Here is a 144,179-nt window from a genome sequence, read left to right as displayed (position 1 = left end):
TGCTGATACCGTTTTAAATGAGTGGCATTATTGTGCTGCCCTTTCACACTCCGCCCAGAGGAGAACTCACTCTCCCAAAGCACAAAATTACTCCCTGACTATTCATTCAGCCCTGGCAATTGCTAGCAGTATGTCTAAGAAACAACTTCATGAACTATCTGATATCTTTAAATCCTTAATGAGGAGAGCTATATAGTAGTTCAAGGTGGTGTACAACAAGACCATTTCTACACAGTAATGCTCAGTTCAAGTTAGTTTGGTTCATTAATTTCAAAACTCTCATTATCATCTTTGTAGATCCATGCCTGAAACTGTTAACGACAGTTTGGCAGCATGACATTAAAGGAGAAATCCACCCTAAAACACAGGCTCATTTTGTAGTTTGGTGGTGTATTTTTCTAACTGGCCAAACGTAGACGACATCACATCACACTGAGATATTTTTGGCACAGCTACAATGGAGTTTGATCTAAAACATCAGCGGTAAACGTCAGGTTTTGGTGTCAGTCCCTCAGAATCAAAGAGCGAGGGCTTCTTTCTAGAGCCGCCATTTTGCACCAAGAGACGTTCAACAATCATACAGGGAGAAATACATCGTAGAAGAAGGAGAGAGACCAGTTTCTCCACCCACAGGAGCAGGAGAGAGACCAGAATGCAATGCAGCCACAAGACAAGTTGGGTTTTAAGTCTTTGGTTCTGGGAAACACAGGAAATCACGTAGAAGTAGATGACGCAGGTCGAATGAAAGTGGGTACAACAAAACAATTGGTGTAAATTGCAACACTTCATCACAAAAGAACTCCTGGAATAGGAAATTGACGACTTATATAACGGCGTCTGGGTGTCCGAGGTGGATAAAACAGACCGGGGAGCTCGGTGGAAACGGACAATAAGCTTATTGCCGTGAGTCAGGGACAACTAATTAAAATCTATGAGAGGCGTGTAGAGAGGGAGGCCGCTGTCCCCGGCCGCCCTCTGAGGCCAGTTTGAGCTGAAGCCTGCTGGGCGCTGCTTCAAAACCGTTTATGCAATTTACATTTCTTAATTTGTACATGTAATGATGTAGCATCATGCGCCTGTGAGCCTATCTTGCTATTGGCTCCCTCTCTGGTCTCAGCGGATATTTCTATGCATGGTACATGTTGTGGTGATTTGTGTTTTTATTTTAAACCCTGTCTGCAAACGAAAGCGAATTCCCTTTATAGGACTATAACGATTTGAGCTGAATGGAAATTGTAACATGAAGGAAAATGCGGCGGGTGTAATGCCTGCAAGCTGTGGGACAAGATGGAGAACAGGTTTGCCCGAGGCACCTTACACACTATGGGGGATTGAAGGCACTTCATGTGTTGTATAATACTCACAGGCACTATTAGACAGTAGGGAAAGCCGTGTTAGGGTGGTGGAGGATATTTATGGCTTTGTGTTTGGCGGACAATGCCTTAGGGCTATGTGTGACAGGGAAAGATGAAGGAGACCCTGGAAGAGATGGAGAGCCCGGTTCCCAATCTGGCCTGCAAAATAGCGGGCCCTCTGGTTCCAGTAGATTGGCTTGAGATGACTTGGCAGTCCAAACAAAGCTATTTCTGTCTTTCAAGCTCGCTTACTGCGGCCCAGTGACAAATGACCAGTGTCTGACCTCCCATGGCAGCCATTTTACACCTCAACTCAATTCATTAACGTTCTAAAAATACCAGCACTCCAAAACAACAGGGCACCTCCAGGTGGTGTGAAGACGGGGGGGGGGGGGGTCGGGGGACAGATTAGCCAATGTGAACACGTCGCTTTTTGCTGCAACACCCAAAACACCTGAAAAAAGGATTTTCTGGCTACATCCAGAAGCCAAGCTGCGAGCGGCACGAAAACACGGCCAAACAGGCGCTTTCACAGGGATCTTTTGGTATTTTATGTGTCTGTGCGGCCGGGGGGAGTGAAGCAGAGCCACGCTGTCTCGTTAAAAACTGTGCAGAAAGTCTTTTCTTCAAAGGAGACTTCAGCGCAGGCTCTGCCAACAGGATCAATGCCAGGCAGACTTGGAGCGATGCGGCCACACATCTCGTCTTACCGCGCCCGGTGAGGGGATACGTACCGTTTCAGTGGGGATTATATGGGAGATGAAGCACAGAGGGGGGAGAAAAAATGAGGAAAGAAAGGAGGACAGAGGAGAGAAGACAAACAAAGGGATGGCTTGTACTCTTCTGCCAAAAAGAATAGTTGGATGGAAGTTTAAGGGGTGAGAACGGGGTTGAATAACGTGTTTTTTAGGGAGCAGAAGAAGGAATATTCTAAACTGCCTTGTAGCAACTGAGTATAAACTGTCTACAGGGGCAATAAGTAAGATGTTAGCTGCACCATCGCACAAAATGACCATCAGGACTGATTCCTTTGCGAGATGTCGCCGATTTCTGGCGTTGAAAAACTCACTTTCCGTCCCAAATACTCTGTTTTGGAACAAACACTCCCCAAGTCACTCCCAATCCCATGGCATGTTTCCTTTTTTAGATAGTCCAGTTAAAAGAGAGAGAGAGAGAGAGAGGGAGGGGAGAGAATGGACCGCATCTGACAGAGTTCAGCGGGAGCAGGATCTGAACCCCTGAGAGAAGATGAGATGAAGCTACAGTGATCCCCGTGGGAAAATCCACTCCAAAAATCAAGCGGCTTTGTTTTAAGGATAGTCTCCGTCTAAGAATATCCTAAAAAAGGTTGTGAATGTAGGCCAAAGTCACTGAGACAGAGAGCGTGCAGAGAGGCGGCCGGTCCCCGGTGTGTCTGTGTTTTCCGCCCTGGTGTTTCTTCCTGTTCCTGACTGATCACCCCCGGTTCCCCCACAGGTGAGACCGGCCGCTCCGCTGCTCTCACCGGTGCCTGGGCTGGGAATACAGGCTGACTGGAGAGACCAGCGAGTGTTGCATCCTGCATGAAGTCAGGAGCGTCACTAGTGGAGCTTCTAGTCAGATTAGCGCTGAAACAATATGTCGATTAATAGGTTAGTCGATCGAAAAGTAATCGATTATGTTGGTAATCTATTAATCGTGTAGGATTTTTGGGATACATAGAAACCAGACAAAATGCAAGGACAGTCAAGGAGTAACACCCACTATCGAGTTTGCATAAATAAATATTAAAACAATTAGGCATCATGTTTGTCATGATCAGACTAGATACTTATTCAAAGAGGAGCCAAGACACCTGTAAGAGTGTAATCGTGCATATCATTATAAAATTGGGTTACTAATACTTTGTTTTTTTTGGTCAGACTAAGAAAGACATTTTCTGACATCGCTTTGGGCTCTGGTAACTTGTAATGGCCATTTGTCATAGACTGAATGATTAATAGCTTCAGCCATTTTCAACCTGGACCCTGTTTTCCAGACACTGACCAAAATCAGCACTGACCAAAATCAGCACTGACCAAAATCTCAATCACTTCACCACAGAGCTACTTGTACCTTGTTTGCTTTGCCATAATTTACTAACATCATGCTTTAACTTTGCCATAATTTACCTTCTCCAGTGTTCATAACAGTTAAGAATACATGAATGAATAGCCGCAGATGAGCATCAGTGGAGAATGCATAGATATTACCCATAAAATACCCATAAACCCTTGCGTTTTGGGGTAATTTCCTCCTACCAAACCGCACCAAAGTTTGTTTGGAAGAAGGACAAGACTTACAAGTGTTACAGTCCCGCTATTTAGAATGGCTTTGTCCTCATCTGCTCAAACAAACCAAACTAAAGGAAGAAACGCCCCAAAGTTTGAATAAACCGCTTCAAACATGCTTTGGTGTAAACACACACTTACTATCAATGTAAAAAAAAGTTTATCTGAGTCTTTAGATGCATCGAGGTTGGAAGGAGCCACTGTCATGTCTTTTCTGGGGGCATCAGAATTCCCCAGCGCCAGGAATATAGTGATAAACCAAACACACACACACACACACACACACACACACACAGAGGACATCCTAGAATGCTTGGAATGCATCCAGCTTCCTCCATCCCAGACATATTCATCTGTCCTGTCACACATTATTCTGTCATTACGTGGCGACGGGTGCCTGTCCCGAATAAAAATTGATCCCATTGACGAGTAATCATCTCAGGCCCACGTTCTTTCTGTTTGTGCCCGCCCGACCCTTCCCCTGATTTACTGAGGTGGTGAAATAATACACACCGCGCCCCTCTGTCTTCCCCCGGCGCTGTGCCTTGGCCCGACTCCAGCTCTGTGGTCGACTAAACAGAAAAGTGCCATTACTCCGATTGGAATAATTTGGGTTTTTGTTGGCGTTTCAGAGCACTTTAAAATTAGGCTTTCCCGCTTTAATGGCTATTGATCCCAGCTCCTTCTATTCATACAGATGTGGACACTGGAGTAGTCCCACTTTTTAATTGCATAAGTAAAAAGTGTTTTGCCATCGGAAGTTAGCAGATATGATCCGGTCTGGAAATTAGATAGTTTGGAAACACTGGAGTTTTGTTTTACAACACATTAAAGAGGCATTAAGTGAGATTTTTACTGCCCCACTGCACCAAATGACCATAATATATCTGCAGGGGGTTGATAGGGTTGATGATCAATACCAATTACTAAGCGATCATTACTTTGCTTAGATTTCTGGCTTTCAAAACGGCACTTTCTGGCCGATGCTCTCTGTTTTGAAACAACCGACTAACTCCCATGCCGCCCCTTTAATTTGGTTTTCACTGTTTGACATTCAGGAAATAATTGTCTGCATGGAATAACTAACGCAGGATAGATGCTGCCATTGTAGGATTACAACACAAAATGACCCTGAATTAGATGGAAAGGCCAGAGGGGGAGTTTAGAAGCTGCTGACAGACAAGGATTCCAGGAATCGGATCGCGGCGCAGAAAGAAGTGTTATTTTGTAGTAGCACTCTGTACTTGGCAGAAGCGCCCGGAGGCTCAGATGTGGTGCAGATCCAAGCCTGCAGATATCTCCTTCTGTCCCTGTGACAGGAACTCCTCACGCCTCTTCCCTTCCCGGGCCTCGACTCCAAATTTCTCCTTTCTTCCCCTCCTTAAAATAGAAAAATCGAAACCGGATTGACCTTTGAGCTATCTCTCGCTCTTCTGAGGGAAGAGTTTGGTTTCAAAGTGAGTTGACAGGAGCGATGCCTAAGCAAAGAACACAAATTTAAAAGAAATTAGGCTACATGTAAAAGGGTAATAAGTAATCTAATTCCTCGGTTGACAAAATAATAACACTTTTACACACTGGATACTCGATGTTAGAGGTAGTAAATGATGAATTTCAGGTAACAATGGTATTTTCTTTCTTTTGTAAAATGGATTCATCACATTTTGAATACAACTCCTCAACAGCAGTACAGATCTTTTTTTACATATTTGTGTTATACAAGATATTTGAATGCTGAAAACAGAGTGCTTTGGCCCTTCCATGCGATATGAATTGGAATAAATGAAAATGTGTATCTATCACTGAGTACAAATGCCTCGCAATTCACACAAATGAGCCCCAAACTTGTAGAAAGTAAAAAGAAAACAGTGGTTTAAGTTTCCTGCAGCGATCCGGTGGCATTGGTCCTTAAATATAATCTGTCCTTACCGTCCAACATGCCAGACAGGCTAATTCAAGCCTCGGGCATTGAATAAAATATCAGTTCCTGCTTCCACCCATATCTGATAACAAAACAAAACAGGCTGTCCAATAACGCTGGCATGAGAATAGGAGCATCACTCATCAGCCGTGTCAACAGCAGTTTTTGATACGGACATACGGGCGACGTTAGGTGTGCCAAAGCCTGGGTGGGGTGGTTTGGATGCTGATTTAGGATCCATAATGGACTGTCAACTGTCATGACAATACACAGCTGCGCGGCTATTATTACAGAGGCGTCGGGGTGAGAGGGAACACAGGGCGCTGTGGCAGGACAGCAGGTCGCTGGATTTGTGCTCTCCTCAATAATCACCTCTATTTGGAGGGGTTAGGAGAAGGGGCCGTAAAACATGACCTTTGCTGAGGCTCTAATGGCCGCTCGGGGGGCCGGGGGCCTTCCATTCCCAACGTGACAGCTTTACACGTCCCTCCTGACACCTTCGCCCGCGTTCAGGGACACTAAACACACGTAACCGCAGACGAGCGGAGCGAGGGAGGAAGGGTGGAAGAAAAGGAGCGAGAAGGACGAAGGGTGAGGGGAAAATAAAGGAGGGAGTGTATTATTAGCACATGGTCAATGTCAGGAGCAGGAGGAAAGAGGGGGAGAGAGGCGGAGAGAGAGTGGGCGTCAATACTGAGTCCAAATTTGGGCTTGTAGTTTTCATCATTAAACAAGCCGGCAAACATTTTGACGTATAAATAGATATCGATACAGTCTTGCCTGGTGTCCAGCAGCCATGAGTCTCAGTCTTTAGCACTTTCTGAACCTGCATGGTGATTCATAGCGATCTGGATCAAGCCCATCCACCGCTGATTCACTGATGTCATTTCTCACCTCCCAACCGATTGGTCGGTGTTAGTTGTCAGTTCTGAAAATCTTTGACCTATCACAGCAGCAAAGCAGATTGAAGACTGAAGTTTTCAAATGACATTCCTTAAAAAGTCTCATACCTCATTAACTCATTCAATCAGACTCATTTTTGTCTTGAGTTTTTTAAATAAATTTTGCTTGTCATCATCAGTTCAGACGGCAGAATTGTGCCTCACGATATCCCAAAATCACCAAATCATCACCTGATTCCACTAAAAGACGTTAAACGATAATATTGAATTATCGCCCGGCCCTAATTACAGACATGTTCACATTCGTCCCTGCAGCTTTTCTCCCTGTCCTCTCACACTGCTTCACCATAACCTTTTAGACCCAATCCAAGAATAGGTTCTTTATAAATAGTTCCCCCTATAAGGCTGGGCGATATTGACAAAATCAAATATCACAATATTTAAGACCGGATACCTCGATATCGATGTGTAATATTTTGGGGGAATGAGTATTCGTGCTTTCGTAAGATATTCACACACAAGAAAATTTTGAAAACTAGTAATGATCATTAGTAATCAGTAATGTGTAATCAGTAATACGTAATGTGTGTATGATGAGCAGGTAAAGCCAGTCATTGTTCATTCAGAAAACTGCATCACTTTACTGTAACGCAGCATTTAAGATGTAACATTTAAGTTATTTCACAATATTATGAAAATATCCCAGACAATATCTAGTCTCATATCACAATATCGATATTATATGATATACACACACACACACACACACACACACACACACACACACACACACACACACACACACCTCTGCCCCTGTGTTCTTCTTTACTCTCTAAACCAGAAGGCAGCTGGCCTCCTGCTCACCTGTCAATCAGAATGACTGACAGCTGGAACGAGGAAGTCGAACGGTCGGCTGTGACACCAAAAAGCACATTTTCCTCTGAGGAAACGGGTAATATCTATGCAAATTCAGCGGTATTTTTTCGATTCACATGAATGAACATATTAACATGAGTTCTACTGAAGCCTCACCTCAGTCCTGGCTCTCTGTTAGCTCCATGGCAGGAATATAACCTTCATTAAGGAAGTACGCATGAGTGAGGAAGAAATTGGCGTTATGGTTTGGGAAAAAAACTCACTTTTAAAACCCAACTAGGGCTGAAATATATTGACAAAAAAGCGAATTATTTTACACAATATTGCAACTGCGATTTAAACTGTGATTCACATCATCACATATTTTTCTTGTCATTTTTTTTTTTGAATTTTGAAATTGTTTAAAGAAAAGTGATTTTGTTAAAAAAAAAAAAATAGGTAACACTTTACAATAAGGGTCACTAAGTTAAGGGTTAGTTAATGCTTAATAAGGGTTAGTTAATGTTTAATAAGCATTAACTAACCCTTAATTAACAGTTAACTATGTGTAATTTACTAATGGTGTTCATGTTAACTAAGGTATTACTTTATATATTATTTAATAGTTTATAAAGATGACTATTAAATAATGTATAAATTAATACCTTAGTTAACATGAACACCATTAGTAAATGATTACCAGACACATTAGTTAACTGCTAATTAAGGTTAACTGTTAATTAGGGTTAGTAAATGCTTATTAAGCATTAACTAACCCTTAACTTAGTGCCCCTTATTGTAAAGTATTAAATAGATGTCAGTGTGCAGAATTTACTGAGTTTGAGTCTGATGAAAGGTTTTCACCAATATTATATGGACCAAAGATTACCTGCAGCTCTAAAACACCTCGTTCAGAAATCCAGTTTGGACCAAACTCTGTATTAAGTGATTAATTGTAGATCTGTCTGTGATTTGGAAATTGCAGAAGTTCATATTGCAATTTTGTTTTTCAATTAATTGTTCAGCTCTACTCAAAACTTCAGCTAACTTAAACTGGATGGAAAGCGAGACCACAGATGGCCGTTAGAAAGTTTATGTAGAAATCCCAAGAGAAATCTCTGTTCAGTCCCCAGAATGGAGCATCGGTTGATCTATCTAATCCAGATTGGAGTCTTTCAGATGGAAATCAGTAACAAGCGGAGCCTCGTTGCTCTTATTCTTCAGCATCTGGTGTTTTCAGAGTCCAGCGATTGATTTCAAATACATAAATACATGATGAGCTGCAGCACTTCTATGTGAAGTGACTGCTAACTCAGAGGTTTCTCTCCGTGTCTGCCAGCACACACACCGCTGTCCACAGCAGGGAGGGATCATTCAAAAGTGTAAACCAATGGGAGATCAGTTAGCGAGAGAAAGGCCGTTTTATCTGATGGGAGGGGTGGAGGGGCGGGGCTGTTAAAGAATCTGTGATGTTTTATCGGTTGGCATTTTTATGTCGCCTCCGGGTACACGATGATGTCACCACTAAAGATTTTCTGTTTTCCAGGAAGTAAAACCAATGAGATTTTGAACTCTCCATTGAAAAAAAAAAAAAAAAAAAAAAAAAAAATTTGCGATATTAGAGGGAATGATCATTTTTACATCATTATTCTCATTTTCATTGAAAAACGTATTAAAATGATTATGGTGTGATTTTTGCGGGGATCTGTACGAAACAAAGATATTTTCTTAAATCTGTAGAATATGATGTGTAGGCCAGGACATCTCTGCAGCACCACAATATTTAATTTAAAATGGTATTTTGACACACATTTCACCTTTAACAAATATTGTGCCTCCTGCTATTTGAAAATTGCAGTAGGCCATATTGCGATTTCGATAAAATGATATAAAAATACAAGAAAATAATAATAAATAATAAAACATTTGTCATTTTTGGGGGCATATATTTTCAAATAGGTGTACGGTATGAGTTAGAATGAGCTAAAAATGCAAAAAGGTCATTTTTCATTTCAGTGTGGCTTCACCTGGACCGAAGCGCTCTGAGGTCTGAGGACCTGTCAGTGTTTCTGGGCAGGAGACTCTTCTCCTGGTCCGGTCCGGTCCTGTCCTGCCGCCCGGGGCGCTTCCCGCTCCTGAGTGACTTCACATGTCAAGACGCAAAAAACAACTCTACAAACTACTAACTTCAAAAAGCTTTGGCTTTTTCTGTCATACTTTGCTCCTAGAAACCTTTGGGGCTCTTTGTTAAGTGTGTTATATAAGCAAATGAGCTATAGTGGTTTGATTAAAAAAAAAAAAAAAATAACAACATTGGTTCTTCAGAGCAATGCTATTGGTTTGCTTCAAGAACAGATTTCTTGGTGGGTCCAGAAAGGACCTTTTTCACCGAGGTTCTCGACAGATTTTGGTTCAACATAGGACACGTTCACACCCAGCATGTTTGGAGCGTTTACTCCTTTAGTTCAGTTCATTTGTCCAGGTGAGCACGATGACATTGGAACTCAGGTGGTACCAAGTAACGGCTAACAAGAGAACTGCGGTGCGGTTTGTTAGGAGTGAGAATATAATCCAACCAACTACAGAAAACCACCACAAAACACAAGGGTTTATGGGTAAAAGGAGATGGACGTTGACATCTGATGACCAGCAGCTCCTCATGCAGTTACTAGTGAAATGAACTGAGGGCAAACCTCATATTCAGCTATTTCTTCATCTGTTCTTAACTGGTATGAACACCAGAGAAGAAGAGAGAGACAGTTACAGGAACTGGAATCAGGTTTGTTTTCACTCTCCTCCGTCACCAAAATCTCCAACCTGGCAGGATGACGGTCACCAATAACCAAGCTGCTTGTGAGTCATGTGACTTTTGTTTACAAATCCTGGTTCACTTGTAACTGGGAAGTTTGAACCTAAACAAACTAAATACAAAAATGCAACAAAGCCGACTTGGATGAACTATGGATCGGACCGAAGAAATCAAGCCGTAGATGCGATCGCAGCCACAGACACCAAAGTGCCGGTCTCAGCCAACATTACAGCTTTGACTGATTACTGCCATTACCATAATTGGAAAGCGCTCTCTCCCACAGTCCAGCCCCATAATATCCACGGCGCTCTCTGTCATCGGTGACGCGGTCGGCTCCGGTCCGGTCCTAGCTGCCAGGAGAGCTTGACGGGCCGGAGCAAAGGCAGATCAAAGGAGCCGGTGTGACAGGTTGAGCCAAAGGGAGCCTCAGATCTGACGCAGACAATTAGGCCGAGACCGGCAGGACGGCTGCCGCCCGCCTCCCAGCAGCTCACTGACTTATCTCTCTTTGCTCTTGAGTGTCTGAAAGAAACACTGACAGTTCATGGTTGTGGTGTATATACATGTGTGTATGTGTTTGTGTGTACATTAGGCTTCAACCGATATAGGAGTTAAAGGCCAATACCGTTATTTTTAGACTGAAGTTCCCGATATTCTTGTGCCAATATTCAATATCTCTAAATTTAACCGTTTTCATGCCAAAACGTTAAAAGTGTTCAGTGTTTCCCGGAGAATGTTATTCTTGATCAGGGTGGGAAAAGCCTCTGACGCAGCATTTAGACCAGTGGTTCTCAACGTGGGGTCCGGGGACCACCAGGGGTCCTTGAGGGGGTTCCAGAGGGTCCCCAGCAAATTGATGAAAGTGTGAAACTTCACCATTTCTTCATTTACAAGAAGTTAACACAATTAGAGAATGTAGAAGAATGACTGTATTGATCATAGTTTCTCTGTTATCTCTCTACCTACAATACAGACAGTCATGGGGTTCTGGACAAAATCATATCTGACAATAAAAATATTCTCAGATTTGGGTGCGAGAGACAAAATCTCATCAAATCGGGGTCCGTGGCCCTAATGTGGATTAAATTAGCGGTCCTTGATATGAAAAAGGTTGAGAACCACTGATTTAGACCATCATCATGCACAGGATTTTGACCAATCAGAGTATAGAAGTTCGAGGATTGTTGCATAATTGCATTTTCGCAGGTGAAATCCCTTAAATTGCTTGTAGTGCCGGGCAGAAAAACATCAATAAAATTAAGCATTTTTCTATATTTTTAGATAACCATTTTCATGCCAATACATTACAGAATCCAACGTTTCCATCAGGATTTTGTTCTCGTCAGGGTGGAAAAGCCTCTGAAGCAGAATTTAGACTATTATAGGACACTAAAACTCTCAATTGAATGATGAAACTAATAAAATTCTTAGTGAAAAGTAGGTTAGGAGCTCTAAAAAGGCAGAATGACCCACCACATCTATTCAATCGGAGGGTAAACTTAGATAGATTAGAGAGAATAACAAAAATGCGTTAAGAAAATGAAATTTAATGTGAGGTTTTTCTGTAGCTGTGGAATCTCCATCATATCGACATTAGACAACATGACTATATATATATATATAGATATCTGATAGTTAATAAAAAGCCGATATCGTGTATGTGTGTTCGTGTCTCTTGTGTGTGTGTGTGTGTGTGTGAATGTCTGTTTGCATCTACTGTATGTATGTGTGTGTGTGTGTGTGTGTGTGTGTGTACTGTACATGCTTGTGTGTGTGTGTGTCTGTGGGGAGTGCGGTGACGTTGGCGTGGTCATGTGACGGTGGCGGGCGGGGGGGGGGGGGGGGGGGGGGGGGGGGGGCGTGCGGAGCCAGGCCCGGGGCGCGGCACAGATGGCGAGGAGGCGGGGCGTCTCCAGAGCCACAGACACAGGAGCAGGAGATCAAAAGGCAGAGCGGAGACGACCGGGTTCATGATCCGAGGCCGAGCCGCATCACACCATCACACCATCACACCATCACACCGCGGCTTTGTTGTAGTGACAAGCAGGGCCGGGGTCAATTCATGAATGAACTCATCAACTCCAGTTCAGCTGAGGAATTGGAATTGGAAAAAAACCTACAAGAAATAGAATTTAAATTGAATTGGAATTTCTGGAAGTTTAATTTAATTCAAGGAAATTCTGTGAAATTCCATGTTTTCTTACCACATATCTGAGATTATATATTATCAATACTGAATATCATAAAATGTTAGAGGAACCTTTCAGCTGGTATTTGATGCAGAACATGTGATGGGATACATTATGACTGAATGTATTTGTTGAACTGTCTTTTATCTGATTCATAATGTTTTGATTTTGTTTAGAGTCGAGACAAACTCTCTTAGAAGTGGAATTTAATGGAATTCAGTTCTGCTGGGGCCAGTTGCATAAAGATAGACCCAGTCTTAGACTTAAATGTGACCTTAAGTCAAACTTGCTATAGACACTTATATTTACCCATTCCTACAACTTCTTGATTGTTGCAGATCTCTAATGTTCTTCTGTCTCGTTCTCTTCTTCAGGCCTTTCCAAAAAAAACAGAGATTTGCCGTCTTTTATGAAACAGCTTCAGTATTTAAACTTCCCACTCACAGTTAGGCCGACTCGTTGCCATAACAACAAAGTTCTTAACTCAACATTAGCCAGGGGGGAAGGTGGCTATTTTTCCTACCTCAAAATAAGTCAGTCATAATATTTAAGTAACAGACAGTCTTAATTAGCCTAGTCCAACCTGAGAATCTAAGACCAGTCTGAGGCTTAGACTAGTCTTAAACTAGCTTTATGCAACTGGCCCCTGTTTCCGGTCATTCCAATTCAATTCACATTCTGTTTCCTTACAGCTGGGAGACTTTCACATTCACACTCCAACTGCAGGAGCTGAGCAGGAGTTTCCCATGCAGTCTCAGTTCAGTTCATGAATGGCTCCAAACCCCGGTGACAGTTTTATTATTGAAAACGTAATAACCCGATGGTCGCTGTGTCAATATATGCAACTGTTTTACGATCAAGAGCTGAAGTCAACTTAGTCGAGTCCAAGTCAAGACCGAGACCAGAGAGAATCAAGTCCTGTTCAAGACCAAGAACACATAAATGAACACTGCATATTTCTTTCCAAATGAAAAAAATAGAGATTAAGGGGTCGATCTATCTGCGGCAGTTCTGCACTAAACCCTTCAACACCCAACTAATCAATCAAACTAATCAATCAATCAACGTATAGAAGTTCAAGGATTGTTGCATAATAAGTTTTTGCAGGTGAAATCTCTTAAATTGCTCGTAGTGCTGGGAAGAAATGAAACAAAACATCAATAAAATTACCCATTTTTCTATATTTTTAGATAGGTGGGGAAAAGTTGAGACCGAGACAAGTCCGAGTCAAAAATTTGCATGACACCAACACAAGTCCAACAAGTCCGAGACATGAGAAAAGTGTCCGGACTCAAGACTGAGACCGGAATCAAGTTCTTAGAGATCAAGTCCGATCTCAAAGAAACAAAGTTTTCAATGTTGAACAGTGAAACGATCATGTCTAATTTGAACAGTTTTCATGAGCTTTAAAAAATATCTCATTAAATAGAAATCTCATTAACTTCTTGCTCCGTTTATATCACTATATTTAGTAAAAAAAAAACCTAAATTTATGATGTTAATTATCGCCAGATGCTGCGAGAAAACAAGAAGTGGAGACTGGGAGGAGGCGGTCCGGTCTGAACTCTCTGACTGACTGCAAAACTAATCAGGTGCTGAAAAACTGAAGTGGGCTGGAGGTGAATGACAGACTGGAGATGAAGACGCTCACTCGCTCACACTAAGACGTCTCACTGGTTTGGAAAGCCACTTACACAGGACCGTAAGTGTGTGTGTGTGTGTGTGTGTGTGTGTGTGTGTGTGTGTACGCTTGCTTGTGAAAGAGAGAGACCCTCTCCACGGCTCCACTAGCCTCCTCCAGCACGATGCTTAAGTGACTTCTAATGGGTAGAGAGTCATGGTTCGAGGCAGAGCTTGGCAGAGAGTGAATAGCATAATTGCCTGTGTCTGAGGAGGGCGGGAATACGAGGGTGCTACAGAAAAGAGGGTTATATTTACATGCTGGGCTGCGAGCGCGAGTAGACACACCACGGCATTTAAATGTGACACTGCAGCCGGCGGTAAACCTGCGGATCTCACGCGGCGCCCGATTGTTTTTTACTCCCGCGAACGCTCCGCCGCATAAATAGTGGGATGATATATAGTACCGCTCTGAGCCGCGTGTAGTGCCAGGAGATTAGAACGAAGGAGAGATGAAAGCACGTGGGGTATCGTTTACGTTTACTATCATTTACATATAAGTAAGATGATGCTCTTATCCAGGAGGTTTCACGGTGAGAGAGCAGGAGGAGCAGGAGGGGGGTTCGGTGTGTTGCTCCGGGACACTGTGACGGGACACATGGGGGGGGGATCGAACCTGTGCTCTTTCTGTTATTTCATGGTCAGTCCGACTACTGCACAGAGGTGGAAAGTAACTAAGTACATTTACTCGAATACTGCACTTAAGTACAATTTTGAGGTGCTTGTACTTTACTTGAGTATTACCATTTTATGCTACTTTATACTTCTACTCCACTACATTTCAGAGGGAAATATTGTACTTTTTACTCCACTGCCTTTATCTGATAACTTAAGTTACTAGTTACTTTGCAGATTCAGATTATTAATACAAAATATAACCAACTAATAAATTGTGATGTATTATTATAGATTACTGTAAGCTACCCAGCAGTATATAAAGTAGTGGAAATCAGCCCCACCTTTTCCAGCTGCAACATTAAAGTGATGCTTACACATTAATGCATCAATAATTATAATTGAATAATATAATATATACTGTATTATTCTGAAATGGGCCATTCTGCATAATGAGTACTTTTACTTTTGTTGCTTTAAGTACATTTTGATGCTAATACTTTTGTGCTTTTACTTAAGTAACATTTTGAATGCAGGACTTTTACTTGTAACAGAGTATTTTTATACTGTGGTATTTCTACTTTTACTTAAGTACAAGATCTGAGTACTTCGTCCACCACTGCTACTACACTGCAAAAAATGATAAGTAGTCCAGTGATTTTATCTTGTTTCCAGACCTGTGAAGCTTATTTCGTGATATTTTTAGTCAAATTATCTCACTGCACTGACAGATAATCCTGCTGGTTTCAATAAATCTCACTTGATTCATGCCAATATGACTTCTTTCAAGAAATCATCATAAAACAAATGAAGAAAATCTTCAAACAAGAAACTTTCTCTAAGGCAATTTCACTTTTACACCAAGTAAACGTCCTGAAACAAGTTACATTCTCCTGGGAAAAAAAGTCAAATTTGTCGAAACTGGTAGCTTTGTCAGTGCAGTCAGATGATCGGATACAAGATACAATAGCTTAACAAGTCCGTCTGATTTCTTTATTGTTCAGTGGGAATGATTGCATTATATCTTAAGCAGTCTGACTTATCTAAACCGCCTCACCTAAACTCCCCGACTCATCTGAACCCTCCTGATCCAGATCCGTTTGATAAATCCAGTACGCTCAGTCTTATTTCTGACTAAATATCCCATCGTCCTTGAGCTCTAGAGTCTCAGCGCCCGACACTTGAGTCTGGCTCAGTCTAGCAAGACTTCTGGCCGGCTTTCTGCTACCGCAAGCTCAAAAGTGTAATCCTCCCAAAGTCAAGCTGTTTACCTCAAATCAGGCCCAGTTCAGCATCTGGGTGAACGTGATATCTGAGGTCATTTAGATAAGACGCAAGACACACAGTGACTTTGCCTTTTTTTTTTTTTTTTTTTTTTTAAATCACCCCTCCCTCCCCTCCTGCTATCTCTCTTCTTCATGCTGCCTCTTCCTCCGTCTCTCTCTCTCTCTCTCTCTCTCTCTCTCATTCTGTCTGTGCTTTTCGGGGCTCATAAAATAACAAAGAGGTATTGCAGGTATTTCAGGGAGGTGCTTTAGGAACTGAGCCTGTCGAGGGTTCACTTGGTTCCTGAAAAATGCTCCAAATAAAGGCGGCACCTCTGGCACCGCTGATGGATCGCCATGGCAACCAGAGAGAGAGACCATCAGCTGAGGATGAAACGCTGATTTTTGTACCAAAGTCTAAACTGAGCGCTGTAGACTGTATGAATAGTCTGATAAAACATTGACAATTGACAAGTGATAATTTGTGACATTTTCATATAAATAAATAAAACACAACAGTGATTCAGCCTATATCCAGTTCATAAATCTTTTCCACTGTCTGTTCTAAACAGTCGGTGTCTGGTAGCTCTTTCCCGAGAAAAATCCTCTGCCACACAGGAAGTGATGCGTTTTACGTGTCCGGTTTGTTTGGAATAAACAGAAGAAGAAGAAGAACTGGGTAGTTAGCATGAGCAGCGATAGCCACCATGGCTGAACAGACAGAGAAAAGAGAAACTCAAACTGCATCAATAGAGAATCCAAGCTCCGCCCACATTGTTTGATTGACAGGTGATCTGTGGGAAGTGCAGTGCAGGCTGAGGGACAAAGATGAAGAGAAACCAAGGAAACTCAGATCTCACAGATTACGGCTTTAAGAAAATCAAGATCAGGTGAAAAAACAGTGATACAGCTCCGATAACAAAGTCCAATAAAATGAAAAGATCAGCAGGACTGGTTTGTGGTAGGACAGACCATCCTGCAACTGGAGGACCACAGGTGCCCCATGAAAGCCATATGTCCTGTCAAAGTGTCCTTCAGCAAGATACTGAACCCCTACCTGCTTCTTAGTGTGCAGCTAAATGCCTAAAATGCTTGATCTAACGCGGACGCAAGGCAAGCAAACCATCAAACACAGCTGTGACTCTTCTTTTCAGGAAGATGTATCTGTACAGTTCAAATCTAAATTATATGGTACTGATGTAGAGGTGTAATAAAGTATTTATATCAAAATGCATCATCTACTTAATACCATTTGCTTATAGGGGATCACCGTAACATCCAAGCAACTTATTATCGTGACTTTCCACCTCTCGCTCTGTCTCTGCTGACCTGGGAAGGCTTTAAATGACTTTGCATCTGTCAGTTAAAGGTGCCATGTGTAGCATTCTTAGACATCAGTATATGAATGTCAAATTAATCGTGATACTTTGGTATAATTACCGTGAACAAGTGAGGTCATGGTGGAGACGATTGGCAGCCTCTATCTCACACCAGTAGTATTGTTAGTGTTTCCCATAAGCCCTGTTCCTGCCTGTTGTAAAGAGAATCTTTCCTTCTTTGGTTAAAGTTTTTCTCCGTGTCTTTCCTGAAGAGGATCAAACATGTTGGAAGTGATTTCTCCATCTTCCTTTCCCTCCTTCCACCGTCTGCTGCCAGAAACTCTGAAAGCTTCAGCTCCGTTTGCTCTGGAAGAACAGAACCTCTTCCTGTTTTGTGCCGTAAAGCGATCCAGCAGATTTTACCTCCAGATCCACCAGGTGGAGAAACAATGGAGGATGCAGAGTAGAGGCTGAGAGAGGCTGACAGGCTTCTTGCCGATGGTCTCATTTGTTTACAGTGATTATACTAATGTCTCCAAATGAATGTGATAATGATTTATTGATGTTAAGATGCTACATGCAGCACTGTTAATATTGCAGAACTTTAATTCCGATTCTGATCACTACAATGTGTGATACTTGACCGTTTCATTGGTTTCACGGTTTCATTTTGCATTATTTCCTTTTATACTGGTTTGAAATGTATGTTCAGCTTTCCATTTCCCTGCACCTGTGTAAAGTGGAATGACATGTCAGGTTGAATTGAATTAAACTGAGAAGCTAGGTGGCGGATTAAACGCCCATTTAGCGGAGGCACGTGTCGATTTAAAACACTCTGTTTCCTGACGGTAAGCAGCAGTGGTAATTTAAGAGACATCGCACGCCAAGAGGCATTAGTGGCTGGCACACAGCGGCCTGCATCTGCTCAGACGAAGACTCTCACACACGGCAGAATATCTTCCCCTCCGCAGCCTGAGAGACACTCGGCTGTCCTTGGATAACAGCGGGCGCACTGCCGAGAGGCTGCTTCTCTCGCGCTCGAGCGCCGCTCAAGTCAAGCTCTTAAAATGGCTCCTGAGCCGCGGGAGCAGATGCTCGGTTTCCCTCCGCGCCGTTGGCCCGGTCCGTTCACACATAATTCAGGTTAACTGTCAGCGAGCAGCATCCAGTGACCAGGTGGGACGGTTTCAGGTGGAATTGTGCTTCAGGCTGATGATAGATATATTTTAAGCATTTAGCTGAACCCTCCTATCTAGAGCAACTTACAAGTGCAACAGTAGAAAGATTTGATTCCTGGATCACTGATATTACAGTATGAGCAACCTGTTGTATGGAATTGAAGAGACTGTGTTCCTGTGCTGGGAAACAAACAAAAGAAAATAAATAGGGGAAAGGTAGGAATAGGGTTTGACTGATATGGGGTTTTGAAGGCCAATACTGATATGTAAAGCCATCATAGGGCAACTCCCTGGCTATTTAAATCGCCTTTTCAATCGTATCACAAGTTCTTACAGCTTGCACTCTAAGAATTTACTACTCTTCACTGTCCCACGCCCTTCCACAGAATTTGGGAAGATGGCTTTTAGTTACTATGCTCCATGGTCCTGGAATCAGCTCCAGAAAGATGCAAACCTGGATCACTTCGTCCCTCCGGGTGATTTTAAAAGTCTGTTGCAGTCTTTAAAAACTGAAGTTTGTAGCTGTTTTACTTGTGATTGTATACTGTGTAATTTGTATATTCGTATGTATTCCTTGTAATTTTATATTGTGGTTTTGTGTAACATCTGTTTGCTGCTCTCTTGGCCTGGGCTGAGATAAGAGATAAAATAAAGGAGGAAATCTATAAATTTGACTCGTTTTATGAAAACCCACCAAAAAATACAAGTAATCAGTGTTTCCCCTCAGAATTTTCTTGTCAGGGTGGAAAAGCCTCTGAAACAGCATTTAGATGTGACATGTGACACTAAAACTCTCCACTGAAACCCAGACTAATGAAATTATTTTAGGATGTTTAACAGCTTCTTAAAGCAGACTGAGGGAGGTTTTACTGCAGGTTTTACAGACTGACAATCCTGAAGCTGTTGAGTAAAATCATATTCTCACCTCCATCATATCAGCAATGAACAAGTGATATCCAATTTTTATTATTAGGCAAATACCGGCCTGATATTTCCTTTCTTTTGTTTTATTTTATTTTATACATGAATGTATTTGTTTTGAGGTTAGAAGAGTATTTAAACTAAACTGATTTGATTCATTTGGAGTCGTAATTTTAAAGAAAAGGTCTGGAGTTTTGTTCCCATCTGAACTGGATTCCTACAACATCCGATGCGATTCGACTGATTCAACTGAGCCGATTTCAGGTCTGCCTGTGTGGGAGGGAATCAGCATTTTATTTTGACCAAGAGAAAAATAAATCTCTCTTTTCCTCTTCTTTTCTCTCTCTCCTTCTTTGTCTGTCATCCTTCTCTCTTTTTTACCTGAAAAACTGCAAGGACATCAGCCTCTTTTCACAGGACAAACTGCCTGGTCAGTTGTCTTAGCGCTTAAAACTAAATCACACACAGGAAAGTTGTTTTTTGCAGATACAAGTCATCGGATGAAACCGTTGAGGTCATTTCAGCAGCAGTTTATGTATCCTTCCTCCCACTCAAGTTTTGAAATTAACTATCTGTCTGACAGCCACTGAGGACTTTTCAGCAGCACAGAGCCTCATTAAGTTCTGATATTAAGGAAAATATTCATTTTACTGACTTAACCTGCAGCATGTGAGTCACATCCGCACATGTTGATATAACAGAAAGGAAGGTAAGAATTTATTTGGATTTGTCCGATGTTGATACTCAGCTACCAGGCAGAAAGTAGACGTTTGAATCGACAAAGTGTCTCTTGCCCATTTGCTGCAGACTGTGTAACTCTAACCCGCATATTGAATATTTATAGATTACTGTTCACACTGTTGTGAAACTCAGCAGATGCTTTAATGACACACTATAGCCACTTGATAGTAAATTGAGCATCAGCATTGGACTATCTGAATAAAGTGAGACTGAAATTAAAGATAAATAGGCCTACCTTACACTTGCCTTCAATCTGACCTGTTAAAGGGATCTGTTACTTCTTTTTTGTTGTCTCTAATGTTGCTCAGTGGTTTGCTACAATAAAACTGGTTGACCTGGGACGAGCCGGACGATTTCGGTCAAAAGCACAATGTGTGTGTGTGTGGTGCCTGATCACAAAATCTGTCCCATCTAGACATGTGGAATGATCAGTGAGGCTTCATTCAGGGTTTGTTCTGTAGCTCATAATACAATATGGATGGAGTATTATGGGCTTTCTTGCTGTTAGCGCCCTGAAACTGGAGCTTCACCTGAGCAAAAACATGACTAATTCAAAAACCCATCTGGTCTTGCACTGACACGGCTGCCCTCTGCTTTCTAATTCTTCCATTAAAACATAACAATTATAAGAAATCTTAAAGCCGCAGTAGGCCGAGTTTCTAAATGGGCGTTTTGTTTCATTTTGATTTGAGTGAAAGTAATCCCTATATTAGGAGGACATTTTTAATTATGCTAATATGTCAAAATCTCAGTATAACCGGCGCCAATGCCCTGCTATTTGCTTTCTAAAACAAATTTCAAGCCTCAAGCATCAGACAAATGAGACAGACTGAAGCCGGGGGGGCGTGGCCACAGGCTGTCAATCATCTCCTCAGCTCAACGTTAGCTGCTTTCGTGACCGTCACCAAGCTCATATTTTCATATTTTGATATATATTATTAGTTGTCACTCGAGCAGCTCTGCCTCAGAGAAATGTTTGTGGAACTAAAACTCCAGTCTGCCTTGTAAACCTTCTGCTGTTTGCTGCCATTTTGTTTCGTCAGCGAATTCTCAGAGATTGAAAAGAGCGAATGTTGCTGTTCTCCTCCGTTGTCCATGTTCCCTCTGTTCTTAAAAGTAACTGTTGATCCATCAGAAAACAAGATTCAACCCTCGACATCGATATGAGCTTCCATCACTACGATCGACCCGAACCGACCCTGCACAATTTAATATAAGAGCTCAAATGCACTAGCAGAGGAATACAATTAATCAAGTTTTAACTGTGAAACTTCATTTGCAATTCTTTGTGATTCTTTTTGCAACAAAGTGAGGGCTAACACTTGATCAGGCTGCACAAATTCTCCAGAAATCTATAAATTTATGATTAGTTCACTGATGAAGTCAGACTGTTACAAGGCCAGCATCACAAATTCAACCAAACACTGAGAAGGAGTTAGAGCGAAAGCAATATGTGGTTTTTAGAGTCCAGGTCCAGGTTATTTATTTATTCATTACTCAGCTTTGATCCTCAGTTTGCTTTAGGTACAAGCTAAATTTCATCAAGAGTTTTAAATTGCCATATTGAACTTAATTTCATCCAAACACCTACACTACAAACTCTTAAAGGTGAGCTGGAGTTTGGATTCAACTCAAGATTCTGCATCGCTGGTCGGGAAATTAATGTAAACCAAATAATAACTAAATAACCATTTTTAAAGGGGTTTACTTATTTAAGTTTTGGTCTTATTTAAGAACAAGGATTGCAGTGCAGGACCTATTCTCTATTTCAGTGGTTCTCAACGTGGGGTCCGGGGACCACCAGGGGTCCTTGAGGGGGTTCCAGGGGGTCCCCAGCAAATCGATGAATTATTAAACTTCAGCATTATTTCATTTACAAGAAGTTAACACAATTAAAGAATGTAGAAGAATGACTGTTTTGATCGTAGTTTCTCTGTTATCTCTCTACCAATACAGATAGTCATGGGATTCTGGACAAAATCATATCTGACAATAAAAATATTCTCAGATTTGGGTCCGAGAGACAAAATCTCATCAAATGGGGGTCCTACTGTGGCTCTAATGTGGACTAAATTAGGGTCCATGATATGAAAAAGGTTGAGAATCACTGCTCTATTTAACAACTCACATCCACCTCACACCCCCGGCTACAGAGGTCAGCTGATGTTATACAGTAGATTTTCCAGTGTTAGTTAGAGTTGATTTTTCGGTGACTGTTGTTTGGAGTTGACAGGTGTTGACTGGAGAGTTGTTTGTCCTCTCAGGGAGCCGCTGTGGCTCTGGGGCGGCTGTTAAAAACTATCAGAGGTGTTAAATTAACTCTGATAGGTGTGGACTTCTATAAACACTGACACACTGTTGGGTTTTAACACTCCGGATTAAATTAACACGGATGGTTTAGGGTTTGGGTGCTGATATCATACATTTGCACAACGTTATCCCATAGGCAAAAAAAAACTAGACACAGGAACACTTACATGAGACAAAAATCCGAGGGCAAAATTATCACCTATTTTGAGCTCAACCAATTTCATCCACAAAGGACAACAAACACCAATCAAAACCTCATTGGAATAAAATTAATCTCTAATCTGCAGCATGCCTGCACTTGACACTGTATCTTTTCAATTCAAAACAATACAAATTGGATGAATTAGTAGAGTACAATTCCCAATAATAATAATTATAACGCAAACTCGGAAGGCAGAATTCAAACGCGGCTTATGGGAGTGATGCTGAGATGAGAGCCAAAATGATGCGTTAATTTATGCATAAACCTGTGCTGAAAAACTGATCAATGTGGGGAAATGGGAATTCCCGGGAAAAAAAAACAAAACGTGAGTGACATCCTAGCAGGTGAATAATGAATCATTTCCCGGCAGCGCAGACTCGTCACTGTGGGAATATCACAGCCTTTCTCCCGCGGTAGAAGACGCCCGGGGGTCCGAATGATCACGCAGGATAATTTGCATGATATGTCAAATTTGAAACCCGCAGAGGCCGTGTGTTTCAAAAATGATTTGCTGATCTGCATTAATTGATGTTGATTTCTGCAGCGGCGCGTGAGATTGATTAGTGTGCTAAGCCAGGGGAAGAGAAAAGTTATTATTTGATTGTTATGTACATACAGAACCTACGGGTCGGTTCATTTTCTATTGACTCTCAGCTTACGCTCAACGCATCATAAAATCATTAAATACTGAATGAGAACAATCTATTCCTGTCCATCCTACCTGCCATTTTTTCCACCACCTCTGTCTGACTTAAAGACCCCATGAAACAGCATCTTTACCTCCTGGATTTGATGTATTTTCTGTTGAAACGGGATGTAGTGAGGGATCGTTCAAAAGTCTAAACCAATAGAATACGAGTCAGGGAGAGAAAGGCAGTTTTATTTGATGGGAAGGGTGCAGAGGGGCGGGGCTGTTAAAAAAAATCGGACGGTTTTATTGGTTAGAAATGTATATTTACGCCTACTGGTGCAGCATGAGGTCACCGTGAAAGATTCTCTGTTTTCCAGGCAGTAAAAAGTAATGGGAGATCATTTCATGGGTCCAGGGCCAACCTTTCTCTCTCAGGTGGCTTGTCCTGTCTCTCAGGTACAGGTTACAGGAGCTACAGACAGGCTCATAACCACGGCCCCCGAGTCCTGTCTCAGCGTCCTGGATCAAGACGATGAAGCGTGAACCTGCTCACACACATGTACAGTAAGGCTGCGTTCACACTGCAGCCGAAAGTCTCCCGGTTCAGATTTCCCTGTGACTCAGATCTGATGCTTTCTAATCAGTGTGAAGAGCAAAAAGCTGCATGGAGTCGCAGGCATGCACAATGTGATCCTACATGTAGCTTGCATTTGAACGTTCAAATCAGTATTTCTCTGTGGAAATCTCACGTCACTCACCAGACTAATAAATACTTAGCGTTAATATGAAGGACAACAACGGACAAACGCAAAACTTGATCGGTATTTGGGCAGATGCCTCAATTCAGTCCAAACTTGAAGACACAGTGACCGAAATGTTTTGAAACAAGTGGAGAAACGCAGTCGTCCAAAAACACATAAGATATGCACAGCAATTTTGGATGTGAGCATGAAAGCCTGCAGTGTGAACGCAGCCTGACGCTGAAGCCTTACTGTAGCCGATGAATTTACTCTCTCAAAGTTACTCGCCTCTGGGCGAGTCGACTGCTGGTAGCAAGTGGGAGTCAGTCAACTTTATCCGACCCAAATATTTTGATATACAAAGAGGTTAGACAGCTGTGTAAACTTTTAAAACATGGATGGACACGGAGTTGGAGAAATAAGTTTCAATCGATCCAAATCGATTGAGGAAAAAATTGTTGCTAATGTCTGCTGAATTCACAGCTAAATGAATCTTAACAGCCTGTGCAGAGCGTTCCTCCTGTCAGTGTCCCACAGGTAGAGAGACAGGGGGGTCAAACAGTTGAGGAAATCCCCACACCTCTGTAATCAATTTGTCCTCAGAAGACAAGCTGGGACAGCTGACGTTACTTAACTGGTAATGAGAAAGTGGGTGAAAGCTGCTTTGGCCAAATGGACTGGTTCCTCACATGGCCAAAACAGACTCACTGGAAAATTCACTGGATTCAGCTTTTGTCCCGCTTGTCCTACACTGACTGCCTGGTTCGCACCGCGAGCTATCCCAGCATGCACAGCGTAGAAAACTGGTCGGGTTTGGTGGGGCTTCACTGTCAGTCAGTGCAGATTTTATTTATTTTAATGTAAACTTGTTTCATCTGACATTTTATCTGATGAACCTGACTATGGTTTTATATTTTATCTTCACTTTGCTTTTATCACCTTTTGTCGATTTGTTTGTGTGAAGCACTTTGTGAGATTTGTTTCGAAAAGTGCTATATAAATAATTATTATTATAAGAGTGTGAGCCGTTTACCTCACATTGTAGCCATTTACCTCACATTGTAGCCATTTACCTCAAATTTTAGCTGTTCCCCTGGTCCGATTGAGGCACATTTTAGCCGTTTAACTCACATTTTAGCCATTTATCTCACATTGTAGCTGTTTACCTTACATTTTAGCCTTTTACCTAGTCTGTCTGAGGCACATTTTAGCCTTTTACCTAGTCCGTTTGAGGCATATTTTAGCCATTTACCTCACATTTTAGCCATTTACTTCACATTGTAGCCGTTTACCTCACATTTTAGCCTTTTACCTAGTCCGTTTGAGGCACATTTTAGCCGTTCCCCTCACCGCATTTTAGGAACAGAGTGAGTCGTTGCAGAAATAAATACAGTCAGAGCGGAGCAGGCTCCCCAGGCGCAGCCCCTTTAACCTGCTGCTTCAGAGACGGGACTCTATCTTTATCCCAGCAAACCCCTCATGGTTCACACTGAGGAGCCGAACGCACCCAGGCGTGAACATCCTCCTGTCTGCCCGCCTGCCTGCCCGCTGGAAAAGGAGAGGAGGGGGAGAGAGGGGGGGGAGAGGGGGTGCCCAGGAGCCTGAATCCAGTAGAGAATTACTAATAGGATCGGTTCTGCTAGGTCGGGATCAGCGAACCGCAGGAGGAAAACCCAGACAGACGAGGATTGTAGCCTTCAGGGTCGGGGTCAGTTCGCTTTCAGTTCGCTCAGCCTGTGGAGTCGATTCAAAAACCCCCGAAATCTGAAAAGTGTTGCCCCAGAGTGAGATATCCACCGTTTGAAAGATGTGACACCCACCAAACCTTAGAAAAACGATTTCTAGCATGAAAGCAAAACTCCCTCTTGAATATTAATGAAATAAATGAAGAGTTCATTTTGCAAAAACAGATAAACACCAATCCTGAAATACAAATTAACTGACTGTTGTATGTAATGCTTCTCTCTGGATCCGAAATCCGTTTTGTCGCAAAAGCCGATATCGCCTATTGACAATGCATTACTAGTTTGATTGTTTGATTGATATTATGTGGGGAAAAAAAACCTGATTTATAGAAATGAATACAAATGGAGTTATATATTTTTGCAAACAAACTTGTCAAATAGTTATCTTGAGCTTTTTACTTACAAAAATACGTATGTTTTAGTTGCTACTGTCATCTATGGCTTTTAAATACTGAGCAGGTAAGTTATATTTTCTTTTCAAAATAGTTATATAGCATTTTTTAATAGGATCCTTCAGCTATTTTGCCTAAAAAGTTATATTTTTCCAGTCTGCACATAAACAAGGGCAAGTCTGTCCTGCAGCCTTGCATATTCGGTATATTCTTAAGGTATATACTTTATTCAGGTGTTCAGCACACAGTGTCGGCCCTGATCCTCATATGAAGAAGGCTTTGAGATTGATTTTGAGAAAATGGATACGTTTTCTTTATCCAATTTTGTGCTCGATAAGCTTGACACAGCTGGTATAAAAAAACCTATAAATGACCTATTTCTAGTTGCTTCTGATTATTGTTTGGTGTATTTTATGAAGCTACAGTAAGCGGTCATAGCAGCAAAATAATATCTAAAAACCGGCCAATATAGCTCAAATTTTCACCTTAAAGGAATAGTTCACCCAAAAATGAAAATTCTGTCATCATCTCCTCACCCTCATGCCAGTTGAAACACAGGTGAAGTTTGTCCATATAACACACAGGGAAGAACTGGTCCCCATTGACTTCAGTTGTTTTGGAGAAGGCTGCTACCAAGTTGAGCTGGCAGCCTCCCTGTGTGTTATATGGACTAACAAATTTCACCTGTGTTTCATTTGGCATGAGGGTGAGTAGATGATGACAGAATTTTCATTTTTGGATGAACTATTCCTTTAAGTCCCTTGCTTACAAAGTGGTGACATTTAAGCGGATCTTTTAGGTAATATGATTTTTCCTAAAATAGATATATAGCACGTTGGAATGAAACCCTCCTGCCTCCTGACTCTTCAGAGCAGGAGGGGAGCGTGAGTCGACCCGACAGCGTTCTCCGCCTCGAATCAAACAAAGCCGCGAGTCCCGCGAGGAAAAGACCGGCAGAGCGGACTCGTCGACCGTCCGAGGCTCTCGGTTTGTCAAAGGTTCAGCCGGCAGAGAGGAAACTGAATCAGCTCTTTTCTCTGAGAACAGAAGAACGCTCCTCACCTACACACACTGCCAGGCTAAAGTCCGGACACACCTGAGTGAATGTTCTGTGTTTTTCATTCTCTTAAAAGTCATTCTGGTCTAAAGGCTTCTGCTTAAATGTTTGAAGTAGGGCTGGGCGATATGGACCAAAAATCATATCTCGGTATTTTTAGGCTGAATGGCGATACACAATATATATCTCGGTATTTTCTACGAAGTGGGCTAAATGTTCAGTTGTAAGTTACACAATGAGATTTTTGATAAACAATCATCAGTAATGTGGATATAATGACTAAGTGGTTAAAGGCAAAGCTAGAACAGTCTGGTAAGTTCAGAAAATTACATCACTTTACTGTAATGCAGCCTTTAAAACCACAAAAAGACAACACTTACGCCATATCGCGGTATTACGATATCCAAAATCTAAGACGATATCTAGTCTCATATCACGATATCGATATAATATCGATATATTGCCCAGCCCTAGTTTGAAGTTTGTTTCTTAGACAAATATAAACAGTGAAGTTGATCCTATGTATGAATTTCTTTCCAAAGCCTTTTGCCTTTCCATCAAGGCAAAGGGCGGCTACTTTAAAGAATCTAAAATATAAGATAGTTTTGATTTGTTTAACACTTTTTTTTGGTCGCTGCATAATTCCATTTGTGTTATTTCACAGTTTTGACGTCTTTACTGTTATTCTCAAATGTTGGAAACAGTAAAAATAAAGCAAAATGTAGTGTGTCCAAACTTCCGATTGGTAGTGTCTATCCAAGCTTATCTCTACGTTATTTCCACTTTGCAACGGTTAATGTGTATTTTAATCAAATCCCCTCTCCTCTTCACTCCTCTTTGATCTAAAAAAAAAATCCTTTCTTCCTCTCTCTTTAACTCTTACTTTATTCATTTTCCTATCACTTCTCTCTCTCACGTCCATTTTGCGGTTACAGGAATTTTGTCCAGGCACTGCAGCTCTGATCCTCGCACTCCTTACTCTCGGTTACTTGTATTTTTTTGCCGATTCAGGAGTTTAAGGTTATTTCTACTGTTGTAAGTCACTCTGAATTAACAGCTAAATCCTTACTATGTGAAAAGTAACTGTATAATTAGAGATTTCCTCGTCTGTAGGAAATTCTCTGTTCTTTCCAAACCCATCTAAAGAAACTCGACTCTGTTTTGTTCCACAGCTCTTCTTCTTCTTCTTCTTCTTCATGTCGGACCATCAGTGTGTGTTTTCTGTCTGTGATTGATAGTCAGTGTGTGTTGGAGGGCGGCGGCCGCTCACTGACCCCGCGTACAATTAACTTTTTCTTTCCACCAGTCGACCTCCTGGGAGGTTTTGTGTTACCGGCTGCAGTCGATACCAGGCTGGCAGAGGCTGCATTACCATAAGTCATCATCAGCAGAGAGAGAGAGAGAGAGAGAGAGAGAGAGAGAGAGACCTCTGACAGGTACGAAGCAGGCGCCGTGACTTTATGAACAGTTACGTCTGGCACAGAGACAGGACTGGAGCACTGGAGTCTGTGTCATGGACTTGGGTTTTGACTCGGACTTGTCATTACTGGATGCTGACTCGACTTTTTCCCGCCGCTCGAAACATTTTCAGATCCGTTTTTTCTCCACTGTTGTCTGTTTTCTTCCCAGCGCTACAAACACTTTAAGGTGATGGTTCCCAGCGTGGGGTCCGGGGACCACCAGTGGTCCTTGAGGGGGTTCCTGGGGGTCCCCAGCAAAGTTAACACAACTAGAGAAGGTATAAGAATCTATTTTGATCATAGTTTCACTGTTATCTCTCTACCTACAATACAGATAGTCATGGAATTCTGGACAAAATCATATCTAACAATAGAAATACTCTCAAATGGGGGTCCGTGGCCCTAATGTGGACTAAATTAGGGGTCCTTGATATGAAAAAGGTTGAGAATCACTGCTTTAAGGGATTACAGCTGTATGTAATGGTCCACAAGCTTTGATTCATTGATTGGTTGGATGTTGAAGGGTACAGTAGTACGGAAGCCCATTGAGGACATATAGTCATACATTTTCCTGTGATAACGACTTACTTTTCTTTTTCTCAAGATATTGAGTTATTTATGTCATTAACACTTTTTGTTTTCCTGAGGTAATCAGAAAAATTCAGCATTTTCTTGATTAAAAAAAAGAAAGACAAATTCGTTATCATGGGAAAACTTTTTTTGTTATCCCGAGATCTTGAGTTAATTTTCTCATTATCTCGGGAAATCAAAGTGTGTTTCTAGATAGAGATAATGACATTGATATCTCAAGAAAACAAAGAAAACTAACTTATTATCACGGGAAAACTATGTTAATAAAATGGATGAATATACTGTATGTCCTCAATGGGCTTCCGTACAGTAGAGCTCCTGCAGATAGATCTACATCTGGATCCTTAAGAAACTCTGTATTCATGTTTTGGTCATTAAAAGAACTCGCTTTGCTCTGGTCTGGGCTTTGACTTTGGTCTCGACCCCCTTTGTACCCGTTCTTGATTGAACTTGAATGAATTCAACTTGGACTTGAATAAAGTGATCTTGACTAGAAGCATGGAAGATCAAACTTTACTTGAGCGGAGTGATGCACTTGATCAATAAGAAGACGTGAGATCTAGTTTCTGTAATGATCTGGCGAACATAGCATCATGTGAATAATATTCTTTCTGTTTTATACAACTTGAACTGTCTCTCTCTCCCCCTCTCTCTCTCACTCTCTCTCTCTCCCCCTCTCTCTGTGTCTCTCTCTCTCTGTCTCTCTCCCTCTCTCTCTGTCTCTCTCTCTGTTTCTCTCCGTCTCTCTCCATCTCTGTCTCTCTCTCCCTCTCTCTGTCTCACTCTCTCTCCCTCTCTCTCTGTTTTATACAACTTGAACTGTCTCTCTCCCTCTCTCTCTCTCTCACACTCTCTCTGTCTCTCTCTCTGTGTCGCTTTCTCTGTCTCTCTCTCTCTCTCTGTCTCACACTCTCTCTGTCTCTCTCTCTCTGTCTCTCTCCCCCCCCCTCTCTTTCTCTCCCTCCCTCTCTCTCTCTCTCTGTCTCTCCCTCCCTCTCCTTCTCTCTCTCTCTCCCTCTCTGTCTCCCTCTCTCCCTCTCTCTCCCGGTGTGTTTTCAGTGTGAATTGGCACCACATCTGCTCTAATTGAGCCCTGCTATAGCTCAGATACGGCTGCATTAACCAGTGCTTCCCTCTTTAAACCCTCCGCTGTTTGAGCCGGTGTAAAAATGATCAGTGGGCAGAGAGTTGAAAGCCGGCGGAGTTGACCGGCCTCGCAAATAATGAGCATCAGACAGAAGTTACCCGGAAAAAGTCAGTTCCCGATGCGAGAGAGAAAACAGACAAAACAGAATCGGCTTTTGTACATTTTACAGCTTCGCCGGCGAGCGGAGCTGTCAGACAGACGGGGTCGGACATGAGTCACCGCGATGTGAGCCGCCACCGCCACCGTGACATTTTCAGTTTTGCCGCCTGACCCCCCTCGCCGCCGCCGCCGCCGCCGTCTGGAAAATAAAGTCTCCCTACCGTGTTTATTAGGGATCGGGGATTCGGGAACCGAGGAGGAAGGAGGTCGAGTCGCCCGCTGTCACCCGAGAGCCGAGCGCGTCGGGAATGTGGCGGCGTGGCGGAGGAGTGAGATGGCGCTGAACATAATAAACACCTCTCTGGAAACGGCTTCTGACCTTTGCCGATGAAGTCGGGAAGGCTCGCGGGTGAATTCCTGGCAAATCTGAGCTAATCGAGGCAGCGGAGGAGAGGAGAGTTTCTTCAATACTTACTTTCTTTTGTGTGTGAAGCTGGTTTAAAGAAAAGAAACTCTAGCAGGCTGCACAGCGCATCGTCTTCTGTTGCTAAGTGACAAGCATATAAACCTTGGGCAGAGGAGGCAGAGGGAAAAGAGTATTTTTAATTTAAGTAAGAACGTCATTTCTTATATTTATCCATTTATCCTTTTTTCTTTGGTAATTTAACTTTATTGTGTGTGTTTCTCTGAGGTCAGCCGGGGTGGGAAGGGATAAAAAATTGGTGATGAATTTCGTATCTTGTGTGTTTTTTTGTGCTAACAAAAAAAAGAACATACTGTCACTGTCGGGTGAAAACCGTACACACTCTTAGATACACACTTGTGTTACTTTTCAACACAGCATATGTTCATGACAATACATTGTAACACAAAATGTGTCGTTATTAACATGTCTTGTGTTGAAAAGTAACACAAGTGTGTGTGTAGTCCCAAAGAAGACACACAGATGTGCTAAAATGACACATCCTTCTCAAGAGTGTATTTGTTTACTTGTTTATTAATAAGGATCCCCATTAGCTGTACACAAGAGTGGCAGCTATTCCTCCTGGGGTCCCATTCAAACACAATATACATCCAAAACATACAGTATGCACAAAGTTTAACAACCGGGATACGATAAAATAAAAAATTAGGACCACTTTGACGTCTCCACAAATGTCTGTTTTCCAGGAATTAAAGAAAAACAGCCTTGGTTTTCGCTTGATCACAAAGAATTTCCGATATTATCCACTGGGGGTTTTGAAAGAAATCGCTCAACTGAAGTGAAAACATGAAAATCACCAAAACTGTTACGAGTTATGAGGTTTTCACAGGACAGCAGCGATATGCAGCAGCGTTAAGCATAAACTTAAAGGAATAGTTCACCCAAAAATGAAAATCCTGTCTGTCATCTACTCACCCTCATGCCAGATGAAACACAGGTGAAATTTGTTAGTCCATATAACACACAGGGAGGCTGCCAGCACAACTTGGTAGCAGCCTTCTCCAAAACAGCTGAAGTCAATGGGGACCTGTTCTTTAGAGCTCCAAAACAAAAACAGCCAAACAATCACACTGTGAATAGAAAGACCTATACACCATTATTTGTTGCAAATCAATCAGCTGTAGTTAAGATTTGCACTAAATGATGGTGTAAATATACTGTAGGTCTTTTTGTAACTCTGAAGAACTGGTCCCCACTGACTTCAGTTGTTTTGGAGAAGGCTGCTATGGAGTTGTGCTGGCAGCCTCCCTGTGTGTTATATGGACAAACTTCACCTGTGTTTCAACTGGCATGAGGGGGAGTAGATGTTTTTTGGGTGACTTATTCCTTTACCCTTCTCTCCAGTGAATCAGAACTCACAGCGACTCGGTCTCCAGCCTCACAGCCGGGCCGCGGACTCGAGGAACACGAATCGGCCTCGACGTCTGATTTATTAATTACCTTTTAATGCGCGAGCCTCGGGGGTTGAGCAAACGCTGCCAGAGAAAAGAACTTTCAGTAAATCCATTGTCCTTGGGATGCGCTCAATCTTTTAGAGTGAAATAGCTGAGCATCAATTATTCAGCGTTCGGCCCCAGACAAATGGCATCCCAGCTCGAGCTCGGTCGGTGTGGCCCGGCCCCCTCCCGAGACGAGTACGGAATCAGATTTGTGCCAATAGAATCAAACAAAAACTTCTTAAATATCAAACAAAAATAAGAATTTGAGATTTTGAAGGGTCGTCCGAAAGCTCTTATTTCTGCTCCGAGGATCGAGGAGCGAGGGAAATATCAAATAAGAGACTTGGGATTCACCCCGGGTGTCGTCCGAAAACTAGCGCATGCTGCACTGAACGACATCCGGGGGCACTGAGCTGTCACTCAGAAACTCATTAGCCAATGGGGACGCACCCCTGGAAAAAAAAAAGGTTTGTGTCAGAACTGCAAACAAAAAGTCAGGCAGTGCAAACGAGAGAGCTGGCAGCGTCAGTGAGAAAGAAGCAGAGGGAAATGTAAACAAAAGTAAGTTATAAGTTTTACTTTTGAGATGACTTTTTTTTTTTGGCTTCAGTGAGTTTTATTGTCTCTCAAATTCTTATTTTTGTTTGATTGTTTGATTCTATTGGCATAAATCTGATTCCATAGACGAGAGGAGCGCATTATTATTTATCATCCATAAATGCGTGACACACATATCTCTCTTTATCCGACCCCGTTGCCTATGAGCACGGCCCCCGGCTCAGGAGTGCGTCTACATCTGCTGTATAATCCGGTGGTTTTGGAGGGAGGGGGGTGGGGGGGGGGAGGGGGGTTCGCCCGGTAAGACAGGCTTCAAAGAACCAGGAGCTGACACACCGGCCTCCTCCAGCTCAGGTCCGATCCGGTTCCAGCAGCTCTGCCTCAGCCTCCAGTCACGGTGACACCGATTTTCTGTTTGCAAATTGAGCAATAAAGCTCATCCAATTTAGCTAACATTGACTCATATGCATTTTGTGAAAAGCCGCCCACCACGTCTTCTATTTTGAGGTGATTGCCACAAATTTCAAGAACTCTCTCTCTCATATTTTTACTCCATGCAGACATTTTACACTTACCACTCCACAGGATCTGATGTAACTAACCCTTGTGCTATTTTTTTTTTTTTTTTTTTTTTCTTGAAAGTGAATAATGTTGTGGAAACCTAGCCGGGATGCTGGAGGGAAGAGGCGGCTGGGAGCAGGTTGTACTGTCGGGTTAACACCTACCATCCCAGATGTTCTGCTGAATTCAACCCCTCACACCTCTAGAAACCCCCAAAAACGAGGCAAAGAGGAAAGTCACACATGCACTTTTTTTTTTTTTTTCATCTCATGCTTCAAAATGCTTCATTCACACTCAAATGCATATCATGCCGATTGGCGGCCAAAACCATCCAGGACTTACAGAAACCCGAGGAAGAGAAACCGCTTTCCTCACACAATGAGGAACAGAAATATGTTCTCGCTAGTCAATCAAGGACGAGGAGATTTCCATAGCAATGGTTACCCACAATCCACCGCTCCGCTCTGCTATTCTTCAAGATGTCATGACGTCATCCTTACACTGTATCCTTCCTGCCTCGCTCCTGGTCTTTGCTGTATTTATAATTGAACTGAAATAAACACAGTTTGGCCTCAGGCATTAGGTATTTATGAGAGAGACGGAGAAGAAGAGAGAGAGAGAGAGAGATGGAAGGGGGGCGAGTCTATTTGGAGGACTTTGGCTAAATTTGGCTAAAGGGGGACAAAATAGACTCTATTTTCTATGCTTGGAAAGCGGGAAACATCCTGAAAGCGGTGGAGGTTAAAGAGGAAACAGTAAGCGAACTGCAGATACTGTAAAAAATTCAAGAAGGTCCCATAACTATCAGGTAAATGTTATAAAACATCCCCGAGGTGCATCATAGTCGTGTTAGGACAGATTCCTACCTGCTCTATGAATATTATACGACTGTTCTATTATATATATATCTATTATACGAAGATTCAAAATGGCGACGCATCAGTCACACAGTGATTTAGACCGAGTTTGGGGTCTCGGGGTAATCCCATACTTTAATCCAGTGGTTCTCAACCTTTTTGGCTCGTGACCCCTTAAAACCACTTGATGCCTACTGGTGACCCCCGATCGATATAAAGGATGTTTTATCTTTTTTCAGCTTGTTTCAATGAAAGCTGTTTAGTATTTGCTGCTTAGTTTAGTATTGCTAAAAAAGCAAAAAAGTTGAGAAAAAAAACTGAAAAAATAGACATGATAATAACATAGTATGTATGTAGTATGTATAGTAGAAATAGATTTTTTTCCCCCCTATCCCATAAATCATCTCGTGACCCCTGAAAATGATCTCACGACCCCCTGGGGGGTCCCGACCCCCAGGTTGAGAACCACTGCTTTAATCTACTGCATAATAATTTTAAAAGTCGCCTTACAAGAGCGAGAAAGAGCGTTTTCTTATCTCAATGGACAGTGTGTGTGTGTGTGGGGGGGTGGAGAGAGAGAGAAAGAGAGAGACCGACAGACAGACTGACAGAGAGAGAGAGAGAGCACGGCCTGATGGGATACCTTATATAGCATGCAGCTGAAGCACGGGGTCCAGTCATGCATACAGAGCGACTCCGCCTCATTAACTATCCAACAAGTTTTCTCTCCCCCTGACTCTTCCTTGTGCTCACAGACACACACGCACTTTACGGTCTTTGTCTGGGAAACGGCGTTAATGTTCCAACACGGGGCGGTTAAAGTGATAATCCGCCACATTTTCATCTCCATAAATGTCTGTTTTGCTAGTTGCTCTAACACAACAGTGATTTCAACATATATCCAGTTCATAAAGCTCAGGGTTCCTACACATTTTCAATTAAAAAATCCCATACTTTTTCCAGACTTTGATTTGTTTTTTGAAGATTTTGTCTGGTGTTCAATATGATTTACGCAGATAGACATCTTGCCCCTGCTAACTAGGTCATATCACTGTATAGATGAAGATCGTTCTTCACAGCGACAAATATCAGAATATGTGAGATGATTGGCAGGGTTCCTACACGGTTTCCATTTTAAAATTCCATATTTTTCCCCAGACCCTATGTTCTTGACTGGATTTGATTTTGGTCTGTATTTGATATAATGCATGCTGACAGCAGCTGGGTAATAAGAGCGTCCCTCTATCTGAACATTATCAATCTCAAACTCAAAGTGGCTCTACAACAACATAAAAGCTAGAATTATGTGTGTATCGGACCTGAACCGCAACATTTTCCATACTTTTCCAGACATTTTTTTTTAAATTCCCAAACTATTCAAGACCTGGAAATGATCAAATTAATTTTTAATACTATTCCAGACTGCGTAGGAACCCTGAAAGCTTTTCCACTGTCTGCTCTAAACACCCGGTGTCTGGTAGCTCTTTCCTAAGTGATGCGTTTTACATTTCCGCTTTGTTTGGAATAAACAGAAGAAGAAGAACTGGGTAGTTAGCATGAGCAGCCACCAAAGAAAAGAGAAATTCAAACTGCATCAAGAGGAAATCCAAGCTCCGCCCACACTGTTTGATTGACAGGTGATCTCTGGGAAATGTAGTGCAGAAACACCACAGCAATGACCAGCTAGCACTAAAGACGCCACCAGAATTTAAAAAAACACACAGATCTACCGCTTTAACAAACACACAGCTGTTCCTCCCTGTTCCCTAAAACAATATGGCCGCAGCCTTCCTTCCACGCTGCTCTCGCACGCCGAGCTGTTACAGTCCGCCAAAAGAAGCGTAGGATCGTGATTGACGGGGCAGATTAATGTGACTGGCAGTGGCTACAAACATGCCCAGCGGCGTGCCGTCACCGCCCACGCTCGGGCAGCCATTTGCCCTGCTCTCCTACCCACCATCAGGTCTGCTGCTGTTTACACGTCAGAGTCTATTTACTCAGCGAGGCCCCGCCGTCTGTTTCCAGTAGATCGGCCGCGTCTCCCGGTCCTTCCCGCGACCTCGAGACGCTACGCGACGTGACTCGATAGGGGCGGGGCGGGCGAGGCGGGGCGGGGGCGGGGGGCGGGGCGGGGCGCTCGCACACCTGTTAGCTCCGGGAGGGGAAGGAAGGGACCGTGACACACAAAGCACACACAGATACCACAGCGTATCAGCTGCACCAGGTATCACCTTTGACGACGATAAAGAGGCAGTTAAAGAGACATGCACACAAGGATCGGGTGTGTTAGTAACGCTCCAGTTAGTAACACCTTTTTTTTTTTTTTTTTTTTTTTTTTTCTTGCATCCCTGTCATTTGCCTCAAAAGTAACAAAACTAGCATGTGAGGGGTTACTGAGCAAAAGGTTCACGGTCGAGCAGGTTCCTGAAATCAATCGGTTTCACGGACCGGACGGCTCTCAATGAAAACAGGCTGTGGCGATGAGCGATGATGTTGCCATGACAACAGGCAGGCTGAGCGTGCAGCCTGGCTTTGGTATCTTCAGGCGTGCGGCAGGCGGCACCCAGACGGTGTGGGTTTTTAACCTCTTAAGTGGCAGAAAGCAAGCTGCAGTCTCAGATGGGATCATGGGAGAATGGAGAGCGGGGGGGGGGGTGGGTGGGTGGACGGGGGGAGGGGGGGGGGGTGATGGGGGAGGAGGAGGAGGGGGGTGTGACTACAAAGTCAGGCGTCAGTTAAACCTCTGCCTCAGAGCTCAGAGTTCCAGGCGCAGACATGGGAAATGAAAAAGGTGGTGGGTGTTTTTCTTTTTTTTTTTTTTTTTTTTTTTTTTTTTTTGTTACCATCCCAATCCAGCAACGGCCAACTACAGAGATATGAGAGGGACAAACAAACAGATTAACACATAGGAGAACACACACACACACACACTCACCTACACACACAAAAAATCGTCACTGTTTTCCTTTTCAGACACAAACATAAACATACAGAAAAATCGACCATGGATTCTCACTCTGTCTCTTTCAGACAGACGAACACACACTGACAGCCATTGTTAAAACAGACTGCATGCAGATTAAAGAGGTAGAGCGTTGGGAGCGGGAGTGGAGAGAGAACAGGATGGCTACAACAATAGAAACAGCGTGGGGAGCCAGAGAAACACGCCTGCTACCGCTGACTGCTGGCACATGAGTGTTCACGGACGAGTTCGTTAAAGGGACAGAGACGATTTGTTTCAGTACACCCTTGTTCCTCAGCTTACCTGGACAGAGAAACTCACGGAAGTCATTTTCACAGCCCGAGACACTTGTTTTGACAGAGATTCGTATTCTGACTTCAGATATAATGCTGTTGTAGTGTTTTTAATCATCAATACATCATCACCAAATTCATTGTGATAACTTGGTATAATTACTGTAAACAACTGAGACAGGGCTGAACAATTAATCGAAATTTTATCGAAATCGCAATATGGCCTACTGCAATTTTCAAATCGCAGGAGGCGCAATATTTGTTAAAGGTGAAATGTGTGTCAACATACCATTTTAAATTAAATATTGTGGTGCTGCAGAGATGTCCTGGCCTACACATCATATTCTACAGACTTAAGAAAACATCTTTGTTTGGTACAGATCCCCGCAAAAATCACACCATAATCATTTTAATACGTTTTTCAATGAAAATGAGAATAATGATGTAAAAATGATCATTCCCTCTAATATCGCAAATCATATCGCAATTGCAATATCAGTCAAAATAATCGCAATTAGATATTTTTTCAAAATCGTTCAGCCCTAAACTGAGACCATGGTCAAGACGATTGGTAGCTTCTATACACACCAGTTAACTCACACTTATTAAGACATTCTCCAGGCTTCTTGGTGATGGTCTCATTTGTTTACGGTAATTGTACTAACGTCTCAAAATGAATGTGGCGATGATTTAATGATGTTAAAATGCTACATGTACCACCTTTAATGGATCCTTTTTGGGTCATGATACTCTCTCTCGCTCTCAAAAGACAGATAACTCCTTTGCTACTAAAGCATTACAGCACCATACTCACTCATAAGTCTCTTTCTTATTATTTCCATTCTGATTTTCCCGCCCCATTGCATTCAACATTAGGTTGCATGTTCATAATAAGTAGTATAAAACCAACCAAAGTTAAGGAATCAACCTAAATTAATGATTTTCTGTTTATATTGGTGATTGTTTCTGCCCTAGACTTCACTGGGTTTAGCTAAACAGCGCTGTGCACTGCATACTGTGATACTATGCGGTGTCAGGGGTCAGAGGTCAAGTGTGTAAGAAGAAGCCTGGGCTTTCCTCTCTGTGTCTGGAGCCAAGATGGCCGCTTGGCGTTGGCAGCGTTTGGCGCGGGTCGCTGGGCTGAAATCATACCTTTCATTTCCATAGAGGATAAATCCCCATTACTCCCTCTTAACGCCTTGTCAAGGGGCGGATTAGAGCCCCCGAGGGCCTTCTTTAGCACACACACACACACACACACACACACACACACACACACACCCTATCTCTTTCTGTTTCTCTCTCCCACACAAATCCTCTCTCTATCTCTCTCTCTCTCTGTCTATGGGAGATGCAGGAGATCTGAACCTCAGCGTTAAAGGTTAACCAAAGCCAAGTGACTCAGGGAAAACACAGAGGAAAGGTTTCCGCATCAGAGGGGGGAGGAGGAGTGTGTGTGTGTGTGTGTGTGTGTGTGTGTGTGTGTGTGTGTGACACCAAACATGGGCTTAATGTGGCGGCTTTGGGAGCATCGTCACCAGGCTGTTTTGGTTTCTCGGAGAGGAAAATACAGAAAGGGACGGCGCTGTGTGTCATTTTGGCGGCAGAGAGATGTGGGGGGGATAATTAAATTTCTGTGTATGAGCACTGGCTAGTTGTCAGTGGAGGAAAACAGATGTATGCATATAGTAAACACAAGCAGACACACACACACACACCCACACACACACACACACACTCAGCTCTATCAACTCCCTTCTGCCGCTGATGCATCACTGCAACTAACTCAATATTTACTTCTGCCAAGGAGGTTATGTTTTTCGCCCCCGGTCGTCTGTCTGTCAGCAGGATTTCTCAAAAACTCATGAACGGCTTGCCATGAAATTTGGTGGACAGATCAGCCTTGGGCCAAGAAACAATTGATTCGATTTTGGTGGTGATCCGGATGTGCGATTTCCACCATTACGCGATTATTGATTTGAAGCCGTAACGATGAAACTAGCGGAGATAGAGACTTGATTCCAAATCCGAAGTTCATGTTTGCAGGGTCGAGGAATCGATTCAACGTAAAATTTAGGTGATGGGAATGATGTGTTTGGGTGTTTCAGGAAGTTGGAGATTTGTTCAGTGCTGGCGGAGGTTCTCGCTCTCCAAGTGCCTCCTAGTTTATCACCTAAACATCCTGTATTCCTTTCACATCCTAAAAAAAACAAATCCCTTGCCTAGTCCGCACTGAAAGTTTGCTGATGGATTGCGAGAGGAGGACAAGAGATACGGGGCAAGGTCAATGCCAACACCCCCCCCCCCCACACACACACACACACACACACACACACACACACACACACCTCTTCTCTAACCCTTCGTTAACAATGTAGATGACAGACAGGCTCTGGAATTGGCCGACTGAGGAAACAATTAAATATTGATTGAATCAACAGTCCGAACCAGAAGCCAATCAACCGCCTCGTCTGGACCCTTCAGAACACCCCGAGCATTCTGGGATTACAGTACATTCACTATATTATAGGAAATACTTGAGTCTTTTCCTCCCTTGCACCCAACTCTGGATATACTGGATTTAAAAGATTTTTTCCACTCCAAATTTCATATTCTGATCTTTTGATACGAGGTATGTGTCAGTTAAACATGAGTTTCACTTGGATTCAAATGCTAGAAACAGTTTGTTTATATGTCCAGTAAAAAACACTCTTATGTTTCTTGAGTTATGATGGGGGAAGAAAGTTGCAAAAAGCTTAATCTACAAGTCAAACACTTCCAGAGTGTATGTGAACATGCCCTAAATTTCCAATGATCAACAAAATCCAGACTGGATCTTTAACAAGGGGGGTGGTGGAAAGCTAAAGGCTAGTTTCCCTAACTTGTCTCTTAAAATATGGCTTTTTTGAAATATGGCTTTTCATTCCTTGCCCCAGCTCATGTGAAAGCCTACTACAGCTGCTCTTTGGCCTCCTGCCTAAAAGGAGCTGTTTGTTCTTTTCAGACATTGCAAGGTTTAATAAAAGCTCTGGTAACTATTTGGTTGAGAGACATTAGAGTGTTTGGTTAACAATAAGCAAATTCGATTCCCCTGTATAACTTTCAATAAAGAATTATCTGCAATGGTAACGCAGGATAGATGCTGGAGAACTGCAGAGACAGGGACTTCTAGCTTCTAACATTCAACCAATATGGGTTTTTGAAGGCCGATAGTGATACAGATATTTTTGGATTGAAGATGCCAAAAGTTGATGTTTTGTGCTGATATTCAGTATCTTCAAATTTGATCATTTTCATGCCACAAAAAAACATAAAACAAATACAAGAATTAAGTGTTTCGCCCTGAATTGTACTCGTCAGGGTGGAAAAGCCTCTCAAACAGTATTTAGAACATCATGGGACACTAAAACTCTCCACTGAAACACAGACTGATGAAATTATTTTAGGGTTAGGAGTTCATAAAAGCAGAGTGATGCTTTACAGACTGAAACCCCCTGAAACTGCTGAATGAAATCACCTTCATCATATCAACGATGGGAAACATTGCCTAGCCCAGTGGTTCTCAATGTGGGGTCCGGGGACCACCAGGGGTCCTTCAGGAGTTTCCAGGGGGTCCCCAACAAACTGATGAATTGTTAAACTTCACCATTATTTCATTTACAAGAAGTTAACACAATTAGAGAATGTAGAAGAATGTCTGTTTTGATCATAGTTTCACAGTTTTCAAAATTGTCAAGGAATTCTGGACAAAATCATATCTAACAATGAAAATATTCTCAGATTTGGGTCCGAGAGACAAAATCTCATCAAAATGGGGGTCCGTGGCCCTAATGTGGACTAAATTAGGGGTCCTTGATATGAAAAAGGTTGAGAGTCACTGGCCTAGCCGATTTTTACCAAAAGGCCAATATCAGTCCAATATATCAGTCTAACCCTAATGGCTACCACTGCATACAGCCTGATACACATGGTATGTTAACATGGTGCACAGTGGACCCAGCCAGGTCAGCTGGAACAGGAGAAATGTAGAGAATATGGCCACACAGGCATCATTCACTCATAATTATCCGTTGAAAAGGAGGATTCCAACCCTCAATGTGTTTTCTGAGAACTAAATAAAGGCTGAATTAATTAATTAATTAATTTTACACTGTAGTTAGAGGCTACAGTGGAATCAGACTGGTTACCCTTTCATATAAAATGGCAGTTATACTGAAACTAGACAAAGGAGGCCTTCCAAGAACTAGGGTTAGACCGATATATGGGCCAATATTGGCCTTTAAGTATCAGATATCAGATCAGTAAATCAGATATGGGCCAGCTGTTGTTGTTCACTGCTGATATGATGGAGGTGAGAATGATTTTACTCAACAGCTTCCGAGGTGTCAGTCTGTAAAACCTGCAGTGAAACCTACCTCACCCTGCATTAAAGAGCTGATAATACACCTGAGAATTTTAATAGTGTGGGTGTCAGTGGAGAGTTTTGGTGTCACATGATGATCTAAGTGCTGTTTCAGAGGCTTTTCCATTCTGAATAATAGTTGAATCCTGAAGGAAACACTGAATACTTATGTTCTTCTGGCATGAAAATGGTCAAATTTAAAGATACTGAATATCACAAAATATCAGCTATCGGCAGCTCCAATCCCAAAATACAGGTATCGGTATCAGTGCCATATCAGGCGAACAATACCTAGAAATAAACATTTCAGTGTCATCCAGTGTCATTCCCATTCACACAACATGACATCACAGCCGGCTGTCGTTCGTCACTCTGGCTGTCAGCCGGCCAATCAGGAAGCGGTTTGCTGTGCGTTACCTAAAACTCAGCGGGAGCCTGAGGCGGGCCTAGGAAAGGGAAAGTGATCGGTCTTGTCTTGAGACACAATCACTGCAGACTTGGCCTTCTTTAAAACACTGATACACTGTTCAATATCTAAATTGAAAGCAGGAGTTGCTGAAAATAAAACCATCTGAACTCATCTGGAAACTTCTAATGAACAGCTGAACTGAATATTGCCTGACTGATTTAAAATGTTACAAAACAAATCTTTGATCCTCCTTGATACACTTTTCTTTTAATCAGAATTGAATAATCCACATATTCATAACCTTTGGCTGCTATTTTACACTTGTGCGGTGTTATTGTTTTAAAGCGAGAACCTTTTGGGGTTGAATGATTAAAAAGACAGAAAGCACAGAACAGTCTGCCAGCTGGGATGTCAAATATTTGATGCTCCCCACCTCAGAGCTGCACTGCACCCAGAGGAAACCTTGTAATTTCAAGCTCACGACTTGTCAAACTCGGCAGCGACGCGCCTCTGCACACAAAAACCCCGCTGATGATCAAAAGGACTGACAAAAAGTTTGGTATAGAGATGCCGCATGTGGCCTAATTTTACCACTGTCTTCTACTCCCAGCGTGAGGCACCGCACTAATTTTGGAAAAGATAAAAGTCCCACCGATTTCTTTTGTGTTTATGAGAAGCTGAGCATTGTTAGGGTGTAGCTGTGAGCAGAGAGGAGCAGCGAGTTATGAGATATATCTGCTGAAACAAGAGGACTGTTGAGCTGACATTATTTTTGGAAGCCAATAAGCACAGCACTTATTTACAACAGGAAGACTGTGAGTGACGCACCTACGGGATCGGCCGTGAGAAAAAGACAAAACGTGGCTAAAAGAACAGGATCAGACTGCAGCAAATCTGATGTGAACAGATGTAGGCCGGCCTCGGTCTGGCACAGCAGGCCCACACACCTCAAACACAACCAGTATCCATCCTAACAGCCCAGTACTGAGCCTTTACACCTTGTTTTCCTTGAAACAGGTGGAAAAAAAAATCTGCCATCAGGACTGAGATCATCTTGAAGGATCACTTGTCTGAGGAATCATCTAAAAACAAGTGTCAATAAAATTATAAAATTACTGAAATATACTGATTTGCATTGGAAACAAGTGGAATTATCTCACACCACTGGCAGATTTCTCACTTGTTTTAAGAAGACAAAGTTTTTAAGGCTCAATACGAGACAAAATGACTTGTTTAGATGGATGTTTGTGCAGGTGGAGGAGAGAGCGGCCCGCTGGAGGAACAGGTGAAGATGTGAGCGCGCTGTGCGGTGGAAAAAATGACTTCCCTTTACCCTCCTGGACGGTTTTAAACACTCGACACTACACTGGCATGGCTTGATCAAACGGGTGTTTTGCAGCGCAGGCTACAGTGAAGTGTGTTTTTTCTGCGGAGGAGAGGAGAGAGGAGAGGGATAGAGAGGAGGAGAGGAAGGGGGTTGGGTTGGGGGTGGGGGGGTTATGGTGCGTTTGGAGATCCCCAGACGCAGCGGTGCGCCCTTACCCTCGCCGCCCTGGAGGAGTAGGGATCCTCGAATAGATTCCAGATCACCGGCTGCCACTTCCTCCACAGGCCGATGTTGCCGTCGGCGGCCACGTCCTCGATGCCCAGCCGCTTCCCTATCTCGTCGTCCTCGTCGCCGTTGTCCACGTTCAGCTCGAACACGTCCAGCGCCTCCTCCGCGTCCCGGTGCTGCCGGTATGTCATCCAGCAGCAGGGCTCCACGTCCGTCTCATCGATGCCCCAGAAGGAGAGCTCCTCCTCGAACAGCGGTCCGCACACATCCGCGGGGCAGTGGAGCTTCCCGGTGCGGTAGTAGTTGAGGACGTAGGCGAAGACGCCCGGGTGGCGGTCGAAGAAGTACTCGTTGGTCCGCGCGTTGTACTCGATGAAGCCGGGGACTTGTTGCAGCTGATCCAGCACGGAGTCGATGTCCGAGTCGGAGGCGAGCAGCGCCAGTCGCGTCCCCGGCAGGGTCTTCAGGGTGGTCTTGTAGGTCTCGTGCCTGGTGCCCCCGACGTTGAGGATTATCCTCTCGTTGTCGTCAAACTTGCCCATCGCTCTGTATCAGACATGACTTGATGAAAAAGGGGGGGGGAAGTTGGCGAGTGCAGTCCGGAGGTAACGGCGAGCCCGACGCACACACCCACAGTCCGCTCTAAAAAAGCTCCAGGATCGAGTCCGCGCGCCGCATCTCCGATTTTCACTTATCCGACGATTTCATGGCGTCTCCTGGAGGGGGGGAAGATAGATGGCATCGTTTATTTTTGGAGGATTTCGGCAGGTGGAGGCTGTCGATGTTGTATCCCACAATCCCCCCAGTCCGTGCTGACTGTTGAATGATCTCAACCAGTGGCTCCGAATAGACTGCGCTGCTGCCGCTGCGCGTCTCCGGCGTCCCTGCCCTCTCCAAGACGCACGACCAGTCGTCAGCGTCGAGCTCGCTCTACTCCCAAAAAAAAAAAAAAAGAAAATGTAATGCATCACTCGTGACTCATTTCAAAAGTAATGTCGGTACTTTACTCGTCTCTGCCGAAGGTAGTCATTCGTTACATTTCTTCTCCGTTACACCCCTAAAACTGATGGTTCCGTCCTCTCGTGCTTTATTAGGAGAACTCGGTTTCCTCTCGTGAAGGATTCAGGGGAAACAAACAGCGTTGATCTTCTTGTCGTCGTTTCGGCTCAATAAAAATCAAAGTAGTGGGAGCACTTCGACTCGGGAAAAGTGAAGTTTTCTACTATTTGTCATGTAAACCTGCGTAGTTACGACACTTACTACGACTAATCATGAGGAAAGAAGGTTAGGTTTTTGATAATTCAGCTTCACCCTAATAGCCTAGGCTATGTGTTACAGATAGCAGATAGCCTTTTTTTTTTATTGATTATGAGTATTTTTGAAGCTTGTCATCCTTCAACAGGTCATGCCAAGCCAAGTGCGCCTGTAACATCCCCTTTGTGTTTTCATCCATGTCTGGTCTTAAATCTTCGGAGCCCGGGAGTGGCCATCGGGAGAAAATTATTTAATGATTGTGTTTACATGGCCTGAAGGTTAAGTGGCTAAATATGTTGCAATATTTGGGGGACATGCCTATTCAGTGCACTGTTCCGTGATCCTGCGGTGCTGAGAGGAAAAGCTCCCTCACATGTGTTCCACACGCATGGATGTATGAAACCACGGCCATAAGAACTAATCAATAATTAACCCAGGCTGCCGTAAGTGGAAATAAACTGCTTGACCGATTAATACGGAGCCCGGGAGTGGCCACTGGGAGAGAAAAAAAGTTATATCGAGTCCACGATTTACTGTAACGTGCGCACGTTTTCGTTAAACTGTGCAGTTTAGGAAAAAATGCAACTTAAAAGGAACCTTTCAGGTATTGTAGATAGGCCTAGTAAGGATTTGGTATGTTAATATCCACTGTCTGTTATACGCCCTCTTTTCACATTATCAGAAGGCTAACTGACCTTTTTCAACCTTCTCCTTCAAGACACTGAATCCCTGCCTGACCTCTGACCTCCTTGTGGAGGAGGGCAAGCAAACATTGGATTTGACCTTGGATGTCAATAAAGCATCAGAATATTATTATTATTAGTAGTAGTAGTAGTAGTAGTAGTATTATTAGTATTATTATTATTATTATTATTATTAAATAAGCATCAGCTAATGGGGGTAGGGGTTGGGGTGGGGCTATAAAGAGGCTATAAAGCAGATATCTGTTATGAATAGTATTCATGTGTCCAAAAATAGTGAATTTAAGGGGGAAAAATATTGATCCAGTCAAGATTAGATTATTATTATCAGTAGCAGCAGTAGTATAGTAGTAGTATTAGCAGGAGTAAGCCTAGTAGTAGTAGTAGAGGAGTAGTGGTAGTAGTAGTACATGTAGCATAGCTGTAGTAAGCTGCAGTATTAGTGGTAGGATAGTACAAGTAGTAGTAGCTAGTAGTGGCCTAGTATTAGTAGTAGTTGAAGCTGTGGCAGTAGTACTACTAGTAGTACATTTAGTACTGGCAGTAGTAGTAGTAGTAATAGTGGTAGTAGCAGTAGTAGTAGTAACAGTAGTAGTAGTAACAGCAGTAGTAGGCTAGTATTAGTAACAGTAGTAGTAGTAGCAGTATAAGCACTAGTAGTAGTAGGATTATTATTAAATGCTGATATGTGAAAGTTGTTGGAGCATTAAATAAACAGACTGAAGCTGCACTTAGCTTCCATGGATAATGCTGCTGCACATAATTTATTAATTTAACGTTGCATATCACTAACAGCCAAGCAGCTCCACTCCCACTGGAGCCACCCATGCTAAAAAAAAACCCTCTGCGTGAAGCTGAGCGGCAGTCTGGATAAAAGCATCGTGTCATATCAGTCTGCGCTGTGTGTGGAGGAAAGAGTGACATCTTCAGAGGATTTTAGCACAGCTCAATCAGCGAGGAGACGACAGGCGGGCGGCTCCTATAATTACACACAGTGTTATTCCCTGATGGAGCGCTGCTTTGTAAAACTGAACAACCTCTGGGCAGCACAATCTCTCATTACTGCTCTTGATCCTATCTGCAAAGAAAGGCATCGCTTCCTGGTTTATTACTCCGGTTTCAGCACTGGAGACTGAACTAACAACACATAAACAATGACGCCACACACAGTTCAGCCAAAGCAGATCTACATGTGTCAGAAATTACATTGTTTGTCTTTGTTTGTTTGTTTGTTTGTTGGGATTAACACCATATAAACAATGCAGTGATGAATTCTACACATTCTAATTTATGTCCTGACCAAATTTGCTCTGAAACACACATGGGCTTATGAAGAAGACTGAAGGGATCAAGCTGCATTGCATTACATTTTAACTTGTCAAACTTGTAATTACCTTTAGGGAAAACCAAAGCAGAGGTGAAAAACACTCAAGTCACCTCAGCTCCCCTCCTTGCAGGTTTGTTTTTATTCTTTTATTCTGTATTCTGATCAATTTTCTTTTCATAAGAGCCATTCTGACACATTGTAGTGGCCCACCTCTGAGCATTTTGACTAGATTTAATTAAGCCTACACTGTCAAGGAAGGAACAGGCCTATTATCCCAACTGGAATAAAGCTAATTAATTTCTCTAACCAGTCATTGCTTCAAAATGCACTGACAGACAAAGTGCAGTTTTCTGTTTTGGCAGATAAAACAGGTCTTTGGGTCAAAATCAGGGATTTAGAGGGGACACAGACTGTACAACTAGCTATAGTCTCAAGTGTTGTCGTCATTCTGGGGCTCAACTAGTAAAGAAATGCATAGTAAAGCAAAAACAGCCAATGTTGTCATTGGATGTATAAAGGCATTAACATCATCATCTTTAGACTGAAAGGGGGCGGGGCCAGAATCCCTTATTTGGCTGAAAAATTGTCTCATGTTCAGAGGTGTCAGAGGTCAATAGTACAGAAAAGAGACACTTTCAATGAGCAAACAGTTCCCCAACACTATCTATCTATCTATCTATCTGTCTATCTATCTATCAATCTATCTATCGATCTGTCTATCTGTCTGTCTATCTATCAATCTATTTATCTATTGATCTATCTGTTTATCTATCTATCTATCGATCTATCTATCTATCGATCTATCTGTCTATCTATCGATCTATCTGTCTATCGATCTATGTCTATCGATCTATCTATCTATCGATCTATCTATCTATCTATCTATGTATGTATATATCTGTTTATCTATCTATCTATCTGTCTATCTATCTGTCTATCTGTCTATCTATTTATCTATCTATCCGTTTATCTATCTATCTATCTATCTATGTATGTATATATCTGTTTATCTATCTATCTATCTGTCTATCTATCTGTCTATCTATCTATCTATCTGTCTGTCTATCTATCTATCTATCTATCTATCTATCTATCTATCTATCTATCTATCTATCAGTCAAAATGATCTAACTGTCTCTTGTCATATTGAGGTTGAGTGCCTATATGTAGGTGTGAGTGTGTGTGTGTGTGTGTGTGTGTGTGTGTGTGTGTGTGTGTGCAGGATTTGGGTCATCAAGTGGGAACCTCCCATCACATATGCTCAGAAGTTTCATTGAATTGGGTCAGCAGCACCTCCAGAAGGCTCAACAGGCAGAGAGGGAGCCGGCGAGCTGCAGCCTTAAAGGGGCAACAAGTAAAGAGTTTCACTGTTGCCACGGCACCCGGTGACCAGAGGAACATCTGCAGGGGGGTGACAGGGCTGTGGGCTACGGAAGCCCATTGAGGACATTTATCCATACAGTTTATTTACGCCATTTTCCTGTGATAACCAGTCAATTTAAGTTTGTTTTCTCAAGAAATCAAGTTATTTATATCCGTTTTCCCAAGTTAACAACATCATTTTCTCATTATCTCCAGATAACAAAGTAATGGGGCTAAAGTAATTATCTTGTTATCTTGAGAAACTTTTTGCCGTTTTGCCGAGATAATTAATTCGTTTTTATTGTTCCAGGAGATTTCCAGACTGCGGTGCATCACACCTGACACGCCGACACGCCGACTGACTGAAGACGCTCTGAACACCGACAGGTACGTTAATAATTCCCAAGATAATTTTATCATTATAATCTTGAGAAAACAAGCTTCGTTATCCCCGAGATCTCGAGGTAATTTTCTCATTATCTCGGGAAAATAAAACATGTTATCTCGCGTTAATGACATAAACAACTCGATATCTGGAGAAAACAAAGAAAACGAAGTCATTATCATGGGATAAAGACGTAAATAAAAAGGTATGAATATACAGTATGTCCTCAATGGGCTTCCGTACTACTGTACCCTTCAACATCCAACTAATCAATCAATCAAAGCTTGAGGAATCATTACACACTATACATAGCTGTAATCCCTTAAAGCAGTGGTTCTCAATGTGGGGTCCGGGGACCACCAGGGGTCCTTGAGGGGGTTCCAGGGGGTCCCCAGCAAATTGATGAATTGTTAACCTTCACCATTATTTCATTTACAAGAAGTTAACACAGTTAGAGAATGTAGAAGAATAACTGTTTTGATCATAGTCTCTCTGTTATCTCTCTACCTACAATACAGATAGTCATGGAGTTCTGGACAAAATCATATCTAACAATAAAAAATATTCTCAGATTTGGGTTCGAGAGACAAAATCTCATCAAACGGGGGTCCCTGGCCCTAATGTGGACTAAATTAGGGTCCTTGATATGAAAAAGCGTTGAGAATCACTGCCTTAAAAGTGTTTGTAGCGCTGGGAAGAAAACAGACAACAGTGGAGAAAAACGGATCTGAAAATGTTTCGAGTGGCGGGAAAAAGGTCGAGTCAACATCCAGTAATGACAAGTCCTGAGTCAAAATCCAAGTCCGAGTCAGAAATGAGAAAATACCAATGATTCCTGGACGTCAAAACTCACTCTTCAGGAGCTTCAGGAAGGTCACAGGTTACCTAAAAGCCGTGTAACGCAGCAGCGTTGTTCATCCGCCGCCGCCTGCTGCTTTCCATTTCGATTGAAAACGAAGCGACTGGTGAAGTTTGAAATTGGGGTGCGGCGGCCCTTTAATGTTCCACTAATGAGGCCATTCATCACTGAAGATGATGTATTGGGGACTTGCCTTCTTACTCATAGCGGGTCAAGACGGTCTTTGCCTATAAACAGCTATCCTTGCACTGACCGATACAGGAAGCAAACACCGTCCAACCAGAGCCTGTCTACCCCCCCCCCACCCCCCACCCCCCACGCACACACACACCTCCCCCCTCCCCTCCCTGTAGTCTCTTCACTAAAAATAGAGCAGCAGCCAGATTGCTGATCTTTATCGGGAACTGAAGGGTAAAAAAAAAAAAAAAAAAAAAAAAAGAGAAAAAAAAGGGTCTATTGGAAAGTCCTTGGCCAGTCTATTTTCCCAGTGTAGAGCCACAGGGGAGGGGGGGGGGGAGGGGGAGGGGGAATATGGGCCAGACAGGCAGCTGATTGGCTGGATTTAAATTCACATTCACAGTAAAAAAAAAAAATCAGAATCAATCAGAAACAGAAGAAAATCATCATATTGTTATATTTACTCTGAAGATCTGTTATAACACAGTAAAGATCTGGGTGATAATCTTTAAGGAGTTTAAGGAGGATTCTGCGAAAAAAGAAAATGGCGGTTGTGTAACGCGGCATAGGTGCAGCGTAGGTCTTACTTCTAACTCTTTTGTGTACAGGAGTGAATGAGGCTTAACGGAGGGGAAAAAGTAAAGAATGAAGTCGTCTCAGGCAGGAATTCGCCGCATTCACAGCAGGCGGTGGGAAATTAATATGAAAAAATGCCAAGGCGATGGGATTTTTCACGGATGTTAAACTATTCGAAAAATGGATTTTGGTCAATAGAGCAAAGACAATGAGTAAATAATGGTATCATAGCCAGAGTTTCAGAGAGGAATTAATTGGAAGACGATTTAGTCCTTTCATAGAGGTACAGGCTACAGACTTGACCTTGACACGACTTGATTACGTGTTTTGAAGCCTTTGGAAAGAGAGGGAGAGACAGAGAGAGAGAAAGATAGAGAGAGAGAAGGAGAGAGAGAAGGAGGGAGGAGGAGTTTTCTGCCCTTTCAGGTTGAACTTTTTGTCCCACCCTGCACATACTCCCTCCTAATTTTATCTCTTATTTCAGGCACACTACCTTTCTCTCTCTCTCTCTGTCTCCCTCTCTCTCCCTGCTTCTCTTTCTGTCTCTCCCTCTCTCCCTGCTTCTCTCTCTCTCTCCCTGGTTCTCTCTCTCTCTCCCTGGTTCTCTTTCTGTCTCTCTACCTGCTTCTCTCTCTCTCTCTCTCCCTGGTTTCTATCTGTCTCTTTGTCTCTCCCCCTGCTTCTCTCTCTGTCTCTCTCTCCCTGCTTCTCTCTCTGTCTCTCTCTCCCTCTCCCTGCTTCTCTCCCTGCTTCTCTTTCTCTCTCCATGCTTCTCTCTCTCTCTCCCTCCTCTCTCTGTCTCTCTCTCTCCCCCTCCTTCTCTCTCTGTCTCTGTCTCTCTGTCTCTCTCTCTCCCCCCCTCCTTCTCTCTCTGTCTCTCTCCCTGCCCCTCTCTCTCTCTCTTTCTCTTTCCCTCCTCTCTTTCTCTCTCACTGCTTCCCTCTCTCTCTCCCTTCTCTCTCTGTCTCTCTCTCTCTACCCCTCCTCTCTCTCTCTCCCTGCTTCTCTCTCTCTCTCTCCCTCTCTCTCTCTCTCAAATTTTTCAAATTCAAGAAAGACTTATCTTGAGCCTTCCTGAAACCTTGACATTTAAACAGCGGTGGAAAGAGTACTACAACGTCCTATTCAAGTAGAAGTACTGTTACTTTACTGATATTTTACTTAAGTAGAGGTGAAAGTACTGGTGTCAAAATCAAAGCAATGAAGTAAAAGGCAAAAGTGTCTCATTTAAAATGAAATCCTCTCCCTGCTTCTCTCTCTCTCTCTCTCTCTCTCTCTCTCTCTCTCAAATTAAGAGTTAAATTAAAAAACAAAACAAAAATAATTAAAAGATGAAAAGTTTCTGAGCTACTTTTTTAGAAACGAGAACATTGTTGGATTTGATCTTTCCCATGTGATTCTAAAAGGAGAGAGGACAGAGTTCAAACTGGATTCTTTTCACTGGAAACATTGGAAATTACAAAGTAAAGTGCAGAAAGTAAAGCCAGTTTTCTCTTCTCACTGTGAATCGTTCCAGTTTGGCAATTTATGTACAACTGCTCATTTTCTGTTGCTGATGCAGAGCCACAAAATCTGTTCCCTGTAATGGATGTGATTTAAAATGTAGTGAAGTACAGTACTTCAGCAAAACGTACGTAAGTAAAAGATACATTACTGACTTTAAAAAATACTCAAAAACGTACAAGTACACAAAAAAGCTACTCAGATACAGTAATGTGAGTAAATGTAATTAGTTACTTCCACCCTTGCGTTTAACTCCATCATTAAATCAGTAGCTTCAGCCAAGCAATCAAAGCGCCTGCTAACAGTGCTGATAATTCCCATAAAGCACTGCAGCTTTCAGTCAGCGCACTTATAAACGCTGCATAAAAGCCATAATACCTTTGAGAATGCACTTTCCTGTGATTATGAGTCCAGTGTCTTTCTATTAGCCCTGAGGGGAATAGGGGGAAAAAAAATTGAGTTTTTTTTTTTTTTTTTTTTTTTTTGCAAGCACAAGCTCCTCTGCAAACCGTTTCAGCTCCATTCACAACCACAGAGTACAATAAAAACAAATTATCCTGCCAAACCACGGGCCCTTGGATGGAATTAGGCTGAAATCCCAGCGGAGGAAAACGGAGCTGATTAAATGTTGCTTTCCTAATTGAGAGAGCCAAGCTAATTTGCGATGAATCCCAGATCTTTTCCTCTGCTGTGAGAGGAAGCCATTAATAAAGTCTGTATGTCTAATTATGAGTTATGATGAGCCGGGGTGCTTTATTTCAATGGGGAGACTTTGGAGAAGTTTTGAAAATACTCAAGCAGGAGGGTAACTTGCATTTCAATTTGAGGATTATGTCCCACTTTGTCAAAAACAGATAGATAGATAGATAGATAGATAGATAGATAGATAGATAGATAGATAGATAGATAGTGTACCAGTGGTTTACCTGTGTAATGGCTTTGCTATATCTTTGTTCCTGTGGCGCCACCTGCAGGACACCAGGGGGATTTAAACACTTTGTGGTTCCCTTTGTTTCTTCTTCTGTGGATGCAAACAAGAGATGTGACAGTTTGAGGATTACTGTATGTAATATGGTGTTTGAGCGATTTATGTTGATATCGATAATAAGATTTGATCAATATATCAAAATTGGGCCTCTATTAAGTCAGATATCAGTCAGTCAGTGTCGTCTACCTCTGATATGATGGAGGTTTGATTTAATTTGTTTTTTAAGTTAATTCTTCATTTAAAGTAATGTATCCCAGAGTTTCCCTCCCATTCAATAGGTGTGGTGGGTCTCCCTGCCTTAAAGAGCTGCTGACACTAAAAGAATTTCATCAGTCTGGGATTCAGTGGAGAGTTTTAGTGTCCCATGATGCTCTCAATGCTGTTTCAGAGGCTTTTCCACCCTCATGAGAAGAAAACACATGGGGGGAAACACTGGATACCTGTCATTTTTTTTGGCAAGAAAATGGTCAAACTTGAAGATACAGAATACTGGCAAAAATAACAAAAATATTTGTATCAGCTTTCAAAAATACCGTAAGTCGAACCCTAACTGATAATAATCATCCATCCAAAAATCCATTTCCCATTCACATCAAGTAGAGCAACAGAATCGGCAGCCACATCACATTTTTTTATTTTCTACTAAGGCAGTGAGTGAGTTCGCTCACTCACGTGATTCACAATATTCAACACAGAAATGTAACAGAATGTCTTCAAGGGGATAAAATAAATTATACAGAACATATACAAAATAAATTAAGGCAAACATTTGTGGTTTTCCAAGATGTGGCATTAAATGCCTTGTGTTGTGTAACTCTACTCTGTAAAGCTAATCAGGAGTGAAAACAGTGAAAATATGAAGCGACCAAAACATCCTCCAGTCTCAGGAAGTCAAATATTCCCATAACAAATAACAAAATGATCTGTGGGCCGTGTGGTGTCAGGTTTCAAGGTTTGTTCTTATATCATTATGGCATAAATGGTATAACATCATGATATTGCAACTGTAATAAGGCTGCACAGTTTTGGCTAAAATGATAATCCCAATAGTTTAAATGTGATTCTGATTATTAGTCTTGATGATTTGAGGAAAAAATAATGTTTTGCACTGCTGGCCTTTTACATCAACATCATCTGGACTATTAAAGTACAGCAGACTTTTTAAATTAAATGAAATGTTTCAATATTGCAAATATGCAGATTTTCTGCAGATTACAGTTTATGGAAACAAATATTACAATATGGTATTACATACGATTAATTGTGCAGCCCAGTTTTTGTTTTACTGTGATTAAAGGGACTTTTGTGCTGCTGATGGTCCTTGTGCCTCCTGCATCACTGTTGCACCCAAAGTCACAGTAAAGAACAGCCTGTTTGGATTTACTGTGATATCATGAAGCAAAACACAACGTTTCATACAGGGTTCCTACTGATTTTTCCATTTTTTTTGACTGGATTTAAAGATTTCAAAACTCAGCGTCCTGATAGCAGCTTGATACTTACAACCAACTAAGCCAAATCGCTCTCTATCTGGAGATTTTCCACCTCAACAAATATCACATGTGAAGTGACAGTGGGTCTGTGACAAGAGGAAATGTGTATCGGCACTTTTCCAGACTTTTTATCTATTCCCCATATTTTTCCGGACTTGGAAATGACCAAATGCAAGACCAGTGCAAGAACCCTGTTATTACCAATAAAATTTAAAATGCAAATTTAAAAAGTAACAGATATTGAATTAACTGGCAACAGGTAAAATGTGCACAACATGAAAGCCTCCTTACAGTGACCTGTCCAAACCGTCTAAAGAAAATGATCATTTTATAAGGCAAAGGAGGAGTAACAGCTGATTCCTGGGATTGGGACTGATGGATCATAATCACTTTTTAAAAACGAGTGTGTGTGTTAAAAGCTCAGAGGTTTGAAATGATATGAAGTGACTGATTGTATGATTGCCATTACCTTCAAAAAACAAATCACAGTTTGCATTCAAACAAATAATGTAAAACAAAAACATGCATAATTATGTTTCGATGTATAAAAAGAAAAAACATGCCATAAGTCCAAGTTCACACTTCTAAAATTTACATTATTATAATATTCTGCAGTCTAATCTAACAAATAAGCCTGTCACATCCAGCCGGGTTCGGGTCAAACCCTTTGCAATAAAAATGATTTAGTATCTGGATTTTCCTCAAAATAAAGAGGAAAATAAAACTTCTGCCATGGTAAGACTTTTCTGTGCAATCTGTCATGAAATCATTAAAGTCCAAGATGTTTTCATTCTAATTTACATTTGAAACTGAGAGGGTTTTTGTGACCCGAGCCCCGGCATCCAGACACAGTGGAGTTCGTCACTAACAGAGTTGGATTCTTGCTTTTCCAACAGCAACCTGAAGATGGCAACATACAGAGGTATAAGGTATTGATACAGCAAGGAAAGCACATCTTCTACATATTGATTATTTAGATACAGAGGCCAAGTCAGAGACAAGTCTCCAGCCTCATCTATAACATTTACCGTGATGGAATAATCTGCATTATAGTCAAGGCAAACCAGCAGCAACACATTTTGTCTGTAACAGATTTTGGCCATAACCTGCTTCATCAAGGATTATGTAGATTATAGAGCTTCAGTGTTTGGCTTCAGTGTTAAAGGTCACATATTGTACACTTTTTTTTCTTTTTTAGCAATTTAAGCAAAAAAAACAAACAAAACAAAACAAAAAAAACACCAAAATCCAGCTGTTGTAGTGTGTGTTCCCGCCTTTCAGTGTCTCCATCGTAAAGAACAGGCTGTTTTCTGCGGGTGTCGATTTTACGCTAATGAACCGCTACTCTGATTGGCTGCTTCACTGGATTGTCAGTGATGTCACTAAAGGCTCCAAGTCAAAACAGCTTGTAGAATCACGTGCTTTTTAACATATGGAAACTACGGCAAAACAGGAGGAGTTTCAGATTTCACATTTTCTCGGCTATTACATATGGAAGAGCAAAGGGGAGAAAAAAAAAACGTTTTGTACAATATGGGACCTTTAAAGCAGGTGCGAATCTAAAATGACGACAGTGCTAGTAAATAAAAAGTAAAAAAAAATGAAAGAGTTTCATTCCAGAATGAGACATTCACAACTTCAAAAGACACCTACTGTAACAAAATAACTGAAGACAGGAAAGTAAAGGACGTGATGTGGTTTCTACTAACGAGTTGAGTGACGTTAAGACCTTTGCTTATGAAATGGTTACGTTTTTGATGAAAGAATCATGTTTGGCTGATGAATACCAAGTGGCATTTTTTTACCCCCCAAAAGCTCCTCTATAGCATTTTGGAATGAAATCCTTTAAATAATAAATATCAGTAATAATCTGTTGCATTCCTGTACAGTTCAGAAACTCTGCGGCGAGTTCATTCGGGCCGGTTGCGTCTCCTCAGGCCGGACGCAGGCTGCTCCGCTCCAACATCCTCAATGTTTGTCTCGTAAGACTCCTCAAGAGAGGGCATGAGCTCACTGTCATCCAACTCCTCCTCTTCTTCCTCCTCTCCATCCTCCTCTTCATCATCATCCTCCTCCTCCATGTCCTCCTCCTCCTCCTCCTCCTCCTCCTCCTCCTCCTCCTCCCCCTCCCTCTCAGACTCCTCTGGTATTTGTTCTCCCAGCTCCTCGGCGCCCGTCGTGGCGGACCGGGGTCGGTCCTGTTCAGAAGCCTCCGCTGCTCCTGCACAGGTTTTGTTTTCCTCCAGAGACGGGTCCGCTGCCAGAGTGTCGCGGGCCGCCAGCGACTCGATGAGGTCGTCCAGATTGCGCTCGCCAGACGCCTCTGAAAGAGACCAAACATGTGAGTGATTTTCTCTGTTGGTGATCGGCACTCGAAGGTAACTCGGTCATCTATCAGACACTGTGGAGGCTGATCCAGATTAAGTTCAGCTGAATCCAAAATCGAACTGTCCTCTAAGGGGAATGTGGTTAACAGACAGGGTTTGAAGCAGCGATTCTCAACCTTGTCTGCAGGTTTTCACTACAACCAAACACTTCAGCAGCTGATTTCACTAACTGGTTCCCTTCTCTTTGATTGAAGGTGTGTAAATCAGTGAAACCAGCTGCTGTCGTGTTTAGTTGGAAGGAAAACCTGCAGACTCTTGAGCCTTCACTGCACAAGTTTAAGAAACACTGGTTTGAAATAATAATAAAAAACTAGAAAAACCGCCTCGCGGTTGTATGCCTCCGACAATAAACTTTGTTTTATCATTGCAAGGACAGTCTTTACTTATTGAACATATATAATTAATGTGATTATTAGGTCAACTTAAAGGATTTTGGTGTCTGCAAAAGTAAGTGACAGCACTTCCACCGTTTTTGTAGAAAGAGCCAAGATCGTTTTCTCAGCTACAGTGGTAAGCAAAACAAAATGATGTCACAGTGAAGTTGACCTTTGAACTTTTGGATATAAAATGTCATCACTTCATCATTTTATCCTATTAGACATTTGTGTGAAATTGTGTCATACTTAGCGTATGAATTCTTGAGTTATGGCCAAAAACGTCTTTTGTGAGGTCACAGTGACCTTGACCTTTGACGTTTGACCACCAGATCAGTTCATCCTTGAGTCCAAGTGGACGTTTGCGCCAAATTTGAAGAAATTCCCCCAGAGATATCGCGTTCATGAGAATGGGACGGACGTGAGGTCACAGTGACCTTTGACTGGAGGGACGGACAATTCGAAAACATAATGCATAAAAATACACAGCAAATCAATACATCATACACCATACAGATCAGTTGATAAAAGCAAAGAGGGAGTCAAAAACCAAAACAAAAAAACAAATAGTTGACAAATAGTTTTCTACAGGCTACAGCTTTGAATAAGCAAATTTAGCCATTTAATTACAGTGGAGATAAATGAGTCCTGTGTTGTTTCACTCCTCAGTTTAGGCACTGCATGGCCTTCCTCACGCATGCATCTCAAAACATTTCAGATCAGATATCAGATGCTTGTGTAATGTTGTGTGAAGTCCGAGAGTCTGAGTTTTCATTACAGCCAAACACTGTAGCAGGTGATTTCACTGATTAGTTCCTCCTCTCTGGTTGAAGACGTTAACCAGTGAAACCACCTGGTGTAGTGTTTGGTTGGAATGAAAACCCGCAGACTCTCGGCCCTCCTATGGTCTAACTTGTTAACATGTACAAAAACAAAAAAGACAGCGGCTCAGCCCACCGTGGAGGTTGAGGGGCGGACAGTCCATCCCTCTCTTCTTCATCAGGCAGCGGATGGTCTGGAGCTGAGACATGATCTCGTTCTTCTGCTCCTGGGCCACCGACTTCACGCTGCAGAGAGAGGAGAGCAACTGAACGACTGGAAGACGAGAGAACATTGATCTCAGGAGAGCGTGAGTCTGCACACATGTGCAGTCAAATGTCTGTCCAGACTGAACAAGAATATTTTTCCCTACTCATCCAGACATCCTGTGCAATTCCCAAACTTTTCAAGACTTGGAGATGATCCATTTTATTTCTCCATACTTCTATTTCTTCTCTTAATTTAATTTGTTTCACACTGTCCCATTGCTTTTTGAAATCAATTTTGAGTATTCTGCTTTTATTTTGACTGTCAAAGCGCTTTGTAAACTGTTTTTAAAGGTGCTATATAAATAAAGTTATTATTAAGATTAAAGTTATTATTATCTATATTGCCGGCCCACCTGAGGAAACGTGCAGAGGGAAGGACGGGGGCAACGATTTGAAGATCATGTTTCACAACCACAGCTGTTGACACAAGCTGTGATGGCAAACCGCACCGCACAAACCCGGGCACAAAAGCATGTAAATATTGACTCACCAGTTGGTGAGCGGATCCAGTTGGGTGAGGATGGAATTGAGCATCCTCTCTGTTTGCGCCAGCCTCTGTTCCAGCTCGTTCAGCTGGTTCTCTGCACAAATAAACAAAAAAAACATACACCTGGAGTTCTCACGGCACGCAAATAACCAGCGTGACCAAAGTAAACGCCGGCATGCAAATTGAGATGGCAGCGCACGCCACACACACACCTGCCTCCGCCGATTTCTTCGCCCCTTTTGCGACTTTGTTCTTCTGAGCCTGGGAGTCGTCTGCGGACTTGATCTGTGGATTCGAAAGCGCAGCACAGAACATTTCACATCATCTGATTCAACGTGTTCCTTGGACATGAAGGGCAGAACAGAACAAAAAAAAATAGTGGTTTAACACACTGTGACTGATGCCGTCGTCCTTGGTGTGTAGAAGAAGAGTGGGTAACTTTGATGTTGGTGGAGGCAAAACACCGGCTAACCTGTCACTACCGACCTCACATATAATATCATGAACGAAGAGTACAATGAAAGAATATTTCTATTTTTTATCCTTACTTTCCTATTTTTATCTTCATTTCTTTTTTTTTTTTTATGTCATTTTCGTAGACAAGTTATGTGCTTGCTTTTTCTTGTATTTTTTTTTTATTTTATTTTGTTTGAAAATTAGCTTTTGCTTGTAATCCATTTATTTTATGTAAAGCACTTTGAGTTGCATTCTATGTGCGAATGGTGTAGAAAAATAAAGTTAATATCCTTCTAACTCTCATAATGCTCTTCTAGCCATCAGTAAACCTTTCTACTCTCATGTCAACATAATACCGCTGCTCACTGTTGCCATAAACATCCTCCATGCCTCAATGCCTGCACCTTAGTATATGTTATACTACTTCTCAATGTTCAATGTGTATTTATTATTTTATGTCATTTACATTACCCACTCATCTCGCACCACGTCCTGCTCTTTCAGCACCGCAGCGTTTTTGTCTGCTTTTGTTGTACTGAAATCAATTAACCACAGGCTCTGGTGGTGTGGCCACAATAAGTCAATTTGTTCTGTCATCCTTTCTTTCTTTCTTTCTTTCTTTCTTTCTATGTGCCCATCTATCTCTGCTGTAGAGCAACTTCCATGACTCTGGAACCCTTGAAAACAGTTTCACAAAAACTTCACAACACATCAGCATCAATAAGAAGCCATGTTGTCTTTGTGGATGTACAAGGACACCAGCAACATTTCTACACCAACACAACACACAGGCTGAAACCTAACCAGCTCATTTAAAGGCTAACCCGTCCTGTGTGTGTGTGTGTGTGTGTTTTTAGGCGTTGTTTGTAGTCGTTTACCTTCAGAAACTTGTAGGCGGCGAACACGCCCACTCCGATGGCGTACAGGGGCATCAGGGTGAACACGTAGCCCTTGTTGCTGTTGGATTTGAACTTGTCGCTCTTCATCTCTTGCTCCATCATCAACTTCATCTGCTGCATGTTCTCGATGGTCTGGGCCGAGCCGGGGGCGTTCATGCTGACGGGCTGACCTCTCACCGCGCCCGGGCCGGGACCTGCTGACACAGAATAAAACCTCATGATGACCAATGATCGGGTGGGTGAGGAGATGTTCAGGAAAAAAATCACCCAAATACTGAGGCACGCTCGCTAGACCAACAGACCCACAGAGCTAGTCGATTAGTCAGTCTACAGAAAAGTCATTTATCAAGTAAAAAACAAACATTTGCTGGTATTTCATTATAAAATGAATACTTTAGGGGGGGGGGGGGGGGGGGGGGGGGGATTGGCTGCTGGTTAGTCTAACAAAGCAATTTTAAGACATCACTTTGGTCTCTAGTAACTTGGGATGGGCGTTTGTCATTATTTCTGACATTTTAAAGACTACATGATTAATTGATAATGAAATCAATGGTTGATTGCAGCCCTAGACCTGAATATATGGTGAGTGCTTGTAAAAAGGCTCAGAGAAATACACCAACAATTTTGTCACTTTTTTTTTTCTTGTTGTACTTTTACCCAACACCACAGTTTAATTGGTGGCACAATTACTAATTTCTGGCTTTGGACGTGTCATGGTGTTGAAGGCAATGTTCACGAATACAGAGTAAAGCCATATTATGATTATTAACATTTTAAAGAGGTTGAATTCAGCTTTAATGGTGCTGTACATCAGTGCGACATTAGGGTGTGGTAGAAAAACCACAAAACCCCTTCTGTCATGTATTTTATGTTAAAACTAGTCAGTGTTGCAGTGCAAATACAAACTGGGCAGTCTGAAAATAATACATAAACACAAACATGCAGCTAGGAAGCCTTGAATTCTCTCCCATGACAGCTCTGCTTGCAAGCCACACCATGGCTATGCTAGCTAACTTTAACTAGCTTTAACTTAATTATTACCCTTTCTGTTGTAGCGATGGTCAAATCCCCTGGTCTCCTTCGTCCCGGTGCCCCCGCCGACACCAAACATCCTCGGCAGGACGACGAATGTGAAAAGCACCGCCGTGAAAGCCACGACGACTTGTTGTGATGTTGACAAAACCATCCCTCCTCCCTCCCGCGACAAAAACAAACAAACAAACAAACAAACAAACAAAACCCTCCCCCAAAAAAACAACAACTTAACCCGCTGAAGGATGTGGATAAACAACGGTGGGGAAAGGGGACGCTGAGCTGTCAGGGCGCTGAACGCTTTGCGATTCAAATGAAGGGAACCCGATGTTTACAAGCAAAACAGCCGTTTGCTCGACTGCGAAATACGGTTCACTTCCTGAACTCGCGCGATAACTTCTTCTCTCGTTAGAACACAGGCCAACAATGCGCGCGACTGCCCCCTGCCGTTGGGAGGAATATATTTCTGATTTATTACAAAATGGATAGTTCAGGGGGTTTTTTGGTTGTTTTTTTTTTGATAGTTCAATTTTCAATTCAATTGAGCCATGTCACGCTGGTGATTGTATCTTTGTATCTCTTGTGTTATCGCAGCAGGTTAGGTTCCATAGCTGTCACTCACTGTTTTCCTCTTATTATTATTATCCAGGAAATCCACTCAGGAGTTGAAATAAGCTTTTTGGGAACTTTATAAACTTCTGATTTACGTGCAGACAACTGTGAGACAGCTAAAACATTCTCTCTTCTTCTACTGTTTTTCTCCTGTCCTTTTTCTCTAACTTGCTACGGTGGCTATCGCATCTTCCCTCTTACAATTGCTTCCCCTAGAGATTGTTAAGGTGTCGAGGATGGATTCAGGTCTGGGTTTGGATCCTCAAGGCCTTCTAGACCGTGTGCCATGGTGGGCCGAGAGTATGCAGGACTAATGCTTCATTCCATTGCACTCGGAATGAAAAACGACTTCCGAATTTCACAAGCTCTCCATCCAAATTATATTATTTGCACTTTGCAATGACGTTTTGCATTTTGTTGTTTACATTCTAGCAAGACAGTGCCATCACTAGAAAGATTTGTGGCTCAGAAATAGAAATCTGCACAGTCAGACTTTGTTGTCATTGAACTTTTATTTATTAGGCTACATCGTATTGATGTTGTATCGAATCGTGAACCCTGTGAACCCCGTAAACCCCATATCGCATACTGAATCGTATCGTTAGATAAGCATATCATCCCATCCCTATCATATAGGCTACATACCAGTGGTGGAATGTAACTGAGAGCATTTACTCAAGTATTGCACTCAGAGCCGGTCCTGACCTCCCTGGGGCCCTAAGCAAAATTCTGCTAAGGGGCCCTCCTACCTGACCCGTGAGCCACGTAAATCATTTCATGAACACATTAATGCATCAATAATTATAGTCCAATAACATGATATATATTATTCTGAAATGGGCCATTCTGCATAATGACTACTTTTACTTTTGCTACTTTAAGTATATTTTGATGTTTATACTTTTGTACTTTGACTTAAGTAAGATTTTGAATGCAGGACTTTTACTTGTAACAAAGTTTTTTTACACTGTGGTATTGCTACTTTTACTTAAGTCAAAGATCTGAATACTTCTTCCACCACTGATACATACTATACTACATCATACATACTGACATGGTAGACACTAAGCTCAAGCTAAAGCTAAAGATGCCAGAAGTTTACTTGCCAACTGGTGATGATCACTTGAAACTATAGTGACAAATGATAGTGTATTGTTTGTGAGGGTGTGTTGAATTCCACATCACCAATGTCAGTTTAATGATCAGGTTCTATGCCGAACTGGACAAACTCGGAGAGAGCTTGCCCCATCCCAACTTACCCCGAGCCAAAAGACTGTTTTTTTTTGTTTGGTATTTTTGAATGTGTCATACTTAACTGTACTATAACTGTATTAGCTATAGAAAATGTTTTAATTTCCATGGGTGCCCGACAACCTTTACTTTTGCATAGCAATTATTGGAAATAAATACACATTTATTTTGCCTTTAAAATGGCTCATCTTACCCCCTTCTCCGCTATGGGAGTCTGTAGGTGAGCGCGCGATCTCTTTAAATCAATAGAGGAGCGTGCGTGTGGGCGCGTGCACGAGGAGAATCAGACGCTGAGTGGAGGTGGTTCCCGTACATGCAAGTGAAGAGTTTATGTCTGTATATAGCCTATCTATGTACATAGTGCATTTTGTATGGTTTTAATGGTTTTTTAGTAATAACTGCATTTGGCCTCTATAATGCGACTTTATAAGGATTTATAATTTCTATTTGGATAACGAGAAATCATCTTTTTGGAGGTGAGTGCGGCACATCATGCTACAAAAATGCTTGTTGCTTGATGTCTAACCAAAAAAAACGGTGGGCTATAATTCCCTATATGAATATTATAGGTAGATATATTAGTTATATCATAAGAGATTGCACTATTGAACCCTATAGAAATATTATAGTAATACTAAATGTCGGGGTTTATTTCATTCCCTCAATCTTATTCCCCAGCATTTCTGTAACTGTTTCAGGTTATTTTCCGTCGCTTTGTGGCTGCAGATTTGATTAGTTTGTAGTGTTAGACGCTAGTATTTTCCTAGATTATAATAGGAATATTATAGGAAAATCAATGATATAAAAAAAAAAAAAAAAAAGCCTGCCCTTAGAAACTCTACTGACCACCACAGAGACATTGTCAGTCTCCGTAGGAATATTATATAAGATTGTAAACTGTTATACTGAGGCTGTATCCGCTGGTTGTGGCATGTGCAGAGATAGGCAAAGATACATCAAAATGTATCTTGTTACAAAATACCCCTCAAATAAAAGTATCAAAATAAAATACAGGAGCCATAAAATGTATCAAGATAAAATACATGTATTTTCAAAATACAGAAATTTGTAACCATTGGGCATTCAGATTTTTATCATGTAGGCCTACAAAGGCTGTGGTGAAAGTTTGAACAATACAGGAAGGAAGAACAGGAAGGTAAGGCAAGGCAAGGCAAGGCTAGTTTATTTCATAAGACATTAAAAAGCACAAAATGAAAATGATAAAATTCATATAAAAGACCAAGAAAAATAAAGTTCATTAAAGAGCAAAGAGAATAAAAACAAAACAAAAAAGGCTAAAATAGAATAAGACAGGTGTAAAATACAAGAATAAAGGTTACAGTGCAGTGTGAGAGATGAATAGTTATTTGGTTTAATAAAAGGCAGCAGCAAACAGAAAAGTCTTCAGCCTTGATTTAAAAGAACTGAGAGTTGCAGCAGACCTGCAGTTTGTTCCAGATATGTGGAGCATAAACAGAAAGCTGCTTCTCCATGTTTAGTTTTGACTCTGGGGACAGAAAGCAGACCTGTCCCAGATGACCTGAGAGGTCTGGACGATTCATAACGTAGCAGAAGAAATGCATTTTGGCCCTAAACCATTCAGTGCTTTATAAACCAACAGTAGTATTTTGAAATCAATTCGTTGACAGACAGGAAGCCAGTGTAAAGACCTCAGAACTGGAGTGATGTGATCCACTTTCCTGGTCTTAGTGAGGATTCGAGCAGCAGCGTTCTGAATCAGCTGCAGCTGTCTGATTGATTTTTTAGAGAGACCTGTAAAGACACTGTTACAGTAGTCGAGTCTACTGAAGATAAATGCTGTTACGTGTGCGCAGGGGGCTGGACCCAAATGCAGACAGGCTTACTGAGGTTGAGACTAATAAAGAACTAAGGCAAAACTACAAAACCAAAAACGCAACAGGCTGGCAAAAAGGCAAACAAAGGAATACAAAAACCAAGGTGGCCGGAAACAAGAGAAGGAGTTGAAAACTGAAGACGAGGCAGGATTACACGAGGACAGGTACACTGGGAAACAGAGCGGGTAACAAACAGGTAGCAAAACAGACGAACTGACAAAGAGTGGGTGAAAAACCGGGGTAAATACACTGTGGGGATGGGTGATGAAGTCCAGGTGTGTAGGTGAAGCAGGAGCTGGGGGAGCTAGGAGGCAAGTGGCCCGGGGGCTGGATAGGGGCGGAGCGGGAAACCTCAGGCAGACGGCCTGGAGGCTGGACACGTAGGCGCAGCAGCTCTGGAGACGTGGAAAAGACCACTCAGGAGGCCGGCGACGGAGCTGGAGGTCAGGGAATGCAGCTGACACCAGAAGACTAGGCTGCGGGTCGGGGCAGGCTGCAAGATCAGCTTCCGGCGTCAGGAGTACAGGACCGGAGTCCGGCAGCGGGAGTGCGGGACCGGGAGCCGGAGACTGGAGTGCAGGACCGGAGTCCTGCAACGGCTGAGTGCAGGAACGGCACTGGTGTTACCAGAGTCACTGGGAACACGGGAGTTGACTGGATACAGGAATGACGGACCGGAGTCCTGCAACGGCTGTCTGAGATGGCCGACGGGGAATGGCAGGGCGTCGGCAGATGCGGCCGACGACTGGGGATCTGGCTGCAGAGCAGGCTGTGTCAGCTGGGAGCCCGGCAGGGAAACAGGGGTTTGCTGACACACAGCCACAGGAAACTGCAGCAGAACAGGAACTGCAGCCCACTGCAACTCAGGCTCAGCGGATTGCTGCAACAGGAACAGAAGGCGATTGCTGCAACAGGAACAGAAGGCTCTTGCAGCACAGCAACAGAAGGCCTTTGCAGCACAGCAACAGAAGGCTCTTGCAGCACAGCAACAGAAGGCCTTTGCAGCACAGCAACAGAAGGCTCTTGCAGCACAGGAACAGAAGGCTCTTGCAGCTCAACAAAAAGCAGCCTCGGCGCAGGAACAGGGACCAGCCGAGGAGCAGGAACAGGAGACATCTGCGGCCCAGCAGGAACAGGAGACTGCCGCGGCTCGGTGACAGGGAGCTTCCGTGGCGCAGGAAGCTGAGATTGCTGCGGCTCAGCACGAACAGGAGATTGCCGTGGTGCAGGAACAGGAGACCACCGCGGCTTGGCTATGGGGAGCTTCCGCGGCGCAGGAACGGGTGACTGCCGCAGCTCGGTGGCAGGGAGCTTCCGAGGCGCAGGAAGCTGACATTGCTGCGGCCCAGCAGGGACTGGGACCTTCCGCGGCGCAGGAACGGGAGATTGCCCGGCAGGAACGGGACATTGCCGCTGCAGCTCGGGAACAGGGAGCTTTTGCGGCGCAGGAACAGGAAACCGCCACGGCACAGGAACAGGAAAACACTGCAGCTCAGGAACAGGGACTGACTGGACCTCAGTAGTGGCGCTGGACTGCTGAGAGAGCCAGCGGCATCGGGAGCCACGGGGACCTCGCCGCCTCTTGGTGCCTCCACGGTTCCCCGTGAAAAAGGCAAGGCGAGTCCCCTCAAAGGGCGACCGCTGGGCGTCAGGTTGGATCCCCAGATGATCTGTGGCAGACACCAGGGGTTCCGGAAATGCCGGGTCAGGACAGGCAGGTTTTAGGCTCAAAAATCCGAGCCTAACCGACTGGAGTGCAGGCTGGTGGCTAGCAGGCTGGAGGCTAGGAAACTGGGAGACAGGCTGGTGGCTAGCAGGCCCAAAGCTAGCCGACTGGGACTCGGGCTGGTAGCTCGGCTGCTGCTGGGGCTTGGGCTGGTAGCTAGGCTGCTGCTGTGGCCTAGGCTTGGGCTGGTAGCTAGGCTGCTGGCTAGCTGACAAGGCTGCTTGCTGGGCAAAATATGTGAACAGGGAAATCATCTCAGCGCCAGTTGCAGAGGGAGGAGACCTGTCTGCTGGGTCCATCTTGGTCAGTTCGTACTGTTACGTGTGCACAGGGGGCTGGACCCAAATGCAGACAGGCAGGCAGAGGCTTACTGAGGTTGAGACTTTTAATAAAGAACTAAGGCAAAAATACAAAACCAAAAACACAACAGGCTGGCAAAAAGGCAAACAAAGGAATACAAAAACCAACCTGGCCGGAAACAAGAGAAGGAGTTGAAAACTGAAGACGAGGCAGGATTACACGATGACGGGTACACTGGGAAACAGAGCGGGTAACAAACAGGTAGCAACAGGAAGCAAAACAGACGAACTGACAAAGAGTGGGTGAAAAACCGGGGTAAATATACTGTGGGGATGGGTGATTAGTGATGAAGTCCAGGTGTGTAGGTGAAGCAGGAGCTGGGGGAGAAAGGGAGCCACACCCACACTAGACACTGACAGACAGACCAGGAGGCGGAGACACAAGGGAGGCAGGGAACACAGAGAAACACAAAGGAACTCAAAGGCAGGTCATGGCAGAACCATGACAAAATGCATGGACAAGTTTTTCCAAATCCTGCTGAGACATAAGTCCTTTAATCCTTGATATATTCTTAAGGTGATAGTAGGCTGACTTCGTAATTGTCTTAATGTGGCTGTTGAAGTTCAGGTCTGAGTCCATGACTACTCCAAGATTTCTGGCTTGGTTTGTGGTTTTTAACATTACCGATTGAAGCTGAGCACTGACTTTTAATCGTTCTTCTTGGCTCCAAAAACAATTACTTCAGCTTTATCTTTGTTTAATTGAAGAAAATTCTGACACATCCAGTCATTGATTTGTTCAATGCACTTACTCAGCGCTTGTATGGGATTATAGTCCCCTGGTGATATGGTTATGTAAATTTGTGTGTCTTCTGCATAATTATGGTAACATATTTTGTTGTTTTCCATAATCTGAGCCAGTGGAAGCATGTAGATGTTGAATAGAAGAGGCCCCAGAATGGAGCCTTGGGGAACTCTGCATGTCATTTTTGTCCACTCAGATGTGTAATTACTTATAGACACAAAGTAGACCCTGTCCTTTAAATAGGATTCAAACCAATGTAGTACCTTGCTGTAAAGTCCCACCCAGTTTTCCAGTCAGTCTAGTAATATGTTGTGGTCGACTGTGTCGAATGAGATCCAGTAATACTAAAACTGAAATTCTGCCACTGTCTGTGTTTAAGTGGATGTCATTGAAGACCTTAACAAGGACAGTCTCAGTGCTGTGGTGTGGTGTGGTCGAAATCCTGACTGGAAGACATCAAAACAGTTGTTTAGTGCCAAGAAGTTGTTCAGCTGTTGAAAAACGACTTTTTCAATGTTTTTACTTAAAAACGGGAGGTTTGATATGGGCCTATAATTGTTCATTAGTGACGTGTCTAGATTGTTCTTTTTTAAGAGTGGCTTGATGACTGCAGTTTTCAGGGGCTGTGGAAAGATACCTGAGAGAAGAGACATGTTTACAATTTGTAGAAGGTCTGAGGCCATACAATGTGAAACATTTTTGAAAAAGCCTGTTGGCAGAATATCAAGGCAGCAGGAGGAGGATTTCAGATGTTGTATAATGTCCTCCAGGTTTTTATGGTTGATCAGCTAATGGTATTTGAATTGATTTTAAGTAGAACAGGGACAACACCTGTACCTGATATAGAGGCACTGCCTGCTTGTCTAATTTTTTGAATTTTGTCAGTGAAGAAGGAGGCAAATTCATTGCAGACCCTGGTGGATAGAAGTTCAGAGGCTACTAACACAGGAGGGTTTGTTAGCCTGCCGACAGTAGCAAACAAGGCACGTGCATTATTATTGTTTTTGGCGATGATGTCAGAGAAAAAGGACCGCCTTGCATTTCTCAGTTCCAAATTATAAATGCGAAGTCTCTCTTTATAGATGTCATAATGAACCTGGAGATTTGTTTTTCGCCACCTGCGTTCAGCCTTTCGACACTCTCTTTTTTCTATTCTTACCAGCGTGACATTTCTACATGGAGATCTTTTCTTACCAGAGACAACCTTCACCTTAGTGGGTGCAATGGCATCAATAACATTTGTAATTTTAGAATTGAAATTATCTACAAGCTCATTGACTGAGACCCAAGAGAGGGCGGGTGTGGAAGAGAAAGCCTGAATTAATAATTCACAGGTGTTTTCAGTGATATACCGTTTTGTGATTGCCTCTGTTTGAACATTTGTGTGTGTGCACGGAGATAGTACTCTCAAAGAAAACACAGGAATGATCAGAGAGAGCAACATCAGTCACCACAACCTTAGAAATGTTCAGACCCTTGGAGATAATTAAGTCCAGAGTGTGCCCCTTGTTGTGTGTGGGCTCTGTCACATGCTGAGTCAGTCCATAGTTATCAAGAACACAACACAGTTCTTTAGTCCCTTTGTCCTGGGGGTTGTCAACATGGATGTTAAAATCACCAACAATAAATACACAGTCAAAGTCAGCAGTTCTGTAATGGAAGTAGAATGCTACCGTATATGCATATGCCTGTACTGTGTATGTAGGCCTACATATTTTACCCAGGCATAAACACACTTGCACACATATCCACGCGTGCACACGAGAACACTCACACCATTTTCACACAGTATATCCCCAAAATGCCAGACAGATTTCACTTTACTGTTCAACCTTTCTTCTTGGACTTGAAATGAAGAAACCACTAGAAATAACAAGAAGCTGTGTTCGAACACTTGGATTAAATGCTTCAACAGAGTTTTTTTTGCCAACGGCCTGCTTCATTTTTTAATTAATCTTCTGTCATTTAACAATCAGACATGCACAGTATAAAACCTGTGGGTAAAAAGGATACGTACAAATCACACTGTAGAGAGAATACTCAGAAACCACAGCACATCTGTGCCCTCTGTATAACAAGGTACTGTATCTAAGCAAAACTGTAAAAAAACAACAACAAAAAAAAAGAAAAATAGTATTGCTCTCTGTCCAATTCAAAGACATGGCAGTTGAGACCCAACCACTTCAATTAGTAGCCTATTTAGTTGCCTTTAAGAACAACTAACTTTTCAAATATTTCTGGTGTTAACCGCCTCCTGTGCGGATGGAATAATAGAATAATGACACCATCGGCGTTTAGATTGGTTCCTATAAGCCTCGCTTTCACTATGCAATTCTGTCTGCCACCGGGTACGATCTCCTGGGAGAATGAAGGCTCGATTTACAGCACAAAGGAAGTGCGTCATCCACTGCGCAACCAAAAGAGGAATAGAATAGGTTTATAGGTTTATAGGAAAACACACAACCTGCCTACTTATTAATACTACCGGATGTTTTACTCTGCCTTTATCATAGCACTGAGATCGGTGTTTCTAGTTCAAATTGGGATTCTTATGGTTGTTTCTTGCTTTGGACAGTAGCCAGGCTGCTGGCGGTAGCGTTAGCCATGTTGCTAACGCTACCGCTAGCAGCCAGAAAACGATCCAGGAGCTACAAGGAAGCCAGGACCAGCCAGAAACAAACGTCTATGTTTGTTTCTGGAAAAGTTGTCTGTATCCACTTTTAGATGTATTTACATGATTTTTTTTTTTTATGTTTTATGAATCATGAAGAAAGTATTTTGAGTATTTTGAAAATACAAAATTACTCCACTCTAAAGTATCTTGTTACAAATTACATTTTAATTTTTTCAGCCCTGTCAAATACTGGGCTGAACAGAAATACAGAACAGAATGGACAGAAATACTGCCCATCTCTGGGCATGTGGTGTAGCTTTTGATAAATAGACTGCAGGAGATATTGCACCGTGCAAACTGCTGAAAACGAACAATGTTTTATGTCTTAATAAGCTGAATTTGAGGATAGAAATTAATCAATACAACAGATAGAAATAAATTAATAATTTATCTTATCTTTCTTTGATATGATCTGCTAAGATGTGTGCATCAACAAGTGGTGTTTTATAGGTGTGCTACATAAATAAATTGAACTTGAACTTGAACTTCCCTTCTTTATGCAGAACCTGCAGGGACATGTGATCAACTGTCCTTATCAGTAGGGAACTTACACTGTGAGAGGATCATGATAAACATTTGGCTCAGCTTTTTAAAAAAGGCTCAGGAAAAAAACACTATTAAATGTTCTTTCAGTAAAGCTAAAGATAAGATGAACAATTTATAACAGGACAATATTTCCCACTTTTTAAAGATTGGTCAGATGCTTTAGCGCCAACTTCTAAATATTCACTCCACTTTCTGAGTAAAAACAGATTGTATTTGTCATTAATCTGCTGTCTCTGAAACACTGGTGCAGGTGAAATGACTTGCCAGGGAGCGAAGGTGGTGCTGTCACTGGACGCTGAAGCAGTGAGCTCACTCAGAGAGGGAATCAACTTCAAGAAAAACCCACAGGACGGTAAATGCTACATCATATACAAGAGCGAGAAAGAACTCAAGGCCTGCAAGAACCAGTGCAAACACCAAGGAGGGTTATTTATCAAAGACATTGAGGACCTGGGCGGCAGGTAAGGACTGGTTACAGAACATTTTTTGACAGAAGTAAACTGCTCTGCCAAGAAGTAAAGGAAACCTGTAACCTGTGAAGAGAAGTTTATCACCCAGGAAATTAAAGCTTCCATTAAAGCATACTGATAGGCTGCTCTGTTCTCACAGGACTGTCAAATGTACGAAACATAACTGGAAGCTGAACGTGTCAACAATGTGGTATGCCAACCCACCAGATAGCTTCATGCAGGAAGAGCTTGGTAAGTAGGTGTGGTTCACAATCAAGATCGGCTGCTGCTGCAACAACAAAAGGAAACACGTAGACATTTTTTTGCATTATGAGTCAATGGTCCCAATACACACTGCTGGAAGTCTGTGCATTATCTTTTATCGCATCCTGTCCAGCTTTCCCCATGTTATTATTGTTCTTCCTACAAGGAAATCTGCCTTCCCATGCATGAAAATAAACAAAACTTTGCACATAGATCCAGTCCTATGCCAAACTTCCTCAGCTGGAATTGTGGGCTAATAGTCCTGATGGTGGCGCTACAGCAACCATCTAAAGTTTAAAACTTTGAAAATTCATAACAAATCAGTCATACGAGCTACGGCTTTGCAAGTTTCACCAAAATGTAGGCCCAAGTGAGCAGAAATGGAATTATGAAGTCCATCACTCTGTTTTTCTCAAAAACTGTAAAACTAATTAAACCTATCTCCTCCCACATTTTTTGCTCAATTGACACCAAACTTGCTACACAGCATCTACAGACTGTCCTCCACAAACGATCCAGCCAGATTTTTGAATTATCAAAAATTGAGCCCATAGTACATCAAAATGTTTTACTGTAAACAGTACTGTAAACAACTACTGCAAATTCTTCCTAAATAAATCTCCAATGTTCATGAAAATAAATGACAAAATTTGCCAGTCATGGTAGATGAAGTGTATTAAATTTCAGAATTTTATCTCAAAAACTGAATTTTTGACAGTAATTTGAATTCTGCCCTCATGTAAACTATTGCAGTCTATGGAAAAAGAGCATCTTTAAACATCAGTTTTTCACTTATGGAGCAATCAATCTTTGTAAAAATAACTTACAGACATCTCTATGTCGTCTAGATGAAGTACACAAATTCTCAGAATATTGTCTTGAATACTTCTTCTTCTTCTTCTTCTTCTTCTTCTTCTTCTTCTTCTTCTTCCTCCTCAAAATGCCCGGCTCGACACTGCTGCGCAGCAGCTATAATTGTTAATTTCTCATTTTGCCTCAGTAAAAACAGCATACACCCAAAGTAAGCAGTAGTTCACCCCAAAATTAAAATTCAGTCATTACCAAAGCACTCTCCTCTGTATAAAGTTAAAAAGCCTTTATTATTCTTGGCTATTTCAAGTTAAAATGTTAGAAAATGCACCAAGGCTCTACCCAGCCTTCTCCAAGATGCAGGGTTCTCCAAGCCAAGAATTATAAAGGCATTTTAACTTTATACAGAGTAAAGTGCCTTGGATGTTCGCTTCTTTTTTCTTCTACAATGAGGTAAATGTTGACTTTTTGACCCACAGTGCAATCGTTTGGCTAAAAAAACACTTGGATTATGCTGAAAGAGCTGTTTCGAAAAATTTGATGGACATTTTTTTTTATCTTGACCTCTCTATCTGGAACTTTGATAGGGTAGAATGCGTTTTGAGAGTAATAGATAATGAGATAATCCAAGATGAGGTTTTTGTGTTTTGAGTTTTTTGATTTACTGTGTTAAAGGTCCCATATGGTGTAAAACAGGATTCCCCTTGCCTCTGTGATGATAAAGGAGTTGGATGGTCTATCTAAACATGGTGAAAGTATCAAAACGCACGGTCGCCGACTAAATCCACACAATCCATATTAGAAAAGCGAGCCTCTAAACGAGCCGTTTGGACTTCCGTAACTTTGTGGCGTCACAAAGGTTCGCTCATTATCATTTTTGTAAGAAATAATAGACTAACAAAGTGTTTTTTTCAAAGCAGTTGAGCGGTTGTCATTGTTTATTAACCAGAGAGTTTTCCCTACCTGTAGCAGCCGGGCTGCAGTGTCTCACGTTTCACTCTTGAAACGGTTAGCCAATCAGAACAGAGGGGTCATTAATATTAATGAGCCTTAAAGACACAGCGACAGAAACAGCCTGTTCTTGGTAAGGCTCAGAGAGATGCTGGAAAATGGACTGAGAGTGTTTTTGGTACATGACACCACACAAACAGCTTTGAATGGACCTCAAGACATAAAAATAAAACACTGGAAAGTGGAGAATATGGGACCTTTAAAATGACAGTGTGTGAATCCCTTTGAGACTGTAACTGTGATTAAGGGCTTTACAAATAATTTTGACTTATTGCTAACACTTTAGATTAGGGAACACATTCACTAATAACATGTGTTTTCCCTCAATAATTTAATAATTTCTCTCAATAATATGTGATACTAGCACCTTATAAGCCCCATACTGAGCAAAGCATATAGAGCCCAATTCAACTTCCTTGCTGACTGCTATAAGCACTTATTAAGAGGCTACTAAGGGAAACCCATAGTATATGAGGTATACTTGTAGAATACAATAGTGCAGAATAAGGCTAATAAGTGGTAATGACTACTAATGAATCAATACACTACTAATATGCATGTTAATAAGCAACCCATTAATAGTTAATATGTGTTCCCTAATCTAGTGTTTTCAAGTGTTACCGACTTATTTTATCCATAAAAAAGCATTCAACTCAATGTGACCGATCTACAAAGCCAACTGAGCACGTATGTTATGTCACACACACAGAGGTTGAGGTGCTGGAGGGGGGGGGTCTTCAGCTGGTGGAGCTGAGCCCCCCCGACCCGTGGCTGCAGGACCCTCGGGATCCGCTGGTGCTGCAAGAAGGAGAGGTGACAGTGAGTATCCTGACAGCCGTTCAGTCTGCCTAACACCTCTGAAGGGCACGGCCTTGGTGCTGCGTCAATACAGTCCTGCTGGATTTCCTGCACCGTTTGGCAACTCTTCATACTGGCCTTAGGCTTGAAAAAAGACAGGGAACTGTAAGAATACAATAACACTGTGTAGTATTTAATGAAAACCTCACAAATACGTAGTGTAGTCACAAAGCTGTAACAACATTAGTACAAAATGTTCAAATTTACTGTTTGTAATTAAATTAGATTAGATTAGATTAGATTAGATTAGATTAGATTTGATTTGATTCGATGAAAATGAGTCTTGTGGAGAAATGTAATGATTGCAGCAGAAAAGAACAGGATATAGATAAGAAGAGAACATGAGAACATAGGTTAATACAGCAAATAATTACAAAAAGTGTGTAATGCAAATGTTTTGCATTATTTTATTAAACCCTCATAAATACATTATCAACTAGAAAATGTGCTCAGTTGAGCCCCGCACGGAAGTTATGCACCTTTTGGTTATATGCCACGCCCACCAGCACGCCCCCTTTTGGCCGATCGACATGAAAAGTTAGTCAGTCCATAACCAACCTCCATACCAAGTTTTGTGCAAATCCGTGCCCAACTTTTAGAGATATCCTGCTAACAGACGGACGGACGGACGGACGGACACACAGACGCAGGGGATAACATTACCTCCTTGGTGGAGGTAATTACAGAAAATTGTAGTTAATTTTTTTATTTACTTCTCAGGTGACATACTTCACCCACGCCTGCATGGAGCTGAAGCTCGGGGAGCGGCGGTTCGTGTTCGACCCGTGGCTGAAGGGTCCCGCCTTCGCCCGGGGCTGGTGGCTCCTCCACGAGCCTCCGGCCGACTGCCTGGACAGACTCTGCGCAGCGGACCTCATCTACATCAGTCACATGCACTCAGACCACCTCAGGTAAAGGGAAGTTAGGGCGGGAAGTGTCAGCGGGAGGGACTTATTTGAATATTAATGAGATATGGAGGAAGTCTGCACTCGGTTGTGGGCCTGTGTGGTTAAACAGTTTTAGGTCCTGCTCATCCGGTTCTTGATCATCTGCTTGAATGCAGGGTCAGCACTCATAGAATGCCTCCTGTCCAATCAAATTACTCAACCAGATATATAATGATAATAATGACTTTTAGACAAAGAATGTATAATGTCATTTTGGCATCTGACATTTCCTGTATCTCTTTCCAGCTACCCCACACTAAAGGTCTTGTCAGAAAGGAGGCCAGACATCCCCATTTATGTTGGTGACACATCCAGACCGGTGTTTTGGTTAGTACAGTCACCATGATATCCATCATTTCACATGTACAGTTTTACATTTTAGGCATTTAGCTGATGCTGCCATCCAGAATAACTTACAATGATGCAACAGTAGAATAAATTTCACTGACTTCCTAGTTCAGTGGTTCTCAACCTTTTTGGCTTGTGACCTGCAAGAGAGAAGAGAGAAAGAATGATTTTCCCTTTTCAGGTCGTTTCATTTGATTCATTATCAGAGGAGGCTGAGAGGCTGAATCCTATTCAGTATTTCACAAGAAAAAAGCAAAAATGACAGAAAAATCTGAAAAAATGGACATGATAATACATTTTCATAGTAGAAATAATTATGCTTTTTTCCTATCCCATAAATCATCTTGTGACCCCCCCAAAAATATCTCACGACCCCCTGTGGGTGACATGACAACCAGTAGTAAGGAGGTCAAGGGTCAGAGACACAGTTGCCTGATAACTTTCCTGTGAGAGAATTGCTGGAAAAAGAAATAAAACTAAGAGCTAAGGAAAGGAGAAGGAAAGTATTACAAGGCATTTTTCTTTTTCATTTCTTCTTTTGCTCCATTAAGAATGACCTGGGAAAGACAGTAAACGTGAAATTAATCAGGGGAATTTTTTTATCATTCAGAACTAGAAGAGTTTCATTCCAACGTAAAATATTGACCAATTCAAAAAAGTGACACTTTAACTTCCAAAATGACTGTGAACCTGAAACGAAGGCAGATTAAGGTACTTTTTAAAGGAGAGTGGCTAACTTCAGTTCCTGGTTGAAACAATGACACTTTTACAGACTGGATACTGGATACTATTAGGGATATAATGAATGATGAACTTGACATATAGATTTTTCCCCCCCAAAAAATAGATGTATAGCCTTTTGGAACATAACAAATGTTCTGTGCGTCCACAAAATTAGTCGCCCATTTATTGCCTGTGGAGCAGCTCCAGTGTTACATCACAGGTTTGAATTTTTGAGTTTTGACTTTTGGCTCCATGTTTTCCAGGCATGTTTACATTAGGCTCCCAAAACAAAAACAAATTAAAAAAATATATTTCTTCTATGTTTCCCTCTCATATTTATAACCTGTTGGCAGTTTAAGTTTTCTCTGTTTTCTCTGTTTGGTTTTCTTAAAGACAGTTGTTATGTCCTCTGGGGTATTATAGGTAACCAGGGAGATAACTGCATTGGTAAACATTGTATATTAGCTTAGGGACTTTGCACCTGCTAGCAGCACTCAAACATCTACACACATCTCATACCCCATGCATTACCTTTTTACCCATTACCACAGATAAGAATGCTCTCTTGGGTGTTATTGCCATAATGAAATCCTATATACTGTTTAATGATTCACAAAGTTTAATGAATAATCTCTCTTCTCTCTCTCTCTCTCTCTCTCTCTCTCACACACACACACACACACACACACACGCACAGGTATTTGGAGCAGAGCCAAGTCAAGCTGACCAATATCAAAGTGGTTCCCTTTGGCGTCTGGCAAAACGTAAGCGTCAATACTGACAGTTAGTCAGTACTTAGTGGAAAAGTTGACTTGGTTGCATTTTTCTATTTAGTTCGTTTAGGTTCACACAGCCCAGTTACAAGTGAACCAGGACTTGTAAACAAAAGTCACATGACTCACAAGCAGCTCATTTATTGGATAGAGTTTTAGTAAACTGTCCTGCCAGGTTGGAGATTTTGGCAGCGGACGGGGAGTCAAAACCCATAGTCCCTTGTGTTTTGGAGTCGTTGTAGTTGCTTCAGATTACGTTCTCACTCCTAACAAACCGCACCACATATTTACATTAGTGTGTGTTGGGTGTGGCCACTAGTGCAACATGTTCACGCTCTGCTGAGACTTGGCTTCAAAACACATGTCCCTCTTCCTGCTCCTCTGCTCACAACAGATCTCTTCCCTGTTCGGCCAGTTACACACAATCACACATCTGACTTTGTAGTGCCGCATCTGTAGAATCTATCTGTAGGATTGGTTCACAGGAGATTGAGCGTCACTATGGAACATCGATAAGAATGTAGGAGGGACAACTGATGTTTCCGTTTAAGCCATTTATTTCCACTATGCACACATGTAGAGCAATAGGAGATGATGAGGCTTGACGGTTACGGTTTTCTAGAAATGATAAACAGAAAAACACACAAGAACTAGAAGGGTACTCAGAGAGCGCAGACCTCCGCCAAGGTTCGTGGCTATTATTGCTTGTTCATGAGTTGGATCCGGATCTGCTCCAAAATTGATTGGGTTCTTCCTTGGTCCATGCTACACCCTTCCACGAAGTTTCATAAAAATCGGGCCAGTAGTTTTTCCGTAATCCTGCTAACAGACAAACAAACAGACAAACAAACAAACAAAGAACCTCCTTGGCGGAGGTAATTACAATACAGTTAACCAATGTATAACATCACACTTAATTAGGTACCTAACAAACAATGAATATTAGTACTCTAACCAAGGGGGTGAGGGGTAGGCCTACCACTGCTGAAATTATAGAGTACTATATAACAGAGAAACATTCATTTAACAATTACATAACATAAGAAATTCAACATTCTAAATTAGGTTATAAGGATTCTTGCATTTCCTTAAGAGCTGCAATTAACAAATCATGTGCACTGCGCACTTACACACAATATTATATCTGTAGTCTCAAGGCAAACAGTCAAGGTGACGATTATAGCATTTACCAATATATACTGGTCAAGCATTCAATCACATCCAATCTACAAATAACCATTAAAGTACAACAACATATGAAGAAAGTAGTAAACTCACTTTATCACGCACAACCATAGGTGTGTATCTGAATCACAGGGACAGAGGGCCCTCACATGTGGTTCGTGTTGCTGCCAGTCAGAACAAAGTAAAATGGGCGGGATATATAGAGTAGGCCATTGATTAGGAGTGAGTGAGGTCAGGTGAGAATGGGCGGATCCACGCCATGGAAGTTGGCGGAGGGTTGCTGAACAGTATGGCTCTATTCTACAGCATCTAACCATGCTCATCTTGAAAAGTCAACAACGACGGCAACTGTAGTGGTTTAACTGATGCAAAAAAATCCAAACCTTAACCTCGTCTCTTGGTCTCCTGCAGATTGACGAGCAGCTGAGGTTCATGATCCTGATGGATGGCGTGCATCCTGAAATGGACACCTGCATCATCGTCGAATATAAAGGTGCACGCTTTTCCACGATGTGTCAGAATTACAACTATTGGACATATCACCAGGGTTGGGGAGGGAAACAGTAAAATCACAAAAACAATTAAATGTTCCTTAAAGAAAATACAGTAATCAGGTTATAGATACTTGTGAAAAGAAGAAGATAAAGAAGGTTATTACATGTTCAATTACTCAGATTTAAGGTAAAAATAAAATGTGTTTTGATTGTAAGATTTTGATAATTTACCAGCTTCCCACTAACGGCTAAAGTATTAACTTCAACCTGTGTTCCCGCCGCAGGTCACATGATCCTGAACACAGTGGACTGCACCCGGCCGAACGGCGGCCGGCTGCCGCACGGCGTCGACTTGATGATGAGCGACTTCGCAGGCGGAGCGTCCGGCTTCCCCATGACCTTCGAGGGAGGGAAATACACCGGTGAGCTTCAGTTCAGTGGTTTGTCGGGTCGGGGCCATTCATGAAGTGAACTGAGACGGCATGGGAAACTTCAATTCAGCTCCTTGCCTGATATCAGACAGAACTGTCAACTCGTTCCACTCCATTTCCATCTTCAGTCTGACATTACCTCCACTCTAACCGATTTCTGTGGGGGAGGGGGATTCGATTTTCCCTAACCAATCACTAGAGACCAACGTATCCGCCTGAATCTAACGTCATTTTAAGTCGACACTGATGCGAAAGAAACATCTCCTCTTTGAATAAATGCCTTCAAAGCAGAGTGCTGTTTGGATTTCAAAGTAATTGGTACTTTTAATCGATTTAGAACAGCCTGGATAGCAGCGTCTATCTTATCTACAGCGGTCGCCATTGTTGTTATTACCGGTCGATTTTTCAACCGAGAGAAACCGCTGTTTCATGTCACGAATCGCGATGCCAGACCAGAATCAGTCAACTCGGTGGAGTGGGCAGATTCAAAGGTCTGGACCCAGGCAAATCGCTAAACATTATAAATCAAAACATTATGAATCAAATACAAGACAGTTCAACAAAACAAACATATTCAGTCATAATGTATGGTTACATGTTCTGCATCAAATACCGCCTGAAAGGTCCCTTTAATATTTTAGAATATTCAGTATTGATAATATATAAAACTATGTGTAATCTCAGATATGTGGTAAGAAAAAACAAAAAACATTAAATTTCACAGATTTTTTTTCAAATTCCAATTCCAGTTCCTTAGTTGAATTGATGATTTCATTCATGAATTGACCCTGGTGGTTTGCAGTATCACCTCACTGACAAAAACACCCGGGTTTGATTCCTGGACCGTTCTGTGTTGAGCTTTGGTGTTTGCGTGGGTTTTGTTTTCTCTCACAACCCGAAGACAAGCAAGTCAGGTGGACTGGAGACTCTAAATTGCCCAGTTATGAACATGTGAGCGTCTGTTCGCCCTGTGATGGATGCAGATCAGAGGTGGAGACTCAAGTCACATGACTTGGACTTGCTTGAGACTCGACTTGATGCATGAAGAGAAGACTTGAGACTTGACTTGACTTGGGTTCTGGTGACTTGGGACTTGACTCTGACTTGTACTTTGATGACTTGAAAAGGTTTCTGAAGTCTTGACTTGAGATCTTGTGTTTGTGTAAATGACTTAGATTGAAAGTGATGAGATTTGTTCCAGCAGACGACTGAATTTAAATTCTGTTTTCTGAATTTGTATGGAATGATTGAATTTATTGAAGTTGAAACTGATTATAGAAATCAAACTCATGATGCTCTTACCAAGTTTTTATCCTATTAAAACCATATTGCATTGAAAAGTCCTAGATATTTAGTTTTCTTTAAGATAGTAAATTGATACTGGACTCTTGATTTGTTCTGACTTGACTTGCTGTTCTACATTTAGACTTGAGACTTGACATTAATGACATGGACTTGACTTGGTAATCTACATTTATACTTTGGACTTGACTTGAGACTTGTGCATCAAGACTTGAGACTGACTTGGGTCTCGAGCAAAGTTGTACAGTACGGACTGCCAGCGATGTCAAAAACACACCCAGAGTGGCAACAACAACAACTTGTTTCAAAACATTTTGGTTACAGCATGTGGTTTTTGACTGAATTGAGGCGTTTTCCCAAATACCAATCCAGCTTCATTCCACTGTGGTGTCTTCCATGCTAACGCTGCTGAGCCGAGCCCCAAAGTGATTGGGAAATATGGGAGTTTCTCATGGGAACGACGTGAGATTTATCGCCGATGACAGCATTTAAAAACCACATATCCACGAACTGAAACAATGTGACTCCATGCAGCTTTTTTCTGTTCATACTGACTAGAAAGCATCAGATCTGAGTCACATGTGAGGAGAAAAATCTGAATTGGGAAACTTCAGTCCATAAGCTGTAGAGCAGTGATTCTAAAACATTTTCATATCAAGGACCCTAATTCAGTCCAGATTAGAGCCACGGATTCCGATTTGATGAGATTTTGTCTCTCAGACCCAAATCTGAGAATATTTTTATTGTCAGATATGATTTTGTCCAGAACTCCATGACTGTCTGTATTGTAGGTAGAGAGATAACAGAGAAACTATGATCAGAACAGTCATTCTTATACATTCTCTAATTGTGTTAACTTCTTGTAAATGAAATAATGGTGACGTTTAACAATTCATCAATTTGCTGGGGACCCCCTGGAACCCCCTCAAGGACCCCTGGTGGTCCCCGGACCCCACGTTGAGAACCACTGCTGTAGAGGATCTCGACTGTGGAAGAGTTACATTCACATTGTTAATGAATCTGCATCTCCCAGATTGATATACAGACTTACAGACTCTCTGATGAACGGCTTTAACTTTTGTCTCTCGTAACATAACTCTTCTCTTTCTCTATATCCAGATCTCTTCTGTCTTTCTCTCCTTAGACACACACACACACACACACACACACACACAAACACACACTAAGAAAACACGTTATCTTCCTCTTTCTCTCTGTGAACACACACACACTCCCTCTCATTAACGCACCCTCATTCTCTCTCTATTTCAAATGATTCTGATTACCGTACTTGTTATTTTTGCATTTTGTTGTTTTTGCTTCATTCTCCTCTGCGCTGAGTTTGACGTCTTTTGGTTTCTGTTTTCAAGTTCAGCTTCTTCTTTTGAGGTGAGACGTTTTTAGAAACCCCTTGAAGTCCAGAGTCTCACCTGAACACTCTGCATTTCTTGTCTTTTCTCTGTATCTGTAAATAAACTAACCCCTAAATCTAAAAATCCAAACTTCCCATATATTTCAGTAGTAATGAACAGAGATGTGGACTTGAGTCATTGTGACTTGGACTCGAGTCGACTCGAGTCGACTCGAGTCACCGTTTTGATGACTTGCAACTTGACTTGAACAGAAAATAAATGACTTGAGACTCGACTTGGACTTGGAAGTTTAAGACTCGTGACTTAACTTGATTTGAGACATGATGACTCGAATGACTTGTTTGTGTTCATTTTATGTTTTCAGTTTAAATATTAAATATAAAATAGCCTGAAACGTTAGCCTGATATATCAATCTGTTCTTTCACAACTAGCTATAAAGACCGGATACTGCAGGTAAGACTGCAGTATCTTGGGGGGGGGGAAGACTTGACTTGTGACATGACTTGCCTTAACTAAGGACTCGACTTGACTTTACTTGACATAACCTGTGACTTGACTTGCCCAAGAAAAAATGACTTGGGACTTGCTTGAGACTTGGACCAAATGACTTGAGTCACATGTCTGGTAATGAATAATTGATAATTGGGTAAACTCCGCCTCGATCTAACATCTCTCAGATATCAAATAAACCTTTTTTTTTTTGTTGCTTTTGATTTCTCGTATTTAGTCATGCTGATTCTAACACCTCACTTTATCATGTTTTTAGCTTCTAACCCTAACCCCGCCAAGCAAGATTAATGAGAATCAGAATCAGAAATACTCTATTGATCCCCGAGGGGAAATTGGGTAACTGCAAAATTTGTGTGCAGCACCCATGGGTGTGCTGCACGCAAATTTTTCAGCAAGATTAATCTTGCAAAGATTGGCACCACACTTCAACGACATAAAGATGCCTCTGAACCACGTCATGCTCCTCTCCTCCCAGAGCCGTGGAAGGCAGAGTTCATTAAGACTGAAAGGAAGAAGCTGCTGAACTACAAGGCCCAGCTGGTGAAGTCTCTGCAGCCGAGGATCTACTGTCCGTTCGCCGGTTATTTTGTGGAGGCTCATCCGTCAGACAGGTAAATTCTGAATGGTTGATAAATAACTTAAAGCCCATTTTCCCCTGAGTATCTTTTCACCCATTCACTATGGTTTGAAGCCATTTACTGGGTAGAAACAGTGTTTATAGAGAGGCAGCTGAAGTGTCCTCAGTTTTATCTGGACTCCCTTATTTGGGCAAATTAATCTATGACACATCAAACATAATCTATACCTCACAGTTAGGCTTACTAGTGAAAACAAAAACTTAAGTCATGATTTCATAAAAATAATGGCTCATGGAGGAGCAGGTAGAATATGGGAGACAAACTCAGCACTTTTCATAAGTATCTAAAAACACATTTGTTTATTATTGCTTTTAATTAACCACTGGTTTTTTTTTACTGTTTTTCATTTCTAAATTTCTGTTTCTGTCTCACTGTTTTAACTGTTTTTTCCTTCATTTGTCTTTTCCTCTATTTAAAAGCACTTTGAGCTGCATTTTATGTATGAAGGGTGATATATAAATAAAGTTTATTATTATTATATGGCGAATACAGCCTTACAGGTACCAACTCAATGTCAGTGGCTTGTTGTTACTGTAATATTCTTGGGTCTTTGTGTTTGGATGTGTGCGTGTGCATGTGTGTGTGTGTGTGTGTGTGTGTGTGTGTGTGTGTGTGTGTGTGTGTGTGTGTACAGCTACATTAAGGACACAAATGTTAAAAACAGTGCAGAAGAACTCAATGCTCTCATCAATAAGACTGCGCCGGGCATCAGAACATGGACGCCGAAGCCGGGCGCCGTGCTGGACCTCAGCCTCGCTCTGAGAGACACAACTAGCAGGTGATGACATGATGTGTGTGTGTGTGTGTGTGTGTGTGTGTGTGTGTGTGTGTGTGTGTGTGTACAGCTACATTAAGGACACAAATGTTAAAAACAGTGCAGAAGAACTCAATGCTCTCATCAATAAGACTGCGCCGGGCATCAGAACATGGACGCCGAAGCCGGGCGCCGTGCTGGACCTCAGCCTCGCTCTGAGAGACACAACTAGCAGGTGATGACATGATGTGTGTGTGTGTGTGTGTGTGTGTGTGTGTGTGTGTGTCATTTAACAGAAAGCAGCTGGTTTCTCAGTCAATGGATTAGGAAACATGAAACTATACATGAAACTACTCATTGAATTGTATGTGAAAAGTACGGAATAATACGGAGAATTATTTATTTTATATTTATTTATATTTATTTAATTAATTCTTTATTTAATATTCTGAGAAATAACTGAGAAGAATTTCTGAGATTAAAATCAGAAATTTGCAAGAAAAAAACTTTTTTCTCACAAGTTTCTATGTTTTTTTTTCTCAGAATATGACCCCCCCTCCCCCTGGGTGCTGTAAAAAAAAAATACAAAATCACCTACAATGACTCTAATGCTCTTCCATAGCAAACACCTGCAAGTTTCAAGTTTAAAAGTTCTATTTTTTTTTTTTTTATGAAATGTCAATATTCCCTCTCCCGTCCACAGTGAGGCCGTCACCGATCCTCCAGCCAGTGCAAAGATCTACAAGGACAGTTGGGACTTCGACTCGTATGTGGATGAGCTGAACAGCGCCGTCAGCTGTGAGATATTCAAACATCCCAGCTGGATCCAGGTTTATTACACCTGGGCAGGCTTTAAAAACTACAACCTGGTCTTACGGGTAAATATCTCCAAGGATAAGCAAGATCCTCTCCTGTCTACAGCAACAGCTACTGGGAACTTCTGCTTCTTCTGTCCTGGGAGCTGTTGCTTTAAAATGGATTCTGAGCAGTAGATCAGTGCTACTATTCTTTAAAAAAAAACCTTAAACACAGCAGGGTTCAAGAGTCAGTTCATGGATAAACTCATCAATTCCAATTCAGCTGAGGAACTGGAACTGGAATTTGAAAAAACCTACAATTGGAATTTCAGGAAGTTCAATTTAATTCAGTGAAATTCTGTGAAATTCCATGTTTTGTTTTGTTTTTTTCTCACCACACATCTGTCAATTCAATCATGAATGACCCAAACCCTGGGTCACAGTATGTAGTTTGGTAAAACTGTTTGGATAAACTAACAAATGCTATTTTGAAATACAAAAGAACAAGACTCAGGACGATGCTTTCATCCCTGTTGTCTGTTAACCTGCAACAGAACAGGCAACTTTCTACAGTCAATTAATTTGAGTTTTCCCTCTAGAGAACATAATGAAGACATTCCTTCAGTGCTACAGATGATATAGTTCTTTGTTTTTTTTTTTATTTTTTACACACAAAATTCTATTAATTTGCATGCATTCTGCTACTAATAACGTTGCCACAAACACAGTCCAGTGGCTTTCTCAACCTCACCTACAAAAATACATGTGTGGCGATTTGATGTAATACTGTAATACAAATAAATGCATCATACACGTCAAATACAGATTTCAAAAGTTATCATTCTGCTCCCTTTCCTCATGCCCTCCTTCCTTTCCTTTCTTCCCAGCTTTCGCCCGTTGTCCTCGGCCGCTTTCTTCCAAAAGCTCCGGTGTGCTTTCTTGGGTATCGCCGCTTGTTGTGAATTGATTAACCTTTTCTTAACATTCTGCTAACTTGTTCCAACCGGGTGTGTGTCTGATGAAATGCCGATGTCCCAACATGTGTGTCCAAGGTCATCGAGACGGATGACGACTTTAAGCCCCTCACCCGCGGCTACGACTACTTGGTGGACTTCCAAGATCTGTCCTTCCCCACCAAGCGGCCTGACAGAGAGCACGCCTATATAGAGGTGAGCAGGAGTAGAGCAAACAACACCAGGCACCTGTACACCTGTGACTGGAAAATTTCAACTTCAATACCCAGAAGGAAACCAAAGGGACGAGTGAGGAAAAAGTCGTTTCGATTGGAGAAGTGCAGTGTCAGAAAATGTTGCTTATTGCAGCTTTAAAGCTCATTTTGGATTTCCTTAGAATCCATTTGGGATTTCCCAAGACCATTATACCCTAGCGTTTGTTTTTTCTTTTCTTTTTTTATTACAAACCATTAAGCATTCAAACTTTCAACTTGTTCAGCCTGTTGGTTGTGAGAACAGGACTTCAGTAGTCCTGGGTAAATACTGAGCTTCTGGCAGGCTCAGTATTTAGCTTTAATCCAGAGTAAATTCTTGTGTGAGTGTCACAGAATAATCTTAAATTCTTAGATCGCCAAGATATTATTTTTGTTGTAAAGGGACCCATCAGAAGCAGAACTTTGACCCATTTTGTACCCTGGCCTCAGAGGTTATTTGACTGGACTATGTAAATGTAATGTAAATGTAAATGTAAATGTTGTGGATGCAAATGCTGAGGTGGCGTTGAGTTGTGTTTGTTCACTGTATAGTTTTAAATAATAAAGTAGTCGTCTGCTATTTTGTGAATGGCTCGCAGTCCAAGGCGCCTGCTGCCTGTTGATATGGTGCTGGGAAGATTTATGGAAGTCAGTAAATTTACTGATAAAGACAAATGATTAACTTTTGTTAATCCATTCTTACTGGTTCACACACAGCTGACCCTGTTGTGTTCAACTGGGCTGTGGCCTGTTACCATCTCTTGATAATTTGTTTAAAGCAAATATACTGTACGTTGCAGTGTGAAAGAGGCATTGTAAGGAAGGCCATTGCTTGACAGGTTAGGTTGGATTAATGTTGTTTTAAAAGATGCTATCTAATGTTTTCATCTTGTGACTTGTAGGCGAATAACAGAAACTGAGAGCGAGATGGTTATCTGAACAAGCTCGGATCTAGGACATAGGACATAGGGGATAGCAGTCGGTCTGTAAGTGTTTTGAATCTTTGTTTCTGGGTTAGATTTGGACTTAGGCTGTTGTCAGGCTTTGTTGTGGCTGAGCAATTCCTGGTTTCACTCTCTGAGTTTCGATAGAGACAGTGCACAAAATACGCCATGGCCATCATGGGGGAAATAGGCTGCACCGCTCTCCATTCACTTTGTGTGACTGAATGCACATCATTATTGCCCAAATTAAACATAAGAAAACTTAAAAACCACGAATTACAGTTTTTTGTGTTCCCGAGCAAAACAAGGAGCCGTTAAGAAGAAAAATGTGGATCCAGGCTGTAAGGAGAGAGGTGCTGACAGTGGCTCATGGTAGAAGAGGGGGAACTTTGGGACCCTGAGACTAAGTACACTTATAATGTGGCCAGTATTTTGTCACCGGTAAATAAGTTACCAGTAATTATCTAGTTATATTCTTGTAAGATAACCTGTATGTTAAATGTGTTTAAAAGCTGCATGCTGTCCTAACATTAGGCTGCTACTAAGCTAACATTACTGAGCCAGTTCCTCTCTATAAAACAGATGAGTTGTGTTCATGTGGGTCTCAGGATAGTTTGCTCTGTATTGACTCTCAGTCCAGGGTGCAAAAGTAATGAGAAATCTCACTGACTTGTTAGCTAACATAAGATAGTTATCTTAGCAACAATCCACTTTAACAACCAATGTCACGTCAGCGTCGCTCAAACTTATAGTCTGAAAAGCATAGCTGTATTTCAGATTTTTAAATATTAAGTTAAATTATTCAAGGTCAATTTATTATCTTACCTGGTGATTAAATTAAGTAGTGGTAAATGTCAAAGTATTTCACTTCAGGTCACTGTGTGGGATCATTTATCAGCTTTAGGAGTAATGAAATAGGACATTGATGGAGGCCAATTAAGTTAATTTTTTCAATGTACATTTCCCTCTCTGTTGGAGGCAGTGTGCCGAAATAATTCTTTGACAGACTTGTCTACTCGAAAACAGGAAAAACCTTGTCAGGCTGTCGATATCTGAAAAGATTTCCTCCCGATCACCGCTTTTGCCGGTTTGTTATCGATATTGTTTTCCCCCACAGTGGGCGTGGCTTTCGCAGTATTACAGCTGATTGTACTTTCTCCCACACACCTCGTTCCGTTGGGCGTGGAGATGGCACGGATCCCCTCATTTCCAAAGACTGGAAATTCACTAAGCTTTCTCCTCTAAGCAATAACTCATCTGTTGAATACCGTGCAATCATGGTTACTGCTCCTGTTAAACTATTTGTGGTTGTCATATATTGCCCACCAGGGCTACTGGGGAACTTTGTAGTTAAACTGGACATGCTACTCTCAGCCATTCCTGAAGATGGCCCCCCACTGATTGTCATGGGGGACATGAATATCTTGACCCCAAGCGACTGACTTCCTTTCACTTCTGTCCTCATTTGACCTCAAACTGGTCTCCACCGCTCCCACACACAAAGCGGGCAATACTCGATCTGATTGTGACTCGAAACTGCTCCACGGCAAATCTGACTGTCATCCCCTTACATCTGTCAGACCACTTCTTTATTCAATTCATGGTTTCCTTACTGGAACATCCTCACGTTCTGCCGCAAATGGTCTCCTTCAGACGAAACCGCCGGTCCCTCACACCAGCTCGGCTCTCCAATGAGGTCTCGGCTACCACGCCCCCTCATAATGACTTCTCCTCACTCCATGTCAATGAGGCTACAGACACACTCTTCTCCTCGCTAGCCGACTCTCTAAACAATCTCTGCCAAACCTGCTCGTAAAACCCCCACTAGTCCATGACTCACTGGTGTCATTAGAGAGCAACGGGCGGGGCTCAGAGCGGCCGAGAGAAAATGCCGCAAATCCAGAGATCCCACTGACCTCAGTGACTATCAAACTCTCCCATCTGCATTCTCCTCACATCTAAAAAGTGCCAAGACCACTTATCATCAGGAGAAAATCAGTAGCGCCAAAAAACGCTCGGAAATTATTTTCCGCTTTTAACTCCTCCACCCTCAGGTTTGCTCACTGCTGACGTCTTCACATCCTTCTTTACTGATAAGGTTTCTACCATCAGTCATCAGTTCTCTGAGCCTGGCCAACTCAGTCTGCTGCCGCCAGCTAACAGGACCTCATTCCCGTCAGGGGCGTAGCCATAATTTCAGAAGTGAGTGGGACAGATTGTTCAGGAGTAAGATGATTTTTATTGAATGATTTATTGAAAGATCCTCTCCCATTCGATTTTCACAAACATAAATCAACAGATTTCAAATAACTCACAGTATTATAGGCCTATTCATCATAACATAGTATATACACAAACTAAAGTCTACAGCCCGTCTTATTTGTTGAGCATAATATTCATGGCCATGATCTAGCTTAAACGAAGCACCCAAACGTGTTTCTGCGCCTCTCCTTAGCCGCAATGAATTGCTGAGCAGTCAGTCTCCTATTTAGGTTGACCTTGAACTTTAAGTGTTGGTGGCAGAGAAAACCCCAAAGAGCTGCAGAGAGGACATATTTTACCCACACATAAACAGTCACTCTGGAACATGTGGGAGATTTTGACTCACCAGAAGGCCTGTGTAGGCCTGTGTGAATGTTTAATTAGTATGATATCCAGTATACAGGGATGTTGATGATTATAGCTAACAAGCATATGATGTCAGTGTTTTTAATAAGAAGTATATTGACACCATTTTTGATTGTGTACATATTTCTAGATTAGAACTTTTTATTGAATGTTTGAAATCATGAGAACACCTGTATTTTTATCAGAATTTGAGGTTACATTGACACCAAGCAGAAGTAGCAATTAAAAATAATGATGTATTATGATGAAGGAAAGTTAGGGGAGTTATTGAAGGAGGTATCTGTTATTAAGCCCCACAAAAGGTGGGGCGTATTAAAGAATATAAAAGGATGTATAAACAGGAATCAAGTTAGTTGAACCATGGTCCAACTCGGTTTACGTGTACTCGTTTTGATTTTTCAGTAAACCTTTTTCATATTGAACTCTACTGCACTTGTTTGAATTATTGGAATACAGTATTTGAGAATTGTGGCAGAGGACCTGAGGACATCTGGCCCATCTGAAGGTTTTTCCTCCCACAAACAACATAAAGTGAATACAGCTGGGCACCACAAACGCGATTTAGCGGAGGTAAAAAGCGCTGGTATGATATGAGGAGGTGAACCAAAATGCTTACCACAAATAAAGCCAAAGAGGAGCCTTAACTCCATTGGAGAAGTTAAGGAGCTACCTACCTGAACTCCCTCACCCGCCCACTACGCTCTGCCAAGGAGCGGCGCCTGTGCTGCCACCACAACAAGGCCCTAAGTCTCTAGCCAGACTCTTCTTCTGTGGTTCCTCGGTGGTGGAACGAGTTACCAAACGCCATTCGATCCGCAGAGTCCCTCTCAATCTTTACGAAAAGGCTAAAGACCCAGCTCTTTAGTGAACACCTTCTCACCTGATGGACTGTGTAATCCAAAATAAAACTTAGCTTTATGGCACTTAATCTTGTTCTCTCCTGAATAGATCCTTGCTTGTGTTGTATAAAAATCTCATGTGTGCGTCACTTTGGATAAAAGCGTCTGCCAAATGGGAAATTGTAATTGTAACGTGAAGCATCTGAAGCGCCTGTGACATGCCTGTTCATGGTGACAGACGGCAGAGCTGAAACTCTGACACTTTGCCGTTTCCTCCCTTCAAGACTAAAAACAGGATCGGGGTGATGAGGTTCGTGGTGCTGAACGGCCTCCTGTGGGACGACCTGTACATCGGCTTCCAGAACCGCATCAGCCGAGACCCAGACATCTACCACCACAAGTAAAAAACCCAAAAACCTTTACACCAAAACAGTCCAGGTTCAGTAGATATTAAGAAGACCTTTTACAAAAACAAATTAATACTATAAAGGCCAGTGGTTGTGGGGGTCAAAGACAGAGCCGTCAATTTCAATAATATAATTATAACTACTACTTGTTTGTGTGATTTTGATGGTGGGGACTCAAGTCACATGACATGGACCTGAGTCCATGTGACTCGAATCACAGTTTTAATTGCTCGGGACTTGACTCTGACTTGTACTCTGATGACTTGAAAAGGTTTCTAAAGTCTTGACTTGAGATCTTGTGTTTGTGTAAATGACTCAGATTGAAAGTGATGAGATTTGTTCCAGCAGACGACTGAATTTAAATTCTGTTTTCTGAATTTGTATGGAATGATTGAATTTATTGAAGTTGAAACTGATTATAGAAATCAAACTCATGATGCTCTTACCAAGTTTTTATCCTATTAAAACCATATTGCATTGAAAAGTCCTAGATATTTAGTTTTCTTTAAGATATTAAATTGATACTGGACTCTTGATTTGTTCTGACTTGACTTGCTGTTCTACATTTAGACTTGAGACTTGACATTAATGACATGGACTTGACTTGGTAATCTACATTTAGACTTGGGACTTGAGACTTGTGCATCAAGACTTGAGACTGAGTTGAGACTCGAGCAAAGCTAACCCTTGTCACACCTCTGCCTAACACTGGTTTGTATAGAAAGTGGGTCTGAAAAGTCGTGGAGGGACATTTTGAAAGATATTTAAATCCTAAAATTAGTCATTTGGTGGTTGCTTGGCCTTTCTGGTGTTAAACCTTCAGTCGTCTCTCTTAATTTTTCCCTATCTATGTTTAGAATTGTTAACCTCCGTGTCTTTCTTTCTTGTGAGGGTGTTTTTCTCACCCAATGAAACACCCTCGCAAAACGAAATCATCTCCTCAACGTTTCTCTCTCCCTCCCTCCCTTGTATAAAACATGTTTTCACTGTAGCGACCATGTATTGTAAATGTCTTAATCCTCGGTCCGTCCTGTCCTGGTCCGCAGGTTCTGGAACCACTTCCAGACCGAGCTCCCGGTCACCGGGCCGGACTGGGACCGGTTCCTGCAGCGGGTGACTCCCGTCCCGCAGCCTGACGCACCCGAGGAAGAGGACGGAGGCTACTTGGACTACTTCTGTGTGTTGGTATGAACTCAGCTTGTCTGTTTTTATGGACGGCTGAGATGGTTATGCTGAAGCGGGTCCATGGCATCATTTATGTCCTCTGGGTTACTGCTTAGTTTAGTTTGCACAGTGATAAAAACAGAAATTAAGTGAGAAAAAAACCGGAAGAAGAAATGCAAGCAACTTTCACCTCTTTATTCACCTTATCATTATTTAAATAATGAACCTCAGGAAATTATTTTTCTTTTTGGAGTGAATCACAATGAGTGCAACCATAGAAGAAGCTTCAATTACTAGATCACCAGCAATACAAGCAACTAGTAAGGAGGTCAAAGGTCAGAGCCATCGTGTCCTGATGTAATAAACTCTACAATGATCCTGTAAGATAGAAAAGAGGAGGTAGAAAGGGTTTGCCTCTGCTGTGGTTTGTGATCTGGAATGTCAGGGAAATGTTTATACTTTTAGAAACATTATTCTGATATGATATAATATCTAGTGTGGTGTGCATATTCAATGCGTTTGAATCTAAATCAATAAAGATCACTACTTACCACTGACTGAATCAAGAATGAGCCACTGAAGTGTAACCTGTGAATTTTCTGCTACTGAGTGTGAAGTGGGGTGTTGGGTGTTCTCTGAAACCTGTTCTGGATGAATAAAGATATAAATAAACCATTTGTATGAGCCATCTCCTCTTTCAGTGACGTGCAGTGCAAGGCGAGACTGTGGCAGATCAGGGCTGTATCTCCCGTAACATCTGTCACGTATCCACCAAACTGATCCGTGCCTTTGTCCTAACGCACAATGGCCCAATAACACCGTGGGTTTAGATTGTTGTTCTGAATCTGATATGGGCAAGGGCTGACGCAGTTGAATTAAAAAAATGCTTTTGGCTGAGGTCTGTAGTAGAGGATGCTGCGGGTGGTAAGCGGATGCGGACACTGTGAACTGTCACAGTTTTAAAATGTGTGAATTTAGTAAAAAGTACTACAGCCTGTACAGTCTGCTAGAGTGAACTGTGACATCACGCACTGTAGGCTGGCTCCATAGGATCCCATTATAAAGGTTGGAAAAAAGTATAAAACTTAAACTGCGATTTCTCAAAAAGTACAAAAGGTATCAAAAAGCTGAATAAAAGTAATAAAGTACTAAAAGTGGTGACCCGTTTAAAGTTTGAATGGAGTTTCTAGCTTTAAGTATGAAAGAGTAGTAAGAGTTCAAGTGGGCATGGTTTGAACAGTCCTCTCATAGACTTACATTGTAAAAAAAAAAAAAAAAAAAAAAAAAAGGCTAAAAAGGCGTTTTTGGTAGGATCATATTTAGGTGATTTTCAAAACTTTACCTTCATACAATTCCTTAGGACTTTTTTTTCTCTCATTCAGAATATATTGAGGACACAAAATCCATTGAGTTTGTTTTTGTTGCAGTTTGTGAGAGGTTGACACACATTTTTGGGTAAAATGCCTGGACTACAGTCTGTCTGTCTGTGCATCTCTTGGTCTGTCTGTGTCTTGCTTGTCAGCCACTTCCAGGGCTGTTCTGTGACTTTGTGCCTGACCAAACTGAAAGTGAAATACAACTATTTATTCCGTTTGATAAACGCCAACGGGCAACGGTGTTTATACACTGCTGCTCAGAAAAGATAACCGTATCGCGCATGAACATGCGTTCATATGCGCGTGCACAAAATGAAACTCGCGCTTTCCAGCAGCAGCCTCTGCGGGGACCAGTCCAGTCCAGACAGTATATGGGCGTGATGGCACTCCTCATAGGCGCACATCATTTTAAAACACGACAATGATTATCTAGTCTCTCAGTCAAGGTTTAGTTACAACTCTGGATGAAATTTGTGTCACAACAAAGATAACTTCAGATTTGATTTTGACTTTCACACGAGCCAACAAAGTTGCTGCTCATCCTGTGATTATTATTACTATAAAGGGAATTTGTAAATTGCTTAGTACTTGATTTCAACACTACAACTGATGGGTAACTAATGTTTTTTATTGGCTCAGAGGGAAACTGAATTGCTCATTATACCAGGAAATTAAAGGGGCAGGTGAATGTGTTTTTGTTCTGCCTGTTGACGATTTCTACAACCTGTTCTCTGGTCAATGCAGTCTACTTTTTCAATGTGATTGATTTTTTTATATATGCTATTGATTTATTGTGTGTGGCTAGATGTGGTAGGTTTAAAGCCTCATTGCTGACTCCTTGTCCTTTGACATGTGAACTGTTTTCCCATTGGCCCACTCAGGTGTCAGATCTGCCGTGTCATTCTGCAGAAACACGTTGTTTTTCTGTACCAATAACAATCTTTTTTCCTAGTTCAGGCACCTTGGTTGGGGGGCGAGGCAGTGACAGTTTGTTTTTTTCTGATGCACAGTACATTTTTTCAGTCTGTTCCTCAGCTATTCCTGTACCAAAGCTCTAAACAAGTATACTGATCTGAAGCAAACATACATTCACATCAGAAAGGACTGGCTTGCAAAGGGAGTTTTAGCTCTACAAACATTTCTCGGAAGCAGAGCTGCTCTAGCCTGGTGTCCAGCCCCTATGAATCGCAGTTTTCAGCACTCTTTGAATTTGCATGGCGATTCATAAATTTTTCTGGCTCATCTTATATGCTACTGCCTAATTACAATTTAGTGTCAATTAAAAAAAAAATGCATTTCATTCTTTATACGTAAAACTGTTTTAATGATGGTTCGTTCCAAAATGCAAGGCCTACTATAATATTTCTATAATATTCCTATAGTGTGTCTGGTACTCCATAGTGATTTTTTTTTTTTTTTTTTTTTTTTACCCGTAGAAGCTGAATAATGCTTCAAAGTTTTGCTTGGATAGGATCTTTGTAAAATGTATTTTGGGATGACGTTGTTTTTCATGAGGTTACATAAACACTCACTCCATATTTCAAAATGAAAATGATTACATCCTCTAAAGTGGTTTCAGATAGATAACTGGATCCACATGTGACACAGTAAAAACTTGGAAAACAAGGTGACAATTCGACATTTGAATTGAAGTCATGCATTGTATTGTTGATAGAAATCCAGTCAATTCCACCAAACAGCCACTAGATGGTGCTGTAAGGTTTCACATTAGACTTACAGTGTGGGGACTGGCCAGTTTGTGTTTCTGCATGAACAACAAGATCATACAGACACTTCATTAGGTTTCGATATCAGAGTCTAAATCACAGCACAATATGGTGGAAAACAGATTATTACAAGACAATTAATGGACTAACTTTTTTCCAGTTAACATCATAAATCTCACATTACTGGGTTGTATTACGTTAACAAGAAGGCTGAAACAGTAAATTTTCAAAGATCTAATAACTAAACTGACAATCTAATATATAACTGTCACCCATTCACACATTTGGTTGGTGTGAAAACAGGATGAATTTGTATGGAAGAGTTTTTGGTTCAAAACGTTCCTGTTAATGTAATAAAACCCAATAATGTCACAATTATATTAACAGGAAAAACAGTTGAAATATTGTAGGTAACTTTAATTACATTAAGTGGAAATGTATTACAATAAAGAGTAAGGCCATGGTCATGAATGAATCCAATAAAGAAGTCAGTGAGATTTACATTTTCTATTTATATTTTCACCAGAGTTCCTTCTTTGCCATTCACGTGAATTTCAACACCGGGTGAAGATGGTGACTGCTGCTTGCATCATCTACTCACCCTCATGCCAAATGAAACACAGGTGAAATTTGTTAGTCCATATAACACACAGGGAGGCTGCAGCACAACTTGGTAGCAGCCTTCTCCAAAACAACTGAAGTCAATGGGGACCTGTTCTTTAGAGCTCCAAAACAACAACAGCCAAACAATCACACTGTGAATAGAAAGACCTATGCACCATTATTTGTTGCAAATCAATCAGCTGTAGTTAAGATTTGCACTAAATGATGGTGTAAATATACTGTAGGTCTTTTTGGAACTCTGAAGAACTGGTCCCCACTGACTTCAGTTGTTTTGGAGAAGGCTGCTATGGAGTTGTGCTGCAGCCTCCCTGTGTGTTATATGGACAAACTTCACCTGAGTTTCAACTGGCATGAGGGGGAGTAGATGATGACAGAATTTTCATTTTTGGGTGAACTATTCCTTTAACATGTGCGTTCACCCTAGGGCTGGGCGATATGGACCAAAAATCATATCTCGGTATTTTTAGGCTGAATGGTGATACACGATATATATCTCGGTATTTTCTACGAAGTGGGCTAAATGTTCAGTTGTAAGTAGGGCTGGGCGATATGGACAAAATCAAATATCACAATATTTTTGACCAAATAGATATCGATATTGCGACAATATTGAAAGGATGACTATTGGTGCTTTCACAAAATATTTACACAATGAGATTTCTGATAAATAATCATCAGTAATGTGGATATAATGACTAAGTGGGTAAAGGCAAATAATAGAACAGCTAGAACAGTCTGGTAAGTTCAGAAAATGACATCACTTTACTGTAATGCAGCCTTTAAAACCAGGAACAGACAACACTTATGCCATATCACGATATTATGATATCCAAAATCTAATCTAATCTAGTCTCATATCACAATATCGATATAATATTGATTTATTGCCCAGCCCTAGTTCACAGCTACATCCTGTTCCTCTTCACGCTGCCAGTTCCTGTGCAGTTTGCGACACACTGCTGTGACAGAGAGACAGGACAGAAGTCGCTGCGGGACGTTTGGCAGCTCCCCGCACAACATTTCGCCTCCTCCTGTGAAGCATGGAGTCCGCTCTGCAGCGGGTGCTGTGGGCAGGAATCATCCTGGGCTCCTCGGTGTCTTCGGTCTCACTGCCGGGAATCACCGATGGGAACTTCATCGAGGAGTGCGTGCAGGCACACAACAGGGCGCGCTCTTCTGTCAAGCCTCCTGCGAGCAACATGCTGTACATGGTAGGCAGGACATGAGAACATATCAACTCTGACTGGTGTCCATGTTGGTTTCTAACTGTCAGATACAATGCTCAGGTAAACACACCAGATAACAGGAGGTGCTGGTCATGGCACAAGTTCCATTGTAGATTAAGAAGAACAGATTGAAAAGATTGAGAAGAACAGAAGAACAGTTGAGTTGTTCTTAATCTACAGTGGTTTTTAACTATCATTCAAAATGCACAAGTGACAGGTTTGCAGTGGTAAAATCCCCTCAGCAACAATATAAAGTGTGTAAGTGTGTTTTAAAGGAGACTGTCAAGTTACCCTGGACCGAGGAGTAGCCTACTAGACCTGTCCTGCTCAAGTAGAAGTAGGCTACTGTTGCTTCAGTTACTGAGCTACTTTTTAGAAGAGAGAACGTTGTTAGCTGTGATCTTTTCCATGTGATTCTAAAAAGACGATTCTTTAATTGGAAAAATTGGAAATGACAAAATAAAGCACAAAAACAAAAAGTAAAGTCAGATTCCTCTTCTCACTGTGAATGGATCCACAGTTTGTCTATTTATGACCAATGTCCAGTTTCCGTTGCTGATGGAGACACAAAATCTGTTCTGTGATGGATGGGATTTAAAAATGTTGTACGATACTTAAGTAAAAATGTACTTAAGTAAAGTAAAATTAGTACAAGTACACAGTAAAGCTACTCAGTTACAGTAATGTGAGTAAATATCATTAGTTACTTCCATTCTTGCACTGGATAAATACATGTTCAAGGGGAAAAAATTTAAAAAAAAATGATACAGGACAGTTTCTTGATTCTGATGTTTCCTCTTTTCATCTCTGTCTGTTCCTCCAGACGTGGGACGAGGGTTTGGCCGTCACCGCGAGGGCGTGGGCGAGGAACTGCGTCTTCCAACACAACGTCCACCTGGAGGACGCGCGGCGGATGCATCCCGTCTTCCCCTCGGTGGGAGAGAACATATGGACGGCCTACCCGCCATCGCAGTTCACTGTGCAGGCCGCCATGACCTCCTGGGTCAATGAAAAGAAATACTACGACTACAGCAGCACCGGGTGCACTCGCATCTGCGGCCACTATACACAGGTGTGTGTTAATCGCGAATCTTTGGTCTAAACTGGCCTTAGGGCTAGGCGATATGGTTGAAATCAATATCACAATAATCATAAGTATTTTTCTCGATATCAATATATATCACGATATGGTTCATGTATGCAAAATCACGTTAAATAATGCAATAAATTAATGTTCATCTCATTGAACAGAATGGTAATGTTAGGTGTGATGTCAAACAAAACTGAAATATTCAAATAATATACCTACCACACCTCATTTTATGAGAGTTTTTAAGTAAAATTTGCTTGTCATCATCAATTCAGACAGCAGAAATGTGTGTCACGATATCAAAATATCTTCATATCATATGATACGATATGATTCCACTGAAAGACGATAAACGATAATATTGAATTATCGCCCAGCCCTAGTGTGTGTGCACTTTGTAAATATGGTGGTAAATCGTGCATTTACTTGGTGTGTTCTGTGTGTTCATTCCAGAGGTGGTAGAAAGTACATAAAATCCTTACTCAAGTAAAAGAGCAAATACTCATCTAAAAATAAACTCTGGTAAAAGTTGAAGTACCATTTCAAATCCTCTACTCAAGTCAAAGTATAAAAGTACATGGGCTTAAATTTACTTGAAGTATAAAAGTAAAAGTAGTCTAAAAAAGTCATTTCTAATGTTCTAATGTTCTAATGTTGGATCCCAGATGAGAGGGTCTGCAGCTCAGATGACTAACGTTAATTCTCTGCTCTCTTGTTGCTTCTCTCTTCTTCCTGTTCTTGTCTCTCTCTCTCTCTCTTTCTCTACTTTTTGGTGTCGCTTTGGTGAACAAGCAGCCAATCACATTTGGCTCTTGATCAGCTGCTTCCTGGACAGAGGCTGCTGTAAATAAATCAGTTGATTTCCTGAGAGTGAAGTGTCTGTTTTGAAAATGTAGTGAGCAGAAAGTATACATTTTTCTATACTTTAGTCTTAAGTCTTAAGTCTTAAAACTGGAGCTAAGTACAGATACTTGACAATCTTAAGTAAAGTATTTTTTACTTGGTTACTTCCCTTATTTCCCATCTTCATGTTGAAATCTCTCAGTCTTAGAGAGAGGCGGGCCGGTGAAAAGGGGAAACGGATTGTTAACTCCATGTTTGCTCTTCATTATACGATCAAACTCTTCTGTCTCTTGGTCTGCAGGTTGTGTGGGCGAGCAGCTACAAGGTCGGCTGTGCGGTCCAGCTCTGCCCAAACGGAGTCAAAGACTTTACTGATAAAGAGGGCGTCATTTTTGTATGCAACTATGCCACAGCGTAAGTTGAAGATGTCTGTAAATATCCCCAACAACAACGGACAGTCTTAATATTTTATGCACATGTTTAAAAAGGGTTTGTGACTTAGAAAACTGTGTTTACATTTTACATTTATATTGTAGGATGGGTAGCAAGTGGACGAACACAAAGAAAAAGAGGATCCTCCAATAGTGCAAAAGAGTATCAGTATCAGCACACACAAAACCACACAGGTTTTCAAGTGTGGTGCTTCTTCAAAATAAGCAAAATACTACAGGCACAAAAGATGATATGGAAAAGTCAAGGTTTCAGGAAAAAGAGGAGTCTGGTATCGGGAGTGGCACAAATCACACACAACTATATACAGTGACACACACTAGAATACACAGTGACAAAATATGCAAAATGTACAAGAATTTAAAAGAAACAGGGCAAGTCTAGTTCCTCATTGAAGCCTTTAGGTCAGTGATTCTCAACCTTTTTCATATCAAGGACCCTTAATTTAGTCCACATAAGGGCCACAGACCCCCATTTGATGAGATTTTGTCTCTCCGACGCAAATCTGAGAATATTTTTATTGTCAGATATGATTTTGTCCAGAATCCATGACTGTCTGTATTGTAGGTAGAGAGATAACAGAGAAACTATGATCAAAACAGTCATTCTTCTACATTCTCTAATTGTGCTAACGTCTTGTAAATGAAATAATGCTGAAGTTTAACAATTCATCAGTTTGCTGGGGACCCACTGGAACCCCCTCAAGGACCCCTGGTGGTCCCCGGACCCCACATTGAGAACCACTGCTTTAGGTGAAACAGTTATTTATATTTTAGGAATTTATCTGATGCTGTTATCCAGAGCGACTTCAAATGAGCGCAGCAGTGGAATAAGCTGCTTTTCCCAGATCTCCAAAACTCACAAGCAGCTGACAGTAAAGCCTGTGAGGGTCTGAGATGCATGGAAGTAAAAAAAAAACAAAAAAAACTATTCCAGTGACCCGAGAAAGATCAGATAAGACCAGATAAGAGAAGAGGCAGGAGAGGACAAATGAGCTGAGGGAGAGAAGTGGGAAAGACTTCTGATCTTCTACTACACAGCCTTTTCTACAAAGACACACTCTCTGAAGTTGCACTGTTTATTGATTACCCAGCAAACAGGTAACCTTCAGGGAACGTTCCTTAAAGGTTCTCTGAAGGTTAAATTTTTTTACAACCTTTAAAGAACATTCTAGGAATGTTCTTTAAAGGTTATTTAAAAAAAAAAAAAAACCTTTACAGAACCTTTAGAGAACATTCCCTGAAGGTTACCTGAAGGTTTTTTTTTTTAATAACCTTCAGAGAACCTTCAAGGAGCGTTCCCTAAAGGTTATTTTTGTGAAACCTTCAGAGAACCTTTAGGGAACGCTCCTTGAAGGTTCTCTGAAGGTTATTTTTGTGAAACCTTCAGAGAACGTTCCTTGTAGGTTCTCTGAAGGTTATTTTTGTGAAACCTTCAGAGAACCTTCAGGGAACGTTCCCTGAAGGTTCTCTAAAGGTTAGTTCTCTCTCTCCCTCTCTTCACACAATTATTGCTTCAATCCCCATTCAAACCAGTACTAAAACTCTCAGCTCAGTGACCATGATATGCAAATTTTGCTTGTTTTTTTTTTGACTAATTTCATGCTTTTTTCACATACTTTGGTGGTTGCTTATTTAATTTGTACTTATTTGGTTATTATGCGTTTGCTGTCATACACATATTTTTGTTATACTGTTATGATGTTGTGATGTGTCCTAACTGCATCATTATCATTAGTCTATTAGTTAGGGGAAGTCCTCCTTTTAAACCCCATCTGACCTCTCCTGCACAATAACTATCTCTTTTTCTTCTCCTTCATACCAATTTTTATGTGAAAATTAATAAACAAAATGAGAGAGCGCTCCGTAACTTAGTTGTTTGTTTCCTCAGTGGCAATGTGAACGGACGGCAACCATATGAGTCTGCAGGAAAGCCCTGTAGTGGATGTGAAGGTGAATGCAGGGAAAGTCTCTGCCGTGAGTATTAACAATCCTTTATGTGTGATTTAAAAACACCCCAAGTCCTAAAATCACATCTAAAAATCTGTCTCTTGTCTTAAACTCTAACAGGCTTGTAGTTTGAATTATGGAAAAGATCATGACATTTCTCATGTGATGTCAGGCTTCCCATGTGTCAACTCGCTCGTCAGATGATTATAGAGATTTGTAAATCACTCTGTTCATATTTTTGCCTAATCTAACCCAGACCACATAGTATTTCTCAGCTTTTTGTCACCTATGGGAATGTCACAGCCAAATAATTTCATGTTGGAGATTTGGGAAGGGGCTGAAAGTCCAGATTTATACTGTCAAGTTAAGAAAGCAGAGACTGAGAGGCTGGGAGGGAACAAGCCATTTTACAAACCCTGTTAGATACATGTGGAACCTTTTTCCCCAAAAACATGGCAAGGTTCTGGTGAAGAAACATAACCACCTCATGTCTCCTTTAATCCATTTCAATGTGTTGAATCTCCTTGCAGGCAGCCAAGAGCGAGACACCGAGAAAAGTAAGTTTGATGGTGCTGAAGCCACGTTGTTTCCTTAAAATCTGGTTGGTGAAATAAAATAAAAATGGTACTGAGCAGCTTCCAGGTGTGAAGCAGGGTGTTGCTGAAAAAGAGCATGTGCTCTGCAAACACAAAAAAAAGTTAAAGCTGAACTAGGCAAGATGTTTATGAATAAATACACCTGTCTTATTGGTCCAAATGACAAAGTGGGAGTGCAAAAGTTCAAGCTGCAAAGTGAGTTTTTGTAAGAAATCTCAACACATAAGGATGGGACGATATGCTAATCTCACGATACGATGTAATAAATAAGTTACATGTAGAATTCTGTTTATTTCTGAGCCACAAATCTTTCTAGCGATGCCATTGGCTGCTAGAATGTAAACAACAATTTAAAAATGTCATTACAAAGTGACAATAATTTAATTTGGATGGAGAGCTTGTGAAACTGTGATTGTCACGCGTCTCATTTGTGATTACTACAGCAGAATAAAATGGAGCTGATATCACCATTCATTTTTCTACCCCACGATACTTTTTAATCACATTTTTGTATCGCAATATATTGAATTTCGATATATCTATATTGTCCCATCCCTAACTGGCACTGATCAACAACCCTATCTACACCCCACAGATACATTTTTATACCTTTGAATGCGAGATGTTTGTCTAGATTGTGTGAATATTGTTTTGTGTTTTCCTCTGTTGATTTAATTCAAAGGAAAACAAAGTCCAAAAATAGGATGCAGGCAATTTGAATCCAAATGTATGAAACAAAATCAGTGACAATATGCTAGTAGTCTGACTGTCCCGTCCGTCTTTAGGGTACATCTGGACCCCAGACTGGGACCCGGCCCTGGCTACCTGCGGTCCGTCCTGTGTGGCCGTCCTGGCCATCCGGCCCTTGGCTCTAATCTGCACCTTCATCGCTGCGTACGGAGTCCGCCACTTTTACCCCGACGTCTTCTGCTATGAGTAGACTGTCAAACATGGACATTGCTTCAGAAGCTGCTGGCTGACTGAGTGATGAGATGTGATGAGATGTGGATGCAGGTTTAAAAAGACAGAGTTCAATCTTTTTATTCTTTGTGCACAACAGATCTGTACATAAAACTGTCAAAAAGTAAATAAAAAATCACTGTCCTACAAAGTAAACGGCAGCAAATGTCCGCTGTAAAACTGCAAAAAAAAAAAAACTACCCACTACCCAGAGAAATGACTCATGAAAAACTCTGAAAATGTGATTTGTTGACTTATAAAAAAAAGTATATCTTCTTATCATCCTCTGACTAACAAAAGGGCAAAAATCTAATTTCTGACCAACATCAGAGCGACTGCCTTTTTAGCTTGTAGGCCAGAACTGATCCTGGATCCGATCTGCCTGCTCCCGAACAAACGTCTCAGTCTTCAAAAAGGAGAAATATATATTTTGCAAATAATATAAATACTGACTGTAGAAAACCTTGACAAAAGCATCAACAAATGGGAGGAGAGGAATAAGTGTTACATCACTCATTGGTAGCCTGTTTGTTGATCTCTATAGAAGCAACACTGAATATAATTCAGAATTGGCCTCCAGATACAGGATGATTATGTAGGACAATATGAACAGGCGATCCCTCCCAGCAGGTGATGGAATTCAGTATCATTTTCCGAAGCACATCGTCCCAAAGTCGGATGTCCTGTGCCTCTGCAGTCTTTATTCTGAGACCGCGTCAAACGGTACAGTGGTTGTTATCAGTCTGTAGTTTATTATCCTTTGTTTTTCTTCTTCTTCTTCTTGTCGGCGGCGGTGCTGCTGGGCGGAGCCGGGCTCGCAGGCGGAGGAGCGCCCAGCTTCTTGGTTTTGGCTTTCTTCACTTTGTCCTTGATGGCTTCGATGTCCAGCTTGCCTTCCGAAGGAGCTGCGGACAGAGAGGAGAGCAGAGGAGGTCGACAAAGAGGAAACGTACATCTATGAGTTACACCTTTTGGATGGGGTTTCTATTCATCAGGCTTTTGAGATGGGTGAAGTGAAGGGAGAGGAAACGGGAAGTCATGAGTAGGCTTGGGCCGACCGTGATATTTAGTGAATGTCGCGATATTTTCCTCAGTATCAAGTATTGCCCCGCCCCCCCATCCCACACCCGTCCACAGAACCATGTCTTACTTAGATCACAATTGTGCAAACTTTTAAACCGAGATTCTACTAGTGGTAGGATCTAAAAATAAAAAAAAATAAAAAAATCATAGTTGTAGTGAAAAATGTGTCATTTTATTTCAAGTAGTTCCCTTTTCTACAACCAGCTCATTTTCCTGGATTCCCCCCCCCCTTTTTTTTCCTCCAATGCTTGAAAAGTAAGATCACATTTCTAACCCTAACCTAACTAACTAACCCTAACTAAATGTGATGTTTTTTATTCATTTTTTTATTTAACCTTTATTTAACCAGGCAGGTCAATTAAGAACAAATTCTTATTTACAATGACGGCCTGGCAAAAGGACAGAAGGACCTCTCAAAGGGTAAAGGGGGACAAAAAAAAAGTAATAAAAGAAAGGCAATAGAAACTAAACTAAAAAATTAGATGTAATTTAGAAGAAATAAAATAACATACCGACCCCCCTTTATAATCGCAATATTTTGGCGGGACAGTATTGTGATATTACATTTTGGGTATGTTGCGTCGCCTCATCTAGAAAAACTTCTTCCTCTGTGACTCTAGTTTCACCAAAACTGTGGCCTCGCTGCTGTTGTTCATAATCCTGAACAGCTAAGAGCGCAGTCCAACTCTGTTTCAACCCGACATCCTAATCCTAAAACTGAAACGCTCTATTGTCCTGAATCATGAGGGGCGGAGAAGAGAGGAAAGTTCTGCTCTGCTGTTTGACTTCCTAATCCACTCTTCCTCTCAACTGGGGAACAAAAGCAAAGAGGGGAATCTGACGCCAACAAACCAACGATGTTAGATGTGTTATTACAAAGCACAGAATATCGTCTGTCAGACCGATCTGGTTTGTTCTCAGGAGAAAGTGTGTGACTTTGTTTCTACCTTTATTGGTCTTCTTCATCAAAGGCTTCTCCTTAGGTGGAATGAAAGCTTTATTCCGCTCCTCCTGCTTCTTGGTCAGCGCCTCTGCTTGTTTGACCTGAGAAAAAAAAAAAAAAAGAACAGTGATAGTCAAACATTTACCAATCCTGAGGATCCAAAGTAAACTCGTGCTACTCAGGGTGAGCCTCCATGTACCAAGGTATCTGCAGTTTGAAGTCTTTAAGCCCGTTTTAATGCCACCTGGAACTGAATTAAAGATCAACTTACACCGGCCTATTTCTGATTGAACAAAGCTAATCAAAGCTCTGAAACTATAAATGAGCAGTAGAAGAAGAAGGACACCGGGAAGTTAATTGTTATGGGACATGAAGCCCAAATGTGTTCAAGTAAAGCAGATAGAATAAAAAAACATGTTGCATATTGTACTCAAAACCCTGTTCGGTATTAATCCAAGAGAGGAAATGCAGAGCAAAGAAACCTGTCAGTACAGGGTGAAAAAAATAAAATCTATAATAACTATATTTAAGACGTTTTAATACTTTTTAAGGCCTTGAATTCAGATGATTTAAGACTTTTCCAGGCTTTTTAAAGACCCTGTATACAGCAGCCTGTTTGGATGTTAGAGGAACAGCATGTCACCTCCCATCACAGATGTTTTTTTGGGTCTAAATGGCTCTAGATGCGAGCTCTTGGCCTGAAGACAGACTGCATTTTATTGCTATAAATCACAGATGCAAACAGGCACTGCAGCGTACGGTGTTGCATTGTGGGTAAATGAAGCGTGCTCACCTTGATCTCTTCCATCTTCTTCCTCTTTTTCACGCTCTCTCGAAGGAAGAACTCTCCTGTGGCCAGCTCCTTGTCAGTCTGCATAATAAAGTACAACACAAATTTGTTAAATCATTACAGTAATAAGATTTTAAAAACTCAAATTCATTTTCCACAAGACAAAGACTAAGACTCTTCACTCATTGTTGTGAAAATGTAACTTTAAAATTACAAATCTCAACATCTAAACTGCGATTTTAATCTCCCATAATCCATCTTTGTATGCAAATGACGGTCGATGACATCACACAGCAGGAGAACTTACTTCTCGGTTCTTCATTTATTAGTTTCCATGGACTGCTGTAATATTGTGATGAATATAGCCATATATAGAGCTAAAATAATTTTATAATCATAAGGAAATACATACTGCAGCATTTTATAATAAACACATTGTTGTATTCATAGTATTCCCATGATTAGAGGTGGAAAGTAAAGTACATTTACTCAAGTACAGTACTTGAGTATTTCCAATTTGTGAGACTTTCTACTTTTACTTATACATTCAAATATTGTACTTCAATTCAAGTATTATACTTAAGTTCATTTTACTGCTAACACTCCTACACTTTTACTTAGGTAAACCTTTGAATGCAGAACTTTTACTTTTAATGGAATATTTTTCCATTATGTAATTGCTACTTCCACTTAAGTAAAGGATTTGAGTACTTTTTCCACCACTGCCCATGATGTCAATTTCACCTGTTAATTACAATCACCTGTTATTTTCCTACCAAGATGGCCGGTGGTGATGAAACAGAATTATGAATAAGAAGTCCATCTATGTATTTATGTAATATGCTATACACTGTGTTTGCAACATTACTGTATTTTCTGATGACCAACTAGGGAACCAGAGCTGAAATCACATTCAAATAACATGATAATTAACTTTATATGTTATCACTACAAAACACCACAGGACTATACAGACGCTGTGCTTGTTACTTAAAAAGTCCAAACCAAGGTAATTATCGTTAATGAAAACTAATGAAATAACAAAAACTGGGTGTGAAAAAGCATTTTCGTTAACTGAAATAAAAATAAAAATGAGGCTTTACAAAAAAACGATAACTAACTGAAACTGTATTGTGTGTTTACAAACTAAAATTATAGAGAAAATGTCTTTAGTTTTCATCTTTGTCAATTTATTTCATACATAAGCCTAGTATTTTGAATGGATATGAAATCTATCTTTCAATTTATTTATTTATTTTTTTACATTTTTTGAATCTCGCCCCTGACAAATACCCCATATTACAAAAAAAGACTAAAACTAACACTGAAACTAATAAAAACTAAACTAAAACTAAGCATTTTCAAAAAATAAAAACTAAACCAGCAAACCTGCTTTAAAAACTAATTAAAACTAAACTGAAATTGAAAACAAAGAGTCAAAAACAAAATAAAAATAAAAACCAATGAAAAATGCAAAACTATAATAACCTTGGTCCAAACTCCTGAGAACCTGAAACGGACTGAACAGACCGTCTGACTCCACTGACCTTGCTCTCCGGCTGCTGCGGAGGGAACGGCGTGTACTCCTTCTTCGCGCTCTTCTTCTTGGGTTCCTTGCGCTTGGCCAGGTTCTTGTGGCGGAAGTTGGGCAGGAAGCGTTCCCAGCTCTGCAGCCGCAGGTCGGGGTCTTTGGCCAGCTCCCGCTTGATCATCAGCGTCTGGCCGGGGTCCCGGGGTCAGACAATGTGGGAATAGATGATGGATGAGAATTTGGAAACAATGATAATATGATGCTTTGGCTATGAATGTATGGTGTAGTGTGTTTCTGTTCAGTGTTGTCTTCAACTGAAATCTCAATACTGCTCGATTACTACTTTAACGGCTGCAAAATAATAAAAGATTAATACTAGGGCTGCAACTAACGATTATTTTCATTGTCGATTCATTTGTCGATTATTTTCTCGATTAATCGATCAGTTGTTTGGTCTATAAAATGTCAGAAAATGGTGAAAAATGTGGATCAGTGTTTCCCAAAGCCCAAGATGACGTCCTCAAATGTCTTGTTTTGTCCACAACCCAAAGATATTCAGTTTACTGTCATAGAGGAGTAAAGAAACCAGAAAATATTCACATTTAAGAAGCTGGAATCAGAGAATTTTGACTTATTTTTCTTAAAAAATTACTTAAACCGATTAATCAAAATAGTTGGCGATTAATTTAAAAGTTGACAACCAATCGATCAATCGATTAATCGTTGCAGCTCTAATTAATACTAATGATATTTATTTTTTATAAAGATTTGATACTTTGACCAAATGTGTTCTGCAAGCTGAAAATTGATTTCTGTCACTGTAAATTGAATCCAGCTTTTTGCGTTTTTATGTGTTTTGAAAACCAAGCCCTAACAAATACAGGTTCTGTATATAAGAGGCTGGTTCAAGGGACACATTCATTTTTCTCCAAGTGTCAAAATATAAACCACAGTGTGACCAGTGCTTGGTGAGGAGAAACAACAGACCAAACCTCAACATATCAAGGCGTCTCTTTAAATAAACTCTTTTAGCAGAACTCTTTTAGCTTGTTTTGGTTTCACGCCCTCAGCTCCAGGTTGTGCCGACCTCGGCACACAAGCCCAGAGAGAGATCTGTTTCAGTCAGGAGATCCAGAACAAGGATGGAAATCATCTTCATCGGGCATGACCGCAGCAGGACGAGGAGTTTTAAAGCCATCGGTACCCAGCCGAGAATCTGCTTAGGGCTGATTTATCTTAGTTTATCAAATCAGGACAATTCATATAGATAGGCAAAGAAAAGTATACTAAACTGACTGAAATTCTTGTTCCTGTTGTCTAAATTTTCTCCCAACAGTTCTACATGGCAAAACCCCACCCACCTGGTATGCCAAGTGGTTTAAAACAAACGGTAAAGATAACAGTGGCAAATACAGTTCATGTCGGGTCACCTCCCTGCTGCAGCTTCAGATGCTGCGGGCAAGTCTAAACCGGTTTGCTGCTGACACTGGTGACACTTTGCTGGTGAGTTGGTGACACATAAAAGCCACATCCTGTCTTTTCACACTTCCTCTCTGCTGGTGACAGATGTGACCCGGCATAAAACTATTTGACACACAGATCAAGATCAACCAGCTGTTTGAGCGTACCTTGATGTTGTAGATGGGGTGGATGTTCTTCATGGTGTCCATCACCACTTTACGCACCTGAATAACAGACGGGCAGATTTTTAGAAACAACCACATTCTCTCTACATTTATTGTACTTGATCAATAACCGTAATAACCACAGAACAGATTACAAGAACTGTGAGCACACACACACACACACATACATCAAGGACTGTGACACACACACCTCCACCCTCAGAGACTGCTACCACAGACATAATTTATAAACACAAGGATTTAACATCTATTCATTAATATTTATAACATTCAACCTTTGTAAATTTGTAAATGTGTAAATTTGATTTTAGTGCCTTTTATTTTTAAAGTCTTTCGTAACATTATGCTGCTATCACTGCTTTTATTTATTTGTTTTATTTTTGACTACACCGAGAGAAGCCAGGCGAAATTTCATTGTACCTGAGTATAATGACAATAAAGATCATTCTATTCTATTCTATTCTGATTTGATTCTGATTAGTACTAATTAAATATTAGAACATGACCCCCCCCCCCCCCCCCACCCCATAGTCTATGTAGCGTATTCAGTTATGATAAAACATAATAAGAGAAGATGAAACTTAAATTATCCCCATGGGGAAATTGGGAATATTCTCAATTAATTTAAGTTTTATCGTACAATGTTTTATCTTCTGCCCATTTGTAATAACTGTATAATGGTTCTGCATGGAAAAAAAAAAAAGCAGTCATACTGGCATTAAAACACTTTGATTTTGAGTCTTAAAGCCCCAGAAGCAGATGTTCTTTGGAAGTGTCTTTAAAGATTTCTCAATATTCTCTCTTGCTTTACAGAAAAATGTCTTCATCCATTTGTAGGCAGAATAGAGGAGAATCTTAAACTCTTTTCCAGCCCAAATTCCCAAACACAACTCACTTGATATCATACATATTTCTTTTCACTATTTTCCCCTTCATCACAACACGTTCTACTGCTGCTATTTTGCACACCCTCCATATATGCTGTAATTAATATATTTTCCAAGCTTTTCTTTTCTTTCTACTTACCATTCTTGCATTACATTGAATGCTTTATTCTTAATTCTACTCTGTTTATCTCTGCTGTGTCCTGTTACTATTTGCTGCTGCTGCTGCAACGACCCAATCTCCCAGCAGGGATCATTAAAGTTTCATCTCATTTCTCTCTCAGCTCAACAAGATCTCGATTAGACCTGAGGGGAATCTGTCTCACACATCATTCCGGTTTGTTTGGAATAAACAGAAGAAGAAGAAGAAGACGAAGAAGAACTGGGTAGTTAGCATGAGCAGTGATAGCCACCATGGCTGAACAGGCAGAGAAACGAGAAACTCAAACTGCATCAACAGAAAAATCCAAGCTCCGCCCACAAACTGTTTGATTGACAGGTGATCTCTGGGAAGAGCAGTGAAGAAACACCACAGTGAGGAGCGCTTTAAGCCGCTTTTCCACCGCATGGTACCGACTCGACTCGCCTTGACTCTACTCGCTTATATGGTGGTAGTACCACTTGGTTTTCCACTGCAGATAGTACACCCTCAATGTGCCCCCCCCCACAACTGGTCATCATAGCGACGCCGCATGAAACTGCCGTGATGTCATCTTCACACAGCAACAATGGAGGATATGGAAGGGATGATGTTCTGGATTCTCGGTATGTGGCTGTTAGTCACAGCAAGGAAACAGATTTTATTTCAGAAGAGGCTGAAGGCAGCGAGACAGCAGACTGTTCTCTGGCTGCTCAAGGCGGCAAGAGGGTAAGCTAGCCTGGTAGCTAACGTTAGCATATATGTCCCGTGTCGCGCAATGATGACGATTCTCTCTGACCAATCAGTAGTCTGCAGTGTTTTCACATCACCTTTTGGTATCGCCTCAGCTCGCTTGGAACCTCGACGGAGGTGCTACCAAAAAAAGTACCAGCTACCAGGTAATATGGTACCTGGTACCTGGTACTTGCCCAATGGAAAACCAAAAAAAGGCGAGTAGAGTCGAGTCGAGTTGAGCCGGTACCATGCGGTGGAAAAGCGGCAAAAGATGGAGACTAAGTTGAAAAACGTGATTTCACAGATTACAGAAAACAAATTTAGGAAAAAAGAAAACTGTTTATATTTTGTTTATATCAGTGGTTGTGAAGCCTTATGATTATCAGCGACCTTCTGACTTGCCCCTCCCTCCCTGACCATAAGCCCTGCAGTACAGAAGTCATGAGGCTCTTACCTCCTTCAGGCCGTTGTGCGGCCCGAGCGCTGACACAGTGTTTCCCTGCACCATCACATAGCAGCTGGTCAACAACTCCAACGCCTGGAGAGAAGAGAGGGAAGAGAAAAGTAAAGCTTTTTAACTCACAGCTCATATAATATAATATAATATAATATATTCAATCTGTCCACTGTGTTGTTGTTTTGTTCCAGCTGCAGTCAGTCAGACGTTGTAGCTGAATAGAAGCAACGTCGCCACCTAGTGACGTTCAGCCCAAATTGCACCATACTGACTACAGACACAGACTCTTAGGCTTTGTTCACACTGCAGCTACAATTGTCTAGAGCTTCAACGATTAATCGGTTTGAGTAGTTTTTTAAGAAAAATAAGTCAAAATTCTCTGATTCCAGCTTCTTAAATGTGAATATTTTCTGGTTTCTTTCCTCCTCTATGACAGTAAACTGAATATCTTTGGGTTGTGGACAAAACAAGACATTTGAGGACGTCATCTTGGGCTTTGGGAAACACTGATCCACATTTTTCACCATTTTATGACATTTTATAGACCAAACAACTAATCGATTAATCGACAATGAAAATAATCGTTAGTCGCTGCCCTACAATTGTCCCAATTCTGATTTTTTTTCCCTTCACATGTGACACAGATCTGATGTTTTCTAATCAGTGTGAACAAAAAGCTGCATGGAGTCGCATTTTTTCAATCCTGATCTGTAGATATGTTGTGGAAAATATGATCCTGAGCACATAAGACTTTTTACGTCATTCACCTGAGACAATTTTGATAATTCTGGCAACACAGCAGCGTTAGAACGAGACACAACAATGAAAACAAAGACAAATAGTCGACTTGATTGGTATTTGGGGAGACGCCTCGATTCAGTCAAAACTTGGGAGGTTCATACTGTTAAGCAATTAGCAGCAATTTGGAACTGAGCATGAAGGCCTGCAGTGTGAACGGAGCCTTAATTTCAGGGTCATGGGCTTCAGCTCCATGTTGGGTTTTCATTGTGTCTGCGGAGAAGCCGGTAAACATCAGAGAGAAATGTTGGAAAGGGAAAGTTTTGTGTTCCTGTGTAGCTGAAGATGAAACCACAGAGGTGAACTGAGCCGGACGGTTCAGGTGTGTGTGGACGGGACCAAAGCCTCCGGTGTGGGACTCACTTTAAGGGTGGAGCCCTTGGGGCCGATCAGCCTCTGTCTCCGCTTCACGAACCGCTCTCTGTTCCTCACCAGGGTCCCGATCTTGATGATGTCACACGCCGCGTCATCCTGTAATATCCGCACCGCCTGGAGGCAAAGAACGACCGAGAAGAACCTTAATCACCAGAAAACAAATCTTTTCTATTGTTTATTGATGCTAAAACCCTCAACTGTGACTTTAAGAAGAGTCGGCCGGCCTTTTTGTCAGCATTTTCATTTGTAATGAATAAACGTCGATCCAATAATTATATTAATAATAAAATAATTGCTACAAACCATTACAAAGTAGCACAACACGATATGAAATGGGAAAAAATTTGCTCTGGTGAAGAGTGGGACTATATAAAACTCTAAATACGCTCTACCTGTCATATGTATATAACAGTTTCTAAATGTACTGGTACTGTCAATCTAATTATTTGAATTACTAAAGGGATCCTTTTATTTTTATTATTTTTTATTTTTTTTTATTTACTTTTTTTTTTTACTACTTTTTTATTTTTTTGTTATTGAATTTGTTTTTCTCTCCTTTTATTTTTTTGTAGGGATATATTGTCATGTCATCATATTGTTGTGTGTGTTATGTGTATTATTTGCCTGCAATAATAATAATGAAAAAAATTTATAAATAAATCGATCCATGAAAGTTCCCCCCTGCAGCTTTGACCCAGCCCGCTGTCGATCACCTGTTCGAACGGGACGCTCCTGGCCAGCAGCTTGATGAGGTCCCTCGCTCTCACGATGGCGTACGGGTCAAACGTTTTCTTGGTGGTGCAAACCGTGACGCTGCCCTCAATCAGGTCCAGGGTGGCCTTGATGTGCTGTGGGGGGCGGGGGGGGGAAATCCACGTTACACACTTACTCAACTCTTTCCAGCCTTACAGCACAGATTTTTTTAAAGAGGCAAGTGACGTAAAACATATTTGAGAAGCTGAAACTTCTAATTTGACATCAAAGAGTGTGTCGGATTTGGCGAACGGTGTCTGGAACTCACAACTGGTACATGACACATTTATACCCATCTATACAGAATACAATGTATGTATTATAGCTAGGTCTGGGCGATAATTCAATATTATCATTTATCGCCTTTCAGTGCAATCATATGGTGATGATTTGGTGATTTTGGGATATCATGATGCACAATTCTGCTGTATAAACTGATGATAACTAGAACACTTTATTTAAAAACTCTGACAAAATGAGGTATGAAACATTTTAAGGAATATTATTTGAAAATTTCACCATTCAGTTCAATGCCATGAACCTTAATTTGATTATTTAACATGTGATTTAGCATGTATGAGCCATATTGTGATATACAGTACTGTGCAAAAGTCTTAGGCACATGTAAAAAAAAAAAAATCATAAAGTGAAGATGCTTTCAAAAATAATGAAATGAAAAGTTTCTAAACATAAAAAAAACACTATAAAGCGCAGTCTACTCACACACTAATGCAGAAAACAAATAGCACAAACAAATAAAAAACAACCAAAACAAATAAAACAAAAATAATGATCTAGGCCTAAGACTTTTGCACAGTACTGAATATATATAAATATCTGTATCGATATAAAAACAAAATCCTTATGATTAGCATGATATTGATTCCAACCTCATCGCCCAGCCCTAACAGCAGCAGCCATGCACAGTAAGGCTTTTATGCACCGATATCATAACTTTACCAGCCCAGTACAGGCTAAACACAAACACACACACACACACACACCAGTCCCAGGACAGCCAGCTGAAACTCACCGCCTCTCCTAAGGCCTTCTGCACCAGCGGCCAGCACTCCTTCAGGTATGCCTCTCTGTATTTGGGGAAGAGCGTGGCGAAGCTGCTCTCCTCCAGCAGGCCGCGGGGGTTGTCCTCCCTGCTGAACGACGGCTCCTTCCAGCCGTCAGGCACCGTCAGCAGCTCGCTCTCATCCACTGCAACACACACACACACACACACACACACACACACACACACACACACACACACACACACACCAGCAGGTCAGGTGTGTGAAATCTGCTTCCCTGCCGGTGTGTCCTCATCTTCCTCGGGGTGTTTTGTCATTTTGCCGTTACTCAGGGAAATTATCATGGAGGAAATGTCTTTAATAAATGAGTCATCTAATGTATAGACCAGTAGTTCTCAAGGTGGGGTCCTCCTGGTCCTTGCTGGGGACCTCCTGGAACCCCCTCAAGGACCCCCAGGGGTCCTTGAGGGGGTTCCAGGAGGTCCCCAGCAAATTGATGAATTTTTAAATTCACCATTGATTCATTTATGAGAAGTTAACACAATTAGAGAATGTATAAGAATCACTGTTTTGATCATGGTTTCTCTGTTATCTCTCTACCTACAATACAGAGAGTCATGGCATTCTGGACAAAATCTTACACAACAATAAAAAATATTCTCAGATTTGAGTCCGAGAGACAAAATCTCATCAAATGGGGGTCTGTGGCTCTAATGTTGACTAAATTAGGGGTCCATCATGATATGAAAAAGGTTGAGAAACACTGGTATAGCCTGAGACAACCGTGATATATTTCTTGACATCTTTCTCTATATCTTTCTTTCTTTTTTATGTCATTTTTACTAGAGACATTCTGTCATGCTTTTGCATTTGCTTGCAATTGTTTTAATCCATGTATCTTTTGTAAAGCACTTACAGTTGCATTATAGGTATGAATGGTGTTATAAAATAGAGTTACTGTTATTTATTACTACTACTACTATTATTATCCGATCATTATGAGGGAACTTGGAACTACTTTCGGTGCAGGTAGGCTACTTTTATTTTTTAATAATCCCGTATTGTGTTATATATTGTATAAAACGTTTTTACCTTTCAAAAAGTCAGTGAGATGCACAAAAAAATCCACAAAACCTGAAATTTTCAACTGAAAACTGAAACTTTCCTCCCTGGTGTGAAATCGAGGAGAAGACAGGCCGCCAAAGGAAACAAACATTTTTTTACGAGAAACACATTTCGCCACAACACCTGGCAACTGTTGACAAGGCAGCTCGCGAGCTAATGCTAATTCATGCGTGCTGTGCAGTGCTGCCTGTAGCTAGCCGTGACGACAGCTCAGTTTTAGCCTTTTAGTTCAGCTCAGCTTCAGAGTGAACAGACCGCCAGGTGTTAGTTTACCGTTTCTAACCCGACAACATCCAGAATTTACCTTGGTTTTTCGTCTTTTTCGATTTCTTCCCGGTTTGTGCTTCACTCACGCCGTCTTCTGTCGTGGGGGACGCCATTGTTGACGACTGGAAACGGAAGTGACGCACCACATTTCTTCTTCTTCGGTTTGCAAAGAGGGAAGTGCTTCCCCTAAGAGAATCTCTGAAATTTGTTTAAGAAATTGAACTTCTGAATGTCAGTTATTTAATAAAACCGTAATTTCTGCATTTAGTCTTCCCTTCTCTCGTACTGTTTTGTATCATAGTGAACTGGCTTTGTTACTGACGTCTGAATTGTGTTAATTATTAAATATATATATAAAAAAATACAGGGGCAGTGAAGTTTGACAGTCCTGATCCATCATCTACTGTCATTTAGTGTAACCTTAAATAAAACAACTGTGGACCATTCATGTATAACAAATGTACACAAAAACAGTAATAAATCTGAAACAAATTCACTTACAAAGTTATTAGCTAAGAAACTAATTACATGAAGAGAAATCAGGAGCAGCTACTTGTCGGCTGAAGATTTACAGATTGGACCCAAACCCTAACCACTGAAAGGAAGAGAGAAATGCTAAGAAAGAGAAGAGTTGGAGAAACGGAGGAATATTACCGTCTCATTTAATACTGGGACACTTATTCATGTTAACGCCTTTTTACGATCCACTAATAAACTGTTAAACACAGAGATGTTGTCCTTTTCAAGCATTTTATTGCAGTCGTAGTCGTTCATAGTAATTCATGATGGCTTTTGTTGCGCTCACACCCAGCACCGTTATCCCCAGCAAGCCTATTGATCCGGCCACAATGAAGATCATCGTCATGTGCTCCGTCCCTGCAAGCAAACAGACAGTCATTTTATTTTTACCCTGCACTCACACCATAGACATAAAGTATATCTTGTATTTTATTAAAGTATTGTATATATCTGTGGTTCGGTTCAGACTTAGAGCCATAAATGCCACGACAGTTCAAGTGAAACTGAACTGGGAGAAAACGTGGCTTTTTTCAAGATTCAGTATTTCACTTGCTTCATGAGAATCTCTTAATAAATTTGGAGTTTACTGAAGTGATAAGACATGTTATCTTGTTACAATACAATTAGGGCTGCAACTAACGATTATTTTCACTGACGATTCATCTGTCGATTATTTTCTCGATTAATCGATTCGTTGTTTGGTCTATAAAATGTCAGAAAATGGTGAAAAATGTGGATCAGTGTTTCCCAAAGCCCAAGATGACGTCCTCAAATGTCTTGTTTTGTCCACAACCCAAAGATATTCAGTTTACTGTCATAGAGGAGGAAACAAACCAGAAAATATTCACATTTAAGAAGCTGGAATCAGAGAATTTTGACTTATTTTTCTTAAAAAATTACTCAAACCGATTAATCGATTATCAAAATAGTTGGCGATTAATTTAATAGTTGACAACTAATCAATTAATCGATTAATCGTTGCAGCTCTAAATACAATGCTTACTTAAACTGAGCAAACTTAACACTGTGCTTAAATCATACAGCTATAGCCTAATTGATTAAAGGGTCATACAGTGTGTGAACCACTACAGGCTCTTCAACAGGTTCACAACATATCATTTCTCCACATACAGCAAATCAGAGCCTGTCATGTCAGAGCTGAAATGTAGATTGGGTTTTGATATAAAGGATGAGGTGCTATGTGTATAAATAACCATTACACTGCATTAAAAGTCATACCGGATCTTCTTATAATGTATTGTAAGTGTATTATCTTCCAGTGGGTTAAGAAGTTTCCATGCACATTCCTTCAAAATAAGATCTTAAATTTAAATGCAAGATAAAAGCACCTGTTTATTCCCCTTGGCATTCGCAATATACACTAGGCATCAACTGAGCGACGGCTTTAACTGTGTAGTTTCACCACATCAATCCGAGATCTACACCATGAAAAGTGACCGGTGGTTTAAACCTCCGGACAAACCCGACACATCCGACTCACAGGGAGGCGGCCGGACTCCTGACTTCACGCCGACCAGCAGCGGTCCAGCGGACACCACGGCGGCTCGCTTGGCGTTTACGTCCCTCTTGCTGACGGACCTCTTGGTGCGCTGCCCGGCGGTGCAGTTCTACAAGTTTAACAAAAATCATCCATTAGTGATTCTCATCCACATGGCAAATAGAAAAACACAACAGTAGGAATTTGGGGGTATTTCTAATTAGCTGTGTACATCATAGAGCAATGGTTCCCAACCCAGTCCTCAAGGACCCCCTGTCCTGCAAGTTTTTATTCCATCTTTACTCTTGCACACCTGATCCCACTGGGGCCTACACACTTTCATGCTGCTCTGTTCAGGTAGATCTGTCTCTACCAATCAGCATTAAGACCTTAACTGGATCAGGTGCGCAAGAGTAGAGCTGGAACCAATACTTGCAGGAAAAGGGGTCCTTGAGGACTGGGTTGGGAAACACTGTCATAGAGTATTAAAACACCAAGTAGTGTTCCTCCACATCACACACAGTACAGTACAGCATGGCGAGCACTGATGTAGCAGGTTTTACACCGGGCAACTTTTTTGGGCAATGTGCTAGGGCAACATTAGCTTCTTGCACTGACGCATGTAAACATCATAACTCTTTTAGAATAATCCAAGTTGAAGTCGATACTCCGATTACGAGAAACACAGCTTACTCCCATATTAACCGGGTTATTGTGGCATGGAAACAACCTACTGCTTTCATTTTTTGTTTACGCCGTCTGGGCAAACTCAGACTCGTTCAGTGTTATGTGTACATTTTGATGTCAACAAAAAACATGGCAACGAGCAGTACTTATTGCTACTATTGGGATCATCTTTCCCTTGTATTAGAAGTAACCTACTGCTCAGTCAAAGACGGAGGTGTTAGTTTGCGGCCGAGCCTTTTTCATACTTTTTACAGTTGGACTGTTCCATCTGTGGGTGAAACACCACAGGTAGACATGAATATTCTCTTAACTGGTTTATTCCTGCAACAGAGAGGCTCAGCTGCAGGATATCAAAGCTGCATGTAAACAAATTAACCCGAATAACACCTTAACCTGATTATTAACAGCCGGTTTACTCTGTGCATGTAAATACACAGAGTAAATAAATACTTGTTGACAGACACATTGCCCCAAAATGTTTCCAGGTGTATGACAGCCTTGGGATTGCCCCCTTCAGTTTACCGTGGTACAGTCTTCGTCGTGCCCGCAGACCTGGGCCAGGCAGTGGAAGTAGATGGGCAAGCCTTTGGGCATGGTGAACATTCGGATGGAAAATCTGCTCTTCTGTGCCAAGCCGTTAGCCGAGAGCCACTGGAAAGTGTCGTCAACGGGGCAGCTAGAGGAGAGAGCGCAACGCCTCACTGACATTCAGTATCATTATCGCCCAATGCAGTTTAATCCAGTTAAAATATATTTCCCAGGGCAAATCAGAGCAGTAAAAATGACCTAAACCATTCAATTTCCGTGGTATATTCTGAGCTGAAATACATGCACACAAGTTAGAGCAAAGTTTACATGTTAGGAGAGTAACATAGATCTAAAGATACTGACAACTTCAGTATAATCACCTTATCACTTCCTTCTTTTACCTTGGAGCATTTCAGATGGTAAGATGCAGAAGAAGAAGAAATCAAAGCTACAGTTTCCTAACACTATGACATATCAGCACTGATTTTAAGACGTGAAACCAGATGGACTTTGACTACAAGCCACTACTAATGCTAGATTCTAGATACGTTAGCTAGTGCGCAAGCTATGTGTTTACAACAAGACAGTGATGGTTAGCTGACCAGATACTATGGTTAACTAGCTAACAAGCTGACATTATCAAATCACAAGATCGATCCATGGCAAAATGATCAGTTCAGTCAGAAACGACACAGAAATTAACCAAGACACTGAACCCCTAAAAACCTCCAAGGTGTTGTTCCCTAGCTGACCTCTGCCCTCCCTCTCAGGCGAACAGAGAACTGCCCTACAGGGATCAATAGAGTGACATTATCACCCACCCGTCCTGAAGGATCAGGCCCTGGACCTGATCCTGCGGGTCGGGGCTCTCTGTGGCCCAGCACGACTCCACCTGCAGCAGGACGTCCGAAACGAAGGAGTCGTTGGTCTGGAGGGCCACCTGGAAGAACAGGGTGTCCTCGAGCCCCAGGGCCACGGCGTCCCGGTAGCTGTAGGAGTACGACTCATCGCTGTACAAGGCCAAGGTCAGGCCCAGCTCCAGGGACGAGTTGAACTCCACCAGGGAGAGAGAGGCAATCCTACAGCGAGGGGGACGGTGTGTTTAGATACTGTCCTCATGAGAACCAGGGGGAATTCTGCTTTTAATTTACTGACATTTATCCTTTCTACCACAGTGAGGAAACTAGAAAAAGGCAACATTTTTTTGAAGAAAATTTGTGTAGAGCATCAATCGGTGTAGTAGTAGGTGTTGTGGTAACACTAGTAGCAGTAGTAGGATTAATTGTAGCCATAGTAGTAGTGGTTGTAGCACTTTTAGTAGTAATACTTGTAGTTAGTAAGATGTTTCTCTGTGATATACAGTGGTTGCTATGGTGCTACTAGGTGGTTGCTAGGGTGATTCTGGGTGGTTGCCATGGTGTACTAGGTAGTTGCTAGAAACCCTACGAAACTCCATCTGTCAGTGTCAGTAAAGATCAAGGTTATTATAGTTTTTCATTTTTCATTCGTTTTTTATTTTTATTTTGTTTTGACTTTTTGTTTTCAATTTCAGTTTAGTTTTAATTAGTTTTTGAAGCGGGTTTGCTAGTTTAGTTAGAAAATGCTTAGTTTTAGTTTGGTTTTTATTAGTTTCAGTGTTAGTTTTAGTCTTTTTTTATAATATGGGGTATTTGTCAGGGGTGAGATTCAAAAATTAAAAATACTAGGCTTATGTATGAAATAAATTGACAAAGACGAAAACTAAAGACATTTTCTCTATAATTTTAGTTTATTTTAGTTAGTTTTGTAAACACACAATACAGTTTCAGTTAGTTATCGTTTTTTTGTAAAGCCTCGTTTTTATTTTTATTTCAGTTAACGAAAATGTTTTTTCACACCTAGTTTTCATTATTTCGTTAACGATAATAACCTTGGTAAAGATAAAGAGAAAGAAGTCAGAAAGAAACTGACTCAGTGACTATAAAGCGTAGAAATACCTGTACGAAAGTCTTGACTAGTCTTTGACTGGTTTTATTTGTTTACACAACAGCAAATAAAACATAATCAATCAACTAGGCTAATAACCCAAGAATGATCATCATGAAACCTGTCGCTAATTCCAACTCTAACTCCTGCACTCTAATACACCCTGCTATGTTTCTAGTAACCATGGTAACATCGTAGTACTGGAAACAGTGTAATCCGTCTCGTCTCACCACTCCAGATCCACGCTGACTTGAGCGTTGCGGACGTAGTTTCGTGGGTAGACGCACTTCCAGACGACCTGCAGATCCCGGCGGGTGATGGTGTGCTCTCTGGTCAGCGTCACACTCAGAGTGTTCTGGAACTCAATGTGTGTTTTGTTCACCTGGACAAACACACACACACACACACACACACACACACACACACCTTGTTATGACCTGGGACATACAGTAAATTGTAACACAAAGGGGACAAAAGACAAGGTTTTAAAGCTGCAGTGGGTGACTTTTAGAGCTGCAACGATTAATCGATTAGTTGTCAACTAGTAAATGAATCGCCAACTATTTTGATAATTGATTAATCGGTTTGAGTAATTTTTTAAGAAAAATAAGTCAAAATTCTCTGATTCCAGTTTCTTAAAGCCCCTGGAAACCTACTCTCTTTCTTTTTTCTTCTTTCTTTACTCCTCTATGACAGTAAACTGAATATCTTTGGGTTGTGGACAAAACAAGACATTTGAGGACGTCATCTTGGGCTTTGGGAAACACTGATTGACATTTTTCACCATTTTCTGACATTTTATAGACCAAACAACTAATCGATTAATCGAGAAAATAATCGACAGATTAATCGACAATGAAAATAATCGTTAGTTGCAGCCCTAGTGACTTTGCACTTTGGCGGCCCCAAGTGGCAGCTGGAGATAACAGTTTGAAGGACTTCATTACCCAGAAATCATGTTAACGTAAACTGCCCATTCTGACCTAAATTTGTTAATTTCTTTCTTCTTTTTCTAAATTTCTTCTTCTTTGTGGCTGGTGGTGGTGAAAAAAAAAACACGTTTCACACATTTTCGCAGCAGGTTCAACCATCGTGGTGAATCCAGCTTTCTCTGGATGAAGTTTTGTATTAGGTTTCGATTCGTCACATTCTGTGCGCCACGAAAATTTCCCCGGACACCCAAAATGAATCTGGGAAAACAAGGTGATTCTATGGCATCTCAGTTACAGATGATGGGACCTTCGTCTGTGTTGCAGCTCTAATTTGTGATTTGGGCAGACAAGACGGGTGTGTCTTGACCCGTCTTGCCTATTGCAGCTTTAACAGAAAATCTATTTACAAAAAATTAAAGAAAAAGGAGAAAGCAAACGGTCAGAAAGAGTAGTGGGTGGGAAGGCTTCCTATATAGGCAGAGCCCAAACACACATAGGTGGACACACTTATTCTGTGGACTCACACACCTGCTTATGCATACATACGGTATATGTGTGTGCGAATGTGTGTGTAGAGTTTGTGGTGTACTTGTACTTCTTGTTCTTATTGTGTTATTATCTTCTCTTATTATGTTCTCCCTGGTTTTATCTTTATCTGTGTACTTTGTTTTCTGTTAATCCTGTTTGCTAAAAGCGCTCTAGAAATATACTTGACACAAAAAAACACAAACTTTACTTGCTCCATGCTGCCTATAGCAGCCTAATTTCATCACACAGACAGACACCTTTGGCTTTGTAAGCACTATATGAGATGATCTTTCATGACACGGCCGCTCACCAGCCTCCTGGTCCCACACGCAGAGGTTTTGCGCGAAGTGCGGAAGAAGTAGAAAGCCTCGCTCTCGTCCACGCCGCACCGCCCGTCGTTCAGCTCCACATCCACCTTTCCCCCGAAGAAAGAGGCCAGGTAGGCTTTCGCTATCCCGCCGGCCATCAGCTTGTCCAGGCACTGGCTGAAAAGGCCTTTCTCTGTTCGAAAGCAAGGGTCAGGGTCAGGGCAGCGAGGCCGGCATCATCAGGTCTGTTCACCTCACATGAAAGAATCTGATACTGCTGCATCAGTGTGTTACAGCTGCTGCATGCGTCATTCTACTTAGGTGTGGATAATGCCTAGAAAAAAATGTTATCTGAAAATTGTGAATCTGAAGATCTGAAAATGTTAAATGAAAGTTTTCGTGATGAAAACATATCATCAATCAATCAAAGATGCAACAAAAATCAATATAATCAGTAACCACGACTAATGAGCTTTGTCTCAATACATTTGAGCGACAGGATCCTGACCTAGAACTCTTCACATCAGAATCAGAAATACTTTATTGATCCCCGAGGGGAAATTGGGATACTTTGCAGTTGCTCACATTCTAGAAGAGAAATATATATATAAGCATAGAGAAACTATAAGAAAAATAGAAATAAGAAAATAAGAAATATGTAAAATATGTGCATTATACTACAATATATCACAATAATAATAATATAGAAATAAGAAAATAAGAAATATGTAAAATATGTGCATTATACTACAATATATCACAATAATAATAATATAGAAATAAGAAAATAAGAAATATGTAAAATATGTGCATTATACTACAATATATCACAATAATAATATAGAAATAAGAGAAGTAAGAAATATGTACAAATATGTGCATCATACTACAATATATATAACAGTGTAAATAATTATTGCACAGTTGAATTATTGCACAAAATTATAATATAACCCCATAATATAAATTATGGGGTTATAAAGCTGCTGACAGGGGTGAAATAAGTCCAATAGTCACATATTTCATTCACATATTTGCAGCAACATAAATATATCAAAAATGTAGCTTGATATCAGTGTTAAGTCACATGTGGGCATCTACAGGGAATCTTATTTCACAAGTAATAAATCAACCACCAAGTCCTTTGTTAATATTCTTAAGAGCCAAACACACTGGATTGGATGGATGACACTTCTGGTGTTTGGATGCACAAACTCAGCTGGAAGTTTTACGCCATTAAAGACATTTCTGCATCTGAAAAGGCGACTTGGGTTTTATTAGCTAAATATCGTGTTACTGGGAGCATTGACATACCGTTGCAGACTGGATGTGAAGTCACTGGAGGCACGATGAGAGAGCCAACGTCATAGTAGCCATGCTGACACACACAGGTGTAGGAGCCCAGAGTGTTGATACACACAGAATTGGAGGGACACAAAGTTTGCTTGGAGGAAGCACATTCATCTGGATCTGACAAAAGAACCAATGAAAAGAAAATATATTTAATAAATCCAAGAAAATAGGGGATTATTAGCAGTGGTGTAGTGGTGCCTGGAGAAGTGGGTATACTCTTAATTTATGCCCCAAATTTTTTTTTTTTAAAGCGTCCAGCAAAGGATAAATGCCCTGTGTTATAAACAGTGACATGTAAGACTACTCTGCATATTTAGTTCACCCAAAAATGGGCCAGTAGGCTAGTATTTGCACATTGTCACTTAACTTCTGCTGCTTGACTTCAGGGAGTAAGGATCATTATGAAATTAACAATAGCCACAGAAGAGGTGCAGATTTTGCAATAAATACTGGCCCACAGACTATAGGGTGAGACAACCACATAATTATGCATTTTGAGTGAACTATTCCTTATTCCTTAGTCCATCCACACATGCAAATTGGACAACTATTCTCTCACCTTGCATGTAGTCTACGGGCCAGTAGTTTCTTTTGTAAACTGTCTCTTGGAACAGCTGATTTGCAACAGATAGTGACAGATCCACACAGAAGTTCGTTCTCTCTCTCTCTCTCTCTCTCTGTATACCCTGCACTACACCACTGATTATTAGTTTATTCCAAAATGACTTTAAGAAGCAGGATTATTTGGCCAGTTAGTCAGCTAAGACGGAAAAAAGGGAAAAATTACATCTTAACATTTTTTGGGGGTTATCTTAAACAACTTGAATTAATGTTTCCAGTCTCCTACCGTCCCAGTATATGACCCCATCTGTGACCTCCATGTTGGGCATTTTCAGCGACTGAATGTAGTCCAGCTGATCTTCCTCGGGCAGCGGCACGTCTCCCTCCGTCACGGAGGCGTCGAACGACGTGAAGAGAATTTGTGTCTTTCCTTCTTCGTCTGAAGGTTCAAAGTCAAGCAGCTGAACGCGGGCCGGTGGACTGAAACCTTTCAACAGCTCCTGCAGCTAAAGGACAGACACAGAGAAAGATAAACTATGATACCGTGGGTTCATTCCAAAACGACATATATCTGTTTCAGAAAAATGCTAGGTGTGTAGAACAGTCAGTAGCCTATTTCAAAAACCAACATGCCTCTAAACATGACTCATGACTACAGTTATGGCTTATTATTACAGTTATGACTATGATGATCTACGTTCATCAATCACTGTAAGAATAGGCTGTTTTTTTTTCAAAGGTTGGATATCTCATTTTGAATTGAAAATCTTCTCATCATGACCCAGCAGTACCTCAAGATATTGTCTCCTCAATTTCCCCTAGGGGATCAATAAAGTGCATCTTATTCTTAATCTTACATCTTATGACAATGTCATAATTCTCCAGCAGTTTGTGTAAAAATACTTTCTCCAAGGACTGTGTGTAATTTTCATAAATTGAATTAATATATTCCACATTCAGGCTTATTAACAGTGATGTAGTGTTAAATACAATCGTGGGTAAACCATGTCTTCTAGTTTAGTCATTAAGGTCAGTCAGTAAGGTCAAGTCATAAGGAAAATGACCATCATTATAAACAATCATGAATTATGTAGAAGGTAAGGTGGAAACTGGATCTGTAGTCAGTTATCATCAGGCAAGGGAATAAAATCTGTCTTTTCCCTCACTTTATTTTTGATCGTCTTCTCCACGTTGGCTCTGGGCTCCAACTCGCCGTCCTGCAGCGGCCCGTCTGACGACCACGGCACCACCATCGCTAGAGTCGGGCTGAAGAAGTCAAACTGCAGCTCTATAGCAGCAACAGAACGGCAGAAAGACATTCAATCAATCAATCAATCAAAACTTTATTTGTATAGCACATTTCATGCAAGCAAATGCAGCTCAAAGCGCTTCACAACACAGATAAAAATGCAGTAGAATTGAAGAACCAAAAAAGGAGAGGTCATAAAATAAAATAAAAATAGACAATGTATCTAGAATAAAATGGGAACATTAACATTTAAAATAAAAATAAACAAAATTGTAAGATTAAAATAAAGACATTAAAAATGACAGGTAAGCTAGGCTGAACAGGTATGTTTTAAGTTTTTGCTTAAAAGTGTCCACATTCTCTGTAGTCCTTAGATCCTGCACACATTAGTTCAGGTTTAATATGAGTGATGATTATTATGAATGAATGATTTCCATTGCCATCAGATTTACACTGGAGAAAAAAAAATACTTCTGATGAACACATTCTGTGGTCTGTTATTTCCAGTGGTGGAAGAAGTACTGAGATCTTTTACTTCAGTAAAAGTAGCAATACAACAATGTAAAGATACTCCATTACAAGTAAAAGTCCTGCATTCAAAATCTTACTTAAGTAAAAGTACATAAGTATTGGCAGCAAAATGTACTTAGAGTATCAAAGTAAACGTACTCATTATGCAAACTGTCCCCATTTAGAGAGTTATATTTTTCATAAATGATTGGAATATTAATACTGATTTATTGACATACATGTACATGTAAGCAGCATTTTAAAGTTGTCAACGTGAAGCTAATCTTAACAATTTAGCTATACTTTTGGGTAGTCTAATCTATAACAATGCTGTTTTATAGTTATTTTATAAAGATGATCATCAAATGTTTTAAATATAAAATATTGATCTGAAAAGTAACTAGTAACTATAGCTGTCAAATAAATGTAATGGAGTAAAAAGTACGATATTTCCCTCGAAAATGTAGTGGAGTATAAGTACAAAGTAGCATAAAATGGAAATACTCAAGTAAAGTACAAGTACCTCAAAATTGTACTTAAGTAGCCTACAGTACTTGAGTAAATGTACTTAGTTACTTTCCACCACTGGTTATTTCTGAAGACTATGGACTGTTTTTTGGTGGAAGCTTGTAAATTTCTTTAGCTTGTAATAAAATAATTTTAAATCAATATTTCGTATCAAATGATTAATGTCACTGGTAAGAAGACGTGTAAAAAGTGGGATCATGTGCAGCGAGACGTTCAATATTCTAAAATAAGCCTCAACTAGGGCTGAACGATCTTGAAAAAATTTCTAATTGCGATTATTTTGACTGATATTGCAACTGCGATATGATTTGCGATATTAGAGGGAATGATAACTTTTACATCATTATTCTCATTTTCATTGAAAAACGTATTAAAATGATTGTGGTGTGATTTTTGCGGGGATCTGTACCAAACAAAGATGTTTTCTTAAGTCTGTAGAATATGATGTGTAGGCCAGGACATCTCTGCAGCACCACAATATTTACTTTAAAATGGTATTTTGACACATTTCGCCTTTAACAAATATTGCGGCTCCTGCGATTTAAAAATTGCAGTAGGCCATATTGCAATTTCGGTAAAATTTCGATTAATTGTTCAGCCCTAGCCTCCACCAGGTGATTCAAGACATCAACACGACTGATCCTGAAGCATTTCCCCACGCCGCCAACAGACCCGGCGCCCGACTGACCCAGGTCCTCGTCCTCGTCCTCGTCGTCCTCGTCTTCGTCGTCGGGGCCGACCAGGTGCTTGAACGCCACGTTGACCCCGTCGAAACACACCAGCGCGGGGTCCGACCGCCGCTCCCCGTCACACTCCTCCCACACGTCCAGCGTGTAGGTCGTCCCGTCCGCCAGGCCCGGCAGCCTCAGCGCCGGCTCGCTCACCCGCCCGCTCCGCGCCGAGGTGCCGTTCTCCAGGGAGAGCTCGTACAGGAAGGACACGGCCGGGTGCCGCGTGGTGCCGGGAGCCCAGAGCGCCGTGGAGTCGTTGGAGCGATACCTGAGGTCAGACACGCCGCGAGGGCCTGGACCAAACACACACTGCATTTATGACACATAGATTACACTGCGTATACACAGAGACGGATCAAACACACACACAAGACAGATTGACAAACAGAGAGGACAGTGATATAAATATACACACACACACACACAACAACAAATAACAATTTTAAATTGCACTAAAAACTTTGCACTTTGGCGGCCCCAAGTGGCAGTGAGAGATAACTGAAATTTTAAAACTTTGAAGGACTTCATTACCCAGAAACCATGGGATGGAATGGATGAAGTCACACTGAAATGAAAATTATTTGTTGACCTTTTTAGCTCATTCTATCATACCGAACACCTAGTTTATACTCATTACCTCCACCAAGGAGGTTATGTTTTCGGTGCTGTTTGTTTGTTTGTCTGTTAGCAGGATTACGGAAACACTACTGGCCTGATTTTCATGAAACTTTGTGGAAGGGTGTAGCATGGGCCAAGGAGGAACCCATTGAATTTTGGAGCGGATCCGGATCCGACTCACAAACAAGCAATAATAGCACGAACCTTGGCGGAGGTCTGCGCTCTCCGAGTTCCCTTCTAGTTACTTTTACTTCCTGGAAACCGGAAAATCTTTACTGACTTCATCATGTACCAGGACGCAAAATAAAAAATTCCAACCAATAAAACATCACAGACTTTTTAACAGTTTAGGTTTACCTCTGTTCATCTTGTTTTCCTTGTTTTTAGCTGCATATTTATTCTGTGTAAGTACATTGAGAGCAACGAAAATCCGGAGTCAAATTCCTTGTATGTGTACATACTTGGCCAATAAAGCTGATTCTGATTCTGACATTAAGGAAGCAAGATGCTCTTTAAGTGCCATTTTGTCCTTCTATAGAGTACAACAGGTGGTGACATCACCTGGCACAAAGACCAGCCAATAGCAGAAGGCCAGTTCAGTGCCCTACTTTTCACCATTAGGTGTCAGGCTTCACCACAGATTTGGGTTTGGGGTTTAGTTACTCTTTAAGATGAATCTACAGGGTTTCAATTAGAGGGGACGGATCACTCTACCATTGCTTTAGTGATTTAGGCTGATATGACAGGTGTATTTTCACATTTAAAAAAAAATCTTGGCAGCTTTAATCATATTTTAGTAAATGTGAACAAAAAATGAAATGCATACATCAACACTACCATGTCTTCCAGCAGCACTCACAGCATATTTACTTTTTACCATTTTTTTTTAAATTTTTACCATAAATATTTACCATACCATATATTTACCATACCATACATATTTACCGGTGTCTCCCACTTCCCCGTTCAGCCCTGCTGTACCTGTGTGGGCGGTGACCGTCTTGGCACTCATCAGGACACTCTCTCCGCACAGCGCCTCCACCCGGGCCAGGTAGCGGCTGCAGGGCAGCAGCCCCCCCACCGTGTGGTTGGTGGTGAGCGTGGAGCCCTGCGGCGCCCCCTGGTGGTAGACTCTGAACACGGAGACGGACGAGGTGTTCCTCACCTCCCAGGTCAGGGTGTAGTTGTCGGGGCCGAAGGACGCCTGGCGCAGCGCCTCGATGTTGGAGTGGACTGAGGGGCAGAGAAGAGGGGGGCGACGTTCAGGTTTTGTCTTTTCTTGTTTAAATTAGCTCAATTTCACAGATCTCTAAATTCATAGATCTGTGAAGTGCAATCAGCTGTCAATAGTCAACATGGTGAGAAGCTTTCAAACCAATAGGAGCTCTGTATTAGCAGGATGAAGACGCTGCATCATTATCTTCAGTAAGTTCTATTTATTGTATTATATTCTATGTTCCGTTTGTTGTAATTACTTGTTAGAATATCTCTAATGTGTTCTATTCATGTTTATATCCCATTTTAAACTGCTGCAATGATCATTTAAGTTTCATACAGTTTATTCTAAATGAATCCATGTAGATATTTATGTACCTTCCTTCCCTCCTGAACCACCACTCATCCACCAGTATAAAATCTTATGCTCTCTTTAAGTGTGAGGAAAGTCATTTTTCTAGCAGTGTCAGTTGTATTTACTAATTTTTGCAATGGAAAGTGACTTGAGCTCTGTTAACTAGTCAGTTTTCAAGCAGGTTTGATGAAGTGAAGTTCTACTGTATTCTAGAGTTCGACCAATACGAGTAGTTGAAGGCTGATACTGATATTTCTGTATTGAAGCTGCTGATAGCTGAAATTTTGTGCCGGTATTGAATACCTTTAAATTTGGCCATTTTTATGCCCAAAACATCACAAATATTCAGTGTTTCCACCAGAATTTTATTCTTCTCAGGGTGGAAAAGCCTCTGCAACAGCATTTAGACCATCATGGGACACTACACTGAAACCCAGAATAGTTAAATTCTTTCAGTTTTAGCAGCTCTTTAAGGCAGGTTGACCCTCTCTTTAAGGCAGGTTGACCCTCTCCAAATCTCTGGGATATGCAAAGAAAATAAAATTGACTGGCTGATATTTAATCAAGGTTCAATATCGGTCCAATACAGCGGTCTAACTCTACTGTATTGATATGGATCATTTCCCCTGTGTTGTTATAGGCAACGACCTGTGCAGCTCACCAGAGTTTCCATCGATCTGCACCATCTTGCTGTAGCGGGACTCGCCCCCCGCCTGGCACACCGTCTGCAGGCCGAGCCGGACCCTGCTGCAGGGCGGCAGGGCGGTCAAGGTGAACAGGAAGCGGTCCCCCCGGTGCCAGACCGGCTCCTCCGCGGTGATGTGGTCGGTGCCGTTGAGGTAGAAGGCGGTGAGGAGGAAGAGGGAGAACTTGCGGTTCTCGGGACAGTCCCAGGCCACCGATATGCTCGTGTTGTTCCACGACGTCACCTGGAAGTGTCTGGGGACGTCCGGGTCTGGTGGGGAAAAGGCAGAGGTGGAAAGTAACTAAGTACATTTACTCAAGTACAGTTTTGAGGTACTGGCACTTTGCTTGAGTATTTCCATTTTGTAAGACTTTATATTCTATTAATTTACTACATTTCAGAGGGAAATCTTGTACCTTTTCCTCCACTACATTTATCTGACGACTGGAGTTACTAGTTACTTTGCAGAATAAGGTTTAGGAAAATAGAACACATTACTCCTGTACTGAGAACACTTCACTGGCTCCCGGTACAGTATAGAATTGATTTCAAAGTATTACTGCTTGTTTACAAGGCCCTAAATGGTATAGCTCCTAAATACATTTCCGACCTGCTCACTGGCTATAAACCAATCAGATCCCTCAGATCATCAGGCATGTGTCTCCTAAATGTACCTAGAGTTAAATCTAAATCAGGTGAAGGTGCATTTAGTCACTATGGTGCTGTTCTCTGGAACAAACTACCTGATGACCTGAGATCTGCTACAACTGTGTCCTCTTTTAAAAGCAGTCTTAAAACATTGCTTTTTTCTCAGGCTTTTGGTAGTTAATGTGTGTTTGCCTGTGTGTGCATCTGCTGTAGTCTGTGTGTGAGTGCTGTTGTATGAATAGGACAGGGGTTATAAAAAGCCGTATTTTATGTATGTGTGTGTGTGTTGTATGTGTGGCTGAAAGGTTATTTTATATATGTGTGTATTCTATCTCCTTATCTGTTTATTGTTACTATTTTGCCTTTTTATGTGAAGCACATTGAACTTACCTGTATGAAATGTGCTACACAAATAAAATTGACTTGACTTACATGCAAAACATACGATAAGATCATAAAATATGTTGCATTGTTAGAGTTTAAACTCCCAAACAGTATATGGAGCAGTTAGACCAACAACATTAAAATACTACTTACAGGTTAATGCTTCAATAATTTAACACTCTGAAAGAATGACGACTTTTACTTTTGATACTTCAGTACACTTTACTGCTAATACTATACTTTTAATCAAAAAGTAAAAAAAAAAAAAAGTATAAAAGCATTATGGTATTGCTACTTTTACTGAAGTAAAGGACTTTTTCCACCGTTGGAAAAAAGACATAAAAGAATTATGAAAGCAAGAAAACCTTCAAGAGATGTATGGCAGCTGTTCAACGAGTATTGACCTAATTCACACGGCAGCCATTTTGAACCCAACCCTAATCATATGCAAATACTTATACTTAGCATTTCAGGAAGCCTACCCATGCATCCATACCTGTGATAGCGGAGAGGCAGGTGAGCGAGTGTGTGCCCGCCCTCTCCACACACGCCACATAGGGGCTGCAGGACTCGAGGGCGGTGAAGCGGTAGTGGCTGTGGGTGGTGTTGTCCACGCCGAGGGTGCTGTAGGAGCCCAGTTCAGGGTGGTAGAGGGTCACAGAGTGGGCGGAGCTGGGGCCCGGGCCCGGGGCGGCCGGACGGTTCTCCATCCAGGACACCAGCAGCATGGACGGACTCCTGGACTCCAGCTGGACAGGGAGACGCAGCGTGTGGCCTGGGAGGAGGAGGAGGAGGAGGAGGAGGAGGAGGAGTGGAGCTTTAATTCAACAAACACTTCTCAGAGGCAGAAATAATCTCATTGGTTGAGTAAAATTAGATGAATGTCCAAGATAGGAGTGTAATAAGGAGTCCCTATTCCCTAACCTTATAAAAATAATCTGTGAATGTGGATCTCTGAAATTAATAGCTGTATACCCCTAGAGAAAATAATTTACTGGTTGAGGAATAAGAGTAAAACATTTTACAAGATATGGCAACCCTTTGTGGATTATATGGAAAACCTTCCATCGCACCAGATTGATTGTGCCTCTGTATAGTCTTCCTGTATTGAGGATGTGCTTGACCATATGATTCTTGAGGTGAGATGCCCTGTGTCTCTCAATGTTTTGTTTAGTTACATTAGTTTGTTGTTATTGTAGACCGTGTCTATTTGATTTTAACTTTGATTTGTTTATTGTTTGCTGTCTTGTTGACTTTGTACTGTCATTTGTTGGTTATATGCTGTTTGTTATTGTGTTTGGCTTTGAAAAAGCAAAATAAAATATAAAAAAAAAAATATCTGTATTTATATAACACTTGCCAAAACACAGTTACAAAGCAAAGATATAAAAATACATAAGAATCAGCAGTAAAAACAAGGCAAAAAATAGAAATGCAAAAGTCATACAAGCAAGGTAAAAAACAATAAAAGGTCATACATAAAAGTGAGTCTTTAAAAACAAGTTTTAATAAGTGATTGAAACCTTAACCTCACTATTACGTCATACCTAAACTTAACGCTTATCCTTACCTAAACCTCTAATCTTAAACCTAAACCCGAGTCCTAACCCTAATTAGCCCTTTAAAGAAGTGAAGACAGAGACAGTATTATGACCTAAATCTGCAGATCTAACGCTTACATATAAGTACAAGAACACACACATATACATAATCTCACCAATAGCAAGGATTACGTTTTCATCCTGGTGGAAGAACAATGTGCCGTTTTCACATGCAAACACCTCAGAGGGACTCAACAGCCGCAGCGTCTCCTGGATGAAGAGAGGGGGAGAAACAGAAGGAAGAGGGATGGAGGTAGAGTGAAGGGAAGGGGAGGGGAGATACACAGCTAGACAGCTTGTTGAGAAAAATAAAACATTTCTGACCATCCATCAGTGTTAAAAGTACAGTTGAGCAGTACCTGAGTGGAACGGGATGGATGCTCTTTGGGTTTCTGCAGGCCTCTGATTTCAATGGAGTTTGTACCTTCAAGTGAGAGATGATTTGCATGTCCATTCGCAATATTGTGTATGGCTACATTTAAGAACCACTGATGGGCACAAATATCAAATATATAGAGATCAGCTACTTACTTGGGGTGATTGAGAAAGTCCATTTCAGGACAGAGCCTCCATACTGAAGGGTTAGTTTGTTTTCCACAGTTGGAGACACAGTCAAGGAGGTAAATTTACCCTGTTTCCTAATGGATTTCAGCCCAGTGCCGTTGAGCCATATATTCCCATCTGACCTAAAAGAACGGAGAGCATAGCCCCGGTACGTCCTGTTCTCTCGAATGAAGAGTCATGCCAAATTTCATTCAAAAATCTGGCAGTTTAATGTTGCATTGCTTATCGGAATAAGGCACATACCCGGTGCTACAAGACTTCATACCTTTTACAAATCGTTAGGAACCACTCTTCAATTCGGCATACACCCGATACACAAGGCAGCACTCATTTCAGTAAAATGTCAACTTTTAGATGTTGTTGCTCAATGTCTGCTTCCGCGAAAATGCAGCATTGTGGCCGGTAGCGAGCAGTGTGAACAGGTTCTAAAAGTTGACATTTTGTTGAAATACAGTGCTGCTTGGTGGGTCCTTTATATGCCGAACTTACCAGAAGGCCCTAATAACTCGTAAAAGGTCTTAAGTTATGTTCTACCATGTATGTAACTTTGCTGATGAGCAACGCAACATTAAACTGCCCGGTTTGTGAATGGAGTTTGGCGTCAAGATGTCTTGTGTACCTCTCAAGAGCATCGTCCTTTGTAATCCAGCATATGGAGAAGGAAAATGCGTCGCAACTTCCTAGAAATTCAACAGGAAAACATTTTATCTCTCCCAAATTAACAGGATTATTGTAGGTCAGCCTACATGATGGATGCAGTTTTACTCACCTAGAGATATGGTGCAGGGAACCAGTATGAAAAAGATGAACGAAAACGCAAAGTAATTCCTGAAAACATTAAATCATGTTGAAATCGGGTGAAATAGCCTTTAAGCACGATAGTGAATTAACTGCAAATAAATTAAGCACTTAGCCTTACATTTTCTTTTTGATTTCAGCAATGGAAAGCATGGTTGTGTTTACTAAAACCACGGACCGGCTGGAACTGACAGACTCATTATGAGTGACAGGTGTGCGCTGCGGACCGGTGGCTCGCGCTGGGGCGTCAGACGGATTCAATTAGGCTTTAAGAGAACCTGAGGATAGGTGAAGTGAAGGGGATGGGAAGTGTAGAATGGTCTATATTTTTGCTGACATAGTAACACCATGCCTAGAGATTACCAACAGGCAGATGCGACCGACCATTAAGGGGCAGACTGGAGATTTATACAAACATTATAGAGGTAAAAAATAGTCTTGACAAGCATATTGAAAGTAGCCTATGTCACAATATACTCTTCAAGACTGAGGATGGGTCATACTAGCTTGAATTCTTCTCTATTAAGTTGCTAAATGTGATACTAAACTGTGCTTGGATTTTGGTTTTGGCAGCTAGAAGAGAACTTTTGGATAATATAATAAACGCAAATTAAGTTTAGGGCCCTGAAGTAGCCTAAATTTAAGGCACATTTTAGGACAGAGGAGGATAGACAAAGAGACTCTAAAGACTTTATTCTTATCTCTTAAAATGTCAGGCCTTATCACAGTTTTTCTCTATTGATTTAGGCTATATTTCTCCAAACTAATGTCCATGCTTTCAAAACAGTCAACAGCAATTTTGCACAACAGCTCAACTCCATTGCATGATGAATTAAGTGCTGCTTTCTTTTCAGATAAAACTGAAATCAAAACTGCACATATTGATTAGATCGTATATGTATCCTTATCCATGGAATACTAATGGTAAAACACTTCCACAAGCCTTTTCCATAATCTGATTTTATGACATTTTTGTCCATAATTTGTTGATGAAATGCTTTCATTTACAGCAGGCAAAACGCCAGTTTCACATATTTTTTGAAATACTGTAATATGTGATATTTCACAGTTTCACATATAAATTTTTGTCAGTTTTAGTTGCATCACATGTGACATTTTTACATGTTTGTGTAATACAGTGCAGAGCAGTATTGACGAAGATGATAAATCACAACTTGCTTCAAAATAAACCACAAACAAGTTTACTGGTACAAGCAACGACTTTATTATTAATCATCCCACTTGGCAGCAGGCCTGTGCACATTCACACTGCTGCACCGCCCACACGTGGAAACCGTGCGTGTGACTCGGGGAAGTTTGTGATTCCATTAAGCAAAGGAACGACGACTTGTCCTGCATTAGCGGGCCGGCATCACAGAGGCCGGGGCCGGCTGTCATGAGTCTGGGCTACTGGACGGGTCTCAGCCCACAGGCCGCAGACAGAGAGGCTTTTGTCTGATGAATCTCAGCACCCAACTGGCCAAATTAGAGTCACAAGTACGCACAGTCTGTGGCTGAAGCTTTCGGCTTCAGGCTCGGGGGGGGGAGCAGGTTTTCTATCTCAGCCGGGACACAATTCAAGTCGAAGCATGAACTGAGCGGCGGGGTCTGGGGAAAGAGAAGTGTTTTCTGTCTCAATATGGAGAGCTGGCACTGTTTTCTGCTGCTGTGCTCACTGAGTTTAGCGCCGGCCTCTGGGGAGGCGACGAAAAATGATGATGACATCGACCTTGTCAGCTTCCTGAGAAGTATCTCCCCCGGGCTGCTGGTGAGAGACGAGCCCTTCATCATCAACAGAGACTTTGAGGTAAAGTCCCTCCAGCAGCAGGGGCACCCAGGGGTGCTCTCTGCCGCCAGGGGAACCAAGGACCAGCCGGTCAGTCAGGGTGCGGATGGGATCCCGGACCCCGGTCCTGTGGTGCTAACCAAGGATGGCGTGATCAAGGGGATTACTGTGGATAAGGCCCATATCTTCTATGGGATCCCGTACGCGGACCCGCCTGTCGGGGCGTACCGCTGGAAGCCCCCCCGACCCGTGAGCCCGTGGCCCGGGGTTCATGACGCCTCCTTCCCCCGGGCGGCGTGCATGCAGGGCTGCAGCGGGCCGATTTCAGACGAATGCCCCAGAATGGTAAGGAAGGATATATGTTACAATGTTGCAACTTTTCAATTATCTCCCATTTTATCATCTACGTTGCATTTTTGCATTGGGAGGTATTTGGCACGTCACACAGGTCAACTTGCAATAAGTGCAACAGTACAATAAGCTTCACTTCCTACATCACCAACATTAAAGGAGACCGATAGTACGGAGGTCATGTGTCCTGGAAATACAGCAGATTCCAGTTATGTAAACATTTCTCAGAGGCAGAGCTGCTCTGGAGGCAGAAATCTCATTGGTTGAGTTAAACCTCAGTGGGCGGAGCCAAAGAAACTGGGTTTCGTAGTGTTAGCTAAGTTAGCTAATTGGCAAACTTGAATGGCAAAGATGGAATTCAGGTCAAAATATAAATAAAAAATATAAATGGCAATGACTTTTTTTTCATTCCTTCATGAACACAGCATTCGTGATCTTGGAAGGTCAGCAGCTAGCTAACTAGCTTACCTAGATAGCTATAGGCTAGTATGGCTAGTTTGAACTTGAAGGTCAGCTAGCTAACTAGCTAACATAGATAAATTGCATTTTTTTCAGCTAGTAGCAGAGTGCTAGACTTAATATTAGCTTCCTCCTCTCTTACCTTTTTCACTGAGCTTCAGTCTAATGTTACTTAGCCATAAAAACTATGATTGCCACAGAGCGTTAACTCAACCAATGAGATTATTTCTGCCTCCGAGAATTGTTTGTATGATTAAAACTACAATCTGCAAAGACAGATCTGTAACAAAATGTTCCTGTGACCCTGATTGCACATGTGAGTGAAGGCAGAGCGATATGAGAAATAAGAGCGAAGAAGAACTAGAGATGTGATTCATGAGGAAGAGGGGAACGTTGCCCTGATGTAGGTTTGTCATCTCTGAACTAAACACTGAAACTGAATGAACTGTTGATTTTGGATGAATGAAAACTGAATGAAAATGTTGATTCTTTTGGTCTTATGTGTGCTCTCACCGTCCCCTACAGGTGAGTGAGGACTGTCTGTACCTGAACATCTTCGTGCCTCTGGATGTGAACCTCAGCTCCCCGCTGAAGAGGCCGCTGCCCGTCATGGTCTGGATCCACGGCGGGGATTTCATCGCCGGCTCCGCCTCCAAGCCGCTGTACGACGGGCGCTTCATCAGTAACTTCACACACACTGTCGTCATAAACATGGAGTACCGGCTGGGTAAGAAAGTTTGGTAATATATTACTTTACAGTGGCCCTATACCCGTGTAATAACAATGTATTAACCCATGGAAAAGGATTGTAATTACACACTAGTACTACTTTACAATGGCCTTATTCCAAAAGCAATTAACCTGTGTATTAGCCAATAAAAAAGTATAAGTAAGTAAGTATAAGTACATAGTAATGTTAACGTTACAATTACAGTGCATTAATCTGTATATTGACTCTTAGAGTACTCTAATTTCACAGTAATATTACTTTACAATGACTTTATTCCAGTCTATTAACTTGTGTATTTACCTTTTGAAAACACTATTCTAGCTAAGTACACAATACTTTGGTAAAAAATCTCCCTAATACTTAATGCACTTATAAGGGTGTAACAACAGTGGACCCAAACAGTATAAAGTGTCCAAATATAACATACAAAAATAAGTGCTTACAAAAAGAGTTCCAGTTCTCATTAATAATAAACTTAAATTATTTAACATTTTGGTCAACGAGAACTGCCCAAATGTTTATCACAACTTCAACATGCTGGGATAATTCAGGAAAGAGAACAGTACGGCAACACTTAGTCCAATTTATTTTTTGGTGGCAAATAATGTATCATCTCACTGCATATATTATACATGATCACTTTAGCATTAGATTAGATACAATATGACATAATTTCAGCAAAGAAGTCGGGAAATGGAAATGTTCGAATAAGAAAATGGGCTGTAGAGACATGTAGAGTTTTGCGGGTGGTTGAGTTTAAGTGAGAAAAGAATTCAAGAATTTAGAAAATTGTGGTCATTGAATGCATTTAGTATAAAATCAATGAAAAAATCATTCAGTTTGGTCTGCATAGAGTCCTGCTGCGCTAACTGTGTGAAGAGTTTTGAACAAGTGAACTCAGTATTGAAAAAACTGTAACACACTAGAATTTAGTCATTGTGTATTCATCTTTTTAAGCGGTGTGTGCAGGAGTACAGGAAGGATGAGCTGTTGCATTAGAGTTGGCTTGGTAAAGGCAACAAGCAGGGATCTCATGGAAGTCATTAGTCAATTAGTTAATACGGTGGTGTGTGTATTGTAGAGTGTGTGTGTGTGTGTGTGTGTGAGTGAAAGAGAGACAGGGGGATAATGTGAGCATTTCATTATTTTAAATGACTGACTCTGCTGGTAATTACTTTCCTCCAAGACTGAAAGCAGGGCCAGTGATACGTGAGCGGTAATTTGCAGCTCGGGGGGGGAAATGACTGTCCTGCCGTGTCCGTTACGCCTCGCCGATCATGTGAATCAATTTATGGTTTCAGGTGCGTTCGGGTTCCTCGTGTCGGGCAAAAAACCCCAAACCTCAGCCACGGGGAATTATGGGATCCTGGACCAGCAGGCGGCGCTGCTCTGGGTCCAACGCAACATCGCAATGTTTGGAGGTGACCCCAGCAAGGCAAGCGTGCGCGCACACACACACACACACACACACACACCTAGGCTCATTAGCTCCACCGTTACACAGTCCCAGGCCCCTTTTGAAGTGCTGTATTGAATTAACTTCAAAGAGAAATCTCAACATGGTTACTGTGCCATTTGCTCAGCGTGTTTCTTGACTGACCTTGACATTTTCCACACAGGAGCGACTCCACTTTTTCACTATGATAACAAAACCTGCAGGTACATTATGGCTTTTATACAGCAGTTATACCAACACACATGCACTGTCTGCAAACTTTTCTTCACAGAAGCCTGCATACGTAAGAATAAAAAAAACGGGATTAAATTGGAAAGATTACTCACTAGCTCCCTGGTTCACACAAGCATTGATTGATTGATTGAATTTATTATAGGGCCGGGCGATAATTCAATATCATCGTTTATCGTCTTTCAGTGGAATCATATCGTGATGATATGAAGATATTTTGATATCGTGACACACGTTTCTGCTGTCTGAATTGATGATGACAAGCACATTTTTACTTAAAAACTGATAAAATGAGGTATGGTAGGAATATTATTTGAAAATTTCAGTTTTGTTTGACATCACACCTAACATCACCATTCGGTTCAATGAGATGAACATTAATGTGATTATTTAACGTGATTTTGCATACATGAACCATATCATGATATATATTGATATCGAGAAAAATCCTTATGATTATCATGATATTGAATTCAACCATATCGCCCAGCCCTAATTTATTATGTGTAAAAAAAAAAATAATCAAGCATGTTAAAGGACTTGGCATGTTACACAGAACCCAGAGGATGGCACATATGTTACAAAAACCACTTATTTCCAATGTGGTCCTCGATGGAAATAACACATAGCAGACTATTAACTATACAGCAACGTTGCCATAGCAACCAACCTCTTTGGTTTCCTTTGGCTGGTAAACAGCTGACTGACCTGACCTCACCGCAGGGGATTTCTGGGTATCGAAGTTCAGTTTTCAGACAGTAACCTTTAACACCAAGCCCCCCCCCCCCCCGTGTGTGTGTGATTTCCCATCAGGTGACAATATTTGGGGAGAGTGCGGGCGCCCAGTCAGTGAGTCTCCACCTGATGATCCAGAGCAGCAAGCCTCTGTTCAGGCAGGCCGTCTTCCAGAGCCTGCCCTTCTCCATCCCGCTCAAGACCAGGTGAGGAACCAGCTTGTGTCTTGAGCTGGTTTACACATAAACCAGGAATCTACTAAACATTAGGGACACTCGCTCTTTTTCATGAAGTCCACTGATGAGGTGAATCCAGGTAAAAGCCATCGTCCCCTTATTGATTTCCATTATCAGATCTATACCGATCACAAAGGAGGAGATGGAGGTAAAGAGAAGCAGACGAGTTACAGGAGGATTTTTAAACTTTTCAGACAATTCAGATGTGGATTGTGGGAAACGGGCTGCAACTCAACATCAGGAAGATATAACTAATAATTTGTACATTCAGTGTATTTTTGTGTCTTTTTCCCTACAATACTTTAACTAATGAACATAAGATAATTTTTCTAAAGTGGGTATATAGTGTTTTGTAATGAAACACCTCAATTTCTTACTTAAATTAAGATGTGACTTTCACAAGCATGGACATGGATTAGAAATGAATCGTTCTTTTCTTAATTCCTGAAAATCTGACTTTATTTTTTTGCGATAGAATAACAGCTATATCCGTTTCCTTCAGCTTTTACTGTAGTCAAACCTTATTATATGATATTATATGCTTAAAGATGAGATGAAGCTGAAGTGTGACTCTCTCTCTCTCTCTCTCTCTCTCTCTCTCTCTCTCTCTCTCTCTCTCTCTCTCTCTCTCTCTCTCTCTCTCTCAGGCACGACGCCCTGAAGCTGGGGAAGGACTTCTCCAAACAGGCCAACTGCTCTGTGAGCGACATTGTCTGCCTGCTGTCCCTCTCTCCCCAGGCCGTCCTGGCCGCCCAGATGAAATCAAGTAGGACATCAAGCACCGGCCGACACAAGCTGAACACAGAGCCGCACTGTGGGCCGCTCACACACTTACATAAGACGGCAATATACAGAACATCATGAAAAACACTATTGTTATCCTGAGCCGGAGCAGATTTGAAGACAAAATCATTGAAACTGAATAATATGGGACTTTTAGAGGGGCAATAAGTGTGGATTTTACTGCATAAAATGACCATAATGTATCTGAAAGGGTTGTTGATCAATACCTATGACTCAAACTATTACAATTACTGATCAATACCAATAAACAACAATGGAGGACAAGACATTTCAGCTAAAAAGCTTTATTCTCAAGCCAATTAACCAAATAACAAAGCAGGATTATTATTCCAGTATTTAGCCTGGTGATATATTAGCTCTTCTCTAGATGTTTCTATTGTGAAAATGTGACTTGATTATTTGTATCAAGGAGAACAGTTCTATCAGGGTTGTTGTAGTTCCTACTGGTCGCCAATAGAAGTCAGTAAAGGCCATAGATTACTAAATGCCCCTTTAAACTGCACACATTCAAGGCTAAATTGTGGCTTACTTGCACTTTCTCCTTCCTCTTTTGTACATTTCTATCTTTTGATCTCTTTACCTCTCTATCTATCTATCTATCTATCTATCTCTATTTATCTCTTTCTCTCTCTCTCTCTCTCTATCTATCTATCTATCTATCTATCTATCTATCTCTCTCTCTCTATCTATCTATCTATCTGTCTCTCTATCTATCTATCTATCTATCTCTTTCTCTCTCTCTCTATCTCTCTATCTATCTATCTATCTCTCTCTCTCTCTCTCTCTCTATATATATATATATATATATATATATATATCTATCTATCTCTCTCTCTATATATATATCTATCTATCTATCTATCTATCTATCTATCTATCTATCTATCTATCTATCTATTTATCTCTTTCTCTCTCTCTCTATCTCTCTATCTCTCTATCTATCTATCTATCTCTCTCTCTCTATCTATCTATCTCTTTCTCTCTCTCTCTCTATCTATCTATCTATCTATCTATCTATCTATCTATCTATCTATCTATCTCTCTCTCTCTCTCTCTCTCTCTCTCTCTCTCTCTCTCTCTCTCTCTCTCTCTCTCTCTCTCTCTCTCTCTCTATCTATCTATCTATCTATCTATCTATCTATCTATCTATCTGATCTCAGGTTCCAAGATCGTGAACCCGTTCAGGTTCCTGGAGGTTTTTGAGACTTGGGGTCCGTACATCGATGGGGAGCTGATCAAGGAGCAGGCGGTCACCGCCTTCCAGAAGGGCCACTGGCAGAAGGAGAAACCGGTGCTGCTCGGTAATAAGACAGTAGGGACGGGATATGGACTTCAGGATTCGACACGAGCACGATGCGATATAAGAAATAAAGGTTCAATGACGACAAAGTCTGACTGTGCAGAATTCTGTTTATTTCTGAGACACAAATCTTTCTAGCGATGCCATTGGCCCGCTAGAATGTAAACAACAATTTTAAAATGTCGTTACAAAGTGACAATAATATAATTTCGGTGGAGAGCTTGTGAGATTAAAATGGTCAAGCGTCTCATTTGTGATTACTACAGCAGAATAAAATGGAGCTGATGTCACCATTCATTTTTCTGACCCACGATACTGTACGTATTGTCACATTTTTGTATTGCGATATATTGAATTTAGATTATATCGTCCCATCCCTATAAGAGACAGTGTTTTCTGTAAGTTTCTACTGTGTCAAAAAGAGACCTAGTTCCTAAATTTCTACTTTTTAAATTCCCTATGTTCTACTTTTATTACTTTACTTTTTTTTTTTTTTTTAAAGATTACTTTTTGGGCATTTTCGCCTTTGTTAGACAGTCATAAGTAGAGAGAGACTAAAAAAGATTGGGAGAGAGAGGAGGAATGACATGTGACAAACGTTCTGGGCCGGATTCGAACCTAGAACGACACGCTTAGGTTCACCAGTAAACCTGATTCTGACTTTTTTGAATTTTTCTCACAGCATAGAAGTCCGTTCCGATCCTGTTCTCTGTTTTCTGTCCTCCAGGTACGACCTCAGAGGAAGGGGTGATCTTTGTGTACGGCGTGTTCACCAAACCGGTGTCGGCGGTGGAGTGCACCGTCTACACCACGGCCATCTTCAAGCAGCACGCCCTGCGCGTCCTGCACAAGTACCTGCCGCTCTACAAGGACGCCGACCGCCGGGACATGCTGGCTCAGGTAAGAAGACCTGGGGCCGGATTCACCGATGTGTTCTTAAGATAGATCTTAAGAAATGACACAAGAGGAGAATTTAGGAAGTTCTTAAGAAGGCTCTTGAGTGCAATTTCTCAATATTTTCTTAGTAACAGTCTCATTTCTTACGAATATCTTTAATTTTCTTACGTAAGAACTTCTCAAAATAGGGCCTGAATTAATTCTGGTTAATAAACTTTAGGCTTACTGCTATTGAGGCTAGGAGACAAGGCTAGGAGGCTAGGAGACAAGGCTAGGAGGCAACCCAAAGTGCTTCCATCTACAAAACAATTGGGTAAAAACCTGTGTATAGGGCAAGTACAACTGATGAAGTATATGAAAAGATTTAAACATTGGTTGCTGTCAGTAACTGTAAAATTTGCTAATTTATTTTCAACAGACATGAGACAGAGGCCTACCTGGCCCTACACCAAATAAAGCTTTACAATAAATGTTCATCTTAATGTTAGGTGTAGGGGAACCTATGGAGACTTTGAACTACAACCTACTTGTCTAAAATGTGTTTAAATATATGATATTAGAGGCTTACCTTTTCACTGTAGGAGTTTTAAGACAGGTGAAGGGCCGTCTTAAAGTTAAGAAAAAAATCGAGAACAAATTTGAGAACTTTCATTTCAAGAATACCATTTATTCCTAAGTTTTTTCTTAGGAAGAAACATAAGAAGAAAGTTAAGAAAATATATAAGAACTGTTTTTGAGAATAGCATTTTTTCCTATTTTTTTCTTAAGACTAAAGTTAAGAAAAAAATGTCACTTGAGAAGATTTTTTTGTGAATCTTGTGTGAAGAGGGTTTTGTGAATCCAGCTGCTGGCACCCAACTCAGATTTTCAGTTTAGATATTTAGATGACGCCTTTATCCAGAGCCACTTACAGTGAGTGTTCAAGTCATACAAACACTCAAACAAAATCAATTAGAACTGTGTCTTCATTAAACATCTTTAATCAAAAATATGCAGAAATAGAGGAAAATCTGAATTTCTATAATACTAATACTTTATAAACAGAAAAAGTAGCTAATGCGGTTTGCTTTTGTAGAGTAGATTAGATACTCACTAGAGAAAAGGGGTTTT

At 41.4% G+C, this 144,179-nt stretch overlaps 6 protein-coding genes across 6 annotated transcripts; 3 read left to right on the top strand and 3 right to left on the bottom strand.

The window, feature by feature from the left end:
- Positions 1-43,895: 43,895 nt before the first annotated feature.
- Positions 43,896-44,495, bottom strand: kcnc2 (potassium voltage-gated channel, Shaw-related subfamily, member 2). The gene has a single exon (XM_071540579.1). It carries the CDS (start codon positions 44,493-44,495, stop codon positions 43,896-43,898), a length of 600 nt encoding a protein of 199 aa, XP_071396680.1.
- Positions 44,496-53,708: 9,213 nt separating this feature from the next.
- Positions 53,709-61,646, bottom strand: LOC139661982 (resistance to inhibitors of cholinesterase protein 3). Its single transcript, XM_071540574.1, has 7 exons — positions 61,311-61,646; positions 60,249-60,463; positions 59,127-59,199; positions 58,918-59,008; positions 58,297-58,406; positions 56,855-56,901; positions 53,709-56,788 (listed from the first exon to the last, which is right to left on the bottom strand). Exons 1-7 carry the CDS (start codon positions 61,453-61,455, stop codon positions 56,489-56,491), a joined length of 981 nt encoding a protein of 326 aa, XP_071396675.1. The 5' UTR covers positions 61,456-61,646; the 3' UTR covers positions 53,709-56,488.
- A 1,807-nt stretch (positions 61,647-63,453) lies between these two features.
- cmah (cytidine monophospho-N-acetylneuraminic acid hydroxylase) lies at positions 63,454-92,604 on the top strand. The gene is made up of 15 exons (XM_071540578.1): positions 63,454-63,640; positions 71,321-71,531; positions 71,680-71,771; positions 74,314-74,423; positions 75,183-75,373; positions 75,656-75,736; positions 77,178-77,244; positions 78,850-78,931; positions 79,217-79,354; positions 83,025-83,160; positions 83,822-83,965; positions 84,645-84,819; positions 85,791-85,907; positions 90,641-90,756; positions 91,810-92,604. Exons 2-15 carry the CDS (start codon positions 71,326-71,328, stop codon positions 91,952-91,954), a joined length of 1,800 nt encoding a protein of 599 aa, XP_071396679.1. The 5' UTR covers positions 63,454-63,640; positions 71,321-71,325; the 3' UTR covers positions 91,955-92,604.
- Positions 92,605-96,614: 4,010 nt separating this feature from the next.
- glipr1a (GLI pathogenesis-related 1a) lies at positions 96,615-102,757 on the top strand. The gene is made up of 6 exons (XM_071540576.1): positions 96,615-96,865; positions 97,704-97,952; positions 99,115-99,227; positions 101,154-101,239; positions 101,743-101,769; positions 102,594-102,757. Exons 1-6 carry the CDS (start codon positions 96,695-96,697, stop codon positions 102,746-102,748), a joined length of 801 nt encoding a protein of 266 aa, XP_071396677.1. The 5' UTR covers positions 96,615-96,694; the 3' UTR covers positions 102,749-102,757.
- Positions 102,758-103,509: 752 nt separating this feature from the next.
- Positions 103,510-115,439, bottom strand: krr1 (KRR1 small subunit processome component homolog). Its single transcript, XM_071540575.1, has 10 exons — positions 115,357-115,439; positions 113,936-114,111; positions 112,863-112,997; positions 112,138-112,263; positions 110,974-111,057; positions 108,744-108,800; positions 107,132-107,302; positions 105,588-105,665; positions 104,799-104,895; positions 103,510-103,673 (listed from the first exon to the last, which is right to left on the bottom strand). Exons 1-10 carry the CDS (start codon positions 115,430-115,432, stop codon positions 103,522-103,524), a joined length of 1,152 nt encoding a protein of 383 aa, XP_071396676.1. The 5' UTR covers positions 115,433-115,439; the 3' UTR covers positions 103,510-103,521.
- Positions 115,440-135,723: 20,284 nt separating this feature from the next.
- LOC139661980 (crystal protein) lies at positions 135,724-143,072 on the top strand (the record flags this gene model as incomplete). Its single annotated transcript, XM_071540573.1, has 7 exons — positions 135,724-136,215; positions 137,206-137,407; positions 138,712-138,845; positions 139,911-140,038; positions 140,716-140,834; positions 142,033-142,173; positions 142,900-143,072. Coding segments are annotated over exons 1-7 (1,389 nt in total), but the record flags the coding sequence as incomplete, so codon positions are not given.
- Between the last annotated feature and the right edge of the window lie 1,107 nt (positions 143,073-144,179).

Source organism: Centroberyx affinis, unplaced genomic scaffold (genome assembly GCF_046629955.1).
Source record: "Centroberyx affinis isolate AG114_WGS23_722 - 3 ecotype Tasmania unplaced genomic scaffold, CSIRO-AGI_Caff_v1 ptg003688l_1, whole genome shotgun sequence".
NCBI lineage: Eukaryota > Metazoa > Chordata > Actinopteri > Beryciformes > Berycidae > Centroberyx > Centroberyx affinis.
Note: the sequence above shows the minus strand (reverse complement) of the source record. Positions and strands in the feature narration are given on the sequence as shown.

What these genes read in the sequence shown, in the direction of transcription:
- kcnc2 (XM_071540579.1), bottom strand. Translation starts at nt 44,495, where the DNA reads ATGGGCAAGTTTGACGACAACGAGAGGATAATCCTCAACGTCGGGGGC.
- LOC139661982 (XM_071540574.1), bottom strand. Translation starts at nt 61,455, where the DNA reads ATGGTTTTGTCAACATCACAACAAGTCGTCGTGGCTTTCACGGCGGTG. An exon ending in CCATCGCTACAACAGAAAGG is followed by an intron (nt 60,464 to 61,310) that starts GTAATAATTAAG and finishes CTGTGTCAGCAG; the next exon opens with GTCCCGGCCCGGGCGCGGTG. An exon ending in GAAGAAATCGGCGGAGGCAG is followed by an intron (nt 59,009 to 59,126) that starts GTGTGTGTGTGG and finishes TTATTTGTGCAG; the next exon opens with AGAACCAGCTGAACGAGCTG.
- cmah (XM_071540578.1), top strand. Translation starts at nt 71,326, where the DNA reads ATGACTTGCCAGGGAGCGAAGGTGGTGCTGTCACTGGACGCTGAAGCA. An exon ending in CTTCATGCAGGAAGAGCTTG is followed by an intron (nt 71,772 to 74,313) that starts GTAAGTAGGTGT and finishes TCACACACACAG; the next exon opens with AGGTTGAGGTGCTGGAGGGG. An exon ending in CCTTTGGCGTCTGGCAAAAC is followed by an intron (nt 77,245 to 78,849) that starts GTAAGCGTCAAT and finishes GGTCTCCTGCAG; the next exon opens with ATTGACGAGCAGCTGAGGTT.
- glipr1a (XM_071540576.1), top strand. Translation starts at nt 96,695, where the DNA reads ATGGAGTCCGCTCTGCAGCGGGTGCTGTGGGCAGGAATCATCCTGGGC. An exon ending in CGAGCAACATGCTGTACATG is followed by an intron (nt 96,866 to 97,703) that starts GTAGGCAGGACA and finishes CTGTTCCTCCAG; the next exon opens with ACGTGGGACGAGGGTTTGGC. An exon ending in GTATGCAACTATGCCACAGC is followed by an intron (nt 99,228 to 101,153) that starts GTAAGTTGAAGA and finishes TTGTTTCCTCAG; the next exon opens with TGGCAATGTGAACGGACGGC.
- krr1 (XM_071540575.1), bottom strand. Translation starts at nt 115,432, where the DNA reads ATGGCGTCCCCCACGACAGAAGACGGCGTGAGTGAAGCACAAACCGGG. An exon ending in GGAGCGTCCCGTTCGAACAG is followed by an intron (nt 112,264 to 112,862) that starts GTGATCGACAGC and finishes CTTTGCCTCCAG; the next exon opens with GCGGTGCGGATATTACAGGA. An exon ending in AGAAGATGGAAGAGATCAAG is followed by an intron (nt 104,896 to 105,587) that starts GTGAGCACGCTT and finishes TTTTTTTCTCAG; the next exon opens with GTCAAACAAGCAGAGGCGCT.